Source organism: Primulina tabacum, chromosome 18 (assembly GCF_025594145.1).
Source record: "Primulina tabacum isolate GXHZ01 chromosome 18, ASM2559414v2, whole genome shotgun sequence".
Lineage (NCBI taxonomy): Eukaryota > Viridiplantae > Streptophyta > Magnoliopsida > Lamiales > Gesneriaceae > Primulina > Primulina tabacum.
Genome location: NC_134567.1, coordinates 6,626,212 through 6,770,390, shown reverse-complemented (window position 1 = coordinate 6,770,390; position 144,179 = coordinate 6,626,212). Strand labels below are relative to the sequence as shown.

Genomic DNA, 144,179 nt, shown 5'->3' with positions numbered 1-144,179 from the left:
TAATTGTTTTATTTAATTGATTTTAAATGTTTACTTGATGCATATTATATGATTAAATGATTATATGACATTATTTCATGAAATTGAAGAATTTTACACGAATATTAGATAATAAGGCTAGGAAAAGAGACTAGGGACGACCAAGACAAGAATAAATATTTTTCACTAAATATTTTCAAGGTTTCTTAATATGATTAAAAATGATTAATTTTTTTCTAAAAATGATAGAATTCAAATTATTTTACGAAACGAGCATGATTTTATTCGGAAAGCCGATTTTGGGCAAACAAAGGACTTTTAAAATAACAAATACATTATTTTTGGAAAAACCAATTTTTATAAAATATTATTATTCAATTAAATAAGGGTTATTGGGCCTAAATAAGATAACTGAAGTAGGCCGAATAGCTCTCAAGCTTGAAAGCCCAAAACTCAAGCCCACAACATGTAAATTAAATCTTATAAATTAGAACCTAGGGCTTCATAACACACATATCAGCTGAATCACACACACCAGCACATACTAAAATTCATAAATAAGGAGAGGAAGAAAAGATAGGGTTCTATATCGCCCGTTCGTCCTGCTATGCACCCTCGCCAACGATTGAATATTCGAGCATTTTAAACGCAAATGCACATTTTCTGAACCCCTTTGATACATAATTCAAACCATAATATGCATGTTTTAATTATTTTTACATGAAAAATATTTATGCTCGATGGTTCGATGATATGATGATTATTTTCAAAACGTTTTGATGTTTTTACACTCGTTTCTTAAACGTTATGATTCCTAAGGACACGCTGCCAATGGGAGGTGTTTAAGGGACGAGAAAAGAGTCTTAAGGGGACAAAATATTGGCTGGGGGCGAGATTGGCTGAGGTTTGGTAAGAACCTATGGTTTTCCTACATGTCTAGATGATCAAGGGCTCGGTTTTGTGCATGGTGGCTTGCGGCTCGGCTAGGGCTTGGGTAAGGGCCTGTGTTAGACGTGGGTCAGGGGTAGGAAGAGTCATAGCAAGGCTAGAACTCATAGTTAGCAGCTGGAGAAGAGTCCACAAGGGGCAGGACTCTTCCCCATGTACGCAGGTGGAGGGCGGTGACTTGGGCGGCTCGCATCAGGGTTGGGGATGGCTAGGCTGGTCTAGTTAGGTCTAGGGAATATGGCTAGGGGTCGGGACAAGGCCTTGTGCTGCCAGGGTTCATGGTGGCTCGCGTAGGTCAGGCCTCGACTTTGGTGAAGGGAGGAAGGTGCCCGCAGTTGGTTCAGGGCTAGGGTTGGCTCGAGGATGGTGAAGAGGGGTTCAGGTAGAGTCCAGGAGGGTCTGGTCAAGGTTGGGACCAGGGTGGTTCAGTGGTGGCTCGAGGTTTAGGGATGCGAAAGGTTCTAGGGGTGTATGGCTCGAATTGGGTGATGGCTGGGCTAGGGGCTAGGTGTGCTGGTCTAGGATGGTTCAAGGTCATCTTGGAGGGGCTGGGCAGGTGATGGCACGAGGTGGCTCAGCCATGGTCCAAGAAAAATGCATGATGGGTCGAAGGGAATAGTTTGGGTTCGAAGTATGGCTAGGAAAAAGAAAAATGGGTCGAGTTATGGTCCACGGGGGTTGATTCATGCTTCACGAGGGTATTTTAGGTATAAAAAGTCTATCTTTAAAGTTTGGAAAGAAAATATTAAATTTTGAATTAATTCGTGAATAAAACGCTTCACGAATTAGTAATTAAGGAATTAAATTGAAAGCCTCGAATTTAAGCTGAATAAAAATATCTAAAATCTAATTTAAACTTAAATAATTATTTGGGATGATTTAGAGTCAATAAAAGTAAGAATAAGTCAAAATCGAGAATGTTGGAGTCCAAGTGCAAAACGATCATTTTACACTTGGGTAATACGAAAATAGTTGTAGCATCCCGAAGGGTTATAACGCATGATAAATGATATATTATGATATTTTGATGAAAATATGATATTTTATGATTTATGATAAAACTGTGCAATTTTTACTGTTAAAATACTATTTTTGGAAAGTTATGATTTTTATGCTTAATTTAAAAAGAAAAAGAAAAATATTTGAGGGATGTGAATTGACTGTGACAAAGGATAGAGGATATGTTGGGATCCGTTTTAAGAAAGAACGGTGAACTTACAATTTTGGAGAATGTCATGAGGTAGAAGGCGTTAGAGGGAGCTCGTTTGAGAGAAAAGGCCCAGAGAAAGCCCGACGATCGTATTTTCATGACGGTGCCTAGTGCCCGTCCTCATGCGTATGTGGAGCTAAAGACTGATCAGTCGATCAGAGGATAAAAGGCTAGTCACTTTCAAGGATCAAACTTCACCCAAATGATAAACGATACAAAGCTTTACGATTATATGATTTTATGATTTATTTATGCTTAAAAGTTATTTTAAGTAAAATTATGATTTCTAATGTTTGTGATTATATATGTATTACTTGCTACTCGTGTTTAGAGCGTGCTGAGTCATTAGAATCACTAGGTTTGAGTGTCGCAGGAGTTGATGATATTGAGGGAGGCGATGACGCTTGAGTGGATCGAGTGTGACAGTACACTCCTGAAGGACATTTATTTTACGCATTAGCTTGATAGATAAAAGATTTAATGGATTTTTACGCTTTATGTTGATGTTAGTTGATCTTTTTAAAGGTCGACGTAGGATTTTTGGTTAGTTGGCGAGCTATGGATTTTTATGCACTTGAGATTTAAATGTTAATTTTTTTTATTTATGGAAATGTTAAGTGCTTTTAATTGGTAATTTCGAGTTTTTGCTTTATATATATTTATTAAAAAAAAATTAGTATAGGATGTTTCAAAGGTAATGTGTCTTGACCAATAGATGACTTTGCTCAACTACACCAACAACAATCAAAAGTCTATGGTGAGTAGATACAACAGTTATTGGAGATACAACAGACTACTCATGAGCAGGCACAAGCACAAGTCATAGTACCCAAACATGTGCCTATTTAGGCCGATGTAAATGAGCGATTTAGATGCTTTAATCCTCCGGAATTTACGGGGAGCACTGATCCAGTAGTAGCAGATGAATGTTTTAAATCCTTGGAATCCATCTTCTCCTACTTACACATGGAAGATGCCGATAAGGTAACTTGTGCTATTTTATGTTAACAAAACATGCGAGTATATGGCGGGAAAGTGTAAAAAAGACATTACCTGCGAGACCATTGACATGGGATACATTTAAGTCCACGTTTTACAACAAATATTTTAGCAAAGATGTACGGGAAAAGAAGGCCAGTGATTTCATGAATTTGAAGCAAGGGACAATGTCGTTGATTGAGTATATACAACAGTTTGAAGCAGGAGTTCAATATGTATCATATGTTGCTCAAGAAGACACAGTTAAGGGCGAACATTTCATGCGAGGACTTCGCTCTGAAATCAAAAGAGATGTAAGGATGTCAAAAGCTGCCAATTATGGGGAGTTATGGATGAAGCACGTATGGCGGAGCAGGATGAACAGGAAATCAAACAAAGACAGGCAGCAGCGAAGGCAACAATATTTTCAAAAGAGTAGGACAAGGACAAAAGACAGATAGTAAAGGTATTCGACCAGAGGAGTCACGTGCTAAAGGTCTCACTCCGAGCAAGGATCAGAACAGACCACCTTGTCTTAAGTGTTGTAAACCTCATGCCGGTGATTGCATGCAAGGCACAAATGTTTGTTATCGCTACAGAAGGCCAGGGCATATTGCCAAAGACCGTCCAGGAGGTTCAAATAAATTACAAGGACGCCTTTTCTCAATGACCAAAGAAAAGGTGGATACAGATACATCAATGATCACCTGCATGTTCATGATTTCTGGTATCACTGCTATTGTTTTACTAGATTCAGGAGCCACACATTCTTTTATTTCAGAATCGTTTGTATGGAAATTGGGCATTACACCAAGCATAACAGAGACATAATTCACCATAACATTACTTTTCGGGCAAGAATTACATATAGATCAGATTGTACGAGCGTGTACAATATATGTCCAAGGCCATGAGATGTATGATGATTTGAAAGTTCTGAAAATGAAAGATTTTGATGTAATACTGGGAATGGATTGGCTCTCTAAGTATCAAGCTACTATCGACTGTGGAATGAAAATTTTCAAGTTTTCACCAACAGGAACTGAACCATTCACAGTAGCAAGTGAAGGTGTATCCTTACCCATTTCGATAATCTCTGATATTAAAGCATGTAAATTATTACAGAAAAGGTGTTAAGGATATTTAGCATCTGTTTTAGTTAACAATCCCCCGATTGTTGAGTTAAAAGATACAAATGTTATTTATGAATTCCCAAAAGTATTCCCAGAATTTATAACAGGCCTACCTCACGATAGGGAAATAGAATTTGTTATTGATGTTGTGTAGGAACACATCCAATCTCGAAAGCCCTTTATTGATCCGCTCCTACAGAGATGAAAGAATTGAAAGAACAGTTACAAGAGTTACTCGATAAAGGGTTTATTCGACCGAGCTTCTCACCGTGGGGCGCACCGGTTTTGTTTATAAAAGAAAAAGGATGGCACCCTTCGTTTATGTATTTATTACAAGGAGTTGAACAAAGTGACAATCAAAAATAAATATCCACTTCCCAGAATTAACGATCTGTTTGATCAATTAAAATGGGATGCTATCTTTTCGAAGATTGATTTATGATCGGAATATCACCAATTAAAAGAAAAGCCAGATGATATCTCAAAAACCGTCTTTTGAACTAGGTATGGGCATTATGAATTCCTTGTAATGCCATTTGGACTAACGAATGCACCAGCTGCTTTTATGGATTTGATGTACATAATTTCCAAACCATTTGTAGACAAGTTCGTGATTGTTTTTATAAATGATATCCTCATCTACTCACTAACTGTAGAAGAACATCTGAAATTGGTACTACAAACTTTGAAAGATAAACATTTGTATGTGAAATGGAAGAAATGCAAATTTTGGCTGAAAAACGTAGCATTTTTGGGTCATATGATTTCTAAAGAAGATGTTTCAGCTGATCCAAGTAAGATTGAAGCTGTCAATAACTGGCCACGACCAACTACTGTTGCCGAAGTACGTAATATTCTTGGGTTATCTGGTTATTATTGTCGTTTTATAGCAGGATTCTTGAAAATATCATTGTCCTTAACTGTTTTGACAAGAAAAGATGTGAAATTTGTATGGAGTGAATAATGAGATCGAAGCTTCCAGAAATTGAAAACTAAGTTAACATCAGCACCGATTCTTGCGATTTCAGAAGGACCAGGAGGATTTGTTGTGTATAGTGATGCATCAAAACATGGCTTAGGAGCAGTCTTAATGAAACACGGGAAAGTGATTTCTTATGCATCAAGACAATTAAAAGAATATGAAAAAAACTATCCCACACATTATTTGGACTTGGCAGCAGTTGTACTTGCATTAAAAATATGGCGACATTACTTGTATGGTGAGCGGTGTGAAATTTACACTGATCACACGAGTCTGAAATATTTTTTCACGCAAAAAAAAAATTGAATATGCGACAACGACAATGGCTGGAATTAGTGAAAGATTACGACTTTGTTTTCAATTATCATGCAGGTAAAGCCAATGTTGTTGCAGATGCGTTAATTCGAAAGTACAGTTCTATTGCCACATTGAGAGTACAAGAACAAATCTTACGAGATTTACAAAATCTGCAGATTGAAGTTATTCCAAAGAGAGATGATATTCAGCTATCATCTCTCATGGTTCGATCGACAATTGCAGACAGATTCAGGGTCAAAAAAAGTGTAGATAGTGAGTTACAAAAATTGAGACAACGCGATGTGGAAAAAGAGAATTCGAACTTTGAATTGAATGAGAAAGGAATATGGATTTATCGAGGTAGACTATGTGTGCTAAAATAGGGAACTATTTGAACCGACATTCTTATTGATGCTCATGATACACCCTACTCAGTTCATCCAGGAAGCACAAAAATGTACGAGGACTTAAAACCATATTTTTGGTAGCCAGGTATGAAAAAAGATATTGCTCAATTTGTTGCACAATACCTAGCTTGTCAACGAGTCAAAACAGAACATGAAAGACCAGCAAGACTCTTGAAATCATTACCTATTCATGAATGGAAATGAGACACATTACGATGGATTTCATTCTTGGTGTGCCAAGAACACGAAGAGGATTTAATGCCATATGAGTTATTGTTGATCGACTCACAAAATCAGCTCACTTTCATCTAGTTAAAACCACATACACGATGAGTCAATATGCTGAAGAGTACATTAAGGAGATAGTGAGGCTCATGGTATCCCAGTGTTCATTGTATCTGACAGAGATCCCAAGTTCACATCTAGATTTTGGAAAAGATTACATTATACCATGGGAACTCAATTGTGATTTAGTACCACGTTCCATCCTCAAACTGATGGACAATCAGAACGAGTGAATCAAATATTGGAAGATATGTTGAGGGCCTGTACTGTTGACTTTCCAAGCATTTGGGACAGTAAACTACCGTTGGCTGAGTTTACATATAACAATAATTATCAGTCAACTATTGGAATGGCACCGTATACTGCATTATATAGTAGAAAATGTCGATCTCCAGTACATTGGGATGAAGTAGGAGAAAGAAAGTTATTGGGCCCTAAATTGGTGCAACAGACAGCAGAATTGGTAACCAAGATTAGAGAAAGAAAACACACTGCAAAGAGTCGACAGAAAAGTTATGCTGATGTGTGACGTCGTCAATTGGAATTTTAGGTCGGCGAACATGTATTTTTAAAAATATAACCGTTGAAGGGTATTTTTTGATTCGGTAAGAAGGGAAAATTAAGTCTAAGATATATTGGTCCATTTGAAATCTTGGACAGAATTGGAGAAAGAGCGTACCGAGTTGCATTACCCCCGAATCTTTCAAGCGTCCATAATGTCTTTCACATTTCAATGCTACGAAAGCATTTGACCAACTCGTCTCACATTCTTCATTATGAACCATTGGAACTCGCATCAAATCTCTCTTATGAAGAACAGCCATTCCAAATACTTGATAGGAAATCAAAGATATTGTGACGCAAGTAAATACAATTGGTAAAAATATTATGGCTCAATCATGAAGTTGAAGAAGCAACTTAGGAACGAGAAGATGAAATCCAACAGAAATATCCTGAATTATATGGTACGTCAAATTTCGAGGATGAAATTCATTGAAGGGAGGGAGAATTGTAATGTCCGGTTACTCGTACAAATGATTAATGTATTTATGTCGTTTGTTATACGCTTACTTGATTCATTATAATTTACATGAATGATGCCGCTAGTGCTCTTTGTATTATACATAAAGACCTATTTATATCGATTGATATATTGATATTGAGATTGAATATGATTTCTATGTTGTCCATGGATATTAAGAATGAATATGTTTCTAAATAGTGATAATAAGATATGTAGGTAAAGTAGTGTAATAAAAGTTGGTATGGAAATTCAGGAAATGAGATTAAAATATGGCAGTTTTTACGGGTTTTAGCATAATGATTTGGATATTGATATAAATTGTGTGAGATTAAAACCATTAGAAAGTTAAGATATAAGGCTACAACTTTCATGTTCTGGGTTTTTTCCAAATCATTGTGGAAGACAAGCCAAAAGCACCCCGAATTGTGTCATGTGTATCATTGTTCCTTCACTGACATATTTTGTAGAATGAACATATCTCTTTACTCAAATATTCCAATGACATTAGGCCAATTGGAGATGCGAGCCAAGACATAGAACTACAATTTTTATGTTGACCAAATTTCCAAATTATGAAAAGAAGATGTTCGTTTTTAGCAAATACTGACGAGGCTGCAAGCAGAGAGCGCCCGAGAGGTCTAATTCTACCGCTCTAACGCCCTTGTACCAAAATTTTTGGTGTTTCAACAGAATGGTCCATGCCCGAGCGGTAAAATGTTACCTCTCGAGCGCTGCCCGGACAAAATTGTGAGTTAGCAACATGATTTTGTGATGGAAATGGATAACTATCGAGTCTTCAACCATTTTTCACCTTTCCACCATCAAATCTCAAGCAGAAAACAAGAGAGAAAAGAAGGGCTTGCCAAGTTCTGCCCACAATAAATTTGCATTGAAACATATTCTGCTGCATCTACTTCCATGAGCTCATGAGTTAAACTAGACAAAGATGAAGGAGGAATATCAGTTGAGATGACAATATATATAGGTTTAATAGGTTCTTTATTATACCTCACCGCTAGCCGTCCTGATATTATGTTTGCTGTCTGTTTATGTGCTAGATTTCAAGCTAATCTTAAACAATTGCATTTCCTAACTACTAAACATATATTGAAATATCTAAAAGGCACACAAAATGTGGGCTTATGGTATGCTAATGACTCATCTTTTAATTTAGTTGGCTATTTAGATACAGACTATGCAGGATGTAAGCTTGATCGAAAAAGTACAAGTGGATAATGTCAGTTTCTAGGAGACAGACTAATATAATTGTTCAACAAAAAGCAAACATCCATAGCCACTTCCACAATTGAAGCTGAATATTTACCTGCTGGAAGTTGTTGTACTTAACTACTCTAGATTCAACAACAACTGAAACATTATGAAGTAGTAGCTGAAAAGTCACCGATCTTATTTGACAACACTAGCTCCATTACGATTACATACAATCCAGTATTTCACTTCAAAACCAAGCACATAGATGTCAGACATCACTTCTTCAGAGACCATGCTCTCAAGAAGGACATCAGATTGGAGTATATTTCAACTGAACAACAAGCAGCTGATATCTTCACCAAGCAATTACCAGAGACTAAGTTTTCTTACTTTAGAAATATCTTAGGGTTTATTGATTTATCTTAAATGTTTAAATAGGGGGAATGTTTAATTTCAGTAAGCCAACTGATAAGACATCGATCAGTTGTTCATAAACTGAACTAATTCATTTTCAAACTGATCAGTTCATATTTTAATAAAGTGATTTTATCCCATATGTTGACTAAATTTAATTTTTTTAAGTTCCTTAATTAAAATCGCAACCAAGTACAAATTATTAATTTAAATTTTGAATTTCAAATGTCTTATTTCCATTTTCATCTAACTAATCAAAACAGTTAATGATGAAACTTAAAATTAATAATTTATTATATGTTAAAACCTATATTTTAAAATTTAAGTTTCATTAAATTTATAAAATTATGTTATTTTAGTATTATTTGTTTATATATAATTGTCTTACTAAATATGTTTTATTTTCAGGTTTTCTACATGTTGGTAAAATAATGATAACTCAAGCTACAAAATTCAAATGGGAGTGATTAAAACATGTTTGGAATCCTTGAGAAATTACCTACAACTTTGCAGAAATCATCATTGTCTAAAAAGTTCATTAAGATGATCAAATAGTGCAAATATCAAAAGGAGGACAGATTTACTTTTACTATGACCAGCATATAGTAAAAAAATCATAACTATTTCAATATTTAACCAAATGAGGTGAACCAAAAGGTCAAAATCATCTAAAGAAAATTCCTCGCATGTTTGTTGTTTTGAGCAGAGTCAAATTCGGTTATTACGTGTAGACAACCTACACTTGGGTGAATTATAATTTAAGTAGTAGCAGTTACTAAATTTAAATGACCAGTGGTTGAATATCATAATTATTTGGTCAAAATATTCACGGACTGCCATATGTACAAATTTTGAATGGTCACGAGATATAAATAGAAACTGCCTCTCAGAAGTGTCTCACCATTTCCAAAGTGTCTAAGTTTCGGATTTTTAGAGCAAATCACCCGTACTCTTTTCTCTTTGCAATTAAATTCAATCAAATGGCATCTCAGACACTTGCTTATCTCTCAAATGTTGTTGCAATCGATTTTTCGCGCACCCTGAAGAATCAGTTCCCAGCCTATTCGAAAAGATCGAAGCATCTAGACTTCGTACCTTCCTAGAGTTCGCAACCCAAGAAATCTACACTACTGAGATTCTCTCTATCTATGAATCTAGCTCAGTCACTGATGACGGAAAGATTCAGATGAAGGCGAATGACCACGTTCTGATCGTGGATGAATAATTTTTTAAGTTTGTTTCAACTCTCGCCTCTCAAGTTTCTCAGAAGTTTCTGCAAGAGATTCAGACCACTCACTCTGCAACTGGGGAAAAGATCAAAGTGTCTGACTCAAAGAAAGAGCTGAAGCCAGAGTACCAAGAACTAGCTGATATTGTTGCTTAGGGCTTTCTTGCAAAGACAAGTTCTTTTGCTGCCCTCACACTTGAGAAGTTTCAAGTAATGACTGCCATTGTGAAGGGGATAAAAATGAACTGGTCATATATCCTCTTCAATATCCTGAAGAAACATGGTGCAGACTTCAAACCAGTCCAAAGGCTTTGCATTTCAGCTGAGCAAGCTAGTTGAGGACTCAGGGATACTTTCAGTACCTTCCTCCTCAGTTATCAAGTACAAGATCTTCACAGCCGCCAAAGTACAGCTGAAGAAGGCAAGGTTGACAAGTCAGCAGCTTAGGTCAAGAAAAATTAAAAATCAAATTAGCTGCTGCCCCCAAGTCCAAGAGAAAACAGGTCCTATCTACTAGTGATTCGGAGAAGACCCCTTCTCCTGTACTACTGAAGAAACCTAGGTCGTAGAATACCAATATGGCCACCACTTTTGGAGTTCTCCTTGAGCTCAGATTGTTCCCATCGGGAGCTGAGAAACCTCTTCCAACTGTTCCAAGCCAGTCGTTTCAGCCAGCTGCCCCATCAAAGCAAAAGACTGCAGCTGACTACCCCTCCACAATCATTACTGAATTTGGAGAAAAGATGAAACTATTGGTTGTCCGCCCCACAATCTTCCCTCCACTCTCAACTGATGAACAACCCTCATCATCTGCAGCGTTGATTATCCTACTGGTTTTTGAACCAGCAGCTCAGCCATCTACATATACTGAAGAAGATCTGACATTGGCAAATGTAGATGACATGTTGCAATCAGTTGCTTAAGGTATTCAAAGGGAATACAAAGATGATTCAGCTGTCGATGAAGTTGTTAAACCTACTGAAGATCAAGGAATGATATCAAAAATAGAGGCATAAGTTCAAACTGAAGTTGTTCGGTTACCAGCTGAACAATTTATTCCTCCTTCAGTCCAGGAATCATCGGCTGCAACTGCTTTGACTTCCATCAACCAGCTGCTTCCTGAGACTTTCTTTATGTCAGAAGCCACTTTTTAGTTATTAACTTCTCATACGACTGCTAAAGCATCTAGCTCTGCAACTGATCAACATGATCATCCTCCCAGTTAGTAAGTTCAAGAAGCAAAAGTAGAAGAACTTGCAATTGATATAGACCAATATGTCGCCCCAGATCAGCTTGCTGTTGTGGATTTTTCTCATAAGGGAAAGGGGAAAGAAAAAGTTTCTACTGAAGTATTCTCCCTTAAATTGCCACTAGGAGCTGATATAATGTTGGACACCAGAACTGAACAACCTTGGTTCACATATCAGTCAACTCAACTGTTGCACTCTTTAAGTTTGGACACTTTAAAATATCATACAATGAAGGACTTAAGAATTTGACCAAGTATGGAGTTTCCATTTTCAACTAAGTCGAAAGATTAAAAGAGAATCAGTTACACTTCCTACTCTGCTCACCTCCCAAGAACAACTCAGCAACCGAATTGATTTTGTTCATACGATTCTATCTAAGAAGATTGACATAATTTAGAATCAGCTGGCTGAGGTCTCTGCTCAAGCTAGTTCAGCATTCCTTCTCTTCACAAGAGTGGCGGGTGTTGAAAAAAGGGGAAAAAATAGAAGACAGAGGCCGTGTGGTGACATAGGGACGTAACAAATGGGATCCTATCAACTTATTCCGACCTAGGATAATAAGCTCATGAGCTTGGTTTTACTTCACCGTCAAGAAATGAAAGAACACTTCCATCTCAAAGTTTACCTCAGACCTATCTCCCTTCTTTTTGTTTTGGGTGTGAAGCAGTGTCCTATCATAATGCCTAACAAGCATTAACTCTCCCTGAAAATGAGGTGATCCAGCCGCACCTTCAAGTATTGCTACCTTATTATGACTTCACTCCAGTTACTAGCCCTGCCTTCGGCATTCCCCTCCTTGCGGTTAATGTAACGACTTCGGGCATGGCCAGCTCCCATAGCAGGGCCAAGAAGCAAGAAGAGAACTGAACCAGACAAGCCAACTAATAAAGGACCAGCTGAGAAAAAGTCCAAGAAATAATATAAGTGTCCTAAGTCAGTTGATTAGTCTAAAGAGGGCTCATCTTCTTTTCTGTTTTGAAGTGTTTGTAAGAATCTATACTTACCTCTTTCAAAATCAATAAATTCGTTATTTCTGAATATGTACAAATCTGTATATTATTTTATCTACAATTAGCTCTGTTCTCTATCATTAGTTAATGAAATCTAAGTTTTTTCAAACACTGAAAAGGGAAAAATGGTTGGAATATTATAAGTATCAGAATTTGACAAATTAATCCGTAAAAGAACCAAAGAATCTAACTGATCAAAAAATCAAGTAATCATAAATAAATACTTCGTTTGAGCTGAACTAGAAAACCTTATCAACTGAAGTATTTGTAAATGATAGGAAATCAGTTAGAACTGATAATGTCCAGCATAACTGATCGGCTGATCAGTTGACTTCTAATCATTTTGCGATGTCATCAGTTGAAGTATCAGCAGACAGACTAACAGGTCGTACCGAAGCAGAACATATGAATCATAATAGAACAGTTTGAATACATCGTACTACTGTTAGATAAAGTAACTAGATAACTATTCAACGGATATTTGTCATAAATGCATTCAATAGGATCGTTGAGATCGATAACTATATATAGCTGATTGAATCAGTTGAAGAAGGTTACTGGTAGAAAGTGAACACACACGAAACAATCAAGTCACAATATTCAATCAGTTGTGATACACTTTTCGAAGTATTTTCTCAGTTTATAGATTGCGCACTCAATCGTTGTATTTATTCGTAGAGTTTAGGCTACCAATTAATAGCTTTTCAGTTATCACTGTATAAGTGTTATTGTACTAAGAGTTTCAGTTTGGCAGAGTGTAACACCAGCTGAAGTAGATTATTACAATCTGTTGTAATATATCAAAATATTTTATTAAAATCTAATCCTCGTGATAGAAGGGATGACGTAGGAGCATTTGAATTCTCTGAACATCTATAAAAATATGTGTATTCGTTTCAGTTACCATTTCAGTTTTACACAATATAAACTGTAAGAATTCAATCTAAATTTCAGTCTTGTTCCGAAATATTAGCAATTGACTGATTTATATCGACAAACAAGATTTTAGGATCAGTTTCTTAAAGAACTGATTCACAGATTTGAAAAGAGTAAAATAATATGAAGTGTTAATTCAACCCCATTCCCTTCTAAACACTTAAACTCTCTTAACCGATCATATCAAAACGTATTCTACGGCAAGAGCAAAATCGAAGAAATATGTTTGACGTATTTTAGTAGTTCATGAAATTCTGTTAGCAATCATCAGCAAGAAAATTTGGTGAATATAATCTAGGGTTTCAGAGATTTGAAGAAACAGGTGATCAAATTCTTGAAAGATTCCTTAGGTTCAACCCACCTAAGTTTTATGGCACCCCTGGCGCACAAAAAGCTGGAGAATGACTAATAAAAAATGAAATGATTTTTTTTGTTCTGAACTATTATGAGGAATAGAAATTGAACTTTGGTGCAAATTAGTTCGAGGGAACAGCACATAACTAGTGGATAGTCGTTGATCACCAGTGGAAGATGAACAACAATCCAAAAACATGGACCAACTTTCTGTGGAGTGTGAGACAAAATACGTCACTCAGTTAATACTCAACACACGAGAACGTGAATTCATGGAACTAGTTCAAGATTATTTGACAGTGGCACAACACAAAGCGGAATTCCACTGTTTGATTCATTACGCTTCTCATTACATGGAAGATGAGCCAAGTAAGACAAAGAAATTTGTTCTAGGCCTCAACCTTGTTATTCGTTGGACAACCTTATCTGTTGAAACATCAACTACCATGAGGAATGTGGATATTACAGTTACCCCACTACAAGAAAAGTGGGTTTCCGCAGCGTGCAATATGCGCCGCGGAAAGGTATGCACGCTGCGACGCACGCTGTAAAGTTGAAAGCCGTCTTAAGTTTGACACTATTGGCAGCGTGCGATTTACGCTGCGGTATAGTCTAATAACGGCGTGCAGAGTATGCTATTGATAGTTAAACTATTGGCAGCGTGCATATGTACGCTGTTAATACAACTTTCAGCGGCGTGCACAAGTACGCCGTTAATAGTCATAAAACAAAAAATATTAACGACGGTTTCGACACAACCGTCGCAAACGGGCGACGGGGCTAAACCGTCGCTCATTTAGCGACGGTCTTAAAATTTAGTGACAGTGTTATAATTTCGCGACAGTTCCAAAACCGTCGCTAAATTTTGCGTAAATTTAAAAAAAAAAATTACTTTTATAATTTAATACATTTTTATAAAAATACAATACAACTATAATAATAATACTCATGATCTTAATTAACAATTAAAAAATACTCATGATCTTAATTAACAATTAAAAAATTAACCAAAAATTGAAACAAAAACAGGTATTTAAATCGAAACTAAAATCATGTAAGTAGAGACAAATTTTAAGTGTTGTGAAAAAAAATGGAACGGAGATCGGGAATAAATAGAGAATTTACGATTTTTTAGCGACGGTTTGTTACTAAACGGTCGCCGATGTAAGTCTATTAGCGACGGTTAATTATGAACCGTCGCCGATTTAAATCGGCGACGGTTTATTCTAAATCGTAGCTAAATGTGACCTTAAATCGGCGACAGTTTCTTGTAAACCGTCGCTAAATGTGGCCTTAAAATCGTCGCAACTTTAACTTTAGCGACGGTTTTACTAAAGCCGTTGCTACGTTAAAATTCGAACTCATTTTCCGCAGCATGCTTATAATATGCATGCCGTGAATAATACTATTGATGACGTACGATTAATGTACGTCGTTAATGTCTGAACACGATTTTTTTTTAAAAAAAATGATTTACTTTTTGCAGCACACATAAACTTGCACGCCGTTAATAATACTATTAACGGCGTGCATTTATTGTGCGCTGTCGTTTTTATAATTTATTAACAGCACACATAAATGCAAGCTGCAGATATTACTATCCGCAGCGTGCTTTTAATGCACGCCGTTCATAATAATATCCGCAGCGTGCTTTTAATGCACGCCGTTAATAGTATCAAGTTACTATCCGCAGCGTGCTTTTAATGCACGTCGTCAATAGTAATATCCGCAGCGTGCTTTTAATGCACGCCATTAATAGTATCAAGTGCAACACTATTAACGGCGCACATATGGGTGCACGCCGTGAATAGTAGTATTCGCAGCGTGCGTTTAATGCACGCTGTTGATGACGTGCTGCGGAAAATCATTTTTTCTTGTAGTGCCCGAACAATATTGAGGAAAAATGTTGGAAGAAATATGGGAAATGTGTGGTTTGCTGAAGCGATCATCATCATATTCAAGACTGCATGAACAATAATAACAAAGCCCCACTCGCACCCGGACCAAAATTCCAGCTTGAGCATACGCATTCAATGGGAAGGAAGAAGATGTCAAACTTGTAGCAGAACAGTGATAAGTGAGACACCCAAGACAAACATAACTTCTATCTAGCTTGTACAAACTATAGAAGATACTCTTGCCCGATTAATAAGAACCTCGTTAATTTCGCGTCATAATATTATGAAGAAAGGTGATGAGAGATATAAATCGTAAGTTCTCAAGATTTCTCTATAACAAGAGGTGAATCTGGGACCAGATTCTTTTAAGGGTAAAGATTGTAACATCTCAAAAATTTTGATGTGTTTAATCAAAATTTAAAAAATGGATAATAATAATAATAATAATATAGCCTAACAAAATATTTGATATATATAAATAATTTGTATATACAATAATCTACATGATTTCTAAAATGTTTGTAATGAAATAAATAAAAATACATCCAAATAATAAATGAAAGAAATGAATTTTATTCTCCTGCGAATAAAAATTTAAAAATTGAACACTACAAAATATAAAATATGTTCTAAAACAATATAAATTAAATAAATATGTTCTAAAATAATATAAATTAAATAAAAATGATTAATAAATAAAATAAGTGAGTATAAGAAAATAGAAATAAAAGAATTTCCATAAATATATATAATAAAACATAATAAATAAAATAAGTGATTATAAGAAAATATAAATAAAAGCATTTCCATAATAATAATAAAACATAAATATAATAAACAAATAAAATATATAAGATTTTTATTTATGTGAGAATTTAGCTTGAAAATTGTTAATATGAGACTTGAATAACTGTCAAGACACCCACATATTTAATTATGTTCAAAAATAATATTTAAAATGTGTGTATTGAATGTTTGAATGTTGAATATTTGAATGTTGAAAATAAGAGTTGTAAATATTGAAAATTAGTGTGTGATGATGTAGGTAATGATGGATTTATTTTTGAATTATTTGTAAAGATTTTCTATAAATATATCTCTCATTTGTGAAGAAAACCACAATTGAGTTGAGAGAAAAATATTATAAAGTGTGTAAATTGATAATTTTGAGAGTTTTAGATTTTTACTTTTTACCATAAATTTTTACTTTTTCACAACACGTTATCAGCACGAAGCTCTAAAAGTCCTCCATACTTTTCCAAGCTCCAAACAGAAGAAAAAGATAACAAAAGTAATAATATTTATTTTATTGTTATTTATTTATTGTATATATATTTAATATATAATATAATGTTATTATATAATAAAAAATAGAAATAATAATAATAATTTTTTCAAAAACTTGTTATAAATCCTGGGAGGATGTTAAGACGACATCATACACTCCAGGTAAGGGATGCGACAAGTATAAAAGCCTATAAGGTTTTTTAAATAAAATAATTTATGACACCACATTATAATAATGTGATATGATATACATAATTATTTAAACATGACTAATATTATATACATCATATTATTACCATAAAATTGTACAAATACATGCATTTATTTTTTGTACACAACAGTCATAAACGGTAACAAAACGGCTAGTTTTTGCCCTATAAATATGATCTCATAAACACATTCAATCACTCCAACTTTCTCTTCTTCTCTAAAAATTATTCTTCATCAAATTTTTCGAAGAAAAAAGAAGATGACTTTCTCAAGGTTATTTTTAATTATTTTGGTTGTCATACTCACGAGTCTTGTATTTATTGGAGAATATCATCCTCGTGTGTTTTCTTTATTTTTACGAATGCTTGTACTTGTTGTTTATCCATTACTTTGTATTGCAATATTCATTAACTAATAAAACGAATCGTATTTTTTTTTAGTACCACCATGTCAAATTTGACAAAGCTCGAATTTGTTGCGTTCGACATCACGGGAAAAAATTATATGCCAAGGACTCTCGATGTAGAAATGCATCTTGAGTCATTGGGTCTAAGCGATACCATTAAAGAAAATGGTATATCTTCATCACAAGAAAAAGCAAAAGCTATAATATTTTTGCGTCGATATCTCGATGAAGGTTTAAAATGTGAATATCTCATCGAAAAAGATCCCATGGCTCTGTGGAAAGGATTGAAAGAAAGATTCGAACATATTAGGGAAGTTATACTTCCGACCGCCCGTGATGAATGGAATATGTTAAGATTCCAAGATTTCATGAAAGTTAGTGATTACAATTCGGCGATGTATCGAATAATCTCGCAATTAAAATTTTGTGGACATGAGGTTACGGAATCAGAAATGCTAGAAAAACCATTTTCCACGTTTCACGCATCAAATATAACTTTACAGCAACAATATAGAGTGCGTGGATTTGCGAGATTTTCTGAATTTATCGCCTGTCTTCTTGTGGCGGGAAAGAACAATGAGCTATTAATGAGAAATCATTAGTCCCGACCCACTGGATCAACAGCATTTTCAGAAGTAAATGCTGTGAGTAAAAATGAATTTAAACCTGGAAACCAAAATCAAATCTAGAGACAAGGTTTTGGTCGAGGTCGAGGTCGAGGTCGTGGTCGTGGAGGTGGACGTGGAAGTGTTCGTGGTCGTGGTCGCGGCCGTGGTTTTGAAAACAATCGAGATAGTTATTATTATACTCATCTCAAAAGGGCGTCACGAACCACCCACCAAAAAGGCATCATGAGAACATGAGTGTAAATGAAAATCAATCAAAAAGATTTGAAAGTTCTTGTTTTAGATGCGGCACTCCAGGACATTGGTCTCGTATTTGTCGAGCCCCCGAGCACCTTTGCAAGCTTTATAAAGAATCGATAAAGGGGGAAGAAAAAGAGACCAACTTCACTGAATACAGTGGCCGTTTGAGTGATTCAACTCATTTTGGTGCTGCAGATTTCCTGAATGATTTATCTGGAAATGATCAATATGCTGGTGGAATAGAAATGAAAAATATTGATGCTGGAGATTTTCTCAATGATTTTTCTGAAAATGAACAATATATTGGTAGAATATAATTGTAAAATAATTTATTTTTCATGTACTCATATGATAATGTACAAGTATGATATGTGTTATATTTTTCAATTTATTGCATACGTATTGTCAATAAATTTTTTTCATTATATATTTTTTTGAAGTTCAAATATGGAAAATGCTACGAACAAAGCTGAAACTTGCATACCTGATAGTGGTACAACGCACACTATCCTCCGAGATAAAAGATATTTCTTGGAACTAAAACCAACAAAAACAATGGTGAATACAATATTAGGTCATGTAGACTTGATTAAAGGATGTGGTAAAGCACAATTTTTGTTACCTAATGGTACAACATTTTTGATCAATGATGCTTTGTATTCACCACAATAAAAAGAAATTTGTTGAGTTTTAATGATATATATTCTCATGGGTATGATACTCAAACAATGAATGAAGGGAATGAGAAATATATGTGTCTTATCACATATAAATCAGGAAAGAAATATGTGATTGAAAAACTAGCAATGCTCCATACTGGATTGCATTATACACATATAAGTCACATTGAATCAAACATGGTAGTTGATAATTCTTCAATACTGATCAATTGGTATGATCGATTAGGACATCCTGGTTCAACAATGATGCGAAGAATTATAGAAAATACACATGGTCATCCGTTGAAAGACCAGAAGATCTTTCAGAATAATAAGTTTCAATGTAAAGCATGTTCTCTTGGAAAACTTATTATAAGACCATCACCAGCCAAAATCCAAACAGAATCACCAATCTTTCTTGAACGTATTCAGGGTGATATTTGTGGACCAATCCATCCACCATGTGAACCATTCAGATACTTTATGGTATTGATTGATGCCTCCAGCAGATGGTTACATGTATGTTTATTGTCAACTCGAAATGTTGCATTTGCAAGATTACTTGCTCAAATAATAAAATTGAGGAATCAATTTCCCGATTATACAATCAAGAAAATTAGACTTGATAAAGCTGGTAAATTTACTTCCCAGACGTTCAATGATTATTGTATGTCTATGGGAATCATTGTTGAGCATTATGTTGCTCATGTACATACACAGAATGGATTGGCTGAATCATTGATTAAACGTCTGCAAATGATTGCTAGACCAATGATTATGAAAACAAAGCTCCCTATTTCTATATGGGGACACGCAATTTTACATGCTACTGCATTAATTCGTATCAGACCAAGTGCATATCATAAATACTCCCCATTGCAGCTTGCATTTGGTAAAGAACCAGACATTTCTCATCTGAGAATTTTTGGATGTATGGTGTATGTGCCTATTGCACCATCGCAACGAAAGAAAATGGGACCTCAAATAAAGGTTGGAATTTATATCGGTTATGATAGTCCATCAATCATTCGATATCTTGAACCTCAGACAGGCGACGTGTTCACAGCACGTTTTGCTGATTGTCATTTTAATGAGAAAATCTTCTTAATGTTAGGGGGAGAACAGAAACATACCGAAAAGGAAATTACATGGTATGTATCATCATTGTTACATCTGGATCCAAGAACAAAACAATGTGAAAAAGATGTACAACAAATTGTGCACTTGCAAAGAATAGCAAATCGAATACCAGATGCATTTGCAGACACAAAAGGGGTAACTAAATCTTATATACATGCTGCAAATGCCCCTGCTCGAATTGAAATTCCGAAAAACAAATTGAAGATACTCATGATGTCATTAAACGCCTGAAGCGTGGAAGGTCAGTCGGTTCCAAGGATAAACATCCTCGAAAAAGAAAATTCATAGAGAAACACGATGATCACAAAAGAGAAAATGATGTTCCTGAAGAAACACATGATAATCACAAAATAGAGAATGATGTTCGTGAAGAAACACATGATGATGAAAATGTTCTGTCAGAAACACAAACTGACGAGAATCATGAAATATCTATTAATTACATTAATACTGGAAAAATATGGAACCGAAAAGATATAGAAGAAATTGATGATATATTTTCTTATAATGTGGCAATCGACATCATAAATGATAATGAAGATCATGAACTAAAATCTTTTGGTGAATGTAAAAATTGGCAGGATTGGATAAAATGGAAAGAAGCCATCCAGGTTGAATTGGATTCGCTAAATAAACGTAATGTTTTTGGACCTATAGTCCTTACACCTGAAGGTGGAAAACCTGTTGGATACAAATGGGTTTTTATTCGAAAGCGAAATGAGAAAAATGAAATAGTAAGATATAAAGCTCGACTTGTTGCACAAGTTTTTTCTCAAAGGCCTGGAATTGATTATAAATAAACGTATTCTCCTGTGATGGATGCAATTACGTTTCGGTATTTGATTTTCTTGGCGGTATCTGAAAATTTAGAAATGCATCTTATGGATGTTGTTACAGCTTACTTATATGGATCACTTGATAGTAATATATATATGAAAATTACTGAAGGATTTAAGATGCCTGAAGCACAAAGTTCAAAACCCAGAGAATGTTATTCTATGAAATTACAAAGATCATTATATGGGTTAAAGCAATCCGGCCGAATGTGGTATAATCGGCTAAGTGATCACTTGATGAAAAAGGGATATGTAAATAATTCAATATGCCCTTGTATTTTCATTAAGAAAACAACATCCGGATGCGTAATTATTGCTGTATATGTGGATGATTTAAACATCATTGAAACGAATAAGAAAATTCAAGAAGTTGTGTCATACTTGAAGGAAGAATTTGAAATGAAGGATCTTGGAAAAATCAAGTATTATTTAGGTTTACAAATTGAACAAAAAGAATGTGGAATATTTGTTCACCAGACAAATTATACAGAAAAGATCCTTAAACGTTTTAATATGGATAAATCAAATCCTTTAAGTACTCCAATGGTTGTTAGATCATTAAATATAGAAAATGATTCATTCCGTCCATGTGAAGATGATGAAGATATTCTTGGTCCAGAAGTACCATATCTAAGTGCTTTCGGTGCCCTTATGTATCTTACAAATTGTACAAGGCCCGATATATCTTTAGCAGTAAATTTATTGGCAAGATTTAGCACATATCCAACAAAGAGACACTGAAATGGAATTAAACATATATTCCGTTATCTACGAGGAACGACAGACTTGAGACTTTTGTATTCAAAAGATGCTAATCCAAGTATAATTGGTTATGCCGATGCTGGATACTTATGATCTACACAAGGTACGTTCCCAAACTGGATATGTATTTACTCGTGGAGGCACTGAAATTTCTTGGCGTTCACAGAAACAAACGCTCGTAACAACTTCATCAAATCATGCCGAGATTATTGCACTACATGAAGCAAGTCATGAATGTGTGTGGTTAAAATAAATGACCCAACATATCCAAATCTCATGCGGATTATCATTTGACGAGAAGCCTGTGATACTATATGAAGATAATGCTGCATGTGTTGCTCAAATGAAAGAAAGATACATAAAAAGCGGCAGAACTAAACATATTCCTCCTAAGTTCTTCGCATTCACCAAGGAGCTTGAGAAGAATAAATATATTGATGTTCGTCACATTCTATCAAGTGAAAACTCATCAGATCTCTTCACAAAGGCACTTCCTACGACAATATTCAGAAAGCACATCTATAATATAGGGATGCGCAATCTACGAAATTTGTGAAGAATTGTTCGTGTCAACATGAGGGGGAGTTTACGTGACTGCACTCTTTTTACCTTACTATGGCTTTTATCCCAATGGGTTTTTCCTAGTAAGGTTTTTAACGAGGCACTATAAAAACACGTAATGAAGACAATCATTATGATCATCATCACAAGGGAGAATGTTGAAAAATAATATTTAAATTGTGTGTATTAAATATTTGAATGTTGAATATTTGAATGTTGAAAATAAGAGTTGTAAATATTGAAAATTAATGTGTGATGATGTAGATAATGATAAATTTATTTTTGGATTATTTGTAAAGATTTTCTATAAAGATCTCTCATTTGTGAAAAAAATCACAATTGAGTTGAGAAAAAATATTATAAAGTGTGTAGTTTGATAATTTTGAGAGTTTGAGAATTTTACTTTTTACCATAAATTTTTATTTTTTCACAACAAATTATAATAAATTGACACTTGACTATTTGGCCAAAACCAAGCGTCAAATATATACGGTCTCTAAATACAACATTTTGCCTATAAAAGGACCCATTTCTTTAATTTTTAAGCACAATTTTGAGATCCAAGTTTGCTAGGAAAAATGGTGGAGTGCGGAATAGAGAAAAATAAGTAGAAATAAGGAAGACTTAGAGAAAAATTGGAGATCATCTCCAAAAATTCTGAAATTTTGGTACAACAGTCTTCTTCCACCAGAAATCTAAGTGTATAGGAAAGTTCTAGAAATTTGTGTTTCAGGTAGCCACTTCAATATCGATTTACTCATTCTTATTGAATGAATTTCCCTTTAATTATTAAATAAAATTGTTCGAAATAATTTTTAGATCAAAATGTGTCGCCTGATCACAACGACAGTCGTCAGAAGTACTGCTTTTGATCATCCAAAGTGAGCATGACTGTAATGTACCGTACTTTTACTACTTAAAATTTGCGGAAAAATTAAAAATTTTCTTAAATAATTCGATAAAATGAACTTTACGTCTCAATAGTAGTTGCAACAAAAGATTTGAAGATAAAGTTTGACAAAAGTATTTGAACATTTTCATAAAAGCTTAAAAACTTGGGCGGCCCTCGGGTTCTAGCCTCCTGTTAAGTCCAAGCCAGCTCCTTGGTCCCCATCCCTAGTCTCTGCGAAATCATCCTCACCTGCATCGATCAAGTCTAGTGAGTCTAAAGACTCGACACGTATAAACTGGAAGTAACGAGTAATACGTAATAAAATCACATGCAGCTTTAAAATAGAACATACATACGGGCACTTGAACTTGCATAAATAAACTTGAACATACGTACATAACATAGACGTGCCATAACGTGAATACTTTTCTTAAACATGTTTGCATACTTGAACATACATAACTTCATCATTTTGCGTAGAGGCATGTTTCAAAGCAAGTGATCCATACATAAATACGCCTGATCAGACTAAACCACAGTACTGGGCTGACAGGGATGAATCCACTGCCACATACATGAGATCCCCGTTCATGCTTTGACGGGTGGATTGGTCCCCGTTCATGCTTTAACGCTTGCCAATCCTGATCTAAACCCGTTCATGCTTTAATGGGGTGGAGAGGTCCTCGGCCACGTTCACCGACTTTCGAACCCATTCATAAATTTGGTCACAAGACATTTAGCACACCTCAAAAACTTGAAATATTTTCTTTGTACGTCCAACATACTTACTTGGCGTTGAGGGATTCGTTGGATTTCATTTGGGGCCGCTGCTGCACATACTAACATAAATTTTAAATACTTAACTTGCATAGCTTAGACGTAGGCATACGTGCTTACCATCGAATTCAATAAATAACTTAAGATATTCTAAAACACTCGGGACTTGACCTCATTTAAATTATCGTACTAACCCAAGACATGAAACCCCATAGCAAAGTATAAAATTTCCCAAAACATGAAGTATACGGACCCCCGTGTCTGGGTCCGTGTAGGTTCGTTAAAAGACATACCGAAAAGAAGGGAGGGCACGGACCCCGTGCCCTGGTCCGTGTGGGGGTCCGTGTTGGCTTGCAGAAATGACATCAAGAGGAAGACGAAGGCACGGACCCCGTGTAAGGGTCCGTGTGGGGGTCCGTGTGGGCTCGAAAAATTGAAAACCCGCTGAAATTTAATACATTTGCTGCCTAACCTTCTAAACTTGATTGTACGGGCTATGAACCAACACCTCGAGGCCCATCTTAGGATGCTACAACATCGACTTAATCCTGTGCAATTGCCCCAAAACGATCACGCATCACAAGTACACAATAGACCCGTAAACACGATCCTTGACAACAAAAATGGTTTTCACGACTACTCATTCTCCCAAGTGCCTAACGACATGAAACGAAAAATTATTAACCATCCCAACATCATTAAAAATATACCTATACGCAGAAACAATCACCTGTCGATCCCCAACGAAGCCTGCAACAATAAAACTTCAAGAACGCGTCAATATCATAATTTTCTGAAAACGCAGTTTGAGCAGTCACACGAAAAATGCCATAACTCACTCAATTTTTATCAAAATATTTTGACTTTACTGTCAAATCGAAGGTATCAAAAAGTTCTACAATTTTTATGTGGAAAGTTTTCTCAAAATCACGACCGAAAAATCGCACTTTTAAATATGACAGCAAAAACAAGATTTGTAATCCAAAACCTGTTTCAAAATTTATCTAAACATCATTGCTCAAACTTCTACACATCACACATGTATTTTTACTCATAAATAACAACACAACGCATAATATGACGAGATCGATGCAGAAAAAACAGAATATACGTGCCTTTTCGTAGTTAAAAGTACCGAAACGACGATACCGAAGCGGGAAGGAAGCGAGGCTTGATCCGGGACGATCGTGGCACTATTTTCTTGCAACAAAAAATGACGAAAACTCGCTGGAAATAATCAGAGGAAGGGGCGGCTGCTGTATGAGGAAGAACCCTAGGTTTCCTCTCAAATTTCTTAAAATAAAATGTGTAGGTGTGTGTTGTGAGTTTTGGTGTGTGTAAAAATGTGTAAGTGTGTGTGAGTGCGTGTAACGTGTGTGAGTGAGTAATTAGGGGAAAAATTGCTTAATTAAATAATTAATCAAGTTATTTAAAATGTTAAACCAATTAGCAAGCTAATAAAAACGGTAAACTAATACCCAATTTACTAAAATCCTCTATTTTAAAATAAAACACATTATTGCTAACTTTTAAAAAAAATCTTAAAATCACCTAATAATTAAATTAGGCTTTTTAAAATGCTAGAGCTTAATAAATGCCCCAACCTTGACTTAAAATAAAATACCACATTAAAAATTTTGCCAAAAATCGTCATCGGTCTTTTCCTCGATCCCGCCTCGAATAATCGTCTGAAACATGAAACTCGAGAAAATATTTTTAACGTGAATCACATAAACATAATTAATTTAAAATAATGTATTTAAATAAATCATGCACCACTAAGACTCATTTTAAAATTAAATAAATTCTTTAATAAATTAAGTAAATGCATGGGTTATACGTGTATTGAATTTGGGCTCTACAGTTCCTCCCCCACTTATATAAATTTCAGTCCTCGAAATTAATCTTATCGAACAACTCCGGGTAGCGAATCCTCATGTCCGCCTCTGACTCCCAAGTGGCTTCATCCACTGATTGATTCAACCACCGGACTTTGACCAGCTTGGCCACTTTGTTCCGAAGTCTACGCTCCTGTCTATCGAGGATTTGGACAGGTCTTTCCTCATAGGACAGATCTGGAGCCAACTGCAAAAGCTCGTAACTAAACACATGCGAAGGATTAGCCAGGTACTTCCTTAGCATTGAGACATGGAACACATTGTGTACCCCGGCCAGATTCGGCGGAAGGGCAACACGATAAGCTAGTGTCCCAACTCTGTCAAGAATCTCAAAAGGTCCAATGAACCTCGGACTGAGCTTGCCTCTCTTCCCAAATCTCATAACACCCTTCATGGGTGCTATCTTCACGAAAACGTGATCACCTACGGCAAACTCTGTATTTCTTCTTCTTTTATCAGCATAACTCTTCTGACGACTCTGGGCGGTCTTCATCTGGTCTCGGATCTTGACCACCATATTTGCAGTCTGCTGAACAATCTCTGGACCAAGTTCTGATCTCTCTTCGACTTCATCCCAATGAATCGACGATCTGCACTTTCTCCCATACAATGTCTCGTAGGGAGCCATACCTATAGATGCTTATAAACTGTTGTTGTAGGTAAACTTCACTAGATGTAGCTTTGATTCCCAAGTCCCCTAGAAATCGATCATACATGCTCGCAATAAATCCTCCAAAAATCTGGATCACTCGCTCAGACTGGCCATCTGTCTGCGGGTGAAAAGCTATACTGAATAGGAACTTCGTCCCCATGGCTGCATGCAAACTCTTTCAAAAGGACGATGTGAACTTCGGGTCCCTGTCGGACACAATAGTAAATTGAATCTCGTGCAATCGAACTATCTCCCTGATATAGAGCTCGGCATACTGCGTCATGGAGAAAGTCGTCTTCACTAGCAAGAAGTGCGCAGACTTAGTGAGTCGATCCACTATAGCCCAAATGGCGTTGGATCCTCTGACTGACCTCGCCAAACCAATAACGAAGTCCATGGTGATATTCTCCCATTTCCACTCGGGGATAGGGAGTGGCTTAAGAATTCCTGCTGGCCTCTGATGCTCTGCCTTCACTTGTTGACAAGTGAGGCATTCAAACACAAATCGACGGATGTCTCACTTCATACCTGGCCACCAATATAAAATCTGCAGATCCCTATACATCTTGGTACCTCCTGGGTGGATAGAATACGGAGATGCATGTGCCTCTAACAAAATGTCCACTCTGATTGAATCAACATTAGGCACACACATTCTACTTCTATATCTCACAATACCATCAGACGCTGTGTAGAGTACACTGCCTTTAGCTTCATCTTTCAGCCTCCATTTGTGCAACTACTCATCTGAAGGCTGACCTGCACGGATACAGTCTAGCAAGGAAGACTGGACTGTCAGATTAGACAGCTTAGGAGCTCTGTCCTTGCGTTAAACTCCTAAACCAAACCTCTGAATCTCTGACTGAAGAGGTCTCTGTACTGTCAACTGTGCTACAACTGCCACATTTCTGCTCAAGGCATCTGCGACAACATTAGCTTTTCCTGGATGGTAGCTAATCTCGCAATCATAGTCTTTTGCCAATTCCAACCATCGTCTCTGTCTCATATTCAGCTCTTTCTGCGTGAAGAAATACTTGAGACTCTTGTGATCAGTAAATATCTGGCATTTCTTGTCGTACAAGTAGTGTCTCCAAATCTTCAACGCAAAGACAACAGCAGCTAACTCAAGATCGTGAGTCGGGTATTTCTTCTCATGCACCTTCAACTGCCTGGAAGCATAAGCTATCACCCGACCATGCTGCATCAACACTGCGCCTAACCCGAGCTTGGATGCATCGGTATATAACACAAAATCTCGTTGCCCTGATGGCATGGCTAACACTGGCGCTGAAATAAGGGCTTGCTTCAAAGTATCGAAGCCCTTCTGACATTCATCACTCCAAATTAATTTAGCATTCTTCATGGTCAGTGAAGTGAGTGGCACTGCTATCGATGAAAAACCTTTAATAAACTTATGGTAGTAACCTGCTGAACCCAGAAAACTGCGGATCTCTAAGGCATTCTTCGGCTCAACCCATTCCTTAACGGCTGCCACCTTCGCTGGATCCACCTCAATATCCGCTGCTTGACACTATGTGCCCAAAAAAGGCTACCTTCTCTAACCAGAATTCACACTTACTGAACTTCGCAAATAACTTGGAACTCTGCAAGACCTGCAAAACTGTCCTCAAATGCTGGCTATGCTCCTCGTGGCTCTTCGAGTAGATGAGAATGTCTTCAATAAATACTATGACGAACTGATCAAGGTAAGGCTGAAATATTCGGTTCATGAGGTCCATGAAAATTGCTGGAGCATTCGTCAGTCCAAAGAGCATCACTAAGAACTCGTAATTCCCATACCTGGTTCTAAAGGCTGTCTTGTGAACATCTGCGTCCTTCACCTTCAGCTGGTGATACCCTGATCGAAGATCTATCTTAGAAAACACTGAAGCTCCCTGCAACTGATCGAACAAGTCCTCAATCCTTGGTAATGGGTATTTATTCTTGATCGTTACCTTGTTCAATTCTTGGTAATCGATGCACAGTCTCATGCTTCCATCCTTCTTCTTTACGAAGAGTACTGGTGCGCCCCACGGTGAGAAACTAGGGCGGATAAATTCCTTGTCAAGGAGCTCCTGAATCTACTGTTTGAGTTCTAGCATCTCAGTTGGAGCTAAACAGTACGGTGCCTTAGAGATTGGCACTGTGCCTGGCATAAGATCGATTGCAAACTCCACCTCTCTCTCTGGTGGAAGACCTGTGACATCGTCAGGAAAGACGTCTGGAAGTCTCTGACTACTGGCACATCTGATAATGACGGAGTGGGTATGTCAGGTGCTGAAATGATGCTGGCCAATAAATCCTGACACCCCTTGGAAATATATTTCCGCGCCTGCATGTAAGAGATCATGCGAGGGAAACTCTTCCATCTTGCTGGTTCAAATAGAAACTGCTCCATGCCCAATGGTCTAACCAATACTGATCTCTTCTGAAAATCAATCAGGACTCGGTTCTTCGTCAGCCAGTCTACACCCAAGATAATATCGAATTCCGGCATTGGCAACACTATCAAGTCTGCATACACTAGGTGGCCCTGCAGCTCGAGATCGATGTCTCTGACCACGCTAGTAGCTGATATTTCTTCCCCTGATGGGACTGTTACTGAATAATTCACATCGAGTCCAATGGTCTTGATATCCAAGTGACTAGCGAACGTCTCCGAGATAAATGAATGGGTGGCTCCTGAATCTTTCAAGGCCTGAATAGATATTCTCTTAATGAAAATATTTCCTGAGAGACGTTAGCACAACACAAAACTTATATCTCCAAAAATTCTAATATTAACCTCAAGCATAGCGGAAAATTAATATTCCAAGTCACTCAGAAATATTGCTAGCACAATAGCAATCCCAAATAAAATTTCAACATGCAAGGCAAAATAATACTGAGCTTAGGTAGATAAGTTTACCTGTCAGTAATGTCGTGTCTGGGTTCGCTTCCTGTGCATGCATGGTGAACACTCAGCCCTGAGTCGGCTGCCTCCACTGTGGGCACTCCTTCAACATGTGGTCACTGGCTCCACATTTAAAAAACTTGCCTGACCCATACAAACATTGTCCCGAGTCCTAGCAGTTGCACTTAGGACACACTGGGAAATCACTGGGCTTCTGAGGCGCCCTCTGTTGCTGAATTGGACCCTTGCCCTTTGGCGTTCCTTATATGGCCTCTTCCGTGGATGTCCATGGAAAGGATTCTTGAACGGAGGCCGCTGCTGTTGCTGCTACTGTGGAGCCTTATAGGGCCTCTTGGCCTGCCTGTCAGCCTCAATATCTCTCTGATCCTGTTCTGCCGCCAAGGCTCTAGATACGGCAATTGCATAAGTCGTAGGACCAGCAACTCGAACATCACGGCGCAAGATCGGCCGCAAGCCATCCATGAAATGCCTCAGCTTCCCCTGGGCATCATTAGCTATCAGGGGCACAAAGTGACACCCTCTCTCCAACTTTCTCACAAACTCCGCAATGCTGCTATCCCCCTGACGCAACGTCATGAACTCCCTGGTCAGACGGGAGCGTACTTCTTCAGTGAAGTACTTTGAGTAGAAAACCTCCTTGAAACCATTCCAAGGCAACATCTGCAAGTTGACTGGCACTGACGCACTCTCCCACCATAGTCTGGCGTCCCTTGTTAGAAGGAACGTGGCACACCTGACCCTATCTACATCGGTCAATCCCATAAAGTCAAAGATTACCTCGATGGACTTAATCCATCCTTCAGTTATCATCGGGTCAGTGGTACCCGAAAACTTCTTCGGATTCATCCTCCATAAATCTTTCATACACAGCCTCAGGTCGGGGCCTCGCCCTTGCATCTACTGCGGCTTGGTTCCCCTCAAACTGTGCGAAAAACTGAGTCATCCCAGCAAGCATCTGAGCTTGCATATCTAGTGGTGGAGGAGGGGAAGCATTCCCTCCCTCAACTCGGGCCTCTCTATCCTCATCCCTTACTTCACGGTTAATCAAACGTCTTGGAGGCATACTGTTCCAGAATTTACCCAACACGTAAGCCCCACATGAATGAACATGATATCAATAACATAAGATACACGTACTTGAACTAAAAAAAAATATGCACATGCTGAAATCAGAACTTCATGCTTACTACATAACATAAATTTAAAACCTTAAAACTTATAGACTTGAGGTGTGATTTTGTGAGCTTCTTGCGACTGGCAGTAGGCATAACCCTTTACAAGAACACCGCTCTGATACCAACTGTAACGTACCATATTTTTACTACTTAAAATTTTCTTAAATAATTCGATAAAATAAACTGTATGTCTCAAAAGTTGTTGCAACAAAAGATTTGAAGATAAAGTTTGACAAAAGTATTTGAACATTTTCATAAAAACTTAAAAACTTGGGCAGCCCTCGGGTCTAGCCTCCTATTCAGTCCAAGCCAGCTCCTTGGTCCCCACCCTAGTCTCTGCGAAATCATCCTCACCTGCATCGATCAAGTCTAGTGAGTCTAAAGACTCGACACATATAAACTGGAAGTAACGAGTAATACGTAATAAAATCACATGCAGCTTTAAAATAGAACATACACACGGGAACTTGAACTTGCATAAATAAACTTGAACATACGTACATAACATAGACGTGCTATAACGTGAATACTTTTCTTAAACATGCTTACATACTTGAACATACATAACTTCAACATTTTGCGTAGAGGCATGTTTCAAAGCAAGTGACCCACACATAAATACGCCTGATCAGACTAAACCACAGTACTGGGCTGACAGGGACGAATCCACTGCCACATACATGAGATCCCCGTTCATGCTTTAATGGGTGGATTGGTCCCCGTTCATGCTTTAATGCTTTCCAATCCTGATCTAAACTCGTTAATGCTTTAACGGGCTGGAGAGGTCCTCGGCCACGTTCACCGACTTCCAAACCCATTCATAAATTTGGTCACAAGACATTTAGCATATCTCAAAAACTTGAAATATTTTCTTTGCACGTCGAACATACTTACTTGGCGTTGAAGGATTCGTTGGATTTCATTTGGGGCCGCTGCTGCACATACTAACATAAATTTTAAATACTTAACTTGCATAGCTTAGACGTATGTATACGTGCTTACCACCGAATTGAATAAATAACTTAAGACATTCTAAAACACTCGAGACTTGACCACATTTAAATCATCGTACTTACCCAAGACATGAAACCCCGAAGCAAAGTATAAAATTTCCCAAAACATGAAGTACACGGACCCCGTGCCTGGGTCCGTGTAGGTTAGGTTCGTTAAAAGACATAACGAAAAAAAGGGAGGGAACGGACCCCGTGCCCTGGTCTGTGTGGGGGTCCGTGTGGGCTCGAAAAATTGAAAACCCGCGGAAATTTAATACATGTGCAGCCTAACCTTCTAAACTCGATTGTACGGGCTATGAACCAACACCTCGAGACCCATTTTAGGATGCTACAACATCGACTTAATCCTATGCAATTGCCCCAAAACGACCACGCATCACAAGTACACAATAAACCCGTAAACACGATCCTAGACAACAAAAATGGTTTTCACGACTACTCATTCTCCCGAGTGCCTAACGACATGAAACGAAACATTATTAACCATCCCAACATCGTTAACAATATACCTATATGCAGCAACGATCACCGTCGATCTCCAACGAAGCCTGCAACAATAAAACTTTAAGAACGCATCAATATCATAATTTTCTGAAAACGCAGTTTGAGCAGTCTCACGAAAAATGCAATAACTCACTCAATTTTTATCCAAATATTTCGAATTTACTGTCAAATCGAAGGTATCAAAACGTTCTACAATTTTCATGTTGAAAGTTTTATCAAAATCAGGACCAAAAAATCGCAATTTTAAATATGACAGCAAAAACGAGATTTGTAATCCAAAACCTGTTTCAAAATTGATCCAAACATCATTGCTCAAACTTCTACACATCACACATGTATTTTTACCCATAAATAACAACTACAATGCATAATATGACGAGATAAATGCAGAAATAACAGAATATACGTGCCTTTTGGTAGTTAAAAGTACAGAAACGACGATACCGAAGCGGGAAGGAAGCGAGGCTTGATCCGGGACGATCGTGTAACTATTTTCTTGCAACAAAAAATGACGAAAACTCGCTGGAAATAATCAGAGGAAGGGGCGGCTGCTGTATGAGGAAGAACCCTAGGTTTCCTCTCAAATTTCTTAAAATAAAATGTGTAGGTGTGTGTTGTGTGTTTTGGTGTGTGTAAAAATGTGTACAGTGTGTGTGAGTGCGTGTAACGTGTGTGAGTGAGTAATTAGGGGAAATATTGCTTAATTAAATAATTAATCAAGTTATTTAAAATGTTAAACCAATTAGCAAGCTAATAAAAATGGTAAACTAATACTCAATTTACTAAAATCCTCTATTTTAAAATAAAACTCACTATTGCTAACTTTTAAAAAAAATCTTAAAATCATCTGATAATTAAATTAGGCTTTTTAAAATGCTAGAGCTTAATAAAGGAATTACCTTGACTTAAAATAAAATACCACATTAAAAATTTTGCCAAAAATCGTCGTCGGTCTTTTCCTCGATCCCGCCTCGAATAATCGTCTGAAAGATGAAACTCGAGAAAACTTTTTTATCGTGCATCACATAAACATAATTAATTTAAAATAATGCATTTAAATAAATCATGCACCACTAAGATTCATTTTAAAATTAAATAAATGCTTTAATAATTAAGTAAATGCATGAGTTATACATGTACTGAATTTGGGCTCTACAATGTCAGTAATTCTAGTTTCAAAATATGCTATTGATATGTTCCTAGTTTTAAAGTTAAATATGAAAGTAGTAAATGACAAGACACATCTTTTGTTAAAATTCCGACCGCACGTGGAAATCGGAGCTCGGCCACACACTGGCAAGTTTACTGAAATTTCCGACTTCTGAACTATTCTGCACTATTTTTAGGAAATTTTTGAAAGTTTACTAATTTGTGGACATGTATTTTAATTGTTATGAATTTGTAAAATATTAACCGAAACTACCAAGTACAGGTTTTGTACACAAATTATTTTTAAAAATTCCAACACCAAATACCTATCATAACCAATGTAAAATCACTAAAATTATATTTATAAGAAATTTTCTTGCCTTGAGATTGAAACCGAGACCAAAAGGTAAGCTACCGAGGTGATGATTTTCCTACCTGTTTATTAAATAATAGAGTTTGGAATTTGGCCTGGAATTAACAATAAATTTTATAGACTACAGATTTATTCATATATTGCATCATATTGTTCATGCCACAAATTATTGGTCATATTGTACCGCATCTTTGAATTTTCGGAATGTTTCTTGACTAGTTATCGATCGACTATTACTGATTAAATGACTGGATGGATAAATGACAAAATGAATTGATCCTCGACAACGGTCTATGTACTTGATGGCTATTCCACGGGAAAATGTGGCTCTGGCCCAGAAAGTGAGTCCAATAAACAACATGTTTGAAATCTGGTATATGGTTCATCTGGACAGCGTGACTTCGGTCCAGAAATGTGAGTTCAACTTAGCTCGTAAATAATCCATTGTATAGATCCTACCTGAGTACGAGGGAAAGTGATACACCGAATATTTTTGGAAGCCACCTCTTTACTACGATTTTGACTTCAGAATCATTAACAATAATTGAATTTCACTTGACATGATATTTTCATAATGATACATTACTACTAATACATGTCATCTCATATTGAATTATTGCACTGATTTTTATCGTTTAATTTGTTAACTATATATAAGCCCAATTTATTCTATTACTAAATCCCCAAAGACTTAACTTCTATTTTCTTTCTATTAATTTTATTTTCCAGCTACAGGATTTCAAGACTCCAAATAGGAGGAATTTGAGAAAAATTGAAATGTTGATTTAGAAAGACCGTAAATCTTCTCTGAAATTCATATTTTGTCATCTTTTATAAAATCAAAAATTGTACACGCTTTCGCTACCGTAAGTATAAGTTAATTATGGTATTACGATTCAGAGCCTTCAAGATCTCATTGGAGTTGACGAAGCATAGCATATTTCCATACCAAACTCTTTTAGTAGATCTTTGGTATACTTTTTTTGGTTTATGAATATTCCGATTTCGATTTGTTTAATTTTCAGTCCTAAAAAAATGTTATTTCTCCTATCATACTCTTCTCGAATTTATCTTGCATCAATTTAGCAATTTTTTTCACAAAGTCTGGGGTTAGTTAAATAATATCATCAACATATATTTGTACCAGCTGTGTGTGCTGTTTTTTGACAAATGTAAATAATTTTTTGTCTACTGATCCAGTAGTGAAATAATGATTGATTAGAAATTGAGATTGTATATCATATCATGCTCTAGGTGATTTCTTAAGGTCATATAATGCTTTATGTATCCTATAAACGTGATTGGGAAGACATAGATCTACAAAACTTGGATTTTGTTTCGCATACACTTCTCTTGTAGTAGACCATTAAAAAAATCATTCTTCACATCCATATGAATGACTTTGAAATTGCAAGAAATATTCTGATAGCCTCCTCAAGCCTTGATATTGGAGCAAATGTTTCATCAAAATATATGTCTTCTTCTTGTCTGAACCTTTAAGCCACCAATTTGGCTTTGTTTCTAACTAATCTTCCTTTCACATTTAACTTATTTATGAAAGTCCAACTTTTACCAATAACTGAATAATTATTAGGTCTAGGTATTATAAATTATATTTTATTTCTCTTGAATTGGTTTAAATCTTCTTGCATCGATTTAATACAATAAGGATCAATCATAGCTTTATCAATACTCTTGGGTTACGATTGATAAATAAAAGCAGCAAGCATATATTTAGTAATAATCTGCCTTTTGGTTCTGAGTAGGGTGGAAGGGTTGCCAATAACCAATGAGAGAGGATGAGTTTTACTGCATTTGTAGCTTGGTTCTGAAAAGGTTGCTCCTGAGATAAGTTGATCATTGTGCTATAATTAAGCATCATCTTCTGGAATCCCTTCAATGGTTTTAGTAGTATCTTGAATAGTATGGTTCTCTTGTACTAGTTCTTGATTAGTAACTTCTGTTTCTGGAGTTTGAGAGGACTTTTTACACATCACAGCATCATCTTCACCTTCTAATTCAAGATGAATATTTTCCATTCTGTTGGTCAGATTATAAGGTTAGAAATCTCAAGAACATTATCAGATTCATAAAAAACATGTACTGATTCTTCCACATTCAAAGTTCCGTTATTAAATATTTTTAAAGCCATACTAACTGTTGGATATCCAAGAAAGACTCATTCACCTGATTTTTAATCGAATGCAGAAAAGTGATTTTTAATATTATTGTGAACATAAAATTTACAACCAAAAACATGAAAGTAAGAGATATTAGGTTTACTTATTTTTCATATCTCATATGGTGATTTCCAAAGTTTCTTATTGACCATGGTTCTGTTTTGAGTATAACAGGCATTGTTAACTGCTTCGGCCCAGAAGCGCTGAGAGATATTCGCATTTGCAATAATTATTTTTGCTGGTTCTTTGAGAGTTATATATCTTCTCTCAGATACTCCATTTTTTGGGGGTCTTGGCTACTAAGAACTCATGTTGTATACCAAGTTCATTCAAATAAGACTCGAGAGTTTTTTTATACTGAATTCAATACTTTCACCAATTCTGAGTCTTTTAGAGGAAGCTGATTTTTTGTTTTTCACTCTTTTCAAAAGTTTGATCCGGTGAGTACTGGTGAGGTCTTTTCCAGTGAGAAATATGACTGGGTGAATCTTGAGAAATCATCTAAAACAACTAAAATGTACGTCATTCCCCATAAACACATTACAGAGATAGGTCCAACGAGATCAATATGCAGTATTTCCAAATATTTTGAGGTTGAATTGCTTCTTTTTTTCCTGAAGATGGATTTGATATGTTTGTCTAACCGAAAGGCAAAGAAAACGCGAATCTTGAAAAATTTTATGTCAGGAAAACCATCGATAGAATTTAATTTGCGCATATTGCTGACTGATTTGAAATTTAAATGATTCATAATCTCATGCTACAACCAGTGTTCATCACCAAAGAAGCAACAAAACATGTAGGATTGTCAATTTGATTCACATTCCAATTCACTTTTTTATGTATTCTCATTTCTAATCCCTTGCATCATAGTAATACCCTGTATATGTGTGTTCGTGAAAGGTTACTGATATACACTATCACATAACTGGCTGATACTAATCATGTCGTAACACAAGTTTTATACGAACAACACATCATTAATAATAATATTCTCATAGATAATATAACCCTTACCTATAGTTTTGCGCTTAGAGTTATCACATAAAGTAATTTTAGGACCACTGCATTTGGTTACTTCTGAAAATAGTTGAGCTTATCGTGTCATATTCCTTGAGAATCCACTATCCATGTGCCAAATAGAATTACTGGTGGAAGTATTTCTCTTCACATCCTAGCAAGCACAAATGTAAATGATTGGTACCTAATCTATTAGGATCCAAGACAGATTAGTCTCTTTGGAACCCATATTTATGCTGCACTAATGGGATTTGTACTTCTGGTATACAAAGAGATGTGAACATGAAATATCTTATCATGATTATAGAGAACAAAATGCACTTTGGTCTGTTGTTTAAACTTGTTTTCTTTGTTGTCCAATATGTATCTATTTTGAACAGGTCGATTGTTCCAGTATTGATAAGTTCTAGCCTTCATGGAGGTATTTCTTATTGATATAAATCTATTACTGGATCCAATCACTAAGGGACTTATTCTTTAAGGCTGCGTATAACCAATTTCAAAATTCTCTCTACTGTTCTTGACAGGATTATTGAAATATTTAAAAGCGAGGTTGAATAAATACTTTCTAAAATTTATTTCTTCAAAAATAATTTGTTCTGGTTAGAAACTGACTTTGTATTCTCGATTGTCAATGTCAGTTGGCTAACAAAATATGTGGGGAAAGAAGCCAAACAGACAGATTAGAACAGTTCAAATAATGGCCAGGCTATGTAAAATGAATGGTAAATTTAAGTAAAATATATGCAATTTTGTTTCTGGATGTTTGGAGAACTCAAGCTCCTATGTCACCCTTTCTTCTTTTTAGGAAAGCTTAGACTAGAAGGCTTTGATATTAATAAGCAATTTTGAAGGATCATTTGCTGGGTACTTTGAGGTGCATCAAACAAAATATTATCCAATGAGCTGCAATAACTCGTGTTCTAAGATTGTTAACACCAATGAATTTAATCGAGTTTGGTTTTAAAACCAAGCGGAAGAAACTTGAAATAATCCTTCATAAAGAAAGTTGGTATATTTGAAAGCTTTTTAACTTATGTAAAATAATTAACTGAAAAGCATATGATCAGTTCTCCTGATCAAATCAGTTTGAAAACAACAGTTAATCAGCTAAGTACACAAGATATGTTTATGGATGTTCGGAGACTTCAAATGCTCCTACGTCACCCCTTCTACCACCTCGGATAGGATTCACTAGAATACTTTGATCTAAACAACACATTGTATAAACCCACTCAGCTTAGGACTTACACTAATTCCTAATCTAAACTCCTAGCCTAGACTGAAGGCAGCACCTTTCAGCCAAAACTTATTTAACTTCTGTGTGTCAAAGAATACATGCACAAGTTTAATGTCTTTGTGCAAGACTGTATTTGAGTGGTGGTGTGTGTGCGTGTGTGAGAACTAAAAAAAAAATGCACCACGAATGTGTGGGGACCCAAATGCTAATCATCTTCTTAATCGTCATTGGGATAAATGGATCAATTAATCAATCTGGGTCTAAATCTTTTTTTAAATTGCGGAACATAATGTAATTCAATCTAATATACATATCAGTATAAAAGTACAAGTCTTGTACAACAAACATCAAACTCAAACTAAGGTTCAACAACTAAATGTCAAGTGCTGAATCCTATCTACAACAACGTCAAAGTCCGTAGTCTCCACTCTAATCACAATCTCTCATCATCTCCTCGACCCTGATCCTGTCCCACCTGTTGCCATGCACACATACAAACACGACAACAGCCGGATAACTCCGGTGAGAATAAAATCCTAGTATAAGCAATGTATACATGCGATGCATAAAATCATATACAAAAGCATAACCATTTATTAAGAACATGAATCATAATTTATGACACATTAGTGAATATAGATAACACTCTCTAACTCGTCATCTCTGACTCGACTCATCTCTACTCTAGGGATCCCGGTTCCTGGACATTAACACCTATATCGAATCTCAGCGATAGGAGTCGATCCGCCCCTAAGCAATATCGATATAAGTCAATAATCCAGTGTCTTGGCATATCCACCACAGACTTGGCATATCCGCCAAAGCTATTCTATGACAATGTGCAATGGGCCAATGACCACTCTATCACTGTCTGGCCTTTCTGTCAATGACTCTCGCTCAATAGCTATCAGCTATTCTCTACTTTCTATAAATCAATAGATTAATCATATCAATGTCAAACAATTGCAATAAAATAAAGTATGTGGTTTTAGGGAAACTAGAGTCCAATCTGACTCAAGTTAATCTCCCGGTTAACACCGATTTATACATTTCGTTCGTAGTCTCGGTCTGAAGAATTGGAAATTCTGAATTCAAGACTGTCTCTGTCAATCTGAAATGACATATCGAGAATAGTAATATCAACTCCATTCCCAATTCAATACTCAATCTGATCAATATCAATCTACTGATGTTTCGACGGCATAACAGTACAATCTCGATAACCCCGTCAATTCCAACATCACAGATATAATACCACAACTCATAAACGATATCCATATAACTCATAATCTCAACAATAACAGATCATAATTCAAATCAGCTCAACATCAATTGATATATTCTGGAAAATGATAACAATTGCATAAACGATATGTTCTTCGATCCGGTTTCGATTCTACGATTACCAGTATTTCCAGAACACAGAATATCAATCAAATACTGATTCCTTCAATACATAAATTTCAAACCATACTGAAAAGTAATAAACTTACATCTTGTTGAAGTTCTTGACAAGAGAAGTACAGAACTGTGTTCGGATCGAAATTCTGATAGCCAGATCTTGTACAATCGAAATTCTAAGGGATTTAAGAAAACTTGAGAATTAGCTATGGGAGCTCTCGGGTTTCTCCTAAATTCTGAAATGAGAATGAAGGTAATATACATCCAAGTTGCATGGTGAAGACAAGTGTCCCACTCAAATCCATTAATTGCAATTTAGCCCCTGAAATCTTCACTATTTACAATTCGGTCCTCACAACTCTTTTTAATTCAATTTCAATTCTAAAGAATTGTAGAACCATGGAATATGACTCAACATTCCAAAATTCATAGAGTAAATAATCTCAGATTAAAATGATAAAATCTCGGGCATTACAATTCTCCCCCTTTGAGACATGATTTCGTCCTCGAAATTGCAGGCAAACAAATCACATAAGATAAGAAGATATAACCGAAGCTAAAATAAAAGGCTCACATCAGTGAAATAACTCTGGGAATTCCTGTCTCATATCTGATTCAGTCTACCAGGTAGCTTCCTCAATGCCATGACGACTCCACTCGACTTTCACAAGAGGAATGTCTTCGTTCTGAGCTGTTTTTCCTTTCGATCGAGAATCTGAATCGGCTTTTCAAAACAGCTCAATGTCTCGTCAAGTTCGGCCTCGGCTGGCTGAATAACATGTGAAGCATCAGGCAGGTATTTCCGCAATAATGATACATGAAAGACATCATGTATCCCAGATAAAGAAGGCGGTAAAGCGAGTCGATAGGCACGATATCCTATCTTCTCGAGAATCTCATACGGCCCAATATATCGTGGAGACAGCTTTCTTTTCTTGCCAAATCTGACAACTCCTCTGAAAGGTGAAATCTTCCAAAAATACTCGGTCTCCTGCCTCAAATACTAACGGTCGTCGTCTGATGTTGGCATATTTGGCCTGCCTGTCTAGAGCTGCCTTCATTCTCTTCTGAATCAGCTTCAATTTTTCTGTCATATCTCTGATCATATCAGGTCCAATCTCAGGTACCTCAGAGATATCATCCCAATACAGAGGGGATCTGCACTTCTTTCCATACAACGCCTCAAAAGGAAGCCATTTCAATACTCGCCTGATAGCTGTTGTTGTAGGAAAATTCACAAAGTGGCAATGCATCCTTCCAAATAGTGCTAAAATCAAGCACTACAGCTCTAAGCATATCTTCCAATGTCTGGATAGTCCGATTTGACTGTCCTGTCGGTCTGTGGATGATATGCGGTACTAAGATGTAATTTCGTACCTAGAGCCTGCTGCAAACTCTGCCAGAAGTGCGAAGTAAACCGAGGATCACGGTCTGATACAATCGACTTTGGCACTCCGTGCAATATGACCATCTCTCTGACATAAATATCGGCCATCTGGTCATGTCTGTACGTCATCTTGTACGGAATAAAACATGCCTGATTTGGTCAATCTGTCAATCACAACCCAAATCGCATCACAACCTCTGGAGGAACGTGGTAAGTGCGTCACAAAATCCATGGAAATGTGATCCCATTTCCATTCAGGAATAGATAAACTGTGCAGTAGACCTCCTGGTTTCTTCCTCTCGGCTTTCACCTGTTGGCAATTCAGACATTTGGATACAAATATAGCAATATCAGCTTTCATCTGTTTCCATCAGTATTGTGTCTTCAAATCACTGTACATCTTCCTGCCACCAGGATGAATGCTAAAACGACTGATGTGCGCTTCTGCCAGTATCCACTGTGTCAAATCTGAAGCATTTGGCACAACAATACGGTTATTCATATAAAAAACACTGTCATGTACCTGATATTCCGATTGATGTCCAGCTCTGACCATAGCAATCGAATTCTGTATATTCTGATCAACTTTCTGTGCTTCTATGATTCTCAATATCAGTTCTGGTTCGATCCGAATAGCACATACTCTCAGAGGCGGACAATCTGTTTCAAAGGCTAATCCAGACAAACAGCAATCTTCTATGAAATTCGAAACACCAATCGTCGATAAGGATAAAGAACATACCTTTCAACTCAGTGCATCAGCTGCTGCATTGGACTTTCCAGGATAATATTTGATTTCACAATCGAAATCCTTCAATAAATCAAGCCATCTTCGTTGCCTCATATTCAGCTCGGACTGTGAAAACAGATATTTCAGGCTCTTGTGATCAGAATAAATTTCAAACTTTTCACCATAAATGTAGTGTCGCCATATTTTCAAAGCAAATACAATGGCAGCCAATTCAAGATCATGAATTGGGTAACGAGTCTCATGTGGCTTTAGCTGTCTCGAGGCATAAGCAATAACATGTCCTCGCTGGATCAGAACACAACCCAATTCTCGGTGAGATGCATCACAATAAACCACAAAATCACCAGTACCTGATGGAATAGCCAATATCGGTGCACTGGTCAATCTTTTCTTCAGCTCAAGAAAACTAGACTCACAGTCTTCAGACCATACAAACGGAGCATTCTTCTGAGTCAACTGAGTAATAGGCTTGGCAATACTCAAAAAATCTTTAATAAATCGTCGATAATATCCTACCAAACCCATAAAACTACGAATCTCGGGTACTGATGTCGGTCTCGGCCACGAAATCACGGCTTCAACCTTACTGGGATCAACTGATATACCATCTTCGGATATGATGTGACCCAGAAATACAACATGTCTCAACCAAAACTCGCATTTTGACAGTTTAACATATAATTTCTTAGCCCTCAGAATTTTTAATACAGTTCTCAGTTGCTCAGCATGATCAATCATATTCTTCGAATAAATCAAGATATCATCAATGAATATAATAACGAAATCATCAAGATATCTCTGGAATATGCGGTTCATCAGACCCATAAACACAGCTGGAGCATTAGTAAAATCGAACGGCATGAAAATAAACTCATAATGTCCATACCTGGTTCTGAATGTTGTCTTCGAGATATCAAAATCCCTGACTCTCAGATGATGATATCCAGATCTCAGATCGATCGTGGAATAAACAGATGATCCCTACAACTGATCAAACAAATAATCTATACGAGGCAATTGATATTTATTCTTTACCGTAGCCTTGTTCAGTTGCCGGTAGTCAATGAAAAGTCTCATTGAACCGTCTTTCTTCTTCACAAACAACACTGGAGCACCCCAAGGAGAAACACTCGGTCTGATGTAACCCATGGCCATTAAGACTTCTAACTGCTCTTTCAATTCTTTCAATTCAATTGGTGCCTTTCTGTACGGAGCTCTAGAAATCGGAACTGTACCTGGCATCAATTCAATGCTGAAATCTATTTCTCGAATCGGAGGAAAATCCCGGAATCTCGTCGGGGAAAACATCTGCAAACTCGCATACCACTGGCAAATCAGCCAATGATGGGCTCGATTTCAGTAAATCAACTGAATAGACAAGGAATCCCTCCGCTCTTTTCTGCAATAATCGAGTCATATACATAGCAGATATCAAAGGAATCCTAGATCTAGAACCCTTACCATAATATTTCCACTCCTCAGCCACCTCAGGTCTGAATCTAACAATCTTATAGAAACAATCAACGGTATCTCTGTACTTTGTCAACATATCGATACCGATAATACAATCAAAATCAGACAACCCAAGTACAATGCAATCTAACTCAATCTCATGCTCATCATACCGCAGTAAACAAGATCTAACAGATGTCACTGATATCAAACCTGTCCCTAAAGGAGAAGAGACAGATACTACAGCAGCTAGGGACTCAACAGGCAATGCATGCATCAATGCAAATCTCTCAGATATAAATGTATGTGATGCACCAGTATCAATCAATACATAAGCAGGATAACCGAAAATAAAACAGTTACCTGCAACAACATCATCAGATGTGTCCTGAGCCTGCTCCTCTGTCAAGGCATATACTCTGGCCGGCTGTGTAGGAGGCTGGCTAACAGTCTGGCTTCCTCCTGGCCTCTGCTGTGACTGGGTCGATGGTGCTGGCTGAAAAGAGTGGAGTCAGATCGAAGAACAGACTGATTATTTAATTGTTATGATTTTTAGAGTTGATATGATCAAGATTATACAGATTTGCGATTGTTATCTGTGATTATTGAAGATTATGATTCGTATTAATATCGATTATGAGTTGTGGTATTAAATCTGTGATGTTGAGATTGACGGGGCTATCAAGACTGTATTGTTATGCCGTCGAAACATCAGTAGATTGATTGTGATCAGATTCAGTATTGATTGAGATTGTATCATGATATCGTTGATATGGATCAGATTTGACTTCGAGACTTCGACTTCGTCATACCGAGAAGAGAAAGGTATAAATTGATGTTGATGCGGGATTGCACAACTTGAGTTCGATTTGACTTGAGTTTCCAAAAATCACATACTTCATCTTATTGCACTGATATTTGCAATTAATATCAATTATGAGTTGTGGTGTTATATCTGTGATGTTGAGATTGACGGGGCTATCAAGACTGTATTGTTATGCCGTCGAAACATCAGTAGATTGATTGTGATCAGATTCAGTATTGATTGAGATTGTATCATGATATCGTTGATATGGACGGATTTGACTTCGACTTCGTCAGACCAAGAAGAGAAAGGTATAAATTGATGCTGATGCGGGATTGCACAACTCGAGTTCGATTTGACTTGAGTTTCCCAAAATCACATACTTCATCTTATTGCACTGATATTTGCAATTAATATCGATTATGAGTTGTGGTGTTATATCTGTGATGTTGAGATTGACGGGGCTATCAAGACTGTATTGTTATGCTGTCGAAACATCAGTAGATTGATTGTGATCAAATTCAGTATTGATTGAGATTGTATCATGATATCGTTGATATGGACGGATTTGACTTCGACTTCGTCAGACCGAGAAGAGAAAGGTATAAATTGATGTTGATGCGGTATTGCACAACTCGAGTTCGATTTGACTTGAGTTTCCCAAAATCACATACTTCATCTTATTGCACTGATATTTGCAATTGATGTGATTGATATCTTTGATCTGATTGATATCTTGATTTATTGAGTTATGTATTGAGTTATAGCAGGATACGCCTAGTCGTAGACTATTGATCTCGTGACAGAGGTACCAAATAGTGATAGAATCGTCATTGGGCCATTGCACATTGTCACAGAGATTTGGCAGGATATGCCAGGACTGATACTCCTAGATGATTGGTCGATAGGCCAGGGCAGATGTGCCTAGTCTGTGACGGATAGGTCAAGACACCGGACGTTTGGTTATATCGAAGTGGATAGAATTGGAGTTTCTTCTATTACTGATGTTCGATATGGAAAGAGCCAAAGTCCGTGAATAAGAACGTGTCCACCACCCCGATCGGGAGTGTAGGTGGGTGTATGTTCTTATTCAGATCGTGATCCCAAGAATAGGATGAGTACGAGTCAGAGTCTATAAGTCATGGAATGTGATTCAGAGTTTATATTGATTCATGTTTCTGATTTTGATACATGTTATGAATATCTGTTTCATGCTATTATATTTGTTTATATGAAATGCATGTATACATGATTTATACTAGGAATGTAATTCTCACCGGAGTTATCCGGCTGTTGTCTTGTTTGTATGTGTGCTTGACAACAGGTGGGACAGGATCAGGATCAGGAAGAGGATGAGAGATTATAGTTAGCATGGAGATCCGGGCCCAGAAGCAGAATAGGATTCAACATTCGATGTATAGATATTGAACCTTGTCGAGATAGAAACTTGTAGTACATGATTTGTACTTTTATACTGACATGTATATCAGATAGATTACTGTTACATTTCCGCATTTATAATTTAAAAAGAAAAAATATTAATCCCACTTTTCTTAATTGTTATATTTGACATTAATAATGATTAATACATGAATTAGCGTCCGGGTCCCCATAGGAGGTGGTATTAGAGCCATAGATCCTTTAGACTGAGATAGGAGCTAGTGAGCGGGGTAGAATGACTTTTCTTTCTTTGCTTTTGATTGCTAGCATGATTTACTGCTTTCATACATGTTTACCTGTTTATCTGATTTGATTGGGAATGTGTATTATTTGAAAATGAATCAGAACCAATTCTTGATCAGCAGTAAGATGATCAGAGGAGGACTGAAACAGGTTTGTTGTATTTGGTTACTAATTCTTTTGGTAATCAGATATACCTCCTCGAAGAATCCCAGAACCGGGTAGTATTTCGACTAGTCAGATGGATGTGTCAGAAACTCCGATGGAAATACAGTTGAAGATGTTTCAGTCATTGACACCGCCGATTCTGAGGGGTACTGAGACGACTGTTGGTTGTGAGAGCTGGATAGATGATATAGAGATATTCTTTGATTCACTTGAGTACTCGGATGAATGTAGAGTTAAACTAATTGGGCATCAGTTATAGGAGATCACAAAGGGCTGGTGGATTACAACCAAATGAGTCTTAGAATAGTGTTGAAACGTCTACTCATTTTAAAAGTGCGGAAATATTTTTTTTTTTTGCTTGCAATTATAAAATTGCATTTAAAATAATCGTATTTATTTACCAACAAGAATGACGCAGTTTAAAAAAAATACTAACGTCATCCAAAATCAACATAAACGTAAACGTATAAAAATTCTTAAAATCATCAACGTATAAAAATGTTCATATCATCTCATATCTCATAAATCATAAAGCGGAAAACATGTGGTCCTCGGTCGTGTCACTGCACCAGGTTTGCCTACTCAGAGTTCAGCACCTCCTGTCTCCTACCCAAAATGCTCACCTGCATCACACACGCCTAGTGAGTCTAATGACTCAACACACATGTACCAGTAATAACAAGTACATATACGTAGCACACAGCAGTGAAAAATAGCATAATCAAAATACGTTTCATGAGCTTAAAAACATGACCATAAGCGTGTCGTGTAAAATCGTAACGTGTCAAAACATGTCTCATCATGTTATCATATCATATGCGTAACTGTGACCTGTCAAAACATGGTAATAGCATGTATCATCGTATCAGCATATACGTGTTAAAATCTTAATTTGAATTCCGTTCATTAGCTGTGACTTTCGTATCATCATGTCATCATATCAGTCGATGGATCCATCTACGTGTAACCGCGGTACCCGGCGGCGGGGGAAATCAGCGACACTCTCACCCGTCAACTGAGCCCGAGCCTATCATGTCATCATATCATGTCAATGGAAATACGATCGTCGGGCTCCCTCTGGGCTTTCTCCCGTAAACGGGCTCCCTCTGTGGCCTTTTCCCTCACGATATCTCCAATCATATCATCGTGTCATCGTGTTAGTCACAACTAAATCACTTCCTTCAAAACGTGTCATCATATTCATCACTTAATAAAAGTATGCATATACATAATTTTTCTTTTAAACCAAGCATGCACCGTATTTATCATAATTTCGTAAAAATCATAAACGTGATGCATGAACATTTAAAAAATATCATAATTTGTGCTCAGGGCGCTGCCAGGACCAAAACCTCACCCCGGATGCAAAATGACCATTTTGCCCCTGTCAACCCAAAAATTATCGTTTCACCCCTGGACCTCTAAAATTGACCCGAAACTTACCAAACTCCTTAAAACATCCCAAAACATAATTACATAAATTTATTAGACGTAAACTCGAGCCAAAAATCAAACTTAACCGATTCGTTTTAAAACTTGGACCGGGGTCCCGGTTTTAACCCGAATCGACTCGAAACTTAACCGAATTTCTCCCAACATTTTACCATATCTTAAAAACACTATAATGCTCCTAAACATATTCACCAGACCCAAAATCTCATATAAGATAATTCCAGAAACTTATCAAATTCTCGGCCTTCCCTTGTTTGGCACCCTCGTGCACTCCCTTTCCCAAAAGCTCACGCCACTAGCCTTACCCGACGCACCAGCCATATACCAGCCTACCATGGACCTTGACCAGACCCTAAGGAGCCTACTGAACCATCGCAACCAGCCCCATGCACGCTCATAACAGCTAGGAGCCGAGACTCATCAACACCTCCTACCGCGGCTCACCCCTCTTCACTTGACTCAAGCGATCTTTCCATCAACTCCGACATGGTTCGAGCCATTCCAGACCCTGACTCAGACCCACCAGGGTTTGGTCCAGGGCTGGAGGAGGCCTTCGCGTGGCCAGAATCGCGGAAGGCATTATCGAACACTCCATCTCGCACAACCACCAAAAATTCGATCGGCCCTCACAAACCCACCGATCTCGACCAAGCTTCCAACTCCAGCACCTAAACTCCATTGATTACAACCTGTAAAACCCCCTTACATCACGATACAGCAGCCCCTTGCACAAACACATAAAAACCGTGAGCAACACAATACATGATGCGATAAAATGGTGCAAACCCGAAAGATTAATCGTGCTTTTGAATAGATCGAAAGATTTCGTGAAGAAATGCACACACAACATTAATATGACGTGCATGATGCAAAGAAAGAAGTAACAAGCGTGCCTTGGTGGGAAAATCTTGGACAAATGATCGCGTGACACGGCCGAAGGGAGGCGTTCTTTGTTTGAGGGAGAAACGGTGACACCGAAGACTTAGTTGCAGCAATTCACGAGGAGGTTTCTGGTTGGAGGGGGGTGTCGGCTGTGGAATTGGTCTAGGTTTAGGTTAAGATGATAATTAGCCAATATATAAATAGCTAACAATCCACTAATGGGCCTAATTTTGATAATTAAAAGTTAAAAAAGGATTTTAAGCCCAACGAGCTTAGAAGTAGGCCCATTATGTCCAAACGCACTCCCGAAAAATATTTCATGTTGAAAAGGTTTTGAAAATATTAGCCGAACCATTAAAAAGTTCTCCCATTCGCTAAAATTGGCGTACCGTTAAAAATAAAGTTCTGCGGGTAAAAATACCCAATAAAATCCCATTTTCGAAAAATACACTTAAAAACACCCTGTAATAATTTATTAAAAATAAATCGTGTAATTAAAATAATTTTCCTGAAATTTCTCCGGTCTCCGTTCCTCGCTCGAGCGTGAAATTCATCTAGAAATCCTAATGCATGAACTTATAAAATTTCATGAATTGAATCCTATTATGCATGAATTATGCATAAAATGCACAAAAATAAATAAACACAAACTAATAAAATAAACATGCATTTTATGTTTTAAAATAATTTAATAAAATACCAAAGAAATTTAATAATTTGCATGCATGTGGTTCACGTGGACCCTCAATTTTCGGGACGTTACAATCTTCCCACCTTAAATCGAATTTCGCCCCGAAATTCGCTTATCCTCGATAATCAAAGAGTTTAGATTCTTAATTCCAATATGCCAATAATCTACGCTTCCGCTGCACTAGTCTGATAAAATAAGTGTTGATTTATCTTTACGTCTCCGAATCCTAATTAAATTTGATTACCAAAATTCTCGTTTGCGGATCACAACTTATGGTGACTTAGTTCTTTTTTTCTATGTCCTTGAATTTATGACTTTCTCACAATTCTTCGTACTAGAAATTGATGTCCAAACTTGTCGCACCTTACTTTTCTTATAATAAATAATAAAATCCTTCAAGTATCACATACATGCTTAAACTATTATCTTTCCCATTACAATAAAGTTGAGGCCTAAGACCCTTGGACTCTCCTCATACGGATATCGCATTCTTAATGCTTCATTGATTCTAGCGTATAAAACTTAATAAGTTATCACATGGTAGCTTTAGATTAACTCTAATAAATCAAATTCGCTTATAGCCTCTAGAGTTCCAGAATCCCCATATCACGATTTTAGATTTCTTACTCGGTAAAAATCTTAATTTTTGTTCATTGGTAATCTATGCTGAACACCACTAATTCCTTTTTGTTGTTATTTCACCCAAAATTTCCATATGAACACATATCCCATAAATTTGAAATTCAAACTTACGCAACCCTAATAGTTTTGGATAACACAATTCCAATACACAAATCTACTTAATTCCAAGTTTTTAATGGCTTACCAAAAATTCCTCAAGACAAGATGTCTATCTCGATTCTTACATGCGTTTATCGAGTAGCCTAACCATCAATCGTATTCAACTTTCTAGAAAAATCAAATTCCAACAAAGGTAAAAATTTTAACTGTTAATATCATGACTAAAGCTTACGACACATCAAACTTGAGTTCCCAAAAATAAATTAACTTATTGTCTAATCTTATAACTTAACTAATTGATCAGCTTTATCTTAAATTGTCATCACTCTAACTTCTTAACTTGTCACAGCATTAATTTACTAGCGCTTAACCTTTCAAACACAATGTTGATTTTTCCTACAATGTCCTTGCTTATCATTCCTTATAACATTATAACTCAAATGTCTAAAGGTTCTAAATATCCTTCAAGCCTAAATCACTGGCAATTCCTATCTTTTAAACCATTCATTTCTCTCTTATTGCTAAATTAGTCTCCAAATTCCTTAGAATTGCAACATTAATTTTTAATTTCCTCAAAAATTATCCAATTTATTCTTAATTCCAAAAATTCCACAATCGGCCACAAGTTCTTGGCATTCCTAATTCAATTTCATAGGTTTCACGTATCATAAGGTTCAATAGCCTTAAGTTTATTAAACCCAAAATTAATTCTAATAATACATTTCCATGAATATTTAAAATCCCAAGTGTTTCTTAGATGTTCGAATTTAATCCTCAAAAATTTCGAGATTTGCAATTTGGCCCTTATTGTTCTCGAAAATTACATTTTTGGCCCTACAATTCTTCGAAATTTGCATTTTTGTCCCCATAACATTATCGGTTTTTTTCCTCTTTAAACTTTAAAATTCTCAAAACTCATAATTTAATCCCAAAATCCTGGTAAATTCTAAATTAGTCCCTTTGAATTTCATTTTTGCACTTAGGTCCTCAAATAATTGGTTATTACAATTTGGTCCTTAACATTCTCAATTCATACAATTCAATCCTTAAATCTAGCTAGGTAGAGCATGCATCATAAATAAATTTTACGTTTTAAGCTTCCAAAGATCGTCGTAGTCTCGAATCATTAACCCTTACATGGAATCCTAAAAATTAACTCAACTAGCAACCACGAACCATCAATAATTTCTTAGAAAATCTACAAGTCCCAAAAGCATTCATAATTGTCAAGTTTAACTTATGACCCACAAGTAGAACATCAGTACTACTAACCAAAAATTAATATAGACAAATCATTTCCAACCTTTCCTAATGCCCAAAAGAAAAATTCTTATTCATGTCCAATTCCACCACACTAGCATGCAAGAAAATTAAATAACTTCTCATTTCATGTCGTAGCATGCATAAAATTTTTTAAAGCATCTAATCTCAAACATAACGACAGATAAACCTTTACTGTAAAGCATATATCATGTAAACATGTAGGTGATAGCATTAAAAACATTAAAAATATTTAAATCATAAAAGCTTACAGACTTGAGGCTTGAAGACTGAGTGGCAGAAGCTGGCTGGTGGCACAACCCTATACAGGACCCTTGCTCTGATATCAACTGAAACGTCTACTCGTTTTAAAAGTGCGGAAATATTATTTTTTTTTTTGCTTGCAATTATAAAATTGCATTTAAAATAATCGTATTTATTTACCAACAAGAATGACGCAGTTTAAAAAAAATACTAACGTCATCCAAAATCAACATAAACGTAAACGTATAAAAATTCTTAAAATCATCAACGTATAAAAATGTTCATATAATCTCATATCTCATAAATCATAAAGCGGAAAACATGTGGTCCTCGGGTCGTGTCACTGCACCAGGTTTGCCTACTCAGAGTTCAGCACCTCCTGTCTCCTACCCAAAATGCTCACCTGCATCACACACGCCTAGTGAGTCTAATGACTCAACACACATGTACCAGTAATAACAAGTACATATACGTAGCACACAGCAGTGAAAAATAGCATAATCAAAATACGTTTCATGAGCTTAAAAACATGACCATAAGCGTGTCGTGTAAAATCGTAACGTGTCAAAACATGTCTCATCATGTTATCATATCATATGCGTAACTGTGACCTGTCAAAACATGGTAATAGCATGTATCATCGTATCAGCATATACGTGTTAAAATCTTAATTTGAATTCCGTTCATTAGCTGTGACTTTCGTATCATCATGTCATCATGTCAGTCGATGGATCCATCTACGTGTAACCGCGGTACCCGGCGGCGGGGGATATCAGCGACACTCTCACTCGTCAACTGAGCCCGAGCCTATCATGTCATCATATCATGTCAATGGAAATACGATCGCCGGGCTCCCTCTGGGGCTTTCTCCCGTAAACGGGCTCCCTCTGGGGCCTTTTCCCTCACGATATCTCTAATCATATCATCGTGTCATCGTGTTAGTCACAACTAAATCACTTCCTTCAAAACGTGTCATCATATTCATCACTTAATAAAAGTATGCATATACATAATTTTTCTTTTAAACCAAGCATGCACCGTATTTATCATAATTTCGTAAAAATCATAAACGTGATGCATGAACATTTAAAAAATATCATAATTTGTGCTCAGGGCGCTGCCAGGACCAAAACCTCACCCCGGATGCAAAATGACCATTTTGCCCCTATCAACCCAAAAATTATCGTTTCACCCCTGGACCTCTAAAATTGACCCGAAACTTACCAAACTCCTTAAAACATCCCAAAACATAATTACATAAATTTCTTAGACGTAAACTCGAGCCAAAAACCGAACTTAACCGATTCGTTTTAAAACTTGGACCGGGGTCCCGGTTTTAACCCGAATCGACTCGAAACTTAACCGAATTTCTCCCAACTTTTTACCATATCTTAAAAACACTATAATGCTCCTAAACATATTCACCAGACCCAAAATCTCATATATGATAATTCCAGAAACTTATCAAATTCTCGGCCTTCCCTTGTTTGGCACCCTCGTGCACTCCCTTTCCCAAAAGCTCACGCCACTAGCCTTACCCGACGCACCAGCCATATACCAGCCTACCATGGACCTTGACCAGGCCCTAAGGAGCCTACTGAACCATCGCAACCAGCCCCATGCACGCTCATAACAGCTAGGAGACGAGACTCATCAACACCTCCTACCGCGGCTCACCCCTCTTCACTTGACTCAAGCGATCTTTCCATCAACTCCGACACGGTTCGAGCCATTCCAGACCCTGACTCAGACCCACCAGGGTTTGGTCCAGGGCTGGAGGAGGCCTTCGCGTGGCCAGAATCGCGGAAGGCACTATCGAACACTCCATCTCGCACAACCACCAAAAATTCGATCGGCCCTCACAAACCCACCGATCTCGACCAAGCTTCCAACTCCAGCACCTAAACTCCATTGATTACAACCTGTAAAACCCCCTTACATCACGATACAGCAGCCCCTTGCACAAACACATAAAAACCGTGAGCAACACAATACATGATGCGATAAAATGGTGCAAACCCGAAAGATTAATCGTGCTCTTGAATAGATCGAAAGATTTCGTGAAGAAATGCACACACAACATTAATATGACGTGCATGATGCAAAGAAAGAAGTAACAAGCGTGCCTTGGTGGGAAAATCTTGGACAAATGATCGCGTGACACGGCCGAAGGGAGGCGTTCTTTGTTTGAGGGAGAAACGGTGACACCGAAGACTTAGTTGCAGCAATTCACGAGGAGGTTTCTGGTTGGAGGGGGGTGTCGGCTGTGGAATTGGTCTAGGTTTAGGTTAAGATGATAATTAGCCAATATATAAATAGCTAACAATCCACTAATGGGCCTAATTTTGATAATTAAAAGTTAAAAAAGGATTTTAAGCCCAACGAGCTTAGAAGTAGGCTCATTACGTCCAAACTCACTCCCGAAAAATATTTCAAGTTGAAAAGGTTTTGAAAATATTAGCCAAACCATTAAAAAGTTCTCCGATTCGCTAAAATTGGCGTACCGTTAAAAATAAAGTTCCGCGGGTAAAAATACCCAATAAAATCCCATTTTCGAAAAATACACTTAAAAACACCCTGTAATAATTTATTAAAAATAAATCGTGTAATTAAAATAATTTTCCTGCAATTTCTCCGGTCTCTGTTCCTCGCTCGAGCGTGAAATTCATCTAGAAATCCTAATGCATGAACTTATAAAATTTCATGAATTGAATCCTATTATGCATGAATTATGCATAAAATGCACAAAAATAAATAAACACAAACTAATAAAATAAACATGCATTTTATGTTTTAAAATAATTTAATAAAATACTAAAGAAATTTAATAATTTGCATGCATGTGGTTCACGTGGACCCTCAATTTTCGGGACGTTACAAGCGTGGTATAGGGTTTACTTGGGAAATCTTCAAATTGGAATTTTATCGAAGGTTTTTCCCAGTTTTGTACCTAGAAGATAAGAGGGCAGAATTTAAAAATTTGAAACAAGGTCAGCTAAACATTGAAGAATATGTTGCGCAATTTTCTACCTTGCTACGTTTCGCTCCTCACGTGGCTGAGAATGATGAAGTTGTGACTGATCAGTTTGTTAAAGGATTGAATCCTGAGATACTGACATTGGTAAACACAGGCAGACCCTATAATTTTGTTGATGCTCTGAGTAGAGCCAAGAGAGCCGAAGCCAGTCTGATGAGACAGAAAGGAGCTTCGTTTGTGCCTTCAGCATCGAGACCACAGCAACCACCTCTCAGACTTGAGACTGGTAGTAGCAGTGGTGGAAAGAAAAATTTCTTGAAAGCCCGAAAGAAACAGTTTAAGAAATTAGGGAGTGGTTCGTCGAGCTCCAGTGGTTCTAGCCAGAGTTATACGGGAGTTTATTGCAGCACTTGTGGAGGAAGACATTCCACAGAGCAATGCCGAGGTGTGTTCGGTAGTTGCCGGATCTGCAGACAATCAGGACACTTTGCTAGAGTATGTCCACAGAAAGGTTTCCGCAGATCTCAGGGAGCAGAACCATCTGGATCAGTGGCACCGCCTGATAGACCATCACCGGTTGTTCACTCCTTCCAACCACCAACGACTCCTCAGTCACAGTTAGGGCCAGGAGGAAGCCAGACAGGTAGCCAACCTCCTAGACAGTAGGCCAGAGTGTTGCTTTGACCAAGGAATAGGCCCAAAGCGCATCTGAGAAGATGATGACAGGTAATTGTTTCCTGTATGGTTATTTTGCATATGTATTGATAAATACTAATGCATTTCATCCGATTATTCTTAAATGAATTACAATGATATATGCGTTGTCTATTGAGTTAGTATATGCTGTAGTATTGATCTCTTTTCCGTTGGGGAGAAATTTTGTATCAGTGACATCCGTTAGACTTTGTATGCTACAGTATGACAGATATGAGATTGAGTTAGATTATATTGTACTTGGGTTGTCCGATTTCGATTTTATTATCGGTAATGATATGTTGATCAAGTACAAAGTTACTGTTGATTATTTCCAGCAAATTGTGAGATTCAGACCAGATATGGCTGATGAACGGAAATTTTACGCTAGGGATTCTAGATCTAGAATTCCTTTGATATCGGTGATGTTAATGACTTGATTATTACATAAAGGAACGGAGGAATTCCTTATGTTTTCAGTTGATTACGGAAATCGAGTTTATCATTGGCTGATTTGCCAGTAGTATATGAAATTTCTGATGTTTCCCAATTGGAATTTCAGAGTTGCTTCCAGTCAGAAAGATAGATTCTAACATTGAATGAATGCAAGGTACTATTCTTATTTCTAGAACACAGTACAGAATGATACCGATTAAATTGAAAGACTTGAAAGACCAGTTAGAAGATTTCTAGCCGAGAGTTACATTTGATTGAGTATTTCTATTTGGGATGCTTCAGCTATGTTTGTGGGTTGATGAACCGTGTGTTCAGAAGTATTTTGATGATTTTATGCTCGTTTTATCTATGATATCCTGAGATATTTGAAGCATATGACTGATCAGATCGAACATTTGAAAATTTCATTGAATATTCTGAGAATTGACATGTGATATACAGAAACTGTTGAAATGTGCATCTTGATTGAGACAGATTGTATTCAGGGTTTGTGATATCTGAAGATAGTATATCGGTTGATCTTAGCACAGTTGAAGTTGTGATCAATTGGCTGAGACCGATAATATTGTCAGAAATTAATGTTCTATGAGTTTAGCCGATCAGTATCGATGAGTGATGTTTGAATCTGATTGAATATTGCTGTTGTTCTGAATTCGTGTTTGAAACAGATATGAATCCGTGTTTGAAAGAGATAGTAAACAGTGGAGAATCTATATTGTACACTCCGAACCAGAGCTGATTTGAGAATTAAAGCAGTTCAGAAAGTTGATCAGAATGTTCAGAACTCGATATTGACATCAAAATAGAGTATCGATCAGAATATCAGGTTTGTGACAGTGTGTTACATGCGAGTAATCGTCTTACTGTACTGAATATTTCAGATTTGAAATGACAGATATTGTCAGAAATGTACAGTAATCGATTACGTAATTGTCCTGATGGCAGAAAAATGTAAAGTAATTTGAAAAGATAGTTTTTGAGAAAAACAGATGAAATCAAATATTACAGAATTTGTATCGAAATGTCTGAAATGCCAGCAGGTAAAGACAGAAAGATAGAAAACCGGGGAATTATTATAGAGCTTATTTATTCCTGAATGGAAAGGGGATCACATTTCCATGGATTTTGTGACGAAGCCACCGAAATCCTCCCGAGGTTGAGACGTGATTGGGTCGTGATGGACAGATTGACCGAATTTTTATGTTTCATTTGTACAAGATGACGTACAGACATGACCAGATGACATAAATTTATGTCAGAGAAGTAGTCATATAGTATAGAGTGCCGAAGTCGAGTGTTTCAGACTGTGATCTTCGACTGCTTCGCACTTTGGAGCAGAGTTGCAGCAGGCTCTAGGTATGAGGTTATACCTGAATACCGCATATCATCCACAGACTGATGGACAGTCAGAGCGGACTATCCAGACACTGGAGGATATGCTTAGGGCGATAGTACTTGATTTTAGCACTAGTTGGCAGGATTCATTGCCATGTTGTGAATTCTCGTACAACAACAGCTATCAGACGAGCATCGAGATGGCACCGTTTGAAGCATTATATGGCAAGAACTACAGATCTCCTCTGTATTGGGATGATATATCTGAAGTACCAGAACTTGGATCTGATATGATCCGAGAAATGACTGAGAAAGTTAAACTGATCCAGAAAAGAATGAAGATAGCGCAGGATAGGCAAGCCAAGTACACGAATGTACGTCGTCGACCGTTAGTGTTTGAACAGAGAGACAGAATAATTTTGAAGATCTCTCCATTCCGAGGTATTGTCAGATTTGGAAAACGTGGGAAATTGTCTCCTAGATACATTGGTCCATACGAGATTCTTGAGAAGATTGGTGATCGTGCATATCGACTTGCTCTTCTTCCTTCTCGATCTGGGATACATGATTTCTTTCATGTATCAATGTTGCGTATATATATGCCTGATGTTTCTCATGTCATTCAGCTTGATGAAGCCGAGCTTGACGACACTTTGAGTTTTATTGAACATCCAATTCAGATTCTTGATTGGAAAGAAAAACAGCTCAGAACGAAGACTATTCCGCTAGTAAAGGTCCAGTGGAGTCGTCATGGCACTGAAGAAGCGACTTGGGAAACAAAATTAGAGATGAAACAGAGATATCTAGAATTATTTCCATGACGTGAGTATTTATTCAGCTTTTGATTATATTGCTTCCTTTACATGCTTTGATTGATTGCATGCGAGTTCGAGGACGAACTCATATCTAAGAAGTGGAGAAATGTAACGCCCAAGATTTTAGTGTAATACGTTTGAGTTACTATGTATTATGAATAAGGGAATTGAGGAACAGACATGGAGAAGCGACGTTGCAATTTGAGTTTAGTGGCAAGGAGACACCGCACCCGCGCCAGAACTGCTACCGCACCCGCGGTGTTGGGACAGTGAGGGTAGCGCACCCGCGGTACAAAATGCAGCGCACCCGTGGTTGTGTCTTCTGAATTGTTGGATGTGATACAGTACGCTTAGCGCACCCGCGGTGAGACGTGCCGAACATGCAACAAGCCACGTTTTCTTGCCATGCATTGGGAGGTATATATATATGGTATTACTCAGCATTGTTACGGGGGAGAATCGAAGAAATCCTCAGAAATATCTTAAAACTTCACCTTGGTTTCAATTAATGATTTACAAGAAATCCGTCCGTCAGATTTGTAATCTGATTTCAGTACTGAGTTTTTAGCGACGACAACTACAACAGGACGTAAGTTTTATTGAATTCGGATATCGTTTGAGATTATAATATTGGGGGAATTGTGATTTGACCGATATTATGTGTTCTAGTTATACTGATTAGTATATAATTGAAGTCAGATCGAAGAACAGACTGATTATTTAATTGTTATGATTTTTAGAGTTGATATGATCAAGATTATACAGATTTGCGATTGTTATCTATGATTATTGAAGATTATGATTCGTATTAATATCGATTATGAGTTGTGGTATTATATCTGTGATGTTGAGATTGACGGGGCTATCAAGACTGTATTGTTATGCCGTCGAAACATCAGTAGATTGATTGTGATCAGATTCAGTATTGATTGAGATTGTATCATGATATCGTTGATATGGATCAGATTTTGTTTGATTTGAGTATTGATCAGAACAGGTTTTGAATTGAGTTGCATATTGATATTGTGCATATGCGATATTGTCATTTCAGATTGATATGGACAGATTTGACTTCGAGACTTCGACTTCGTCAGACCGAGAAGAGAAAGGTATAAATTGATGTTGATGCGGGATTGCACAACTCGAGTTCGATTTGACTTGAGTTTCCCAAAATCACATACTTCATCTTATTGCACTGATATTTGCAATTGATGTGATTGAAATCTTTGATCTATTGATATCTTGATTTATTGAGTTATGTCTTGAGTTATAGGAGGATACGCCTAGTCGTAGACTATTGATCTCGTGACAGAGGTACCAAATAGTGATGGAATCGTCACTGGGTCATTGCACATTATCACAGAGGTTTGGCAGGATATGCCAGGACTGATACTCCTAGATGATTGGTCGATAGGCCAGGGCGGATGTGCCTAGTTTGTGACGGATAGGTCAAGACACCGGACGTTTGGTTATATCGAAGTGGATAGAATTGGAGTTTCTTCTATTACTGATGTTCGATATGGAAAGAGCCAAAGTCCGTGAATAAGAACGTGCCACCACCCCGATCGGGATTGTAGGTGGGTGTATGTTCTTATTCAGATCGGGATCCCTAGAATAGGATGAGTCGAGTCAGAGTCTAAAAGTCACGGAATGTGATTCAGAGTTTATATTGATTCATGTTTCTGATTTTGATAATGTTATGAATATCTGTTTCATGCTGTTATATTTTTTTATATGAAATGCATGTATACATGATTTATACTGGAAATGTAATTCTCACCGGAGTTATCCGGCTGTTGTCTTGTTTGTATGTGTGCTTGACAACAGGTGAGACAAGACCAGGATCAGGAAGAGGATGAGAGATTAAAGTTAGCGTGGAGATCCGGGCCCAGAAGCAGAATAGGATTCAGCATTCGATGTATAGATGTTGAACCTAGTCGAGATAGAAACTTGTAGTACATGATTTGTACTTTTATACTGACATGTATATCAGATAGATTACTGTTACATTTCCGCATTTATAATTTAAAAAGAAAAAAAATTAGTCACACTTTTCTTAATTGTTATATTTGACATTAATAATGATTAAGACATGAATTAGCGTCCAGGGTCCCCACACAATCTCTCATCATCTCCTCGACCCTGATCATGTCCCACCTGTTGCCATGCACACATACAAACACGACAACAGCCGGATAACTCCGGTGAGAAAAAAATCCCAGTATGAAGCAATGTATACATGCGATGCATAAAATCATATACAAAAGCATAACCATGTATTAAGAACATGAATCATAATTTATGACACATTAGTGAATATAGATAACACTCTCTAACTCGTCATCTCCGACTCGACTCATCTCTACTCTAGGGATCCCGGTTCCTGGACATTAACACCTATATCGAATCTCAGCGATAGGAGTCGATCCGTCCCCTAAGCAATATCGATATAAGTCAATAATCCAGTGTCTTTGCATATCCGCCACAGACTTGGCATATCCGCCAAAGCTATTCTATGACAATGTGCAATGGGCCAATGACCAATCTATCACTGTCTGGCCCTTCTGTCAATGACTTTCTCTCAATAGCTATCAGCTATTGTCTACTTTCTATAAATCAATAGATTAATCATATCAATGTCAAACAATTGCAATAAAATAAATTATGTGGTTTTAGGGAAACTAGAGTCCAATCTGACTCAAGTTAATCTCCTGATTAACACCGACTTATACCTTTCGTTCGTAGTCTCGGTCTGAAGAATTGGAAATTCTGAATTCAAGACTGTCTCTGTCAATTTGAAACTGACATATCGAGAATAGTAATATCAACATTCCATTCCCAATTCAATACTCAATCTGATCAATATCAATCTACTGATGTTTCGACGACATAACAGTACAATCTCGATAACCCCATCAATTCCAACATCACAGATATATAGTACCACAACTCATAAACGATATCCATATAACTCATAATCTCAACAATAACATATCATAATTCAAATCTGCTCAACAACAATTGATATATTCTGGAAAATGATAACAATTGCATAAATGATCTGTTCTTCGATCCGGTTTCGATTCTACGATTACCAGTATTTTCAGAACACAGAATATCAATCAAATACTGATTCCTTCAATACATAAATTTCAAACCATACTGAAAAGTAATAAAACTTACATCTTGTTGAAGTTCTCGACGAGAGAAGTACAGAACTGTGTTCGGATCGAAATTCTGATAGCCAGATCTTGTACAATCGAAATTCTAAGGGATTTAAGAAAACTTGAGAATTAGCTATGGGAGCTCTCGGGTTTCTCCACAATTCTGAAATGAGAATGAAGGTAATATACATCCAAGTTGCATGGTGAAGACAAGTGTCCCACTCAAATCCATTAATTGCAATTTAGCCCCTGAAATATTCACTATTTATAACTTGGTCCTCACAACTCTTTTTAATTCAATTTCAATCCTATGAATTGTAGAACCATGGAATATGACTCAACATTCCAAAATTCATAAAGTAAATAATCTCATATTAAAATGATAAAATCTTGGGCCTTACAGAAGGTGTTCTAACACACTAAGAAAAGTAAGCTTCTAAACTAAGCTGATATGACTTGAGTATTCACTCTGGGCTGCTTGCTTCCGAAAGCTGATAAGCAAATAAGCGTGCCCTTTTATTTTCCACACTCTTGTGTTGTATATGTGCTGATGGTCTTGAGCTTGTATTTATAGAGGCTTTGATACCGTACTTCAAGACTCATAACATGTGATCGTTGCAGTTTGAATGTTTTCCTTGATATATGTGTCTCGACTTTTCTGACATGCCTCAAGGAATCTCTCGGCTTTAATCTTTGCTGCAATGTCCATTATTCTTCCTTTGATCATAAAGATGCTTTTATATCTTTGTGCGTAGCTGGAATCCATTTAGATAAGCTTGTCTTGATCTGCAACTGATTGATTCTTAACTGATGCTCTTAACTGTTCATCTGAACTAATCTTCAGTTGGGCTGGTGAAATCAGTTAACTCGTCAGTTGAATTGATTTCACTCTTTCAATTGAACTGGTCAGCTGGGCTCTTCATCAGGTTGAGTACTTCATCAGCTGGCCGGGCTTCTGAAGTTCTACTACTGTTGAACCACCTATCAGCTGGGCAATTAGATGAATTGTTCTTTGATAAATCAGTTGAGCTGATTCAGTTTGGTTGATCAGTTTGTGTTTTCAGTTTACATCTTGATAGCTTCAGTTTTGGCTCGTTTAACTGATCAGTTCGAAGCTATATTAGTTCCAGCTTCCTACGCACATAGGTAAATCATTAAAAACAAAATAACAAATTTTGTTAACATCAAAATTAAAATTACGAACATGAAATGTTCCAACAAATTTGAAAAACCCAAGTTCAGTTTGGACTTAACACCGCCTAAACCGAAACTCCTAGCATACTCAACTGAAAGAAGGAACAATATAGAAACTATTCTCGAATACAATGGATTTCAATGAATTCTCCTAGCACTTGATGATCTTTAATGACCATATACAACTATGTAAAGTGTGCTCAAGTGTATGATAAATCTTGTTTGTAAGCTTGAATCTGATGTTTGTCTATGTAATATTTTGTTCTATAGGTTTTTCCCTGACTTTGCTCAACTGATCTGCATATTTATTTATAGACTTCAAGCTACAACGATCAGAAACTTCAATAAGATCCATTTCAAATAATGATAGTCATTGCTGCATTTTGTCCAGGTTATCATTCTCTCACATCCGTACAAAATTCTAATGTGGTTGGATTGAGCTATGTCAGCAAAGTACGGAAAAACTTATCCAATAATCAGTTTAACCCTTTGGCATAACCAATGTCCTTGAGAATGAATAAAGATCTTTAAACTATAACTTGTTCAAAATGTGCTTTGATATAATTCAGTTTAGATCCAAGCTAGTTTTTTTTAACTAGTCCAGATCAGGTAAACCAGCTTAGCATGTGGACATAGTCAGTTCCGTGTGGTTTTGATTACTCAAATAGTCTACTTAAGTTTAGCTTATATTAGTTTTGCTTTATATCATTTGTTAACACTAAATCATAAATGTTCCAACAATTTCTCCATTTTTGGTGTTTGAAAAAATTAAGCAATAAGTACATTTGTCTTTAGGCAAACACTGTATCAAATATTTGCTTATTAGAATTATTCGTACAGTGTTTGCCTAAAGACATACTTATTGCTAATCAATAAATACATTTGTCTTTAGGCAAACACTGTACAAATAATTTTGATAAGCAAATATCTGATAAATTCAAAGCCTCTGAAACTGATACAGTGATTAACTGAAAATTGTGAAATCTTATGGATAAACAAATAAGACTATCTTATATATTTCTTCTCTTTGTCCTTTTGTCTTCGACTCCTTCGAAGCAGATTCATCCTTATACTTAATATCCTTGTCTTTTTTTTGCCTTCCCAATTTTTATCAACATTAAGAGCAGCCACATATCTTTTTAGAATGTATACAGCTTAAGTCATCTGAGCTGACATAATGTCAAATTCAGCAGAGAGTTAAGTGTGAACTGAATAAATCTTTGAGTTTAAGTTGTCATGTACTAGATCCATCTTCTGTTTAAGATCATATTGAGAATTTGAAGGTTAGAAGTTGAAGCACAATTATTTATCATGGAATCTAGTTTAAAAAACAATGTGTTGACATTTTTAAATAGATCTGAGAGGTCCTTGAATATTTTATCTTTGAGATTCTCAACACCTGTTACAGTCATTTTTGGACTGGGGACCTGTGAAAGAAGAGCATTGACTCCAGTCATATTTGAAAAAAAATCATCCACTGGAAGATCATCTCCAAGCTCCATTTCTGGTTATTCGACAATAATATGAGCTTTTGCATTAGGAAAAAGGATCAACTGACTGCGTGTTCATCAACATCAACTCTCTCAACTAAATAAGTTTGTACAACTGAAGTGTTTGTGACTTTATCAACTGACTCAAAAACATTAGTTTTAGTTTCTTGGATTTTAGTTTGGTTTACTACTACAACTGACTCTTCAACTACCGACGATTTCGGATCCAACTGATTCCTCACAGTTTCAGACAAGAAAAATCAAGAAATACAACTTCAATAAATTGAACTTCCACAGGTAGAACTAGCGAAATAACTGGTTGAACAGGGCTAACAACTCATCTCACAAATTGCACTTCTTTGGCCTCTACTGCCAACTGTTCGTCAGTTCCCAACAAGTCAATAACTCCCACATATTGATTATAAGCAATTTCAACAATGAATCTTTCAATGTGAGCAAGAATCTCCTTATCCAAAGTCTCTTTTTGAATTTGAACTGATTCTTCCATTGTTGGTTCCTCAAATTCCATCACAATTGCATTAGTTCCTTCAACTTCTTTCTCATGACCTTCTACAATGCTTTTAGTTACTATCTTCAAATGTCATCAACATTAATCTGTGATGCTTCCTCAACTGGTGAAGTTGACAACTGAACTTCTGGGGTTAAACTAATTGAAGATTTCGTTGAGCCAACAACCTGCTCAGCCGAACTGGATGATGGTACATCTTGGCTCTACTCTAATTGATCTTGATCAATCATTTCCTTTGAAACTGGAACCGATGAATCCTTTTCTTGTTGTTCATCTTGATTCAATTCATTTTTGGTAGAATCTAATTGAATAATGTACTTCGTAGATTTCTTAGAATCTAGTTGAATAGAGTCCTTCGTAGATTTCCTACTTGTGTTGTCAACTGGAATGAACAACTGTTGATCCATCTCCCAGAACATGACTTTCATTTTCAGTGAGATTAAATCTACATCCAACTGAGTGAACATAGCTCGATCATTGTTGGCAGTTGGGCAGGTAAATTCATAATTTATCTTCAATTCTTTACAAATCAATGTCAGTTTCTTAATTATCATTAAATTAAAGAAATATTCCTTTATCTCCAATGCATGAACCACTGATATTGCTTTCACATCCTTCGTCATCATTTTATCAAGAGAAATGAACTTTTTTAAAGTGTCATTCATCTTCAATTTTCGAGCAAGAGTGACTATTTTAAGCTGATATCATTCATCAAAGTATTCAGTTTTGGTGTCTACATACTCATTGACCTCGTCTATTAACATATCTAATTTTGGACTGCAAATAGTGGTTTAGAATCCTCAGTTTCAACCATCTTTTCTTTTCATTTCCCTTCTGTCCCTTTAGAAGAGAATCTAGAGTCTAGTCAAGATCTGATGTACTCAATAGAATCCATGATAATCATGCATTTAGGCGTTGGTGTCAGTATAATGGTAGGTGGAGAAACTATTTCCAGAGGAGCAGCTATCTAAACCAAGGCCAAATTCTCTGCAAACTTATCAGATACTTCCTTGTCTGTTTCCTTAGCAGTATCTGCCTTGACAATAGTTTTGTCAATTTCGGATCATTTTGCTCAGTCTCAACCTTTTTTTATTTCTTCTTCTTCTCACTTGCCTTTTCCATGGGAAAAGGAACTAGTTTTCATGGAGTAGAAACTGGTTTAATATTTTTTGTCATAGCCTTTTTAAGTGGTAGATAAAATAACTTATCAAAATCACTTTCATAGGTGATTAACTTCCTCTTGGCTTTTGGCTTGGGAACTAAACCAACTTTTCTCTTCACAAGCTTAGATTTATTAGCTCGAGTCATTTTTTCTCCAATCTCTTTCTTCACCTTTAATACTGCTAAGTGAAGTAGTTAGCTCTTGGTCCTTTTGCCACAAAGCCAAAATTCCATGTGCATTGAGCATCCTAAGCTTGTGGAGAGTAGTTAAGTATTTAGAAGAATTCTAGAATCCCAGAAAAGTTTGATCAACTAAACAATAAAACCGAAATATTTCTTGGTGCGGTGCACCATATTATTCATAGTATTGAATAGAATAAAGGACTAGTTTATCTACATTCCCTTTACTATGGCTGTCATCACTTGAAACTTTGCAACGGTTAGGGCAGCAAAAGAACCTACCTTGGCAATTAAGCCCTTGGCCACAACATCCACCAACAACTGATACTCCAGTTTAATTTTTTTCCTAACGTTCTAAAGTTTGACGGCCTTCCCAGACTCAGAGAAATTTAGTTGCATCTCCTCCATGTCAGTAGTATACATACTAGAGACATTAGTGATGCCTTATGAAGGTAACTGAAACAGGGCTGCAGAGAAACCCTCGTCAATCAGCAAAGATTGCTCATTGAAATTCATAACAATCATCCCCTCTTTACTGACTGAACTTTTCTCATAGACGCTTGTCACAAAGATATCCAAGGAAGAAGCTGAAAGAAATTCTTTGAGTCCAGATGACTCTAACAGTAGGAGAACTCCTGAAATTGCTTCATTTCCCACGACATAAATTGAATCAAAATCTACAGCAAGAGAATTTAATATGTTAGCTAGTGAAGATGATGTCATTTTGAAATAACATCTTACAGATTTAGAAAAATTTATAGTTGGGAAGCAAAAATCACAAACAAATGCAGAAAATTCTTTGAATGATAAAGTAAGAATATAAGGAGCTTAACCGAGGTACTAATGTACGGTGACTTTAATTTCCTTTGTCAAGACACGTCATTGGAACAATTTTTTTTGGAATATTGATAAACTGATTTTAGGAAAACTGATTATTAAAACGTCAGTTAACTTTGATATGGAGTTAAACTGAGTTAAGAATCATTATGCTAAATCATAAGATTAGTTTATGCAAAAGCAAAAAAGATCAGTTTTGGGAACTAAACTGACAGCCAGTTGAGCTCAAGGTAACTAATTTATGTCTTATCGTTTTAATCTTCTTAAAACTCATTATTACCCCTAACTTAAACATTAAAATAAATCAGTAAGCCTTAAAATATTTTTAAAATAAGAAAACTTAGTCTTTGATAATGGCTTGGGGAAAATATCCCCTGCTTGTTGATAAGTTGAGACATATTTTAACCTTTTGTCTTTCTTCAATGTATGATATCTGATGAAGTGATGTCTGCCATGAATTTTTTTGGTCCTGGAGTATATAATTGGATTGTAGGTTATTGCTATACTGTTTGTATTGTCACAAAATACTAGTGATTCTTGTACAATGATCGTATAATCTCTCGACTGTCGTTGAATCCAGAGTAGTTGGGCACAATAGCTTCTAGAAGTTAAGTACTCTGCTTCAATTGTGGATGTTGCAATGGAAGTCTGCTTCTTGTTAAACCAAGAGATTTGTCTATCTCCTAGACACAAACATGATTCACTGGTACTTTTTCTATCAAGCTTAAACCCCACATAATCTGGATGTGAATAATCAAATAAATTGAGATAAGAGTCTTTATAATACCATAGACTCAAATGTGTGACTTTAAGATATTCAAGAACTATTTTGATAGCTAAATAAAGAAATTGTTTAGGGTAAGATTAAAACCAAGCACACATACAGATGACAAATACAATATCAGTTTGACTGACAATTAGGTACCATAAAGACCTATTAAGTCTCGATACGAGGTTACCTCAATTGATATTCCCCATTCAGATTTTTCTAGATTAACTTATAAGCTCATTGGGGTTGCTTTTGTGGACATATTTCCATTCCAAATTTCTTGAGTATTTCCCTTGTGTACTTATTTTGACTGATGTAAATACCATTGTCCAATTGTTTCACTTTCATTTAAGAAAGAATGTCAGTTCACTCATCATACTCATTTAAGAAAGAATGTCAATTCACTCATCATACTCATTTCAAATTTGTTTAAGTTCTTGGAGCCACTTGTGCCATATTCATTGAGTTTGTTCATGTATACTCATCTTGTACTTATAATTGATTGATGAGAAGGTCTTGGAACTAAGTTCCAAACAGAATTTCTAGAAAACTAAGTTAGTTCTTCTTGCATAGCATCAATCCAACTATTGTCAGTTAAAGCTTCATTAACTAATGTGGACTTAAATCAATTTACTTGTGCTCAGTTTGGTTGGAAGCAGTTGAATTGACTTTCGTTTGGTTGTCACATGTTTCATTTTCAACTGTTCTTTTAGCATTAGCAAACTGGTCAATTGGAACACCATTTTGCTCAACTAATTGTTCAAATAGCTTAGGCTTTGGAGATTGATTGTCCTTTTGTTAATATGGAGATCATCTTCACTCTCATCTTCCAGATTGATCTCTTTAAATCAATTGGTCAGTTCAGCTAGATCAGTTGACTAGTTAGTTTACATTGTTTCATAGAAAAAACAATGTGCACATATTCTTCAACATTTAAAATACTTTTCTTAAATACTTCATAAGCTTTGCTAATTGAAGAATAACCAATAAATATAGTCTCATCTGACTTAGCCATCAAAAGTACTTAGATTATTTTTATCATTATTGTGGATAAAATATTTGCAATCAAAGATTTTGAAATATGATACCACATGTTACTTGCCATTCAGATCTCATATGGTGTCTTGTCATGTTTCTTGTTAATCATTAATCTGTTCTGAATATAGCATGTCGTGTTCACTACCTTGGCCCAAATCTTTTAAGAAATACCAATCAATAATCATTGTTCTAACAGCCTCTTTAAGAGTTATATTCCTCCTCTCAACAACTCCATCTTGTTTAGGTGTTCTAGTCGCGAAGACTCATGCATGATTCCATGGCTTTCTAAAAAACGTAGATAAAATTTGGCTGACAAATTCAGCTCCTTTATCAGATCTGATTTTTTAAATTCCTTTTGATTTTTCATTTAAAATCTTGATTAGTTGTGCAGCAGTTTGGTATTTTGATTTTAAAAAGATTACCAGGTAAACCTTGAGAATTCATCAACAATAATTAGACTGTATTTCATTACTCCTCAACCCATGACTGAGATAAGACCAAAAACGTCCATATGCAACAGTTTTAAGCTTTGGGTTGATGAGTTACACAATTTTTTTTAAAGTTTGCATAACTTGCTTCCCACACTGACAAGTTAACAAACTCTATCTTTGGAAAATTCTATTTTGGACAAACCAATGAACAAATCATTATTGCTCTAATTTGCAATGGCTTTGAAATTTCAACGATTTAGCCTTTGTGCCACAACCGGTTCTTTGGTAAGTTAGAAGCAATGAAGCATAATGGTTCACTAGGTTGAGTAGTCTAACTGATTTTGTATGTATTTTCACATCTTTCACATGTCATTATAATACATCCATAAATATTTTTGACAGTACAAATATGTTTATGGAACTCAACTGAATATTCATGATCACACGGTTGGCTTATGCTAATCAAATTTTATTTAATATTTTCAACAAATAGTATATCTTCAATAATAATGTAACTAAGGATAAGTTACCTTTACTCATGATTATACCTTGAGAAGCATTTCCAAAAGTAATCTTTGTACCATACCTATTTTGGTCCACATGGGATTAGTCTTTTTGGAACCCAAACTTGAATCAGTCTAACTGATCGACCACTTGTTTTGTTCCAAAGAGGTTGTGCATATGCATGCGTTTGGTGTGTTTTATGTACCTTAGATACAAAATGTTGTATGTCCCTTCCAACTTCATTGATCTACCTGTATTTTTTCTGAACAGGCTTATTGTTAAGGTATCATTTACACTTGCCTTTTACCGAGTTATGCCTTGCTAGACTGGGTTGGTTAGGTTTCCAGTTTGGCTTAGCAATGGAACTCTCAGACACATAACAATCACCAAACTATCTGCCTTTACTAAAAACTTTAACAGGCTTTTCAACTTGAGGAATGATTTCATTATATTCAGATACCGAACTAGATCTTACAAAGTGATTATACTTTTATTTGCACATGTCTAGCTTTGGTTGAATACTAGACACATTAATGCTTTCATTGTTGTTAAAACCAATGCCATATTTGTCTTCAAATGATTGTAGCGATTCTTGAATTTTCAGTATAAGAGACTGAAGACTGTTACAAGATGAAACTAGTTCAGTTAACTTCATATTCTTAGATTTAAACTTCTGATTTTCATCAGGTGCCCTGTCATTTTCATTTTTAAGCTTGTCAACTCTGCTTTTAGACTCAACTTCTCACTAGATTGTTCTCAGTTAGGTTAAGTTTTGTTGTCTAGCAGATCAGTTTGCTTAGCTTTAACTTCCCTGAATGAGAGAGAAATTATTTCATATTCATTTACCATCTCATGAAGTGCAGTGAGAAGATCACCTCTTTTGAAATAGGTTGAGCTAAAATTGAATACTTGTTCATTGCTAGATTCCAGCTCAACATCAATAGCCATCAAGCACTTCACTTCCTCATCATCACTCGAACTATTTGAGCTTTCTGACTAAGATGATTCACTGTCAGAGTCAGCCCAATTTGACTTGTTTTCCTCTGCCACCAACATATTATGCTTCTTTTTGAAGGAAATTTTTCATCTTTGGATCTACTTCTGTCAAAAGACTTTTTTCCCTTCTCAACTGATCTCTTGTCATCTTTCTTTGGTTTGATACAATCAGCTATAAAATATCTTTTTTTGCCACAGTTGAAACAAGCGTTGGAATCATCAGTTGATTCCCTCTTTTAAAAAGATCTTCGGTGCGAGACTTGAAATTTGCCTTGATTTTTACTTAGAAAATTGTCAAACTTCTTCACACATAGTGACATGACATCACTGCTCGGCTGACTTCTCACTCGAAACTGATGGTTCCAGTTTCACTATAGTTAAGGACCTTAGTCAACTAAGGTATAGAATGATCATCCTCTCTAGTTTGCAACTCAAATTCATAAGCTCTTCGATCTGCGAACAGATCATGTAGTTCCAGCTTGTTTAAATCTTTTGATTCCATCATTGACATTGTATTCACATCCTAATCCTTGGTCAATCCACACATTACTTTCAAAATAACTTCTCGATTACTGTACAATTTTCCAAGTGCACTCAGTTCAATGATAATTTTGCTTACTCGTTCATCAAATTCAGACATTGATTCTCCTTACTTCATCTTGATGCTATCAAACTTCTGTGTAGCAACATAAAGTTTTTTTTTGTTCATTACCCTCGCACAACTAAATCACTTTTCCCAAATTTCCTTTGTTATCTTCCACATTTTGACCTTGCTGAAAGTATTATTGTCAAGAGTTTTTGTATAGCGTATCATTAGCCATGTTATCGAGGTTGGTTTTCTTCTTATCATCGTTTATTCATTAATATCTTGGATTTTCAATTTTCTAAGGTACCCCATCAATTATAGAAATTACAGTGTTTGCTTTCATAGTTGTCATTGATTCATCAGTAATGATGTACCACATATAATTTTCTTGTATATCTAAATAAGCATGCATCCTTATTTTCCAATCATATTTTTCTAGAGAACATTGGGATCTTGTAGAATGAAATCGTGTTAGGATCGGTTAAGGGTGAAAGAGTGTTTAGAAGGGGTGGTTGAATAAACTACTCACAATTTTCAAAACATTTTCGACTGATGAGTCAGTTTAGTGATAAACTGATACTCGGGAATCTTGTAAGTCAATAGCAATCAGTTAACAAATAGTTGTGCGGAAATAAACTGACTGATAGATAGAATAAAAATTGAAATAATAAGACACATGATTTTATGGATGTTCGGAGATTTCAAACACTCCTACATCACCCCTTCTATCTCAAGGATAAGATATACACTAAAAGACTTTGATCGATACAAACACTTGTACAGACCCACTTCAATTTTGAACTTAACAATGCCAAACTGAAACTCTTAGTTACAAACTAGTTTTCAGAACTCAATACAACTGAATAAATCTAACACAACCGATCTCTTTTAGATCGAGTAATACAGTTTGTGTTGAAAGATCGAATTATAGCCTAGCAGCTATGAATGTGTACAATAAGCGTGAAATTTCTGTTTAAAAAAATTTCAGCAGAGTAACTGAATAGATTTCGAGTGCTCAAGAATTCAGATGTTTAATGATTCAGAAGTTCGATAGTTGTCTTCAGTTCCTCTTCTCTGCTATTTATAGGCTTCCCTCCAAAGGTAATATTAAATACCATTTGAACCTTTATATCCGTTGCATGCCACGTCAACATTCTTCTGATAGTCGTAAACTGCAGCTTTTCTGTAATGCGGCGACCCCACAACTTTTTTCAGTCAGCTTTTGTCGGTTGAATGTCTTAATTGATGACGTGTATAGTTGAGGGATCAGCTGATAGAATGTAGTTGAGAAGCTCACAACTGTTTGTAGTAACTGATCAGTTCCAACTGATCAGTCAGTTGTCTGCGTATTTCAGTTGCTGGTTCAGTTTCCTTCGCAAGTCTGTGTGTTTTTCTTCAGTTAATTGCAACATGTTTTATATCATTTATCATTCTTTTTAGATCAGTAGACGCTCAGTTTGTCAAACATCCGAAATTCAGTTTCCAACAATTTCTCCCTTTTGGGCGTTTGACAAAACTTGGAAATTAAGAACTGATACTGATCAACTAAACTCATTGTAGATAAAATAACTATTTCAATGTACAGATTCGTACAAAGAATAAAAGAATGAAGGAGTGAAATAATCTTAAAATAATCTGAATAAAATAATCTTGTATTTCTTCCTGATAGTCTTCGAAGATTTCTCTTGTTGATCCTTTCCTTGTTCTTGTTCTTCCACTTTTTTGTCAAACTCATCAAGCTTTTTCGATAAGATTCACACATCTGAAGAGAGATTAGACAACGCATTCATTAGTATATCTTGCAGTAAATCCATTCTTTTGGACATAGTGCTTTCTAGAAAGTCAAGGCGTCTTGTACTCAAATCTTGAGTCTGGAAATGAGCTTCAGCTGACACTCTGTCTTTCCAAAGTTCGTCCATTTGAAGGAATAATGAAGTGACGTCCTTTTGAATTTGCTTGCAATTTTCGCATGGTATTGTACTTTATGGAATAAAACCTCAGAGTGTGCAAAATTTGGGTTGATTTGATATCTGAAATAGAAGTCACTATACCGACGAGGTTGGTCTGAATCGCCTGAATTTCTTCAAACAAAGATTCAGTTGCTATTGAGATTCCAGAGGACATGGCTCCAGAGGTTTCTGGTTCCTGCTCTTTGTTCTCTTGATTGAAGATTTCCCGGGCCCCGTCAGTTGTTTCAGTTGAAGTATTGACCATTTCAAAAATATCTTATGGTAAAGTTGCATGTTGAGGCTGTGGAGAAGAAGTTGGATCAGCAGCAGAGTCCGAAGGTGCTTCAGGTCGAAGATCAGTTGAAATAGCTGTTGTTTCTTGAACTGGTTGCTCAGTTGATGCTTTCGTTTTCTGAACAACTGAAATAATGGAAGGCTGTTCAGCTGGCACTTCTTCAAATATAATCTGTTCTGTCATAGAGGATGACTGAACTGCTTCTTCAGTTCTCAAAATTGCATGTTCAGTTGTGGCAGTCAACTGAATTGGCTCTTCAGTTGGTTGAGATTGGGCTTGAAAAACTGGTTCTTCAGTTGATAACAATTCTTCAACTGCTTTGATAGAAATTAGTTGAATATTATAGGCAACTGATTTGATGACTTCATCAATATTTGCCAATGACAATTCAGCGTCCGTGTAGAGTTCAGATCCAGCAGTTGAGGATTGAGGAACATCAGTTGACTGGAGTGCATCCTTTGAAGAAAGATCAGTTACCTGTTCAGCAGAGTCAGTAACTGGGTCCTTGGATGGCTTTTCTGATTGAGCTGATTGATCAGCTACCTCATTGGATGAAAGTTCTTGGGAATCTTCTGGAATGATTAGTTCCTGATCCAGCTCCCAATTCTTGATCTCCATCTACAGAGATAACAGATCCATGTCCAGTTGGTCATGAACTGCTTTGTCATTAAGAGCAGTTGGGCTGGTGGGATCATAATTCTGGCGTAGCTGACCAATCATCTGATTTAGCTTCTTTGCCCGTACCTGATCAAAGAAATATTTCTTTCTTTCCAGTGCTTGAACCACTATAGCGGCTTTGACCAGTTTTAGACTATTGTTTCTAAGGCAATGAACTTCTTTAAAACTGATTTCTTCTGCAACTGCCTGGCAAACACAACAATTCTAAATTTCACCCATTCATCATAAGTTTTGAGTTTACCCTCAGAGAATTCATTTACCTCCTTCCAGATAAGGTCAATGTGAGTTTCAATGGTGTTGGTTGGTCTGGGCTCTTCAGACACCTTTTCTTTGCCCTTTGAATAAGTCAAAACATGATAGATGTTCAGTCCTGACCTAGTTGAATCAACTTGTTCTTGAATCACTACCCCCTTAGGTCTTGCAGCTGGCAGAGAGGTTGGGCCGGAGATAGTGATGAGTGGAGCCTTAACTCCATTACATTTCTTCTTATCACCAGATTCAGTGATAGTCTTCCTGATAACAGCAGCTAGGTAACTGATCATCAGTTGACGTTCCAACTGGTATCACTCTTAGTGGAGTAGCATTGATCGGATGTTCAGCTCCAGATTGAATAAGCCTCTCATATGGGATGGTGCCCACTGCCATCACTGGTTTTGTCTTCTGAGTCCTGGGCTTTTTGGATATCTTGGGAGACGGGGGTCTTCTCAGAGTCAGTCTCACTGACGATCAGTTTTCGTTTAAGAGCCTTTCTTTGAATTTTCATTCTGGCTTTCTTAACTAATTTGGGAGCCCCCTGCACCCCAATCTCCTTTTTCACTTTGACTAATTTTTCATGAGTGATTTCCAGCTTGAGCTTCGGTAGCTGAATACTCTTAGCATTGAAAATCTTGAATTTGGATGATCTCTCAGATGAGTTACCCACTAAGCCCTTTAATTTCAGCAGATAGCTGAGTTGTATGGCAAATCCTTTGGACTACTTAGAGGACTGAAACATATTCTTCAGTAGGGTGAAGATGATCCCTTTCCAGTTCATCCTTTTTCCAGTCATGATTACAGTCATGACTTGAAATTTCTCCTAAGTAAGTGCAGTAAAGGATCATGCCTTTACTAGAAGAACTTTGGCCACAATCTCAGCCAGCAGTTGGAATTCCGGCTTCAGTTCCTTCTTTGGATTGGAAACTTTGATTTTCCGACCGTCAGCGATAGTAGAGTTTGCATCTCCTCAACATCAGAAGATTTGACCTCAGAAAAGTTTGCTAGCTCATCAGTTGGCAGCTGAAAGAGGTTTCTGAAGGAATATTCATCTATCATCAGGCAGCTGATTGATGACAGTAGTAGTGATATTTCCATCCGCAGAAATGAATCCGTTGGCATAAAGATCTTGAATCTCCTTAGGGTAGATTTCTTGGGTAGAAAGTCCCAGAAATGGCTTCAATCCAGCAGCTTCAATCTTGATAAACACATTTTTTATTGCCTCGTCTCTGAACAGACAGGACTGAATCGAAGTCAATATCCATAGCGTTCAGCAGGTGTGCGGGAACTTGGTTTGCCATTGAAAAGTTGATTTTCTGCGTGAAAGAAAGCTTGGAACGTTGATTTGCTTTGTAGGTTGAAATTGCTCGTAAAGGAAGAAGAACTGAAATGGGCCGGGGAAAAGTACGTTTGTATGTGACTGTTCAAATTTTTGGACACGAGTCAGTCAATGAAAAATTAAGTGACATCGTGTGTACATGTGATTAAAGCATGTGTAGAATTCCAGTGGACTACGTGGGGCCACGATTTAAAACACTATTCATTGAAAGACGTACATTAAATGCGTAATTGACAGTCACATCACTTATTATGGAATATTTATCGATCTATCAGTTAACTTATTGGAGAAGATCAGTTAGGTCAGCAACTGAGTGACCAGTTATGAGCTGAATCATTTCAGTTAAGGATCAACTGACTATTGTCTTCTCAGTTAACCATTTATATTCGATATTTCCCCTCAATAAATGCATATAAATAAAAGAAGAATAAGAGAAACTTAGCCTGGATCAGTTAAGTTAGTTTTGGTAACTGATGACTCTTCGTCTTCCTCCTGTCTCTTTAAGGGCTGTCTATAAATAAGACCATTGTTATTTGATAATAACATCTAAACAGTGATGGATTGTTTAAGCAGTTCCAATGTCCCTAATCCTGCATTAACACCTCATCGTTTGGATAAACTGAAGAAGGCTCTTGAAAAGTTCGTCTTTTCAAAAGTTATGTCCACTTGGTCCAAGGTTCATGACCTCCAATCAATTAATAGTGATGAGTTTTCTGCTACTGCTAAGCAGAGATCAGCTGCAAGGAAGTATAAGAGACGTGCTGAATTCGATCATATTTCTAAGCTTGTTAAGGATGATGTGCTGATTCATCTTATCCTCATGAAGAAATGGAATGTGCTTGAAAGTATTTCTTCTTCAGAAGCCTTTAGGAGAATCAACAGTCATGATTTGACTAACTGGTTGACTCTTTGGCAAGATGCCGCTGGAACGGAGATGAATCGCGTAACTTGGTTTAGATTTTATCAATAAAATTTTTTTTTCGATTCATTGCTCTTTCCTTATCTGCAAATGAACTATTATCAATTGACAGTAATTAACTGACAATAACTAACTGAACAATTATTATTTAAATAAAAATGACAACTGATAATGCCTAACTGAACAGTTATATAAAAGAAAATGACAACTGACATATCATCAACAAAGATTAAGATAAATCAATTAAACCAAGAATATTGCGAAAATGAGAAAACTTAGTCTCTGCTAAATGTTTGGTGAAGATGTCAGCTGCTTGTTGTTCAGTTGAAATGTATTCCAGCCTTATTGCTTTCTTCAGAGCATGATCTCTGATGAAGTGATGCCTGACATCAATGTGCTTAGTCCTGGAGTGAAGAACTGGGTTTTATGTAATTGCAATCGTGCTTGTATTATCACAAAATATTGGTGATTCTTTTGCAATGACTCCATAGTCTTTCAGTTGTTGCTGAATCCAGATCAGTTGTGCACAGCAGCTTCCAGCAGCAAGATATTCTGCTTCAGATGTGGAAGTTGCTATGGATGTTTGCTTCTTGCTGAACCATGAGATCTGTCTGTCTCCTAGAAACTGACATGATCCACTAGTGCTTTTACGATCTAGCTTTCATCATGCATAATCTGCATCTTAATTTCCAACTAAATTGGAAGAAAAATCCTTAGAATACCATAAACCCACATTTTGTGTGCCTTTAAGATATTTTAAAATGCGTTTGGCAGCTGAAAAATGCGATTGCTTAGGATCTGCCTGAAATCTAGCACACATGCAAACGTCAAATACAATATCAGGACGACTAGCAGTTAGATACAATAATGAACCTATTAAACCTCTGTATAATGTCGTCTCAACTGATATTCCCTCTTGATCATTGTCTAGTTTGATTGATGATCTCATGGGAGTACTTGCAGCTGAACATGTTTTCATGCCAAATTTCTTAAGCAATTCCTTCGTATATTTGGTCTGACTGATAAAGATACTAGTCTCAAGTTGCTTCACTTATAGACCGAGGAAAAATTTCAGTTCACCCATAATACTCATCTCGAATTTTTTCTGCATTAGCTTGGCAAATTTCTCACATAATTTGGGGTTAGTTGACCCAAAAATAATATCATCAACATATATTTGCACAAGTAAAATGTGATCATTTTTAGTGAATTTGAACAGAGTCTTATCAACTGATCCAACAGTAAAATCATGATCTGTTAGGAATTTTGAAAGAGTTTCATACCAAGCCCTTGAATGTTTTTAAAGACCATATAAGGCTTTGTTCAAATAATAGACATGATAAAGAAGAGAGTGATTAACAAAACCTGGTGGTTGTTCAACATATACTTCTTCCTGCAACTGACCATTCAGAAATGCACTCTTCTTGTCCATCTAGTAGACTTTAAAGTTCTTGAAAGATGCATAGGCAAGGAATATTCTGATTGCCTCCAATCTTGCAACTGGTGCATAAGTTTCATCGTAATCTATTCCTTCATCTTGCCTATACCCTTGTGCTACAAGTCTTGCTTTGTTGCGTACAACTGAACCATCTTTGTTCAGTTTGTTTCTTATTACCCACTTTGTACCTATAATGGTTTTAGAAACTGCTCTTGGAACTAAGTTCCGGACATTGTTATGGGTAAAATGATTTTGTTCTTCTTGCATTGCATTTATCCAGTTAGGATCAGCAAGAGCTTCATCAATTTTCTTAGGTTCCAGTTGGGAAACAAAAGCAGAATGAACAAATAAATTAAATATTTGATTTCGAGTTCTTGCTGGATCAGATGGATTACCTATCACCAGTTCTGGTGAATGTGATTTCTTCCATCTGTATTCAGTATTTGTTGCATCCATCTCAGCAAATGCTTCAGTTGGCAACTGAATGTTTTCTTTAGCTTCAGTTGCTGTTGTATCGGTTGGTAATTGATTGTTATCATTTTGCTCCACCAACTGATTATCAGTAATAATTTCTTATTCAACTGATTGATCCAGCACTTTTAGTTCTGGTGTTTGAAGGATGTTTCGATTAATATGATTCTCCTTTCATTATCATCCTCCAAACTGATTATCTGTAAATCGATCAACTAGCTCAACTAGATCAGTTGGCTTATCAGTTAGCATAGATTCACCAAATACAACATGAATAGACTCTTGTACATTCAAAGTGCATTTGTTAAAAACTCTGTAAGCTTTAATAACTGAAGAATGTCCTAGAAATATTCCCTCTGCAGATTTAGCATCAAAGGCTTTTAAATGATTTTTGCCATTGTCAAGAATAAAACATCTGCAGACGAATATCTTGAAATAAGAAACCACACTTTTGCGTCCATGTCAGATCTCATACGGTGTTTTCACATGATTCTTGTTAATCATTGATCTGTTCTGAGTGTAACATGCAGTGTTTCATGCTTCTGCCCAAAATCTATGAGAAATACCAGAATCAGCAAGCATTGTTCTAGCAACTTCTTTAAGGGTCCGATTTTTTCTCTCAGCTACACTATTTTGCTGAGGAGTTCTTGCTGCTGAGAGCTCATGCTTGATTCTAGCATTTTCTAAAAATTGTGAAAGATTTTGATTGATGAATTCAGTTCCTCGATCAGACCTTATTCAATCAATCCCAACTGAATTTTCATTTAAAAGTCGTTTAAAGAGCTTAATAAGTTGTACAGCAGTTTGGTCTTTGGATTTGAGAAAAATAACCCAAGTAAATCTTGAAAATTCATCCACGACTACTAGAGTGTATTTCATTCCCCCTAGACTCATGATTGGTATAGGACCGAAAAGATACATATGTAGCAGTTCTAAGCATCGGGAAGATGATTTACATCCCTTGTTTCTAAATGAAGATCTTACTTGCTTACCCAACTGACATGCTGAACAAATTTTATCTTTTGAAAAATCTATTTTGGGCAAACCAGTTACAAGATCATGATTACTCAGATAGGCAATAAATTTTTAGTTTAGGTGGTTCAATCTTTTATGCCACAACCATTTTTTAGAAGATTTGGAAGCTTTAATGCAAACTAGTGCATAAGGTTTTTTCATTCCAACTGACTTTGTAGGTATTCCCACAACGATTGCCAGTTAGGATGACTTCATCAGTTGAGTCTCTAACTGAACAAGTGTATCTGTCAAACTAAACTGAGAACTTATTGTCGAATAACTAACTGATACTAATCAAGTTATACTTCAAATTCTCAACTAGTAAAACATCATTGTTAGTAAAATTTTCATGGATAAGCTTACCATTACCCACAGTTTTACCTTTGGAGTTGTCTCCAAAACTAATATTTGGACCAGTGTATTTGATCAGTTGGGATAGTAAACTTGCCTCCCCTGTCATATGACGCGAGCATCCACTGTCCAGATACCAAATTGATTCTTTTTTTGTACCTGTCATGTGCAATCACACACACTATATAATCTTGGTACCCACAACTATTTGGGTCCTAAAATAATTAGTCCTTTAGGAACTCAGACGTTGACAAGTCTAACTGACTTTCCAGTTGCTGTGTTCCAGATAGTTTTTCTCGGCTTGTCTGTGCTTGATGTGTAGTGTGCATATGAAGCAATATGAGTTTTATCCTTTTTCAACTGGTTATTCCGCCGATATCTTTTTTGAACTAGCTTGCTATTATAGTAATTGGAGTAGCCATTTGAATAGTTCAAGTATTTATTACTGAACCTTTTTTATGACTAACTTTGTGGGGACCCGGGTGCTAATTCATCTTCTTTAATCATTTGGGACTAAATGGATTAATTGTGTATGCTTCTTTGATAAAAAAAAAAATTTTATAATATCTAAGCATTGCTAATTAAAAGTGTATACAAGCATACAACAAGTTAAGTTTATTGATTGTACAAGATCAAATGTAAAGTCTACAACACATGATCACTTGCAAATTTATTCCATTTACAAACCATCTAACTAGTGTTTGTTTTCCATCAATACACGTCTAGGAATAAACAACCAGTTTCGTATCTAATCCCGGATCACCACGCTAATCATCACTCGTTCAAGCTCTTCTCGGTACTGATCCTGTCCCACCTGTTGCCATGCACACATACAAACACGACAACAGCCGGAAACTCCAGTGAAAATAAATCCCAGTATAAAACATGTATACATGCAATGCATACGATCATATTCAAAACATAAACCATGTATCAAGAACATGAATCATGATTTTATGACACATTAGTGAATACAGATAAAACTCTTGACTCGACTCACATCTAAGTCTAGGGATCCCGGTATGAATAAGACTTAACAAACCTCCCACCTACTCTCCCAATCGGGGTGACGGTACGTCTTATTCCTAGACTTTGGTCCTTTCTGTATGGAACATCTACAATAGGAATCGATCTTTTCCTATGCAATTCGATACCACCGAACATCTAGTAACTTGGCCGCTCTGCCAATGACTCATCTACCTCAAGTGCATTTCTATAATTCAATAGAAAAAATATAAACATCTCAAAGCATAAAAAATCTAGTATGTGGTTAGGGAAACTCCAGTCCAATCTGACTCGAGTCGTATCTCCCGGTTCAACATTGATTTATACATTTCTTTGTTCGGTGTTTGGTTGGATGAAATCAATCTCAATCTTCAAAACCTTCAATACAAATCTGAAATACATGTATAAGATGCACTATATCAACCTACAACTCAACGTAGGAATACCGATATAAAATCTCGATGCTTTTCTACGACATAACGGTGTAGTCTTGATATACCTGCAAATTAAACATCATAAGATCAATATCACCAATTCATAACAACAATCATATATATATCATAAACCCAAAATTTTGTACAACTCATACCATATAAGCTGGAAAATGAGAACAATCACATACGGTATCTTTTCTTCAATCTGTTTTCGATTATACGTTTACCGTAAACTGAAGAACACATATCATCAATCAAACTATGATTCCCCCAACATCTGAATTTCCAAATCAAGCAATAACATGATAAAACTTACATCCTCTTGAATCTAGTAGCGAAAAGATCAAGAATCTAAGCTCGGATCACAATTCGGATGGTTAGATGTTGCACAACCAAGTTTCTCATATACTTTGGAGTTGAGGATGTTTCCTTCAGAGATTTTCGTTCTTCAGCTGAGAAATGATAGAGAAATGAAGAGGTGTACCCATATCAATGCATGGCAAGGACACATGGCTTATTTTTCATTCAGCACGTCTCGCGCATATGCGCGACTATCCTCGGCGCGAGACACTATGTGTCAGCGCGTCATCCTCACGGCATCTCGCGCATATGCGCGAGGTTCTTCACAACTCTCAACCACCCTCGCGCACATGCGCGAGTTTATGTCGCGCATCTGCGCGAGGTTCTCTGTCTACCTCGCGCATATACGCCCAGCTGGGTCACGCTTATGCGCGAGGCTCATCCTCGCACATAATTTAATTCTTTTTTCCGGCTTTCCCGATCTGATCTGTTCCGTCTATAATCACCTCAATTATCAACAATTCATTTCAGATTACAATAATCAAAATCTCAGGCATTACATTTCTCCCCCCCTAAGATACGATTTCGTCCCTGAAATCATAGGCAATCAAAATATAACAACAAGAAGGTATAACAGAAATTGAATAGAAACTCACATCAGTGAAATAACTCTAGGAATCTCTGTCTCATATCTGACTCAGTCTCCCAGGTAGCTTCCTCAACGCCATGACGACTCCATTGAATCTTCACCAGCGGAATAGTCTTCATTTTGAGCTGTTTTTCCTTACGATCAAGAATCTGAATCGGTTTTTTAATATAACTCAAAGTGTCGTCAAGTTCTGCCTCATCTAGATGAATAATATGTGAAGCATCGAGAAGATATTTTCTCAATAAAGATACTGAAAGATATCATGTATCGCAGATAAAGAAGGCGGTAATGCGAGTCGATAAGCACGATCTCCTATCTTCTCGAGAATCTCATACGGACCGATATAACGAGAAGACAACTTTCCTCGCTTGCCAAATCTGACAATACCTCTAAACGGAGAAATCTTCAAGAATACTCTATCCCCCTGCTCAAACGTTAACGGTCTACGTCGAATATTCGCATATTTGGCTTGTCGATCTTGAGCCGTCTTCATTTTCTGCTGAATCAGCTTCACTTTCTCTGTCATATCTCTGATCATGTCAGGTCCAATCTCAGAAACCTCAGAGATGTCATCCCAATACAGAGGAGATCTGCACTTCTTGCCATACAACGCTTCAAATGGTGCCATTTCTATGATTTTCTGATAGCTATTGTTGTACGAGAATTCACAAAGAGGTGATGAATCTTGCCAACTAGTGCCAAAATCTAGCACTACAGCTCTAAACATATCCTCCAGTGTCTGGATAGTCCGCTCTGACTGTCCGTCGGTCTGTGGATGTTATGCGGTACTCAGATGTAACTTCGTACCTAGAGCCTGCTGTAAACTTTGCCAAAAGTGTGAAGTAAATCGCGGATCACGATCTGATACGATAGACTTCAGCACACCATGCAATCGAACTATCTCTCGGACATAGATTTATGCCATCTGATCATATCTGTACGTCATTTTGTGCATGATGATTTGGTTAATCTGTCAATCACAATCCAAATTGCATCACAGCCTCGGGAAGAACGTGGTAGTTTCGTAACGAAATCCATGGAAATGTGATCCCATTTCCATTCTAGAATGGATAAACTATGTAGTAAACCCCGGGTTTCTTCTTTTCTGCTTTCACCTGTTGGCAATTCAAACATCTAGACACGAATTCTGCAATGTCTAATTTCATTTGTTTCCACCAAAAGTTTTTCTTCAGATCATTGTACATCTTCATGCCACCAGGATGAATACTAAACCGACTACAATGTACTTCTGTCAAAATCTGTTCCTTCAAGTCTGAAACATCTGGCACCACAAAATGGTTATTCACATATAACACAAGATCACGAACCTGATATTCAGATTGATGCCCTGATCTGACCATCTCAATCGACTTCTGAATATTTTGATCACTTTTCTGTGCTTCTTTAATTCTCAATATCAACTCGGGTTCGACTTGAACAGCATATAATTGCACTGGTCTACGATCTGTCTCAAATACCATCCCAGAAAAACAACAATCTTCTATCAAATTCGAAACGCCAATAGTCGATAAGGATAAAGAACATACCTTACAACTTAATGCATCAGCTGCTGTATTGGACTTTCCTGGGTAGTATTTGATTTCACAATCGAAATCCTTCAATAAATCAAGCCATCTTCGCTGTCTCGTATTCAACTCAAACTGTGAAAACAGATATTTCAGGCTTTTATGATTAGAGTAAATCTCAAACTTCTCACCGTAAAGGTAATGTCGCCATATCTTCAAAGCAAAAACAATGGCCGCCAATTAAAGATCATGAATTGGGTAGCGAGTCTCGTGTGTCTTCAGTTGTCGTGAAGCATATGCGATAACATGACCTCGTTACATCAACACGCAACCCAATCCTCTGTGAGAAGCATCACAGTAAATAACGAAATCACCAGTATCTGAGGGGATAGTCAGTATTGGTGCACTGGTCAGTCTCTTCTTCAATTCAAGGAAACTGGACTCACAATCTTCAGACCAAACAAACGGAGCATTCTTTTGAGTCAGCTGTGTAATCGGCTTCGCAATACTGGAGAAATCCTTGATGAATCGTCAATAGTATCCTGCCAAACCCATAAAACTGCGAATCTCCGGCACGGATGTCGGTCTCGGCCAAGAAATCACGGCTTCAACCTTGCTAGGATCTACTGATATACCATCTCCAGATATGATATGACCCAAAATTACAACATGTCTCAACCAGAATTCACATTTCGACAGTTTTGCATACAATTTCTCAGCCCTTAAAATTCGCAACACATTTCTCAAATGCTCAGCATGCTCAATCATATTCTTTGAGTATATCAAAATATCATCGATAAAAATAATTACAAAATCATCGAGATACCTCTGAAACACACGGTTCATCAGACCCATAAATACAGCTGGAGCATTCGTCAAACCGAATGGCATGACAATAAACTCATAATGTCCATACCTGGTTCTGAACACTGTCTTCGATATGTCAGAATCTCTGACTCTCAGCTGATGATATCCAGATCTCAGATCGATCTTGGAATAAACAGAGGAACCCTGTAACTGATCAAATAAATCATCTATACGAGGTAAAGGGTATTTATTCTTTACCAGTAGCCTTGTTCAGTTGTCGGTAATCTATACAGAGCCTCATGGAACCGTCTTTCTTTCTAATAAATAATACTGGAGCGCCCCAAGGAGAAACACTCGGTCTGATGTACCCCTTGGCCAGAAGATCTTCTAACTGAGTCTTTAAATCTTTTAGTTCTATTGGCGCCATTCTGTACGGAGCTCTGGATATAGGAACAGTACCTGGTATGAGATCAATACTGAAATCTATCTCTCGGGCTGGAGGTAATCCCGGAATCTCATCTGGAAAAACGTCAGCGAACTCACACATCACTGGCAAATCTGCCAATGAGGGGCTCGTTTTCAGTACATCTACTGAATATACTAGGAATCCCTCTGCTCCTTTCTGTAGTAATCGAGTCATAGCTAACCCTGATATCAAAGGAATCCTAGATCAGGAACCTTTACCGTAGAATTTCCACTCATCAGCCATCTCCGGTCTGAACCTGACAATCTTGTGAAAACAATCTACGGTAGCTCTGTACTTGGTCAGCATATCAATATCGATAATACAGTCAAAATCAGACAACCCAAGTACAATGCAATCTAACTCAATCTCATTACCCTCAAACTGTAGCATACAATTTTTAACAGAAGTCACTGATATCAAACCACTCCCCAAAGGAGAAGAAACAGATACTATAGTAGATAATGACTCTACAGACAATGCATGTATCAATGCAAATTGTTCAGCTATAAATGTATGGGATGCACCAGTATCTATTAATACATAAGCAGGGTAACCACAAAGGAAACAGTTACCTGCAATAACCTCATCAGGTGCGTCCTGAGCCTGTTCTTCAGTCAATTCACACACACGGGCCTGCTGTCTCGGAGGTTGACTCGCCGTCTGGCTTCCTCCTGACCTTGACTGGGACTATGCAGGTGACGGCTGAAAAGAGTGTACAGAAGATGCTTGTCTCTCCGTCTGAGCTACTGAACCGGATGATCCCACAATTTGAGATCCCTGTGTACTTCTCTGTGGGCAGACTTTAGCGAAATGTCCCGGTTGTTTGCAGACGTTGCATCCTACCAGCCACTCCTTGGCACTGCTCTGTGGGATGCCTTCCACCGCAAGTAGTGCAATACACACCTGTGTAACTCTGGCTAGGACCACTCTGTCTCGGGCCACTGGAACTGGATGAACTACTGCCTGATGTCTTGAACTGTTTTCCTCTGGCTTTCAACCAATCTTTCTTACCACTGTTGCTACCACCACTCTCGAATCTAGGAGGAGGTTGTGAAAACTGTGCGGTAGGCTGTGGAGGTCTCGAGGTCTGAGCAATATACGATGCCCCTCACTGCTTAATCAAGCTAGCTTCAGCACCTTTCGCCATGTTCAAAGCATCAACAAAGTTGTTTGGTCGTCCCGTATTCACCAATGTAAAAATGTCAGGATTTAAGCCGTTAATAAACTGATCAGCTACAGCTTCATCATTCTCTGCCATGTGTGGAGCAAAACGTAGCAATGTAGAGAATTTTGCAACATATTCTTCAATGTTCAACTGCCCTTGCCTCAAGTTTGCAAATTCTGCCCCCTTGTCCTTCCGGTATGACACTGGAAAGAAACGCTGATAAAACTCAGTTTTAATAACTTTCCAAGTAACTTCTGTACCTTTCTGTTCCAATGCTCTCTTGGTATTAATCCACCAATTCTTTGTAACTTCTTGTAATTGATGCCCAATCAGTTTCACTCTTCGTTCATCTGTATAGTCGAGGGAATCAAACAACATCTCGATATCATCTAACCAGCTTTCACAATCAACAGAATTCTCGGTGCCTTTCAGTGTAGGTGGTTGGAATGACTGGAACCGTTTCAGAAATGTTTCCATTGGTGTAGCTGTCACATCCATAGGATCATTGGATGTACTGCCCTGTTCTGGCGCCCTGACTGCTGCTCTTCGAGGAGGCATATCTGATTATCAAAAGGATTAATTTTCCAATACATACAACCAGTCTCAGTCCTCCTCTGATCATCTTACTTCTGATCCAGAATCGGTTCTGATTCTTTCTTTACAAGTACACATGCAATTACTAAATAAACCAAGCAAACATTTACTTTCAAAGCAATAAAACATGCTTTCATGCTAGCATAGAACATAAATATAAGAACAATACAATATTCTCATGCTAGTATCAATAAGTAAACAAGGAAAAGACTCAATCTACCCCGCTCACTCTCTTCTATCTCAGTCTACAGACCTATGGCTCTGATACCACCTGTTGTGGGGACCCGGGTGCTAATTCATCTTCTTTAATCATTTGGGACTAAATGGATTAATTGTGTATGCTTCTTTGATAAAAATTTTTTTTATAATATCTTAGAATTGCTAATTAAAAGTGTATACAAGCATACAACAAGTTAAGTTTATTCATTGTACAAGATCAAATGTAAAGTCTACAACACATGATAAACTTGCAAATTTATTCCATTTACAAACCATCTAAATAGTGTTTGTTTTCCATCAATACACGTCTAGGAATAAACCACCAGTTTTGTATCTAATCCCGGATCACCACACTAATCATCACTTGTTCAAACTCTTCTCGGTACTGATCCTGTCCCACCTGTTGCCATGCACACATACAAACACGACAACAGCCGGAAACTCGAGTGAAAATAAATCCCAGTATAAAACATGTCTACATGCAATGCATACGATCATACTCAAAACATAAACCATGTATCAAGAACATGAATCATGATTTTATGACACATTAGTGAATACAGATAAAACTCTTGACTCGACTCACATCTAAGTCTAGGGATCCCGGTATGAATAAGACGTAACAAACCTCCCACCTACTCTCCCAATCGGGGTGGCGGTACGTCTTATTCCTAGACTTCGGTCCTTTCTGTATGGAACATCTACAATAGGAATCGATCTTTTCCTATGCAATTCGATACCACCGAACATCTAGTAACTTGGCCGCTCTGCCAATGACTCATCTATCTCAAGTGCATTTCTATAATTCAATAGACAAAAATATAAACATCTCAAAGCATAAACAATCTAGTATGTGGTTTAGGGAAACTCCAGTCCAATCTGACTCGAGTCGTATCTCTCGATTCAACATTGATTTATACCTTTCTTTGTTCAGTGTTTGGTTGTATGAAATCAATCTCAATCTTCAAAACCTTCAATACAAATCAGAAATACATGTATAAGATGCACTATATCAACCTCCAACTCAACGTAGGAATAACGATATAAAATCTCGATGCATTTCTACGGCATAACGGTGTATTCTTGATATACCGGCAACTTAAACATCATAAGATCAATATCACCAATTCATAACAACAATCATATGTATATCATAACCCCAAAATTCTGTACAACTCATACTATATAAGCTGGAAAATGAGAACAATCACATACGGTATCTTTTCTTCAATCTGTTTTCGATTATACGTTTACCGTAAACTCAAGAACACATATCATCAATCAAACTATGATTCCCCCAACATCTGAATTTCCAAATCAAGCAATAACATGATAAAAATTACATCCTCTTGAATCTAGTAGCGAAAAGATCAAGAATCTAAGCTCGGATCACAATTCGGATGGTTAGATGTTGCACAACCAAGTTTCTCATATACTTTGGAGTTGAGGATGTTTCCTTCAGAGATTTTCGTTCTTCAGCTGAGAAATGATAGAGAAATGAAGAGGTGTACCCATATCAATGCATGGCAAGGACACATGGCTTATTTTTCATTCAGCACGTCTCGCGCATATGCGCGACTATCCTCGGCGCATATGCGCGAGACACTATGTCTCAGCGCGTCATCCTCACGGCATCTCGCGCATATGCACGCCCTCGCACTGCGCATATGCGCGAGGTTCTTCACATCTCTCTACCACCCTCGCGCACATGCACGAGTTCATGTCGCGCATCTGCGCGAGGTTCTCTGCTTACCTCGCGTATATGTGCCCAGCTGGGTCGCGCTTATGCGCGAGGCTCATCCTCTCACATATTTTAATTCTTCTTTCCGGCTGTCCCGGTCTGATCCGTTCCGTCTATAATCATCTCAATTATCAACAATTCGTTTCAGATTACAATAATCAAAATCTCGAGCATTACAAACTGTGTGGGTCAGTTGAAATTTTTGGGTATAACCAATACCATATCTTTTAGCCTTGTTCTTATTTTCAATAGGCTGTATAACTGGTTTACTTGGCTCTAGTTGTTCTTGTACCACAACTAATTTTACAAAGTGGATATATTTCCCTTTGTTCGTATTCAGTTTTGGTTGAGTATCACTAGTGGAAGTTTCATCTTGGTCGCTGAACCCTAAACATGTTTTATCAGTAACTGATTTTTTCTTATTTTGAATTTCAGCAAATGCAACAGATGATTTGTTCCATGCTTTAATAAGCTCAGTTTGCTTCGAATTTTCAAGCAACAACTGCTAAATCATTTATTGATTCTTGCTTCTTTCAACATTGAGCTCAGCAATCTCCCATTTAAGACTCAACAGATCAACTGATTCATCAGTTTCAGTTTTATTGTCTTTGGGATCAGTTTCCTTTGCTTTGGCCTCTTCAAAAGATAAGGCAAGCTTGTGATATTCATTTACCATGTCATGAAGTGTAGAAATGAGTTCATCTCGTGTGAAAAAGTTAAGCTAAAGTCAAATACCTGTTAACTTGACTCTAGTTTTGTGTCATCAGCCATTAGACACTTGACTTCTTCATCATCGTCACTGGAGCAGCTCAAGCTCTCAGAATCTGAATCATCACTGTCAGATTCTGTCCATTTTGACTTGCTTTCCTTAGTTAGAAGCACCTCATGCTTTTTTCTGTAAGATTTCTTGTCATCTTTCGATCTTCTTCTGTGCTCATAGGATTTATTTCCTTTCTCAGTTAAGCCACGACTGTCCTTCTTAGGCTTGGGACAGTCAACAATGAAATGACCAGTTTTGCCAAAGTTGTAGCAAGCATTAGGTTCTTCTTTGAATTGATTCTTCTGATTCTGTCTTTCGAAATTTCCTTGGTTTCTTCTCATGAATCTTCCAAATTTTTTGATAAATAATGACATAGCATCATTACTTAATTGATCAGCAGATTTTTCAACTGAACCAGTTGGCTCCAGTTTGACAGCAGTTAAGGTAGTTGTAGCAGCTAGTGTAGAAGGTTCTCTTTCTCTGGTTTGCTACTCAAACTCGTAGGCTTTTAAGTCAGCAAATAAGTCATGAAGTTCGACCTTGTTCAGGTCCTTTGACTCTCTCATTGCCATGGTCTTAACATCCCATTCCTTGCGAAGACCTCTTACTACCTTTAGTGCTACCTCTTTGTTTGAATACACCTTTCCTAGTGCATTCAATTCGTTTATAATGCTGCTGATTCTTTCATCATACTCATGAATGGATTCACCATTCTTCATCTTGATGTTGTCAAACTTTTGAATAACAACAGATAGCTTTTTCTCTTGGTTTGCTCATTGCCCTCACAAATTGTATCAGTTTCTCCCATATTTCGTCAACAGTTTTGCACATTTTTATCTTGCTGAAAGTGACTTTATCCAGTGTTTTGTATAGGATGTCTTTAGCCACGTTGTTCAGATTGACTTTTCTCTTATCTTCAGCTGTACATTCATCTCGGGGTTTCTCAATACGATGTGGTACCCCATCAGTTATGGCAACAGCTGTGTTTGCCTTCAATATCTTCATGGGTCCGTCTGTGATAACGTACCACATGTCATCATCTTATGCAGCTAGATGAGCCTGCATTCTGATTTTCCAATCATCAAAGTCTTCTCCGGAGAACATTGTAATTTTGTTGAATGAAGACATATTGATCAGTTTGTATATGGAATTATTCTGGAACAAGATTCAACTACTCTGATACCACTTGATAGGATCAGTTAAGGGTGAAAAAGTTTTAGAAGTGGGGGTTGAATAAACACTCACAATTTTCAAAACCTTTTCGACTGATACTCGGGAATCTTGTAAGTCAATATCAATCAGTTAACAAACATTTGTGCGGAAATAAACTGACTGAGAGATTGAATAAAAACTGAAATAATATGAGACAGGATTTTATGGATGTTCGGAGATTTCAAACACTCCTAAATCTCCCTTGCTATCTCAAGGATTGTATATAAACTAAAAGACTTTGATCAATACAAACACTTGTACAGACCCACTTCAGTTTTGGACTTAACAATGACAACCTGAAACTGTTAGTTACAAACTAGTTTTCAGAACTCAATAGAACTGAATAAATCTAACACAACTGATCTCTTCTAGATCGAGTAATATAGTTTGTGTTGAAAGCACGAATTATAGACTAGCATCTATGAATGTATACAATAAGCGTGAGCTTTTCTGTTTACAAAAATTTCAACAGAGTAACTGAATAGATTTCGAGTGCTCAAGAATTCAGATGTTCAATGATTCAGAAGTTTGAGAGTTGTCTTCAGTTGCTCTTCTCTGCTATTTATAGGCTTCCCTCCAACAGTAATATTAAATACAGTTTGAACCTTTCTATCCGTTGCATGCCATGTCAACATTCTTCTGACAGTCTTACACTGCAGATTTTCTGTAATGCGGCGATCTCACTACTTGTTGCAGTCAGCTTTTGTCGGTTGAACGTCATAACTGATTATGTGTATAGTTGAGGGATCAGCTGATAGAATGTAGTTGAGAAGCTTACAACTGTTTGTAGTAACTGATCAGTTTCAACTGATCAGTCAGTTGGCTGCGTAGTTCAGTTGCTGGTTCAGTTGCCTTCGCAAGTCTGCGTGTTTTTCTTCAGTTAATGGCAACATGTTTTAGATCATTTATCATTCTTTTTAGATCAGTTAGACGCTCAGTTTGTCAAACAACCAAAATTTAGTTTCCAACAAATCGTTTTATAAAATGCTCAGAGACGAGAATAATCCCGCTCTGATACCACTTGATAGGATCAGTTGAAGTTTTTAGAATGGGGGGTTGAATAAACACTTCCTAAAATTTATTTCATCAAAAACAATTTAGTTTGTTAGAAACTGAACTTGGTGTTCTCGATTGTATATGTTAGTTTGCTCACAAAATATGTGCGGAAAAGAAGTAAAAAAGAAGCTAAACTGATAGATTAAAACATTTCAAATTGTGGCATAACTATGTAAACTGAAAGTAAATGTATGCAAGTTTGTTTCTGGATGTTAGAAGAACATAAGCTCCTACGTCGCCCTTTCTTCCTTTTGGGAAGGCTCACATTGGAAAACTTTGATCTTTACAAGAAATTTGCAAAAACTTAGTTCAGTTTGGACTTAACACTGCCAAAACGTGTTAAATCCAAACTGAAACTCCTAGTTTACACAATGAAGAAACAATATACAAAATGTTCTCAAATACAATAAATTACAAATAATTCTCCTAGCAATTAATGATCCTTAATGATCAAATATGGCTGTGTAAAGTGTGCTTCATTGTATGATTAGTTTTGCTTGTAAGCTTGAAAGCTTGAATCAGATGTCTGTCTATGTAAACTTTTATTCTGTAGGTTTTTCCCTCACTTTGCCCAATTGATCTGCGTCTCTATTTATAGACTTCAAGCTGCAATAGTCACAAATTTTAAAAATGATCAGTTCCAAATAATGATATCCTTGTTGTATTTTGTCCAGGTCATCATTCTCTGACATCTGTACAAAATTGTAGTGTAGTTAGATTAAACGGTGTCATTAAAGTACGGAAAAACTTATCCAATAACCATTTTAGCTCTCTAGTGTAAGCTGATATCCTTGAGAATGAATAAAGATTTTTAAACTAATAACTGAATCATATCAAATATTTGATATGATTCGGTTAAGGTCCAAGTCGGTTTGCTTTGACTAGTTCGAATTAGAAACTAGTTTAGCTTGTGGACATAATCAGTTTCGTTTGGTTGGGATAACTCAGATAGTCTAGCTCAGTTTATGAAACATCTGCTACTTAAAATATTAATAGAATTTTTATTTTATTTTGTAAGCTCATTTTCAAAATTAGATCTTTATGCATGCAGGCAATAGTATCTGCAAATTTCTCATTTTTAAAATAAAAGTAATCAACTAACAAATAAGATTATTTCAGTTTAAAAATAGGAAATTCGACAATTCTCGACATACATTTTAAAAAAATAAAAAAATATGAAACGTGAAAATATCCTGATAACCATCAACATAATAAGATGAATGAGTATGAAAATATCCATCCTACCTCTAACTCAGAACATAATGTGCGGAAAATACGCTCCTCGGGTTCGAATGCGCACATCCAATTCCGTCTATTCAGTCTTCGACACCTCCAATCCCCTGATCAATATGCTCACCTGCACCATTCACACCAAGTGAGTCTAGAAACTCAACACATCTGTAACGTTATAGCAAGTACATATACATAACAAGCAACAACGAAAAGTACCGTAATAAAAATACATTTCATGATCTTAAAAAGTCTTATGCATAATCATGACCTGTCGAAGCATATACATGTTCATAGCATATCTCATCATCTCAACATATACACGTTCGTTTTCTTAATTTGAATTCCGTTCATTAGTTGTTTTTTTCGTATCATCGTATTAGGTGATTGATCCATATACGTATAACCGCGGTACCCGACGACGGGGAATCAGTGACAGTATTACGCATCCACTGAGCCTTGGCCTTACATGTCATCGTATTATCGTGTCATTGTATTAGTCACAACTAACTTTCATCCTTCAAAACATGTCATCATATACATCACTTATAAAAATAATGCATATACGTAAATTTTCCTTAAAATCAAGAATGCAACGTATTTTTCATATTTACATAAAAAGTCATATTCTTAAAAATATTAACACTTAAACATGTCAAATCATTTTTAGGGCGCTGCCAGGACTATTAACTTGACCCGGGTGCAAAATGACCATTTTGCCCCTAGAAACCCTAATTGACCATTTTACCCCTGGACCTCAAAATTTCGACCTGAAGCCAACCAAACTCCTTAAAACACCTAAAAACATAATTATAAGAATTTTCCAAGGGTAAACTCAAGCCCGTTCCGTAACTTATACGATTCGTTTTAAAACTTGGACCAAGGTCCCAGTTTTAACCCGAATTAACCCGAAACTTAACCAAACTTTCTCAAATTTTAACTACAACTTATTCACACCCTACCAGCTCTAATCAACCTAAATCAAACCAATTAGGATCCTAATAATCCGCTGAAACCTTGCTTCAATTTTTTGAACGTTACAACCTACAATCCCTAATGCACTAAACCCTCAGAATTTTGACTCTTGGCCCTATCAACTCGAACCAACCTTGAACCAACCCTTCCTACACACCTTTGGACCCCCATGGATGGACCTTATCCAAACCCTCAACCCCAAGCACGCCGTAAGGCGCAAACACCACGAACCACCCGAGATGTGACCAACCGAGACCAACCTTCAAACAATTCGCTCGCTCGGCTTCGTGACCAAGTCCAGTGGTGTTCGAGCCTCCTAGACCCTGACTCAGACCCACCAAGCTCTGGTCCAAGGCTAGGAACGGCTCTTGCACAGCCGACTCACCCCAAACTCCCGATCTAGTCACATCTGAGCCCTACAACAAAGAAGTACCGATCGGCTCTCACTAATTCTCGAACCTAAACCGACTCCAGCCCCTTGACACCTTATTCCTCCATGTGTACAGCCCCTAGGATCATGACTCGGCAGCCCCTTACACAAAAAGAACAAGAAACGTGAGTTATGAAACAAACCATGCATATTTCATGCCAAAACTTTGCGAAAAGAATACTACATGTTAAATCAAATAATTTCTCATGAAAACACACACACAACAGCATATACATAGCGTGAATGATGAGACAAAGAGATACATGGTGTGCCTTCGCGGTTAAACACTCGAAAACTTTGATATATTCTCCTAAGACGAGCACCAGAGGGATGGGGAATGATTTCTCTAGAAAAAATTGAAGAACTGGAAGGTTGGCTGCTGGAAAACTTCGAAAAGGATGCTGCTGAAGTGAGGGAGTGGCGATCGAAGCTTGCCTCTAGTTTTAGGTTTGATTAGTAGATAGGTTTAGGTTTATGAAAATGTGTTAATGGGCCGTAATTTAAGAAAATAAAGTTATTAAAATGGTTTTAGGTCAATAGAGCAATAAAATAAACCTGAAAAGCCCAAAAACCGCTCCCGAAAAATATTTCTTTTAGTCATGTTTTTGTAAATATTGTCTGCACCCTCAAAAAGTCCTCTGAATCATTAAATTTGCGTACTGGTTAAAATATGACTCGGTGATAAGTGCAATTTGTGCACTTAAATTATCCTTATAATTCGTATAGAGTTTTAGTTTTCTTGAGCGGAATTATGTGTCTTTTGTTGTTTTTGGTGTGATTTCACGAATCTAGGTAAGGCGTATTACATGGACGTTAAGAGGAATGAAAATGGCGCTTGGAGGAAAATAGTGAGCTTGGCAGGCAGAGAGACCCAAGCATATGTGCGAGTCAGAGGCGCGCACACGCGCGAGACACAGTGAAACACAAAGCGAGACAGAGAGCCTCGCGCACATGCACGATATATGATGCGCATATACGCGAGAAGTGCCCATCGAAGACAACAAAACAGAAGGTATCGCGCTCATTCGCACACGAGAAAATTTGCCCAACACATAGACAGTGACTTCCTCGCATATGCGCGAGGCTTGGGCGCGTATATGCGCGCGGCGCAAATCTCAGATTTATTAGGTTTCATCGTGGGCTTTATAAAAAAAGGAGAGGGGATACTTTTTCAAAAAAAAAAATCATCAGGATCAAGGAGCAGAAAGTAAGAGCCAACGGAGGACAGAACACGAAGAACGGAGATAGAAGATGCTTAGTCCGGACATGGAGACGGACTTTCATCTCTGTTCAACACGTTTTTAATTCGGTTCTTTACTTTACGTTTTTAATGATTACAAACAGGTTTTGTTGTGATTTAGATTCGAGTATGAACTAATTTTATTTCCTAGAGATTGATGTAGTTCTGGTCGAACCTATGTTATTAGAGTTTTGAATTTTCATTGGAATAATTCATCGTGTTTATTTGTGATTTCTTGTCTTTAATGTTTTGGATTACTAGCCATGATTTGATTGATTAAATAATTAAGATCTAGAACTTTAGAGAGGGGATGAAAATTAGGATTGGGGAAATCACATCGTCAGATATTTATAACGTGAAAAATATGTATAACTCTGGTGAATCCATAAAAAGAACCTTGTTTGTATATATTAATTGTTACGTGATTTTGAATAGATATATTAAAATCATTAATAGATAATACATTTCTATTTATCACTTGAAAAAGGGAATAGAAAAATTGCGAGTTCTTGGTTAATAAACATGATGTGATTTAATGATATGTTAGTCAATGGTAATTTAGCATAGGAGAGACCAAGCGAAATCATATCTCTAGATTGATTTATTCACTGAATTTCAACTGCGTGCTAAGAATTACATGATTCGTTATTCTCTTTAAATTGATTATAAACTATCTCATTGTTTTTTCTAAATAAAGTCGAACTATGTCAATTATAGTACTTAATATACAGTTTTAAATAATTACTCCTCGTGGAAACGATATCTGTACTTATACAAGTACTAAAATTTGACACCGTACACTTGCGGTAGTGAACATTTCGCAACAAGTTTTTGGTGCCGTTTCCAGAGAGTAAATTATTTAATTGCATATTAATATCGTTATTAAGTAGTCTTGACTTTAATTAAGACTTTATTTTATTTATTTATTTTGTTAATTTATAATCTTTTTTGTTTTGTAGTGCATGCGAAGATATGAAAATCCCGACTTGCTGATTTTGATCCGGAAATCGAAAGAACTACCAAAAGATTAAGGAAAGCAAGAAGAGAGGAAATTAAAGAAATGACTGAAAACAGAGATAATTAGAATGAACCCCCAAGAGAGGTGCCAATCCGAGAACATTTACGCCCAGTCGTCAACACTCACTACTCTGGAATAGCTCGTGGAACCATTGCTGCTAATAACTTCGAGCTAAAGCCCGCACTCATCAACATTGTTCAACAGAACCAATTTGGAGGTGTTTCTGACAAAATTATTCGATTGCACCTGTTTCCGTTTTCTCTCAGGGATAAAGAAAAGAGTTGGCTCCAATCTCTACCTCTGGGGAGTATTACTACATGGGCAGATTTGGTTACGAAGTTTCTGTCAAAGTATTTTCCTCCTACCAAATCTGCTCAGCTGAAAATAGATATCACCAACTTCAGGCAAAAGGAATTCGATGTGTTATATGAGGCTTGGTAGAGATACAAATAATTACTCAGGAAGTGTCCGAATCATGGATATGCAGAATGTGTGCATATTGAGTTATTTTACAATGGTTTGGATGGGCCAACCAGAGGGAATGTTGATGCAGCTGCAGGAGATAATATCTCCAAAACACCTGATGAGGCTTATGAATTGCTTGAACAAATGACCATTAACTGTTACCAGTGGCCTAGTGAGAGATCTGGATCAAAGAAACCTGCTGGAATTTATGTCGTAGACCCGATCACATCACTTACTGCACAAGTTTTGGCGTTGACCACACAGATTGCAGCGATGAACAAGGCAGACCAATCTACGTCTCATATAGCACTGGTGACCGCCGAAGAAGAGCCCATTGTGGAAGAACATCAGTACGTCAACAACAATCGTGGCTATGGAGGATAACAAGGTAATCCTCCCTCTAATACTTATCATCCAAGTTCGAGGAATCACGAGAATTTCTCTTATGCAAACAATAAGAACGTGTTGAATCCTCCACCGGGGTTCAGTACACAGAAGGGTGAAGGAAAGCCGTCTTTTTGGGGATCTAGTTGGGACGTTTGTGGCTGAGTCTGGGAAAAGAATGGCTAGAACTGAGTCTCGTCTTGATAGTATGGAGACAAACATGGAGAATATGGGTGCCACGATGAAATCTTTGGAAACACAGATTGGGCAACTAGCCAATGCTTTGAAAGATCAGAATAGAGGATAGTTCCCAAGCAATACAAGGTGAATCCTAGGGAGAAATGCAAAGCTGTCACACTGAGGAGTGGCAAGGAAATTGGAATTATGGGATTGAAAAGTGGTAAATCATGATCAGGGACCAATCCACCCCAGTAAAGCATGACTGGGTTTAGATCAGGATTCGAAAGCGGTAAAGCATTATTAGGGACAAATCCACCCGTTAAAACATGAACGGGGATCTCATGTATGTGGCAGTGGGTCTTCCCTGTCAGCCCAGTACTGTGGTTTAGTCTGATCAGGCGTTTTATGTATGGGTCACTTGCTTTGAAACATATCTCTACGCAAAATGATGAAATTCATGTATGTTCAAGTATGTATGTTGCAAGCATGTTTCAGAAAAGTTTCACGTTATGGACGCGTCTATGTATGTATGAAAGTTCAAGCTTTTATATGCATGTTCAAGTTTCAAGTACGTACGCTCTATTTTAAAGATTGCATGTGGTTTTACTATGTAGTACTTGCTATATTCAGTTTATACATGCTGAGCCTTTAGACTCACTAGACTTGATCGATGCAGGTGAGGATGACTTTGAGGAGACGAGGGGTGCGGACCAGTGAGCTGGCTTGGACTGAGTGGGAGGCTAAACCCAAGGACCGCCCATGTTTTAAGATTTCAGGCACGACAAATTTTATTACTCTGATTTCATGTTTTGGGTTACGACGTTTAAACAAGTGTTTTTAGCAAACTTTATTCACGACCTCTTTATTGCGATTATTTTAGATGAACAATTTATTTTAAATCGAAATTTGACAGTTTATTTCTTATGTAAGAAAATTTTTATTTTTCCGCAAAATTTCAAGTATTTTAAAAGTACGGTACGTTACATCTCCACTGTTGAATTATAATTCAAACTAATTCTCCTTCAAATCTGTGAACAAATCATGTAATTCTAGTTCGCTCAAATCCTTTGATTCTTGCATGGCAATTGTTTTGACATCCCACTCTATGGATAGTACTCTCATAACCTTAAGATTCACTTCTCTATTTTTATTCCTTGTCGTGCGAGTTCAATTATTATGCTACTGAATCTCTCGTCCAATCACTTAGAGATTATCCTGCCCTCATCTTGTTGTTTTCAAACTTCTGTATTGTCATAGTAAGTTTGTTCTCTTTTTTTTGATAATTTCTTTCACAAATCTGAATCAATTTCTCTCGTATCTCTTTGTATTAGAGTGGGTTTTGATCTTGCTGAAAGTGTTTTTATCAAGAGTTTTGTAGAGAATGTATTTAGGCACTTTATCAAAATTAGTTTTTTCTTGTCTTCATTGGTACATTCAATTCTATGTTTCTCGATCATTTGAGGTGTAACCTCTGGCATATAAACTGTTGTATTTTCTTTCTAAATTTTGATGGGACTATCAGTGATGACATACTTATTACATGTCATTATCTCATTATGCAAGATGAGCATTCATTATTTTTTTCCATTAAATTCTTATTTCGAGAACATCAAAAACCTACTGAAGGAAGCCATAATTTGCAGTAAACGTTTCACAGAACGAGATAAACTCACTCTAATACCATATATTAGGAAAGCTAGGGTGTTTAGAAGCGGAATTTGAATAATCACACCACCAAAATTTTCTTTCTTTTGGAAATGGTAAATGCTCTTCACTGCATTTGGCAGTCAAAAGCTATTTTCATTCTTTCTTAGAGTAGTAGACCATTGTAGAAGTGCGAAAACAGTCCACAACGATCAGTGAAACTGAAGCAACATAAATTATAGAATAAAGAAACACAAGGCTTGTTTATGGAAGTTCGAATGACAAATTTCTTATACGTCTCATGTTCTTCTGTTTTCAGAAAGTATCGCTAGGAAACTTTGATTAGTACAACACTTGTAAAAATCCTGTTGATCAATAAGACTTACTCTGACCTATTGAAACTCCTAGTATCATAACTTTAATACAATGAGAAGTATTCTCGAAAGACTTTTTCACATATTACAATCACTTACGTTGTAACTTATAATCAAAGGTGAACGATGATTTGTGAGTAATGCAGTAGCACCAATGATCCCCTTGATCGTATAAACTTTAAATGTGTGCTTGTATATATTTTGCAATAACCTTGTAAAAGTAATGCTTGATGTTAAGTGATTATTTCCAGAGATTTGTGAGAGATTTTCTGCAAGATCAGAGTTTCTCTTGAAATAACTCGAAACGTGTTTGTTTATATCTTTAGCTAAACTTCTCTTGGTTCATTTAAAATTTTCGTAGGCTATTTAAAATTGTTGCAACTGAGAGTGTTGTCGAAAATGCCTTCATCGACAACGGTTTTAATCTGTTGTCGTTTATTACCAACGACAACGGTTTTAAACCATTGTACTTTAACACCAACCACAACTGTTTCGCAACTGTTTTAAACCGATGTTATTTAATAACAACGACAACAGTTTCAAGACGTTTAAAGACCATTGTCTTTTAGCACAATTGACAATAGTTTTGCAACGGTTTTAACCCGTTGTCATAATATATCAACGACCACAGTTTTGCCACTTTTGGGAACGTTGTTTTTTATAACAACGACAACAGTTTTGCAACGCCTAAAAACCGTAGTGTTTTGTTGAATCTACAACAATTTAAAACCGTTGTCTTTAAATTTTCTTCACTAGAATTAAAAACTGTTGTTTTATTAATTTTTTTCATTAGGTAAAAACTATTGTATTAATTTTTTTTATTTACAATATATATAATAATAATTAAACCAAAAATAACAATCGAAAATAAAATATTTACCACGTTAAATCCGTGGCTATATTATGTTCAAAATCCATCATCCAAAATATGCCAACGATAAACAAAAATTTTATAAATTTGAATTTAGTACTGTAATTGACCTTGATACATGTTCGTCATCAACGTGGCAATGTGGCAGTAGAGTCCCACAATATCAAAATTTTCCAAATAGAAAATACGGATATATTGCAATCTTTTGTCATCCTCGGCCTCGATCCCTCAAACCTCATCAACATTTATGCATCAAAATCTTCCCATGCCATTTCATCCCGGCATATAATCCACACATCGAAAGCCCATTAAAACCCCATGTAAGAGATGAGATTGCAAGCAAAGACATGCACTGGAAACGCAGCTAACACAAATGGTTCATAGAGACGATAATACATTGTTTTCCCATAATAAATATATCCCACACAATGGAATTAGAAAGCTAAGTGAATTTTGACATTGTTTACAACATATCGAATCACTTAATGATATCAATTTTGCAGCCTAGCTTTGATAGTATCCAAACAATATTGACATTATAAAGAGTACACAAACAACATTTATATACGCAAGATAAAGTCATAACTAGTATATACTGAAGAAAATAAAAATTTCGGCATGACCTCCCCATAAATAGGACATCTCAAAAATTTTCAAACAACATTTATATACTCGAAATACTTTGCATACCAAATATACAGTTCAAGACTTTGCATACCTATTCGTAACATAAAGCACTTCATCAATACTTTGCATACATATTCGTAAATATAATCTTGTATGCATTACGCCCACTTGGATCGCACTTCATCAATTTCTTCCTTAGAGTACTCTGTTTTCATGAACTGTGAACAAACACAATGATAATATTAGTAAAAAACAATAAATAAAGACATTGAAAAATGAGAAATACACAATTATTTGTGAATATTGAGAATATGTCGAATATTACAATTGAAGATATTGAGTTCTTCTCACTGGTAGCATTTTTTTCAATCATTTCTCTCATAAATCTCATAACATAAAAATCACATTATTTCGAATCTGGTTGTCGTGGACCCTATGTCAAAAAAAATTGTTAGTGATTGATACACAAATTGAAATAATCGTTAATTAATGACACGTACACATGCATACCTTTACTACTTCCCATATAGCTTGTTTTTTCCCTTTCCTTTCCTTGTTTGAATTACAAAAATCTTTCACTCCTGCATACATCAATAAAAGTCAACATATGAGTGTTTTATTCACTAAATTAAATTTGACATCATTTGGAACTATTTTCCAAGTCTGATAACTTATCTTTACCTTTTCTCGAACAATAACTCCAATATAACTTTGCATCTCACCTGCAAATTCTCCTACTGGCTCTCCCAATTTATTGAACCTTACATCCTTTCTGATTCCATGAACCCTTTTTCTAACAAGCCTATCCAAATGTGTACAACCTCTAGATGATCTTTTTGTTTCCATCTCTGTAGATTCCAAAACTGTTTTGCCCCCACAACTATTTTCATCGGCAGAATATGCAGTATTCTGTTTAGGCTTTCATTCTTTGACATCCTGCAAGCATTTACAATTTGTTAGTACTCAGTTCTTTATTTTTCTTTATACATGAAAATGTAATATGCAGAACAGTAAAGGAATGTAACCTATTATGCTGGTTCAAGTCATTTAGGATTGAACTTAATTATTGTCAACCCAATACCCATCACAATCTTCACGAATGCTTGGCGGTTCATTTTCATCTATTCCATCAACATCCATTGATATAAACCCTCGTGTAAAACATTGATAGTGGGTTACTCATTTTCCAATTCATCACCATTCATGTAGTGAATATACTCTCTGGTGGGACTTGCAAGTACAACATGCCATGCAGGATCTTGAGGATCTTCAATGTAAAACACCTATTTTGCTAGACTGCCCAAGATAAAAGAGTCAGACTTGAATCCAATTATCTTCAGGTTTACCAACGTGAAACCAAGATCATCAACTTTAATACCGTTAATATTCTCAATCCAATTATATTTAAACATTGGAATTTGAAACATTTGGTAATCAAGTTCCCATATTTCTTGAATTACTCCATAAAAAATCATGTCTGACACAAATGGATTTTTCTCCTTTGCATTAGCAACTTGCATTGTCGTCGCGACTAAGCTTACTCCGGAATTTTGCACGAAATTGTATATCATCTCGCTCTTTTGTAAGATAAGTGACACCATCAATCAAATAACTAGAGTACTTTAACACTTGTTTGCTAGGTCCGCGCGCTACCCACTTCAATCTTTCTGAAATTTAACGAGTGGAATTGCCAACTACACTTGCAACCTACATTTCACAAAGTGCTAAAATTTATCCCTAAGTTTTAAAAACTCCATAATACTAATAATTAAACAGCTTACACTATCACGTAACCAGTTAATAAAGGTTCTTTTATGCTCATCTTGTAACCACATTTTGGACTTAGTCTTATGGAGAAATTTTGCAGCCAAAAATGTCATGTGTTCCCTGATGAAATGATGAGGATAAGTTAACAAATGGAATATTAAAAAAAACAGCAATAAAATTTTTCTAAGTCAAAGAAATTACTCAATATAAGGTTCAACGTCAACATCATTTTCCAATAGATAACGATGTGCTTAATTCAACTCATCATCACTAGTGTAGTGCATTACTGAACCAGAAAGAGGCTTAGTGAGTTGTACTTTCCGATGCATTGATGGGATACCAATTGTATCTACATTAGACATGTAGTCCGAGCAAAATTCCACAGCCTCTTCAGCAATATAACGTTTGGCTATATACCCTTCAGGCCGATTGCGATTTTTCACATAGCCTTTTATTATCTTCATGAATCTTTCAAATGGATACATATGCCTAAACCAAACCAGTCCACACAATTTTATCTCGCGTACAAGATGAATAGTCAAATGATCATTATATCAAAAAAAGATTGGGGGAAATATTTCTCTAGTAAACACAATATCATCACAATCTCCCTCTGCATCTCATCCAACTTTGAGACAACCGAGTGATAGTATCTCTAACATGTTTAGGCAGGACACCACGTATGGCCACTGGAAGCAATTGTTGCATCAAAGTGTGATATTCGTGTGACTTAAGGCCAACAAGTTTCAAGTCCTTCATCGACACGAGGTTTTTAATATTAGATGAGTAACCCGTAGGGACCTTTATTCCAAATAGAGAATTGCAAAATTTCATTTTCTCGGACTTGCTTAGTGTATAACAGGCTGCTGGCAAATACGTTCTTTTCTCCCCCATCTTTAGTATCAAATCAGTCCTCAAATTCATCCCATGAGGTCTAGTCTTGCTGCAACTCCATCATTTGTTTTTCCTGGAATGTCAAGTAATGTACCGATGAGACTTTCACAAACATTTTTTTTCAATATGCATCACATCAAGAACATATCGAACATGTAGATGTTTCCAATACTCAAGTTCAAAGAATATAGATTTATTTTTCCAACATGATTTTTCATCACCTACCTTCAACTGAAGCTTCCCACTCATTTTTCCCAAACGATAATTAATTCTTTCAACTCTTTCTAAAACTTCATGCCCAGTTAATGGTTTTGGTGTGAGTTTAAACTCTTGGTTTCCGTTAAATGCTTTCTTTTTCCTTCGATACGGACGAATTGTAGGAAGAAACCTTCTATGGCCTGTATACGCACTTTTTCTACTATGCTTCAACCTTGTCAAATATGTTTCTTCACCACATATTGGACATGCATGATATCCTTTCACAATACAACATGACACGTTCTCATATGCAAAAATCATTGATCGTCCATAGTAACACAGCTCTAAGCGAGAAAATTTTTTTCGATATGAATCATATGTATCAACACCTATATCCCATAAAAATTTTAAGTCGTCAATTAGAGGTGCTAAGTAGACATCAATATCATTTTCCGGTTGTTTGGGACCAGAAATCAACAAAGTGAGCATCATAAATTTTCTCTTCATACACAAATTTGGAGAAAGGTTGTAAGTGATCATCACAATTGGCCAACAACTATATGCAGAACTCATCAAACTATGTGGATTGATGTCGTCTACTGATATGGCCAATCTTAGATTTCTTGGCTCGAAAGCAAAATTTGGCCAATTGTCATCCACTACTTTCCAAGAGAGTGCATCAGCTTGATGACACAAGTATCCATCACGAATTCTTTTATCAGCAAGCCAAGTTAATTCCTTAGATATCACCTTCTGGTGAAACCATCTTTGAAATCTGGGAATAGGTGGGAAGTACCAAAGGACCTTTGCAGGAACTCCTCCATTTATCGTAGAATTTTTACCCAACTTCCACCTTGGCATCCCGCAAATAGGGCAACTTGATAAAATCCTCATACTCCTTCCAGTATAAGATACAACCATTAGGACAAGAATGAATTTGCACATAATCCATCAAATCACATAAGCTTTTCTTTGTATCGTACAAAGATAAAAGCAATTCATTGTCATCTGGAAGCATTTGCCCAAACAAACCAAGTAAATCAGTGAAACTTTTATCACTCCAACTATAGTTTGCCTTCAAGTTATATAATTTGACAAGTGCAGATAACTTTGTAAATTTAACACATACAGGATATAAAGTTTTCTCGGCATCTTCAAGTAGCTTATGGAATTGGTTTGGATTCTCACCATAACTATCATATGCACCATGTACCATACTTATAGGTTCCTCAGTAAAATATTTGCGTTCATCTTGCCCTACTCGATCACTATCATTCATTGAGTTCCCGAACTTAGATCTTTCTCCATGCCAAATCCATGTATGATATGTTAAATCTATACCATTACAACACAAATGAGCCCTTATAGTGTCAATATCTTTCGCCTTTAGATTACCACATTTTGCACATGGGCAAGGAATTTCATTCGGATTGTTAGCGTTTTGCGATGCAAACTGCAAGAAATACTCCACCCCAAGCTCATATTCATGTGACAACCTGTTCTTTGACATCCAATCTTTGTCCATTATACATACAACTAACCAACCAACAATGAGTCAAATCCTTCAAAATAGTTGTAAAAATACTGTTAAGTTGGTGTTCAAAATATTGTTAAGTTGGTGTTCAAAATCGGTCATGCAAAATTATACAAGAGTGAGAACTCTATATACCAAAATTTCAAGCTTTTTTTATGGACAAACAAATAGCAAGAATACGATGCAACAAACAAGACACACTTAAATGAGAAGGAAATAAAAGTGTCCAGAGTTTAGAAAAAGGTCGCCCTAAATGACAAACAGTTACACCAACAGAGGATGATTTGACGAAACATGAGTCAGATATTCATATGAAACTGAAGCTAGTAAATGAATTTAACTAACGAGGACGAAATTAGAATCCACAAGTTCTTCAATAAAGGTGTGAAATCTCATTTCTGGTCATATGCCATGCTGAAGAAAATATTCAATTTCGAAAAAAAAAATTATTATGGAAGGAGGCGACTACAGTGTTCGCTCCATCTATATCTCAAGATTCGGTATCATTTCCGTTTGGGGACCATAAGCCAGATCAATTCCATTAAATTTGGGGGGAAAGGAAATGAAAAGATAAAAGAAAAGCATACCTTGGCTTGAAGAGCTTCGGATTCTTTGAGAAAGAAATAGAACAAAGAACCCGATGATTCGGGAACACACTTGTCCTCGTATAGGGCCAAATTTCTGGCAAACCAAGGTCGCGAAGTTGATGGCTAGATCGCACTGTGGTCGGCCGGTCTTCCATGGTGTTGAGAAGCGTCGGCGTCGGCTTGAGATTTTGGGGGGAAGAGGGCGACGTAGCGCGGGATCGGGTTTGGGTTTTCTTTCTTTTTCTTCTCTCTTTTATTACAAGTATGTGTATTATAACACTACAAATTATTTAAAAAAAATTTCTACTACAATGGTTTTGTACAACCGTTGTCGTTAACCATATAAATTACTAAGAAAAGACCAGCAGAAAGACAACAGTTTGAACAAACCATTGTCTTTGACCCTTGACAAAACCGCATAAAGACAACGGTTTTTAAAAATCGTTATTGTAGCCCAAAAAAACACGCTCTACGACAACGGTTTTTAGTTTTTAAAAGCCGTTGTCTATGAGCGTGTTTTTTTGGGATACGACAACGGTTTTTAAGAAACTGTTGTCTATGAGTGGGTTTTTTGAAGCTACGACAACTGTTTTTCTTGAAACCGTTGTTAAAAGACAAAGCACGACGGTTTTTATAAAAAACCGTTGTCGTATGTGCGTTGTTGAATGACGATTTTCTTATAATGGTTTTTCTTAGTAACAAAGACAACACATCACCGAAGCTTAAAGTAAGTAACAAATCAGTTTAATTTCTTTGTAAAATTTAACATCGACTCATAATAATATTATTTATTTAATATTCTACAATTTTTTAATTATAAAGTAACTAGACGTTTATATTACAAAACATTTAATATCGAAGGAAAGAACAACAATAAAAGTTGGGTGCATCAACAAATTTAATTAAAAGAACAAGCTAAATTTACACATTAAAAACAAATTAAATAGAAAACTATATTATTTTAATAATATATAAAATTGAGTTGAAAATATATTTTATGACAGGATTTTACATTTTCGAAGACAAAAAAACATGTCCAAACTCGTCACCACTAGTTCGTGGGGGGTCATATATTTGAATTAATAATTGTTAGTTACGTATGCTTTTTGAAGTTTTGCTTTGTGAATTGGTGTCAAGGTTTTATTAGTACTACGTGTTATTCCATCAAATTTCGAACTTTTTTAAAAATATCTTCACCTTTATTGTCCAAATCTACTATTAAAAATTATATATATTGTGTCCATACAAGATACGTAGATATTAAATATTACATAATCTATAATTAAAATATTATTATAACCGAGAAGTAGTCCAAACTACCCCGTGTCATAAAATTTTCATTAAATGTTTATCTCATCATTAGCCTAAAAAATGAAAAAGAATATTATAAAGCAGAATAAATTTAAAATAATAATCTTGTTGAAATAATATGTATTATCAAACGTTGTTTATTTTACTAAAAGTTATAATTAATAATACTTAAACAACTCAAATATTTTAAATCATGCAACAATCCAATCACTATGTGTCGATCGCTCTCATAACATGAACAATTATCATACCTAACAATCCTCCTTCCAATAATTACACTCATTGCAAATATCTATCATTTTACCAAAAGTTTTAACTCGTGGTAACAGTGCAACTCAAATCTTTTAAATCCTACAACAGTACAAAAAGCGAGTGTTTATCATTTCTAACAGGAATAATTATTGCATCCGTTTTTATTTAAAACGAACAAAAATATATATTTGACATGATCTCTTATTTCTTTTTTAGATAAACCAATTGATTAAAACCAATATATAATTTTATAGAAAAACTAATATATGCACATGTAATCTATGTACATAACTTCTGGCTAATTAATAGTTTGAGATGCAATCTTGATCTTTTTATGGATATATTGGAGAATCAAAATCTTTGAGCCATGTTCTCCTTCAGATTCATGGGGAAAAAAATTCAATAATCTTCCAACTTAGAAATCATTTCATTAACCATTTAATTATGATCAACTAGAGAGGAGATTTCTTATTTTGAATATTTATACTACTTGTACAAATGGGAATTAAGCCCGAGACCACATGAATCTTGGGGCCTACCATTTACCATTCAATCATGAAATCCTTGATCTGTTAAAGATATTTTAATCTCGAATAGAAGAGATTTATATGTTTGATCTTAATTAATTTTGTAGTCAGATTCGAATCATGATTGCGACGAATAAAGTTTTCCTTTTACCATTTTTTTACAAAAATAAAAAACAAAATTGTTCTTTGCGATTTTGATTAAATATATTTGTGCACTATGTTTCCAATGAGATAATCATTCTATATTTTTGGTGATTTTTATTTTAAATACAGAGTGCAAAATTGAAATGAGGCCTGAATTGCTTTTATTTATACTGATCATAGTCTTCAACAACAAGTCCAATATATAATTGGACCCAAGTTTAATAGACCCATTGTGCACACATATGTTCACTTCGGCCATCCTGCCCATAAAAAGAACACCAATACCAATTATATCTCATATGCACTTTTATCATGGTTGCCATAATTATCGATCTAGCTAGCATTCTTCGGCCCTAACGACATCAAAAGATACGTGTGCCTAAAAAGAGTTTTTGGGATATCTTTAGGTTGTACTAATATTCAATGGTAACCTTAATTAACGTAAATGAAATTTAGAAAAATAAATAGTGATATCGTTTAAGGTCGTATAATCATGTTTGCACAATATTTGGGTCATGGGTGTGTCATGCACGATGTATGTCAAAAAAGGGTCATCGTGTTAGAGTATTATTTTCTCGCATCCAATGTACAGCTGATGCAAGAACTTTAAGTTATGGTTAGCGTATAGATATATTTTATGCACGTTAAAATGTTTTCTTGAGTTTTATGTTTTTCAAGCGAATATTCGATACGGGATCGGAGAAAAGAGACCCGTGACGATTTAGACGATTAATGAATAATGTGGTATTTTATTTCAAATCAAAAAAATTGGTATTTTAAATGGTTTATGAAATTTTAAGCATTTTAAAGCCTAATTTAATATATTAAGTGATTTTAAGATTTTAAACTTTTCAAAAATACTAATTTGAATTTGAGAATTTTAATGAAAATTTGGTACTTATTTATTTTATTAAATCTTCTAGTGGGATTAAATAATTAGATTAATATTGTTTTATCACTAATCATTTAACTAAGAAATTTTTTAGCCCCTAATTAAACCCCCTATCAACACACACCCATCGGCACACACACACACACTTTGTGTTTTCTTTTTTTTTTTTGAGAAGAGAACTAGGGTTCTTGAGCCCTTCTTTCAGCAGCCACCATCTCAACCTCTTCCTTGCAAATTTCGATAGATTCACGTTCTTTTTCTAGCAAGAATTGCCACAAATCGCCCCAAATCGATTCTCGCATCTCCTCGCTTCGATATTCGTTGTTTCGTGAGTATAAATCATCAAGGCATGTATAATCTTTCATTTTTCCGCATCGATCTTGTCATAGTAAATATTTTGATGCATATTGTATGTAAAAAACCGTATATGTTATGGAAAGTTTGAGCGTTGATGCTTGGAACGATTTTGGAACAACTTTTAGATCACAAAAACCAAATCTGCTGTCATTTTAAATTTTGCGAATTTTTGGTCATTTTCTGGAAAAACTTTCAAAATATAAAACATAGTACTTTTTTATATCTTCGATTTGATAATAAATTCGTAATTTTCGAACAAGGGACGAGTGAATTATGATTATTCTCGTGTGACTGCGCAAACTGTGATGCTATCAAAAATAGCGAGCAGGGTGGCGTTCGGGCGGTAACATCGGCGGTAAGATGTTACCGCCCGAGCGCCACCCAGATTGCTGAAAACATTTTTGATAGCATCACAGTTTGCGCAGTCACACGAAGATGTTACTGCCCAAGCACCAGACCTTCTGGACGGGACGCGCTCGAGTGGTAAGATGTTACCGCCCGAGCGCCAGGAATTTTGGACTTTTCGTGGACAGGCATGTATAATGTGTTAGTATGTTCGACGTGCAAAAAAAAATATTTTATGTTTTTGAGGTATGTGAATTGTGTTCTGACCAATTATGTTACGAGTTTGGAAGCCGGAGAACGTGTTCGGGGACCTCTCCACCCCGGTAAAGCATGACCGGGCTTTGATCAAGATTGGAAAACGGTAAGGCATGACCAGGGACCAATCCACTCGTTAAAGCATGACTGGGGATCTTATGTATGTGGGAGTGGACGTTCGGTCGAAAGGCTGTGATGATCCATGCCAACCCAGTAATGTGGTTTAGTCTGATCATGCACATTATGTTATGGGTCACTTGCTTTGAAAGATATCTCTACGAAAAATGACGATTTTTATGCAAGTTAAGTATGTATGACGCAGGACATTTATGAAAAAGTTTACGAAATGAAGGCAAGTCTATGTTTATGTAAGTATATTTAGAGTTTAAGTATGTATGTGATACTTTTAAATGCATGTGGTTTATTATGTATTACTTGCTATTCTCAGTTTATATATGTTGAGTCTTTAGACTCACTAGACTTGATCGATGCAGGTGATGACGAGTACGAGAAGACGAGAAGTGGGGACCAGTGAGTTGGCTCGGACTATGCGGAGGCCTAACCCGAGGACCGCTTAAGTTTTCAAGGATTTTATGCATGTTAATTTCACTTACTCTGATTTTTATGAAATTTCTTCATGTTGTTTAAACAAGTACGTTTTGCAAGCTCGTTTTGATTGTGACATTGATGACACATAAATAGTTTGTACTCGTTTATATTTCAAATATTTAGTCAAGCATTTTATTTATATTGCATTTTGAAAGATTATTACGTATTTATTTAAGAAAAAAATTTATTTTCCGCAAATTTTAAGTAATTTTAAAGTATGGTACATCACAAGTATGGTCCCTTCAACTCACATATCTCGATCGAATATACAACCATATGTATATGGAAAGTTGCGAATGAATTTGTAATGCCCGAAAAATCAGTTCACGTAAACCGCATGCATGCAAATTATTTGAATTGCTTATTTATATTATTTAATTGATTTAAAATGCTTAAATATTATATTTTACATGTTTAAAGGTTTAAATGGCATTATTTCAAGGAATTTATCCGAACATTCAATACCAGGCTGGGAAAAAGAGACATAGGATGATCAAGATAAAAAAAAATTTTAAATGTTTTTTAGTTTTGATAAAACGATTAAATATGATTAAAATTTTCTAAAAATGTTGTAGTCCAAATTATTTTACGAGATGAGCTCGATTTTATCCGAGAAGTCGGTTTTGGACAAACGAATGACTTTTAAAGGCCCAAAAAGTATTATTTTTTAAATCAAATCTTTGTAAACTTTTATTTTATAATTAAATAGATCTTAATGAGCCTAATTTATCTAATATTAGTGGGCCTAAATATTCCTAAACAAAAAGCCCAATAACCTTAAACCATTATACATCAATTTTTCGAAAAATTTAAATATAAACCTAGGGTTTTAAGCCACAATAATAGCCGAAATTTCACGCACTTCACACACAAAATTCAAAATTTTCAAGAGGAAAAATCAAGGAGTTTTCGTCGCCCATTCGTCTCCCTTCGCAACCCAAGCCAACGACTGCGTATTTGAGAGTTTTATAACGCAAAGACACGCTTCTAAACTCCTTCGACGCATCATTCAAATCATATTGTACTTGTTTTAATTATTTTTCCATGAAAAATATTGAAGCATGAACCGTTTAACGATAGAACAAATATTTTCAAAGTTTTGATGATTTTACGCTTGTTTGAAAAACGTTATGATTCATAAGACACGCTGTCAATAGGAGGTGTTTAAGGGATGGAAAAAGAGTCATTAAGGGACAACACGAGTGCTGGAGTCGAGCTTGGCTAGGAAGAAACGAGCCTGGGGTTTTCTATGGGGGGTCCACGCGATCATGAGATCGGCTTGGTGCATGGCGGCGTGCAGCTCGATCAAAGCTTGGGTAAGGGCCTGTGCTAGACATGGTTCAAGGTCAGGAAGAGTCCTAGCAAGGCTAGGATTCGTGGATAGCAGCTAGGGAAGAGTCCACAGGGGGTAGGACTCTTCCCCAAGCACGCGGATGGAAGGATGGGGCTAGGGTGGCTCGCGGCTGGGTTGGGGCTGGTTAGGCTGGTCTAGTAGATTCTAGGGAAGATGACTAGGGGTCGCAGCAGGGCCTGGTGCAGCCGTGGTTTATGGTGGTTTGAGGGGATGAGGGTCGCGACTTGGAGAGGGTAATAGGGATGCGCGTGCTTTGATAGGGGCTTGGGCTGGTTCGTGCTCATCTAGGCTAGGTCGGTTAGTGTCCAGGAGGGTCTGTGAATGGTCTGGTCCATGATGGCTCGGTGGTGGCTCGAGGGATTTGAGTCGTGGCTCAATATGGGTAGGCTAGGGTTCGAATATTGGCTTGGCGAAGGGAAGGGAAGGGCTTGAACCATGGTCCACGAGGTTTGATTTATCGTTCACGAGGGTATTTTGGGTATGAAAAGGCTATGATTAAAGTTTGGGATTAAAATATTTAAGTTTGAATTAATTCAGAAATTAAACGCTTCACGGTTTAGTAATTCAAGAATTAAATCAAAAATCCCGAGTTTACGTTAAATAAAAATATTAGAAGTCAAATTTAAGCTTAAATAATTATTTGGGATACTCTCGAGTCAACACAAGTGAGAAAAAGTCAAAATCAAGGATTTTTGGGTCCAGGAGCAAAATGATCATTTTACACATGGGTAGTACAAAAAGTCTTGGTAGTGTCCTGAAAAATCATAACGAATGCTAAATGATATTTAAAACGTTTACGATGAAAATATGGGGTTTTATTATTTATGATAGAGTTGTGCAATTTTTATTGTTAAAATGCTATTTTTCGAACGTGGAAAGGACATGATATTTTATGGTTAAAAAGAAAAGTAAAAATATTTTGAAAGATGTGAATTGACTGTGACAAAACAGATATGATATATGATTTTTGAGAATACCGTGAGGGAGAAAGCCTTGAGGGAGTCCGTTTATAGGAGAAGGCCCCAGAGGGTACGATCGTATTTTCATTTTATGTGATGCCTAATGCCCGTCCACATGCCCAATGGTGAGCTAAGACTAATAAGTCGACCAGATGATACTGCTAGTCAATTTTAAAGATCAAACTTCACCCAAAACGATAAATGATAGAAAGCTTTATGACTTGACGATTTATGGTTAAATTGTGCTTACAAATTTATGCTAGCTTATTTTGAATAAAAGTATGATTTTTAATACATGTTCTTGTATATGTATTATTTGTTACTCATGTTTAGAACGTGCAGAATTATTAGACTTACTAGGTTTGAATGTTGCAGGTGAGGATGAGATTGAGGGAGGCGCTAACGCTTGAGTGGATCGAGTCCGGCAGTACACTCCCGAGGGACATTATTTTCCGCATTAGTTTGGTAGTTAAATTTTAAATATTTTGTTAATGATTTAATTAGAGATTTTCATGCTTTATTTTTAAGTTAGTTTGTTCTTGTTAAAGGTCGATGTAGGGTTTTTGGTTAATTAACGAGTTAGGAATTGTTATGCACTTAAGAATTTTAAATACTAAATAAATTTTTGGATGTTGAAAATGTTGAGTTATTTTTATGAGGAATGTTTCAAATTTTAATAGATGAAGAAAAAAATTAGTAGGATTTTAAAATTAAAAAATAATGGATGTTTCAGTTGATATCAAAGCCAAGGATCCCAAAGGGTTGTGTTATTGCCATTCCGAGAAGCTCGAGAAGTCACACTTCAAGTTTGTGAGTATTTACTGTTTTGAATTTTATATGCTGAATTTTTTTAATGCTTTTACGATATAGAAATTTTGAAGTAGCATTTTTTAAAATTAAATGCATGTTGGTTACGTGGTTTAGACGATATGTACAGTTATGCCCCTGAGACGTGAGGAGAATTTGGTTTTGCGTATCTCGAGTTTTGCACTACCTAAGACTAAGTTGAGGCGAATTGAACTTGGTGATTTAGGACTGCATTCGAAATTTATAATTTGTAGGAAGGGGATTTCGAACTTTATAATTATGGGTTGAATTTTCACGAATCCTGAATTTAGGGACTGAATCAGAATAATTTGATGGAATCAATTGCAAGTTTTCGGAAATGATGAAGGTGATTTTGCTATAATTCAAAAATCTAGAGGGTATAAGTGTATGAATCCGAAAATTTGGAGGGCAAAAAATCGAGAATTTTTGGGCTAAATTGCAAATTTTAGGAGAATTATGGAGTCATTTTAGCAATTTTCGAAATCTATTGGAGCCGTTTTGCATTAAATTTGATAGTTTGAGGAGCTAGGAATGCAATAAGTTAGGCTTAATCGAATAATGCGATAACTTTGGGATTTTTTTTGCAATTTATTGAAAAATAAAAGGATCTATTTGAATGTAATCAGCAAGTAAATTACAAATTAAGGGTTACATAAAGAATTGCGATTGAGGAAATTAGACAGATATGTAAGTATGAGGATGTCCTAGAAGGAACGAGAAATATGGCTATTAGAAATTTTGATGATAAAGTAAGATTCGTCGGGTTAATAATTTTTGGGTATCATAGTAGATTATATAGAACTACAATTGTATTATAGGTGTTATAAGTTTATGACTTGAAGAACAAAGGATATAAATATTGGAAATAAGATTTAATCGACAATATTATTATTTTTTGTTTTATTGTAAGATAAAAATACCATTGGATTCAACGATTGCTATGGTATCGGAAAGTTTGAGAATTTTGTATTGTAAATTCCAGAATTTAAGTAAGATAATTGAGGGGACAAATGACGGAGGGAGAAAATCATCAAAAGGAATTCGTGTATATTGGGATATTAGGCAAAACTATTGAAATAATGTTATGAAGGAGTCGAGGAATACAAACTAAGAATATCAGAGTTCGTATAATTCTCGTAAGCTTCAGTTTACAAGAATTGAGAAAAATATTATTTGGAGACTATATGAGGTAATTGCGAAATTTGGGGAAGTAAGTTAAGGAATGACATTTCCGGGATAAGGAAATTACTCTACTTTTTAGGATAACAATTAGATAACTACCTTATGTGAAATAAGTCACAGTATATAGAGAAGCATCGAGGAAAGAGTAGCACAATAAGTTTTGTATTTACACGATACTAAGGGTAAAAAAAATTATATTGGAAGGTCGATAAAGGTTTTCTTCCATAGGACATTAAGATTTTGTAATTGTAAGTTCATAGGACATTATCTGGAATTTTGAGGTTTTATATAAGTGTTCAATTGGATAGTGGGATTTAGAATCAAATCATGATGTGGAATGGTGACTCGATAGACTTGAATCGTTTAAGTACTTGAAATGCTTGGGATTTAAGAAAACAAATATATACTAATGATGGTGGTAAGGACAATATTTCTGGTATAAACAAAGATGAGGTTTTAATAAATACCAGTCATTAAGGTGTTTTATAATCATGGATACTATAAGATGACTATGGATCGAAACTGGGCTTGGCAATAGGAAAATATTTTGGAGAAATTAAATTATACGGTCAGGACGACTCGAGGTAAAGTCAACCAATTAATTACTCTTCGGGAAGATAAAATAACTAAAGGTAACTTAATATTTATATTTGATAGAAGATGTAGAGTTAGTGAAATCTTTGAGTTTCTTGAGATCAAGAAATTTGGTATAAAAATATAAAATGGAAGATGACATATCAGAGTACGCAACGAAAGCGGGATATAGTGCAAAATTTAAGCCAAGTGGATTAAGTATGAAGTGAATGAGGGAGTCTAAGCTTTTCAATAATCAAGACTAGCCAAATTTCGAGGACGAAATTTTATTTAAGGGGGGAATATTTGTAACGTCCGAAAAATCAGTCCACGTAAATCGCATCCATGCAAATTATTTGAATTGCTTATTTATTTTATTTAATTGATTTTAAATAATTAAATGATATATTTTACGTTCTTAAATGTTTACGTTGCATTATTTCATGAAATTGAAGGATTTTATCCGAACATTCGATACTAAGCTGGGGGAAAGAGACCGGGGACGATCGAGAAAAAACTATTTTTCGTTAAATGTTTTTGAGGCTTGATAATACGATTTAATATGATTAAAATTTTATAAAAATGCTGGAATCCAAATTATTTTACAAGATGAGCTCGATTTTTAAAGGCCCAAAAAGTAATATATTTTAAATCAAATCTTTGTAAACTTTTATTTTACAATTAAATAGGTCTTAATGGACCTAATTTACCTAATATTAGTGGGCTTAAATATCTCTAAAAAAAATCCCAAAAACCTTGGACCATTATACATATTTTCGAAAAATTTAAATATAAACCTAGGGTTCTAAGCCTCCATAGCAGCCAAAATTTCACACACTTCACACACACAAAAGTCAAAAATTTCAAGAGGAAAAATCAAGGAGTTTTCGTCGCCCGTTCGTCTCCCTTCGCAACTCACGCCAAAACTCCTTTGAAGCATCATTCAAATCATATTATGCTTTTTTTTAATTATTTTTGCATGAAAAATATTGAAGCATGAACCGTTTAATGATAGAACAAATATTTTCAAAGTTCTTATGATTTTACGCTAGTTTGAAAAATGTTATGATTACTAAGGATACGCTGCCAATAGGAGGTGTTTAAGGGACGAGAAAAGAGTCATTAAGGGACAACACGAGGGCTGGAGTCGAGCTTGGCTAGGAAGAAACGAGCCTATGGTTTTCTATGGGGGGCACGCGATCATGGGATCAGCTTGGTGCATGTCAGCGTGTGGTCGGTCAGGGCTCGGGTAGGGCCCTGTGATGGACTTGGCTCAGGGTTAAGAAGAGTCCTAGCAAGGCTAGGATTCGTGGATAGCAGCTACGGAAGAGTCCACAAGGGGTAGGACTCTTCCCCACGCACGCGGATGGAAGGCTTGCGGCTAGGGTGGCTTGCTGCTGGGTTGGGGCTGGCTAGACTGGTCCAGTAGGGTCTAAGGAAGATGGCTAGTGGACGTAGCAGGGCCTGGTGCAGCCGTGGTTCGTTTTGGCTCTAGGGGATGAGGGCCGCGACTTGGAGAGGGAAATAAGGCTGAACGGGCTTTCACAGGGGCTTGGGTTGGTTCGTGCTGGTCTAAGCTAGGTCGATTAGGGTCTAGGGGGTCTGCGAATAGTCTGGTCTATGATGGCTCGGTGGTGGCTCGAGGGATTTGAGTCGTGGCTCAATATGGGTAGGTTAGGTTTTGAATTTTGGCTTGGCGAAGGGAAGGGCTTGAACCATGGTCCATGGGGGTTGATTCATTGTTCATGAGGGTAGTTTAGATATAAAAAGGCTATGATTGAAATTTGGGATTAAAATATTTGAGTTTGAATTAATTCAGAAATTAAACGCTTCAGGTTTAGTAATTAAGGAATTAAATCAAAATCCCGAAATTATGTTAAATGAAAATATTAGAAATAAAATTTAAGCTTAAATAATTATTTGAGATAATTAATTAATCAAAGCAAAAAACAAAGAAAAAATTTAGACTATGGCGTGACTGAATTACTACGAGTCACAAGAATATAATTAAAAAACAAAAAATAAAATCTTTGAGTCACTCAAGTACTTCTTGCCACTGGAATTAATATAGTCACTGAAGTACTTCGAGCCATTTAAAATAGTCAAGCAAAAAAAAAAAAAACAAAATTTTAGACTACATGGAGATTTGGAACGTTGCATGAATCAATTCATGTTTTAACTTTCCAATTTCCTAAAACCAGCTTCAAATCTACAACAAAAAATCTCCAAAATTAGCATGATCGATTTCAAATGGACTATGACAGTATAATACAAAGAAAAACTTAAACTTCAACATGTAGTAAATTGAAAGAAGGCATCAATGAGAATTATAAATGCAAACAAAATAATTTACACTTAAAACAATGACACACACTAAAAATCAGTGGAAAATCGACAATAAATTGCAAAACGACACACTAAAACGAGTGGCAAATCGATAATTAATTACAATAAAAACCACCGAAAAATCGAGATCGTGTTCAAAGCCAAGAAACATCAGAAATTTGCAGAAAAGTGTAAATATTGCAAAGAAAAATTCTTTATAAAGAAAAGTAAATAATGACAAAAAAAATATTTGTATCTAAACATGAGACGAATGGATTAAGAGACAAGCAAATAGGGCAGTAAGTAATTTGAAACATAAAATTCCCAAAAACTTAGAATTTTTATGAAAGTTTCAAGTCTCCTAATATATATTGATTAATTGATTAAATTATATTGGATCTTTCATCGTGTATTATTTTCTACAAGTTTGCATATACCACGATAACAGCATAGTGACTCTTGTTTCTTCACTTTTCATGCTTACTAATCATTCTAATTTGTGGGATGTTGAATATACCTCTTAAAACTGGGTGCTTATCCAAATTCTGTTTTGTTCTCATCTTTTGATCTTTCCTATAATATGCTTCTTAAAGGTAATGCTTATTCTTCTGGACTTCTATACTTTTTCATTTATTTCACATGACAGAACTTAAAAAAAAGCTATTAAAATTAACACACAATTCCCCCTACATGATTATGTGGAATATAAACCTAGAATATTTATAAAAAAAATTCACAGAAACGAAAAAAGAAAAAAAAAAAAGATGAAATCATTGAATCAAGAGCATAATCCTGAAGCGTGCCATTTAAAGACTACACTATCAGTGCTTCCATCGCAAATGACAAACAAACTAAGAGCTAGTTGATTACTTTTGTAGCGTCCGATTCAAGTATCAACCGCGGCCACTGGAACCTATTAGCTAACAGAATTCCTTCCTTCACAGTCAAGTACAAACTTGAAAAATCGATTAAACTTAATTTTTTTGGCCATCGATGTCATTGGCCGGTGGGCTTTGGTTGCTGGTAAAGATTTCGGCGGTGTTTTCCCCTGGATGGCCGATCGATTTCAGTCTCTTTCTCTTCTTCAGTGGGGAAACTGGGATGGATAGGGTTTAGGATGATTGGACGTGTGGGATGGGTGGAGAGAGAGAAAATAACATTTTTTTTAATGTAAATACTCGTAAATATATTGATTAAAAATCATCTATTACAAGTCGAACCAACCAAGAAAAAAATTCAGTACCATTCACCCAAACAAAAGGTGAAGGAGAAGAAAAAGAAAAACGAGTAAGATTATGAGCAACTTTATTCGCCGAGCTACGAACATGTATGATCTCTGATATCACAGGGGGCCTCAATCGCTCTCTAATATCTGCTGCACAAATTCCATTATATCCAAGATCATCATGATTAGTAGTGACTGCCAGCACTGCCAATTGGGAATCGGTAGCTACTTGAACATCCGAGAAGCCTCTGTCGTATAGAAGAATAATGCCTTCCCGGATCACCAGAAGCTCACCATGTACTACTGATATGGGCTGATTAATCTGTTTACCAAACGCTAGCATCAAACGACCTTGGTTGTCTCGAACTGCTCCACCAATGCCAAATTGATGTCTATCCTCGTTCACAGCCGCATCCACATAAAGCTTTAAAGTACATGATACCGGCGGTTTCCATACCTTTTCTGATTTATTCCTCGGTGAAGCTTCCTCTATCTTCTCCTTGGCCCGAGCTTTTTGGAATTTAGGAAGTATCACTCAACTCCAGGAGACATTCTCTGCTAACGGTTTCTTCTTATCGCTATGAAGGAAATTTTGCTTTTCTCTCCAAACTGCCCATGTGTGTATTGCAAATCCCTCAAATTCGGCCGTAGATAGTTGTGTTTTCAACCATAAACAAAACTCCAATGTGCATGATTGTGAGGCTCCTCATAGAACGAAAGCAAACGATGTATTCTTCCGTAAATGTTTTATTGTCGCACAAAGGAATAATGCATGGCAAGTTGAATCCATGGGGAAGTTGCACAGGCTGCAAGATTCAGTAACCGGAACATGATGCCGAAATAGGTTCTGGTTAGTCGGGATACAATCATGGGTAATATGCCACCAAAATAGGCGGATCTTTGGGGGAACAAAAAGACTCCAAATAAAGGACCACCATTCTTCATTAGGATGTTCCGATTGGTGTTCCGGTGTTGAGAAAAGCCCTCGTTGAAGTTGACATCCATCTTTCACAGTATACTTGCCTTTTGTATCATATCTCCAGAATACAGAATCACACACATTATCTGCAGGAATTGGGATCTTAATGATTTCACCAGCAACATATGGGTTAAATCTGGCGTATATTAGTTCAGTATCCCATTTTCCTTCCCTGATTAAAGTACTTACTGTGTCCGCTCGATCCCAAGGGACTAATGGTGGACCCAGAATAGAATCCATGCTAGGTATCCATTTTTTCCTCAAAGATTTTTATTGATTTACCATCTCCAACTCTCCATAATAGTTCTTTTGGAGAAGATCTTTACTCCATATCAACGATCTCCAAATGTAGGAAGGATTACTTCCCAAGCCCGCTTTTAGAACCGATCCATGTCTGAAATATCTACCTTTCAGTACTCGACCAGCAAGAGATTCAGGATTGCGGATGAGACGCCATAGCTGTTTTGCAAGAAGAGCTTTATTAAATTCAACCAATTTTCTGAAACCAAGGCCTCCCCTGCCTTTCGAATGGCAAAGAGCGCCCCAGGTTTGCCAGTGCATTTTCCTGCGTCCATTCTCTACTCCCCACCAAAAATTTGCACACTCACTTTCAATATTTTTGCAAACCAATAATGGTAGTTTAAAACAAGACATGGCAAAAGTAGGAACTGCTTGAAGTATTGATTTGATAAGAACTTCCTTGCCCCCTCTGGAGAACCACTTATTACCCCACCCTTGGATACGTTGAACCACTTTGTCTACCAGATATTTAAATTGAAGTCTCTTACTTCTCAAAGATACTGTAGGTAAACCCAGGTATAAATCATGTTGTTGCACGATAGGAATAGTAAAAAAATTCTTTCTCGTATCCATAAGTAGCATATGAGTATTAGGGCTGAAGGAAAGAGCTGACTTGTGATAGTTGATGATTTGCCCCGAAGCCTTCTCATATAAAGACAGACAGTCTTTCACCCTTGCTCCTTCTTCCATGGTCGCTCTAAAGAATACCAGACTGTCATCTGCAAAGAACAAGTGAGACACTGAAGGGCTAGTAGGTGCAATCTTAACACCTCTGAATAAACCTCTGGATTCAAACGTATTAAATAGAGAAGAGAGACCATGGGCACACAGTACAAAGAGATAGGGTGAGAGGGGTTCGCCTTGTCGCAAACCTCGGCTCGGTATAATAGGGCCTGCCATGTCTTGGTTAATTCTGAAGTAATACGAGACAGATTTAACGCAATTCATCACCTTCGCAATCCAATTTTGTTCAAAGCCCATTCGTATCATCATCATATACAGAAAATCCCACTCCACTCTATCATATGCCTTGCTCATATCCAATTTAAGGGCAACATATCCACTTCTACCAGATTTTCTGTTTCTCAACCAATGCAATACCTCAAAACCCACAATAATGTTATCTGTAATTAGGCGTCCTGGAATAAAAGCACTCTGGGAATCCTCGATAAGTTTCGAGAAAACTTTCCTGAAACGATTGGTGAGGGACCGAGATACAATTTTGTAGCATACATTACATAGAACTTTCCAAGTCTCGAGAGAGGCTCGATCATTAAGCACCCTGAGTACTGCCTCTGTTACATCATTGCCAACTATATCCCAAAACTTCTGATAGAATAGAGTAGATAACCCATCCGGACCAGGGGCTTTGTCGGGATGCATATCAAATAGAGCACGTGTGATATCTAATGCTGTGAAAGGAGCACAAAGAATTTGGTTCATCTGATCATCAACTTTTGGTTCAATTGTTTCCAGAACATGCCCAATCTCGGCTTCAGTTGGTTTAGATGATGTGAATAGTGTCTCAAAATATTCTAGCACAATTTTTGAAATACCTCGATTCTCTCAACACCAATCACCATGACTAGAAACCAGGCCAGTAATAGAATTATGATTGCGACGAACAGAGGCTTTTGAATGAAAGTACCTGGTATTACGATCCCCATCTTTAACCCAAGAAATCATGCTCTTTGCCTCCGGTACATCTCCTCCTGGGTTGCTAGATCCTCTATCTCACTTTCAAGTTTTTTGATCTGGGACATGTTATCAATCCACTGAGCACTTGTCTTGATCGTATTTAGTTGAGACCATTTAGATTTAAGTCTCTTTGGAATACGTCGAAAACTATTTGCATCCCAATTAATCAATGCCCCTCTGCATGATGCGATGCGCTCAAGGATTGGCAGATGCTGATCTCTGGTGCCCCATCCCTGTTTAATCACCTCTCTACACTCATCCGCCAATAGCCGGCCCTTCTCGAACCGAAACCTCATATCCCGAGTCTCACTTCTAATATGTTCTTGCAATCTATCCCGAAAACCCCGAACCCAAACTTGAATTTTTTTTTCGAATCGAACCATGTCATGTTGGCGGGTCAGGTCCGAGTTTGACACCCCTAGGTTGTGTGTTCTATCTATTATTTCAGAAGTGGGTGGTTCCCGAATTTCTTCGAGTGTTATTGTTCCGTCTTTTCGATCCAGTAGAAACTCCTTACCTAAAAATTGACATTCCTTGAAACAAACACTTTTGTTTCATTTGGATCATAGAAATAATATTCAATAGATTTTTTTGGATATCCCACAAAGTAGCACAAATTGACTCTACTGTACAATTTGTCTCTCACTGCCTGATTCACATAAGTTAGTCATTTCCATACTCTTAAGAAAGAATATTTTGGAGGTTTTCTCATCCATATCTTGTATGGAGTTTTACCATTGCCTTTGTATGGGTTTTGTTCAACAACATTGCCGCAATTTTAAATGCAAATCCCCAAAGAGATGGCGTCAATTTAATGAATCTCATTATAAATCGAACCATGTCCATCAATGTTCGTTTGTGCCGTTCTGACACACTATTCAACTGGCAGGTGGGGTCTACTATGAGAGAATCTAATTCTCTTTAAGGTAATATTAAAATTCACTATTTAAATATTCTGTCTCGATCAGATCGGAGTGTTTTAATACTCTTTTTTAATTGTTTCTCTACTTCAAATCTGAATTCTTAGAACTTTTCAAAAACTTCATACTTGTATTTCGTAAAATACACATACTCATATCTCGAGACGTCATCAGAAAATATTCTTATTATTTTCCGTTTCTATTTGCAACAAACAAATGTAACATATTAATGATGGTTTACAAAAAAAAAAAGCCGCAAAATTCAAAGAAAAAAACGACTTTCATAGAGAAGGTCGACAAAATGAAGTAATATCAATTTTGTGATAGTTTTCCGACGGTTTAGACAGTTCTTAATAACTGTTTTTTGAGTGAATTTTTTTTAAATATTAATATTTTTTTATCAATATTATTAGATTTTTGTATTTTGTTAAATATGAGTTTGAAGCATCTGCCACTAAATTTTAAAAATTTTGTACTAAGTCTTGATAAATATATATTTTTTATTTTTAAATAAAAACCAAACGTATTGACTACTCAGTTTAAGTGTATATATACAAGTGTAATTATTAAAATCAATAAACAGTTATATATAGAATTATATATATATATATATATTTGTGTAATTATTAAAATCAATAAACAGTTATATATAGAATTATACACACACACACACACACACATACTTGGTTTAAAATGCAGGATGGTTTTAAATTTGTACACAAATGCTATACTACTACTAACAGAAATTGATTTCTAAAATTTTCTACCATTATTATTTTTATCATTAAAATTTTTTTTAAAAAAAATAAATAAATATTTTAAAGGGGATATGATCCTGACTCGAGTTTTCAAACTCGAACGCTTCGATAAACCGAGGGTATGATATCATTTTTTTAAAAAAATCTTAAAAAAATTTGATTTGTTAATCCAATTGTTATCAAAAGGATACTTGGAGATCATATCACATTCCTTCAAATACCACGAGTCTTGTTCGATTACGATTAGGAGAATCCTAGTAGGAGACAACTTTGTTTGACTAATATTATATATTTCCATTTGAACTCATCCTCTCAATTCCAAGAAAAAAAGAAAAATTCTTCGCGTACAAGTTCAGGAGATCCCCAGCCACAAACCAATACCCCACTTATTCTATAATATCATATGCTTCACAGTGATCAAACACATATATCCGCGCTAACCGTCTCCGCCTTCCGATCCTTGGCCGTTTTCTCCGGTCGTATATTATATATATACATAAACTCCGGTTGCAGGGAAAGGCGCGTACAGTCACAGATGCCGCACGTGCACTTCCTCCACCACCACGGCCGCGGGAGGCGGGAGGTGATCGGGAGCGGGGTTCGGAAGGGGTGTCTGGCGATCATGGTGGGGCAAGGGGCGGAGCAGCGGAGGTTCGTTATTCCGGTGGAGTACTTGAACCACCCGCGGTTCACGCAGCTGCTGAAGGAGGCGGAGGAGGAGTACGGGTTCAATCAGGAGGGCGCGATCAGTATCCCATGCCATGTGGAGGAGTTCTCGGAGGTGACTGACTTGATCGACAAGGAAACGGCGTCGCATCAACAGCACAACCATCACCATCACCATTTCTTGTGCTTCAAGGCTTCTTGATGAATGATGATGGCTTTCACACGTTGTCGATTTGTTAGGTATTTAGGTTTTATTAGTAAAACTATTTTATTTTTGCCAAAGAATGCGATTCCCTTTAGATTTTGATTTTTTTCTTTACCAATTTATTCGATAATAAAAAAAAAAATCAAAACATAAAGATAAAGAGGATGACAAAACCAAAAAACAGGAAATATTTGCATCAATTTTGAGAAAATAATCTAAGGTCTATTATATCCAAATCTTGTAAAATATAGAGTAGGCATCTCGTGAGATGGTCTTACGAATCTTTATCTGTCAGACGAGTCAACCTTACCGATATTCACAATAAAAAGTAATATTTTTCATGGATGACCCAAATAAGATATCTGTCTCACAAAATACGACTCGTAAGACCGTCTCACACAAGTTTTTACCAAAATTATATTGACCAACCGCATTAATTTTTTCCTTATCGACGTATATGAGAAGAGTAGACATGCAATTCCATAGTAATAGCTTGAATATGAAACAAAGAGGAGCATAAATACTATTTATTCAAAAATATGCAACATTTTCTAACTAATTTTCAATTAATTTGCATGAAACTTAAATTATAATCACAAATATATCATCATCTATACAATATCAGTAGTGTTAAATTGATAGTATATTTGTAATTTATCTATAATTATTATATTTTATATTAATTTTTTTACAAAAAAGTAAATTATAAATATTTTTAAATTATAGTCTAAGTTTTTTAATAATTAATTCATCATTTTAATCTTGAAAATAACATGAAATTAATCAGTATAAAAAATTTGTGTATTAAAAAAATTATGAGTGCGAGGGCATCATTATCAATGATCTTCGTAAACACGATATAAAAAAGTTTTTGAATCTATCTAATAAATAATCCATCAATTTATTTTATTTTATTTTTTATTAATTTATGCTATCTTTATTAATACTTTTAGCTTGAATTTATTTTAATTTCTAAAATATTAAATCATCACACGCAAAGGAAAAATTTTGAATAACACCGAACATGATCAAAGGCTCGCAAAGTTGTAAACAACTAGCATCATGTTACTCTTCTCTTATTTTCTTCCCCAAAACGTGGGAGACTTTTTCGTGAAGGGTGGTCGTTATTAATTTTTATAAAGTCATCAATTCTTTTTTACCCCCGCAATTATTAATAAAGTAAAGAATCGGCTACCATCTACAAATATTCAACATATTTAATAAGTCAATTATTACCCACCTGATAAGTTCTCGTACGTCAATCTGTTGACGTTGTTTCGTTTGATCTAGTTGGCTATATGGACTGTAAAAGAGTGATGTCGGATCTTAACGGATAATATTATCTCTGCTGGGGACAAGGCCGACGGTAGAGATAGGGTAACACTGATCTCTAAGGGATATGAGACATACACCACCCCGGACTCATATGGCTAATAGTCCAACCTATTAGCACTCAAGTAGGTGCACTCTGTGCTGCCACAAATGTAAGAAAATAAAATTGCTTCTTGACTAATAAATGTAGTTTTTGCCTAGTGGTAAGCGCTTGATTTTAACAATTGGTGTCAGAGCGAGATCATGAGTTCAAGTATCTCAAGAAGCATATTTTTATAGTCCTTGGGGGGAGGAATGTTTGTGTTTGCACAATATTTTGATTTGCGAGTGTGCCAGGAGCAAAAATGCACCAATTTATGTAAAAACAATGAAAATCTAACTTCTAAGAATCATGACGATTATGGACATTAAATTTGATTGTTCGCTATAGTCCCATAAATAAATACAACGCCAAAACGAAAGAAAAGACAATAGAACTTGATGAAATAAACTCCTAACATGATTGTGTATCAATAAATCAGTAGAAAATTACAAAAAACATGAAAAATATAACAAAATAATGTTAGAATATGTGCGTGAATGCTGAAATATGACTAGAAAAACATGAAAAGCTTGAATAAATCTATGAGAATTCTGCAGGGAGCTTCTTGGAGTTTTTGCGATGTGTGTTGTGTCTTCTCTGTGTTGACCGATTCCTTCCTTTTCTTCATTGTACGGTACGGTTTCTTCCACTCCTTCCGTGACTCACGATCTTCTCCTCTTTTCTCCCACGATCTTCTCCTCTTTTCTCCCACGATCTTCTTGACTTATTTTAATAAATTTAAATCAATGGAAATCTATCTGTCATATTTGGTGGACTTTCATAATTTAACTGGGCCTCCTTAATTAAATTGGGCTTTCATAATTAAATATTTTAGCCCAAAAAATTGCCCCCGCAAGAATTGGACCATTGGGCCAAAATGCTTGCATATTAGCTCAGTTCCAACCCATTCATTTGTAGCGGCCCATAAATGTTTCTCTGTGAATTGGGCTTGAAGTGGTGGGCCGAGCAACCCAAGTCCATTCTCCCTTGGACTTTGAATTTCTTATATTGTCTTATCGTCTTTTGGGATTCCCTCCCCCACACTTCAGATCCAAAACTCTCATGTTCCTGCTCTTCTTCCTTCTCGCTACCCTTATCCGGTTACTCTATGTTGCCACTATGTAAGCTCGCCGCTCCGCCAGCCCTACACCTCAACCGTGACGGCTCTCAAGTCACGAGTCATCAGTATTTTCTTAGAAAGATATACGAGTCCCAAAAGCATTCATAATATTCATGATTAACTTATGGCCCAAAAAGTAGAATGTCAATACTAAAACCCAAAAACCAACATAGTTCAATTCCACCACAAAGCCAACATGCATTAAAATCAATTAATTTCTTATTTCATGTCGTATGTATAGAAATTCTAAAGCATATAAATCATATATTATCATAAAGCTATTAAACATGTGACGTAAGCATATTACTCAAGTAATCATGCAGGTAACATCATAATAAATCATATAAAGCATATAAACTTACAATTTGAGGCTTGACGACTGAGCTTCCTAGCACTGATGGTGGCACAACCCTTTACAGAACCATTGCTGTGATACCAACTGAAACATCTGCTATTCGTTTTGCTTAAAATGTACTATAATTTTTTAAAAAAAAACCCCTACTACCATCGGCCGAACACTTGCATAAAATAATTAAAGTATTTTTGACGCCATTTTAAAATAACCCAACTAAGTGACATTTAAAAATCCAAAAAAAATAGTTTAAAGCATAAAATCATTAAAGGTTTTACCAACCTAAAAACATTATTTGAAAAATATAGCACATACTATAACCTCTCAAAAGCCACTCATAAACATAAATAAAAGTCATAAAATATCTTTAACATACTTAAAACCATAAATCATAAACTAGTGCGGAAACTAGCGTCCGTCCCCGGATTATATGCACCTTCAATCCAGCAAAGTCAACCATCAAGACCTCCCTTAACATTATTATCATAATCACCTGCATCAATCACACATAGTGAGTCTAAATACTCAACACATCATAATCTTGATAACAAGTAATACATATACATATCACAGACAATAGTGAAAAATAATTGTACTTAAATTATCATTTTCATGAAGATACATAAATTTTAAGCATAACATTTTCGTAAATATTTTCAAGATGCATAAACTTCAAAACTTGAACATTTTCATAAACATTATTCATATCATCATCAACATATTCATATTCATATTATCATCAACGTATATGTATTCCTTTTTCTTTCTCGTTAAATTCAGATCGTTAATTGTGACTTTCGTGTTCGTCTACGTCTACGTGTTGGGCGATGGATCCATCTACATGTAACCCACAGTACTGGGCGGCGGGGACACCAGCAACACTTTCACCAGTCAACTGGGCTTTGGCCTTACGTATTAACATATCATCGTATACATATACATATTCATATCCGTATCCAAGGAAACACGATCGTCGGGCTCTCAATAGGACCATAACCCTCACGAAATTTCCAACATATCATCGTATTAGTCACAATTACTTCACTTCCTTCAATGTTTCATATTATCATCACTTTATAAAATTTAAACATGCATGTAACGTTTTTCTTTTAAACCAAGCATGCAACATGTCTTTTAAATGTCCATAATTAAACCATAAAATCCATAAACGTTTTAAAAATAACATTTTAACGTATACATATCCATGAACATTTAAAATAACATTTTAACATATAAAAATTCATAAACATTCAAAATAATCATATTAGCATATAAAACAGCATTCAGGACACTGCCATGACGTTCACTAATTTCTAGGTGTAAAATGACCATTTTACCCCTAGACGTAAAATTTCACGTTTTTGACATTTTCTTAATTTCATTGACTCTAATATGTCTCAAATAATTATTTAAGCTTAGATGAATTTTCTCATATTTTTATTTAGCTTAAATCGATGACTTTTCAATTATTCTTTAAACAATACGTATTATTGCGTTTTAATCCCGAATTAAACCAAACCTTAATATAAAATTCTCAAATTAAAAAATTAGACTTTTAATGATTATTTGAGCTTAAATATAATTTTTCATAATTTTATTAAGCTTAAATCTAGGCGTTTCCCGATTCGTTTTTAAACTTAGACGTACTTCCCGGTTTTGACTCGTATGGACTCGAAACTTAACCAAACTTTACCAAAATTGAACCAAAGCTTAATAACACCTAAATAACCCATATTCAACCCAAATCAAGCCAATTAGAACCCATGAACAGCCTAGGATACCTACTGAAATTTTGTTCTTATTCCTTTGAAAACCCGAGCCACCCTAGCCTTGTAATTTTCGATCCTAGCACTCAAGCGACTCGGCCAGCCCCTATGAGCCCTTCCTAGGACCATGACTGAACCCCTAACACGCTGCTGGACAGTACCTAAAAGACCTAGAACCTCAGCCCCACAACCCATCAACTAAGCATGCACCCATTTCCCCCAAACCCGTCCAAGCGCATGCATATCTACCTTGCCCTTCGAGCCACCCTCTTGCCCCAATCTTAGGAACATCATGCAGCCAACTTAAGTCTACTGGACCCTCCCTAACCGCAGCTAGCAGCCGTGACCCTCAAAGACTCCTAGTCGAAGAGTCCTTTCCCTTAAGGAGTCTATTTTCGTTTTTATTCCTTTCCTATTTTTTCCAGCCCTTAAACATACAATTAGGGACCCTTAAACATGTGGAAAAACATCGCTTCAAGTACCCCTAGGCAGCCCCTTTGTGCATCATTATGAAGAGTTTTAAAAAATGAAAATACTAGTTTTGTGCATGTATAGCCATGAAAACGAAAATATAAAAGTTGTATCGTGTTTTTCATGCAATCATGTATCAAACACATAATATGGTGTAAAAGATGAGAAAAAGGATATTAAGACGTGCCTTTGCGTTTAAAACGCACGATTTTACGTTGACAAATCAAAGAACGACGACGATGAGACGACGTCTTGAATTTCCTAGCAATTATCAATGCTTTTTCCTTCAACTTTTGATCTGTGTGCCTTGACTTGTGTGAAGGGGAGATTTTTGATTGTCTTGGGGATGTGGGTGTGGGGCTGTGGTAGGGTATGAGTAGGTTTTAGTTTTAAATATAGCTAATTAATCACTTAAACAAACTTAGGCCCATTAAAGAGGTTAATTAGGTCCATTAGTGATTAATTAAAATATAAAAAAATTATTTTGTTTAATAAAGTTTGTGAATTTATTAGCCCGGTCGCCAAAACACTCGCATTTTTGTTGAAAAACCAACACCGATAAAAATTACGTCCCGGCGTATAAAATTACCTCAAAACTACTTATTTTCAAAAATAAGAAAAAGCATCACTCTTAATTTAAATAATTAAAAACAATTAACCAATGAAAATATTTTCTATTTTTCAGTCATCGGTCTCCGTTCTTCGATCGCAACTCGAATACCTTCAAAAATACATTTTAATGCAACCATGTAGAAAAATATATTTTAAACATGTAAATATGCACAAAATAATTAATTCATGCAATTAAAACATTTAATTAAAATACAATGAATTTAATAATTGCATGCATGTAGTTTACGTAGACCTTTAAATTTTCGAGGCGTTACAGTTACAGACAATAAGCAATTGAGAAAGAGCAAGAAAATTCTCAGTTACAAAAAGCTAATGCCTTATCAGAGTTATTCATAGCTTTCAGGCTATATTTCGAGCATTAGCACAAGCATTTATTGTTATTGTATTCGATGTTTTAAGATCAGTTGTGCTCAGTAAACATATCAGTTGTGTACTGATAAAATTGTAATCATACTAAGAGTTTCAGTTTGGCAGTGTTTAGGACCAAACTGAAGTTATAGTTTCTATAATCAATCAAAACCTTTTAGTGAAAATCATATCCTTGAGATAGAAGGGGTGACGTATGAGCATTTGAAGTCTCCGAACATCCATAAATCTTTGTGTTCTTCATCTTTCAAGTATTCAATATGTCCTTCAGTTTGTTTCCACACTTTAAATTAACTGATTGACATTGACAACAAGATTATCGAAATCAGTTTGTCACTAAACTGATTCACCCCATCGAAAAGTTTCGAAAAATCGTAAAGTGTTATTCAAACCCCCCTTCTAAACACTTTCACTCAACCACCGATCCTAACAAGAACAATATCAGGCTCAATCTCGGTTTGAGCTTTTGTCATGAGTATCAAGCTCGAGTCGTTTAATATATATATAAATTCTCGAACTCAGCTCGAGTTTGGTTCATTAATAGCTCGTTTATCATATTTAACGAGTCTGACTCAAGTTCAGCTTATTAAGCAAGCTCATTTTCAAGCTCGTTAAGCAAGCTGAAAAACTCGTTAAGTGGGCTCATTCAGATAACTCGTTTTCAAGTTCGTCAAGCATACAACTAAGCTCGAGTTTGAGTTTTAGTTGAGCTCGTTGAAGATTAAACTGAGCTCAAACATACAATATAATGCATCTCTATAAATTAATTCAAAAATCAAACAAGAAAAAATAAAATTTTCATAAATAACTAAAAATACAAATTTAATAACTTAAAAAATAAACTTAACACATCATTGAACATCCCAAAATAATACATCGAACTCCCAAATACCAAATAAAAATAACATTACAATAAAATCCATTACAAAATTTCTCACACACAACTACGAGCGAGCTGGTGAGCCAACTAAATGAGCTGAGCTCAAGCTCAAACTCGCGAGCTTATTGACAAATATGTCGTCGAACTCACGAGCTAGTGAGCCACCTAAACGAGCCGAGCTCGAGCTCAAACTCGCGAGCAGGGGCGGATTCACTGTAGGACCGGGGCCCCCCCGAAATTTTTTAAAAAAATTATTACCATATAAGATATATTTTATTATTTAGTATATATATTATTTGACCCATAAAAATTATAAACTATATATAATCAGTCTAATAGTTAAAGGCTTTCATGATTAACGCAAGTGGTCTGCGTTCCATCCTTCTTTTTTTACATTGCTCTGCGACTTTTTTAAACTTAAATAATGGGCCTTTACAAGGGTCAAGGGCCCAACTTAAAATCTTTTAATTAACAAAAACACAATGAAGAAACCCATTTCAAATAATAACCTAACATTGTTCAAAAAATATCCTATATTGCCGACTGAGGAGGATTCTTGCAATTTTTTTTCTGGCGTTCAGGAATTGAGCAGCGGGAGGTAAAATTATTGCTAATTTTTTGCTTCATTTTTTTATATGGTAAAAGATTTAAATGAAAAAAGGTAGAGATATTAGGATTAACAACAATATTCGGCAATATTAATACAGCCGAGACACGCAATGCGTTGCTTCTGGTATGTGTTCCTCTTTAGTTTATTCAATTGCCTTTCTTCTCAATTACCCGTTCCACATTCTTGTTTTTAAGGTTTTTAAATTTTAAATGAATACATTATATTTTATGGATAAGCTTTTTTTCTCCTCTTTTTTTTTTCTCGAATTAAATGTGACTACATGGTTGAAGTACTTTATGGGTAAGCTTTTCTTATGATTTTTTTATACTATTATCTGTAATTCTTAATGATTTGGTTATATTATAGCATTTAGGTTAGAGAAATGACTTTTGACAGATGTTAGAATTATATGAGCAAATGCACAAGACTTCTTCTTAAGCAAAACACTGGAAAGGGAACATATACCGATGTTAGAATTATATGAGCACCTTGCAAGTTTGAATTTTATGAGCTTGGAAAGATTTTAATAGCTAAAATTCGACTTTTTTATTTTCACAGGCTTCATATACTTCAAATGGGAAAATCAGTTACAATTGATAAGTTTTTTCAAAGGAAGAGAGTAAATGAATTAGATACAGCTGATATTTTGACCTCATCAACAAGATCAAATAACAATGATCTTCCATCTGAAATTTCTCCTAAAAGATTCAAAATATAGAAATTGAGGAGATTGATCTCAATTCTTTGGAGCGTGATCCAGGATTGCGTCGACAAATTTGGGAATATCATCATAACCAACGTGAAGAGATTCGTCGAACTTATTTGAATCTAAAGGCATATCAACCTATTCTTGGAGAATATCCACTAGATAAAAATATTAAGCACCCTCGAAGATTTAAGTCTGCTTGGTATGATAAATTTCCTTGGTTGGAGTATTCACCGGCTAAAGATAAGGTATATTGCTTTCCATGTTTTATCTTCAACAAGCCATCAGGATGCTCAAATCAAAATGCATTTACTGTTGATGGGTTTGATAATTGGAAGAAAGTTAATAATGGAAAAGCTTGTGCTTTCTTAGGTCATATAGGGAAAGATAATGTATCTTCACCCCATCGTAATGCTGAAAAGGCATGTGATGATTTGATGAACCAGCCGCAACATATCTCAAGGAGATTCGACAATTTTAATGTTGAACAAGTTGCAACTAATCGTCTTCGGTTAAAAGCTCACATACATGTGGTCAGATTGCTTGCACTTCAAGGAATTCCATTTAGAGGTCATGATGAGAAATCTAGTTCGTCTAATCGTGGTAATTTTCTTGAATTCTTGGATGTGCTAACCATGTACAATGATGATCTTTCAAAGGCAATTGCAAGAGCTCCAAAGAATGCCAAGTATAGAAGTCATGATATTCAGAAACAAATACTTCATGTGCTTTCAATGAGAGTGAAAAATGCAATTCGTGAACAAATTGGAGTTGTAAAGTATTGCATAATTGTTGATGAAGCCCGAGATGAGTCAAAAAGAGAGCAAATGTCTATAGTATTGAGGTTTGTGGATACTAATGGATTCATTCAAGAACGTTTTTTTGGGCTTGTTCGTGTATCTGATACTGCTGCTTTGACTTTAAAGAATGCTATATATTCTGTTTGGGTCACTACAATTTGGATGTTCAAAATATTAGAGGTCAAGGTTATGATGGTGCTAGTAATATGAGGGGTGAGTTTAATGGATTACAAGCTTTGATTGTAAAAGATTGTAAAAGTGTTTATTATGTTCATTGCTTTGCTCATCGGTTACAATTGGCTTTAGTTGCAGCATCAAAAAATGTGACATCTATTCATCAATTTTTTGATAAATTAACTTTTATAGTTAATATTGTTGGTTCTTCATGTAAACGCAATGATGAATTGAAGAATGCTCATGCGGATGATATTGCACATTTGATTGCTATTAATGAACTCGAGATAGGGTGTGGACTTAATCAGATAGGTACTTTACAGCGAGCTGCTGATACGCGTTGGAGTTCTCATTTGAGATCATTAGCAGGCCTAATTAAGATGTTTAGTGCATCGTGTACGGTATTGCTTAATGTTATGGAGGATGGACTTCCTTCTCAACGAGCAGATGCTACATCTGTATATGATGAAATGACTTCTTTTGATTTTGTATTTATCTTGCATCTTATGAAAGAGATTATGGGGATCACAGATATCCTTTGCCAGGCTTTACAAAATAAGTCTCAGGATATAATAAATGCAATGGAACTTGTGATATCTACCAAGAATTTACTTCAACATATGAGGGATAACAAGTGGGATGATTTGCTTGTAAAAGTGAAGTCTTTTTGTGAAGTTCGAAATATTGATATTCCTGATTTCAGTGCTCCATATATTGATAGACGAGGTCGAGTCCGTCTTCCTCAAGACAATTTCACCACTGAGCATCATTATCGTGTAGACATCTTTTATTGTGCGATAGATTCACAGTTGCAAGAAATTAATAGGCGCTTTAGCGATGATGCTATGGAGTTGCTCATTCTGAGTAATGCCTTAAATCCTAAAAAAGCAGTGGAGTCTTTCAGAATTGCAGATATATGTAAATTAGTTGAAAAATTTTATGCACAAGATTTTACAAGAGATGAAAAAGAGCAATTGGAGATTCAGTTGAAGCATTATGAGTATAATATCGTCAAAGGGTCTGATTATAAAAGTCTTTCAACCATTTCAGAGTTATGTCAATGGTTGATCAAGACTAACAAGTCTGTGACATACAACCTCATTTTTAGAGTGATCGTACTTGTGCTTACTCTTCCGGTTTCTACTGCTACTACAGAACGATCATTTTCTGCGATGAATATTGTGAAAACAAGACTTCGGAGCAAAATGGAAGATGATTTTCTCTCGGACGCATTAATGATATATATTGAGAAAGAAATTGCTAGAAATGTGAGCATAGAAGATATCATTGAAGATTTTGAAAATTTAAAAGAACGTCAAATTCCTTTTAGTTAAAAAATTGTACTTGATACTTAATTGAGTATATTTTTTAAGGAATTTTTGGCTTCCATCTTTTTGTAATATACTAATATTACTTTTAAATATTCTATTTATTTTTTTAATTATTGTATTCTTATTATTGAAATTTATATGCAAACATATTAATTATTTTCCTATTTTTGTATGTGTGGGATGGGCCGGCCCCCCAAACATATAATTCTGGATCCGCCCCTGCTCGCGAGCTTATTGACAAATATGTCGTCGAACTCACGAGCCAAATATCTTTAAGCTCAAGCTCGGCTCGATAAAATTTCCAAGCTCGGGCTCAACTCAATAAGTTTAACAAACAAACTCGAACGAGCTTTAACTGAGCTGATTTCTGTATAGCTCACAAAAAGTTCGGTTTGTTTACATCCTAAACTCTCAAAATGAATAAAAAAAACATTGAAAGTTTTCTTTCCCATTCCACCATAGATGACGGGTGAACAAACTGTCCTTGCAGCTTTTGTAGAAACTGAAGTTGAAATTTTGACTCGGAGCAAGTGTATGGTTTTCGAGATCGTCATCTTTAGACAAGCGATGTATGGACAACGGCGGCGATTTGGGAGGGAGACTATTGATGACATACACAATACACTCAGATCGTAAAAATACATGTGCGCTTGTTCTCAAATGATAGCGCCGGATGAAGTAAAATGGTTGAGACGAGAAGAATTGGTAAGATGAACACGGATTCGAAATTCTTGACTGGTTTACAGTTTTTTATAGTTCAAAATATAGACTAGATTAAAATATATTTTTGTCAGTTAATCGTTATTAGATAAATGAAATCTACGTAGCATCCGCTTTATTAAATACATTACCACCAAAAGATATCAATTAAACACTATTTATATAATAAAAAATAATAATTTTAATACAAAAATAATATTTTTTCAAAAATCGAATTTATGGAAAAATCTATATAATTAGTCAATTTTGTGAATTCATTGAAGTCTTTCTAAAACTAACGGATTGATCTCTTTATCTTGCCAAATATCCCATAAAAATTAAAAATTCAACACGCAATTCAGAGACTTCGTGTATTAAATCAAGAAATCAATTTCAGCATCTCCATCTACCCTATACATTCTGAATTTGTTCCCACCTAGTCAAATCTATCACAAAGACAAGAACACATGAAAGAACCCAAAAAACTGGGAAATAAATCGCGGTAAATGTCCGTCCTAATGGTAACTTTCGAAAATTTCTTCACCCATCATCACACAATATAAAAGAAGAATCTGAAAATATGAAAACTCAGAGAACTACAATAGCCTTTTCGCCTGGAGGAAAAATGTATTCGAAATACGGGCATTCGTGGCTATTGTCTTTGTCTTGTATTCAAACTTCGAACAGTTACACCGTGCAAGAACTTGGTGTAGCCGAGAAAACTCAATTTTCCATCTGATGGTCTGATCCAATCTTTGAGTAGGGAATAAGCAGTAGGGCCCAAGTTGAATTCCTGAAACAGAGATTGTGTGTCGGTGAGGAGCGTGCAGTGAAATGAACTCGAGAAGTCACAAACAAGGGTGAGGTGCAAACCTGCGCCAGTTCCTCGACAGAAGTGACACGATTTCCTTCTTGTTCAAAATACTGAAATGCTTCACTTGCGATATCCTCCCATCTCTCAAGAGCCTCAAGTTGATATGGACTAATAGATGCTGCACAAAACTCTTCAAAATCCATCTTTTTGTAGGATAGAGGTTCCATCTTCAATTCATGCATCAAAAACTCTTTTAAGTTTGAGGTAGCAATGAACATTGAGAATAAAACAATACCTTTTCAAGAAGGGTTAAATAAAACAATACCTTTTCAAGAAGGGTTACATGAAAGCAACGAGCAATTCGAGAAAACCCATAAAGTTCAACATTTGATTATGATACAAGGGAGGGAAAAAGGACACAATTATTACTTAAGTAAAAAATAAATAAGACGACACAAACCCAAGAAAGAGCTTTACAAGAAATAATATTTTTTACGGAACTTCATATCCAACGTGGAGCAGGAACAACTTTTTCCACAAAAAGGTATCAACTGGGGGACACTCAACTTTTTATGTTTAAGAATAAACCATAGGGTGTCTCACCTGATTCAAAATGTCAGCAACTCTTGATTCTCTCATGGCATCAGTTGCAACTCTCAAGAGAGCCTAACAATGAAAAAGTGGAGAAAATTTTCAAAATTTGAACATAAAACACATCGGTCACTTAAGTATCACTAACTGTTCTAAAATTATCGAGGAGACAAGGGGCGAGGAGACAAAGAATCACTAACTGTTCTAAAATTATCAAGAGAAACACAACCATCCTGTGGTTCCAGAAGCTTAAATTGAGCCCTTAAGTAAAATAGTTCTTCATCCGTCAAAGCTTTCGAAAGTGCCTGCATTATTCAGAAATCTGAATTTACCATTTTCAAAGACGCTATTAGAAATTTTGATTCACCCATAACCATATAATTAATACATACTCTCAGGGCAGCACGTCTTAAAGGAGTGGCTCGAATATATGACTTAATTAATTTGTACACTAGCATATCCAACGGTACAGCACAGTTTAGTCCCCTTACCCATGGATGGGCTGCAGATTAAAAAAAGGTCACTTCAAGAATAACACATGGCAATAATATCTGAAATCGAAAACCTTCCTTATACATTAAGCACACAACAAAAATATGATGAAAAACAATTTCCAACTTACCAAGTGCTTGGGCAGCAGTCATCCTCTTCCTATGGTCCCTATTTAGAAGCTTTTTCACAAAATCTTTGGCTTCTGCAGATACAGCTGGCCATGGTGCATCATAGAAATTAGGATCCGCTCGCAGAACGGATCGAAAAATTCCTGATTCCGTGCGAGCCCAAAAAGGTCTGCTTCCGCATAATAAGATGTAAGTTATTACACCAATACTCCAAATATCAGCTTCACTGCAGTATGATCTGTGAAGTACTTCAGGTGCCACATAGTATGCACTGCCCACAATATCATTGAGGCGTTGATCTGCAAATAACATTTGTGACTCCTTTGAAATTTGAAATTGATGATTGATGAAAAAGAACAAAATTCAATGCATATGCAGAGAGTATGACTTCACAAAAAATGTAACACAAGTCCCAAAAATATAATAAGAAATGAATCTGCATGTACATAATAGCAAGCTCCTCAGAATCAGAACGAGGAAAGATCATGGTTGAGCAAAGCTTGTACACATACATAGTCATACATGCTTCTGACTTAGCATGGAATAAAAGCTAGTTTGGACATATATTTCACAGTGCTAGAACCTTTACAGTCAAATAGTATTGTTTAAGTTCCTTCGCGCTGCATTTAATATGATTAGGAAGTTCAAACCTATATCTATACTTTATAACATACTCCTTGAGCCTATTGGAGGTGACACCAATTTTTTTTCCAGATTTTCCTTGTATGATAATAATATGTAAATTTGATTTCATATTAGTAATTTTACACATTTCTCATCAATTATTTTCAATATCTTTCTCAACTAACTATTATAGATAAGATAAATAACTTTCCAATTTATTTATATATCATTTTAGATGTAAAAAATCATAATTATCAAATATTTGAGAAAATCCTAATTTTATAAAATCATAACTAAAATTAATTATTTAAAAAATATAAATATATTATTTATATATAACATATAATACTAAATACCCGCATCAAATGTGCGGTGATATAGCCCATTCTACAGGTTCAATATAAGCAATTTCATTGTTAGTCTATTTCACCAAATTTTATGAACTCTGGATTGCATATGGTACTTTTCAATTAATGCACCGATCATCTCAAATATCATTAGAACATAAAAACAATTAGACAAGCGTTCAAATCTTATGAATTTAGTGAGGGAAAAATTAACCGGATAAGATATTCTTGCTTCGATCGCCATACAGTAGAGGACTATATGCATAACAGGTTAGAAGAGCATACAACAAAAATGAGAACAGAACCATACATCATGATTAAAAAAAATTCAAATCGGACTGAATGTTTCAAAGCATAAGCACGGGGATAGAATAAAGCATGAACATAGACAGCCGGTGAAATAATGAAGATTGGGAGCTAAGTAAAGATGATAGGGTCATTGGGTCAACCTAGTAAAGGTGACCCTAAAGGTCTAAAAAACTGACGATGAATCTATATATCAATCATCGAATAGAGGGCAAGTGAGAGAATTTCTACCTGGCCTAATGAAATCAGATAGACCAAAATCTATGACCTTCATGGGAGCATCTTCATCTTTCGTGGCAAATAAAAAATTCTGCTGGGAAAATGTAAAGATAATTCATATTCCAGGGTACGAGAATGTAGTGAACCACGACACACAATTTCTTTTGTACAATTCAAAGTCATATTACATGTCACATAAATTTACACAGCAATATGAGATCGTCGTACCTCTGGCTTTAGGTCCCGGTGTACAACGCCTTGGAGATGACAAAAGGAAACAACACTCAACATCTGCACAACTATATTCTTGGCATCATCTTCTGTATACCTACCACCTCTGCAACATAAAAGAAGTGAGATATACTTTCAAGCTGATTATAAAAAGTTCAGTGCAGTAAGATGAATACTCAACCCAAATTACCGTGCTAAAATTCTATCCAGCAGCTCACCGCCTTCACACAATCTGTCAAAAGCCAATGTTAAGCACTTTGTAATAGACACATTTCTCCAGCTACATTTGTATTAGCAGAAGCTTATTTGAAATAAGGGGCATAAACATAGAACATAAGACAGAGTTTTCATTGGTTGCATCGTAATATCAAATAACAATAATCTGGAACAGGACAGAGGAAAAGTAAACCAGGATAATCTCATGGCAAGAAGAAAACTTGAAAAGATACACCTACTCCATAACAACATAAACGTTATGTATATCCTCGAAAGCTTCGTAAAACTGGATCAGGTTTTTATGTCCAGACAAAGCTTTCAATATCTTCACCTCTCTCCGTACGTCTTCAATCGCTATAGCTGTTGTCATCTGCAAAACGAAAATCTATATTTTGAGCAATGATATTCAATTTTCAACATATCTATTAAAATTCCCATCAATGTGGAAAAGGAGAAGTAAATCAACGTCAATAATAATAATAATAAATAAAAATATGACATAGCAAGAACACACTCCAGCTAGCATCTAAGCTCGGTTACTGGACCTTTTTCCAGGAATTTAGCGAACAGAAAGATTCCAATTATTCTACAAGTTTCAAATTGTGAATATCGTGTCTCTAGCGAATCCAAATGTAAACAAAAAACCCGGTTATTTTAAGATTAGGAATCACTCAAAAAAGCTCAAAGAAATGGCGACCACCAAAGATTTTTCAGAAAAAGAAGCAAATATTACATCTAAATTGTAAGCACATACCACACACCTTAGCTTTGGAAATGATCTTTACAGCCACCTGTTGATTCTTCAGATCTCCTTTTTTCCCCTTCGCCCAGCAGGTATGGCCGAAATGGCCTCGCCCCACCTCCTTACCCAACTCATACTTGGCCGAAAAATTCCTAGAATATCCAAAGCTCTTATCGAGGGCCCGCTCGGCCCCCTCTTCGCTACCTCCGGCTTCCTCCGGTATAGGCTTCGTTGGCGTCGCCACGGGTTGCCGCTTAAAAAATGCCGACATAATCGGCTTTGCCGGCGATGGAGGAGGCAAGGGCCACCTAAACTTCCGACCCGGAGTCCTCGCCGGTGAAGGCGACGGTGCAACCCCGGCAGGGTACGGACTCTGCCACGGACTCGCCGAGGAGTAGTGCGCCGGGGTACGCGCTGCCCCATTCGCAGTAGCAGACGGAGTGTGCGGTGCCGATTCTGGAGTTTGACGGCGGCCGTTGTCGGCGACGGAGGAAGTTGGAGCGACTTCGTCTTTATCGACAGAAACTAAAACATTCTTGCTGCAACAATGCCCCATTCAAGAATCTATACCCAAAAGTCAACCCAAATCTTCGGCAAACCGACCAGAGCTCAGCTTTGTTAGCTGCGACAATGGCCGGATCTTATAGAATCTGGTCCTCCGATCAACAAAAAAGTCAAAGTCCACAAATCCGACGGTCAAAAGAAAATCAGGCGCCTGAATCCCGGCTAAAATACGTTACAGTATGCTAAATTTTCTTGGAAATATTCAAAAATTTTGAGAAAAAATAGACATTACTTTACAAAGGGATTCATTCATATTACTCCACAAGACTTTAGTGAGGAAGTAAGAAAACTCAAACGGCAAAGACTTGGTAAAACAAGAGAAATTAAGGGAAAAAGGAGTCGATCCTGACTTATTTAAAAAAAATATTAACAAATAAATTTAGATAAATATTATTCTGTTTAAGTGTAAATGTATCATTAATTTAAACCAATTTAAACTCTTAAGATTAAATCCATCTATCACATTCAATCGACTCCAAATTAGATTTCTCTTCCGTCGACCCCTTTCCAGCGACGATTCTCAACGCAAATCATCTTTCTCTTCCCGGCAATTCTCGACACAGATCCTTTCCGATCTAAGCAAACTCAATCGGACAAATGACTGACAAAAATATGATAAGATTAACGTTTATTTCGATTTATTGCTTCTATTTCTTCGACTCGCTTGAAGAAGAAAAGGTCGACTCACGCTGGCCGACCCAAGCAAAATGTTGGATAGACCAAATTTTGGTCTACCCAACATTTTTCTTGGGCAAGTGCTTGGTCGACCAGGCTTGGGTCGATCCAGGGCTTGTTTTTGCTAAAGTTCATGGACTCTGGTTTTTGCTAAAACTCGTGGTAGGGGTCAATAAGTGCATTATATTTGACTTGCAGCGAAGACACGACCCTAACTACAAAGCTCTGAATGAGGACATAAAGTCTATATTTATCAACGATGCTCGTCTGCTATCCCTTGTTGCGAACAATCCACACCCTGAGAGGTCGGTCATGTAATATAAATTTATATGATGAATTCAGAGCCAAGATTAAACAGTACGTTTTCGTATCTCTAATATGTAATATGTTTAGCATTGACAGATAACTAATATTTTAATTACTTTTTTTAATGACTAAAAAATCGCAAACTTTATTTAATAAACAAGTTTTATTTTTGTTTCCAAAAATAAAAATTTATTTTAATTGATTGGATAATGAATACACAAATAATCAGTGAGAAAGTTTCATGAATGAATTTTTTATGAAATAAATATTTAATTCAATCTGATTCATAAAAAAATTATTTTTTTGTAAGTTCAAAAATTATTTTTCAATTTAAGTATGAATAGAGTTGAAGGTCTCATAGAAAAAATCTACGAGATCTCACAAAAGACATATTCAAAAAAAATATACCTATCATTTTAAAAATAGTTCAATCACTAAAAGTTACAAAATATTTTATTTTATTTTTCAAATGGAAGTTGATATTTGCATTCAAATTCTTATTATTATATTTTATTTGTTAATAAATTTGACATATATTTTATAAATGAAGTGAAACGTAGATAACACAAAATTGAGTGTAAATATGAAATCTCTTTTCAAAATATAAATAATAATCTTTTGAGACAATCATCAGTAATTTAATGAATATTTGGTTAGATTTATTCAAATTATTTTATAATGTTCTATATATTATCAAAGTTACACAATGATAGGATTTTTTAGACATGATAATAATTGTCAATTTAATGAATATTTGGTTAAATTTATTTTAAATAGTTTATAGTTTTCTACATTCTTTAAATTGCTTGAAGATCTTAAAAACTATTAACTCTTATTTTAAAAATAAACTGTTAATATATTTAGATTTTAAAAAAGATAATAGGGCATACATATATTGAAATATTTGCATTTAAAAGTTTAGCGGGTGGTTTTTTTGAATAAATAAAAAATATTTAATAAATAAAATTATACTTATTTTCGAGTAAATATTTTCACAAATAATTTTTGTCGTGAGCATTACAAGATATGGTTTCATGTCATGGCAAGTTATATTTGATAGATATACAACCAAATTTATATAGATTTTTTATATTTTAAAAACTAAAAATTTGATTTTAAAATTAAGTTACGGTAATCCAGTTTTTTTAAAGTATATGGGTCATGAAGTAATTTTTTTGTTTTTTTTAAAATACAATACATTTTATAAAAATAAAAATATTTTATTATATTATATTTTACTAATAAATCATTTTTTTATCTTATCTGTTATCTTCTATCATTTCAATTTTTTTTTTAAAAAATGAATCTATCATTTTAACTTAAAAATTAATAAATTTCAATTTAAAATTAAAAAAAAATCTTTTTTTTTCAAGGATCACACGCGATCGACCCTCTAATAAAGATAATATCATTTGGAATTTTTTACTTTACATTTTTAGAACTCATGAACTTTCAAATGGTAATAAACTATTTCAAGAAGCTCAGTCAAATACCCTTGCGTACATATATGGATTACCATATATTTATAATTTTAGAACGAAATTGTGGACGTTATTAATATAATGTGCAATAATTTTTAAAATTTAAAAATAATACAGTTGTGAAACATATAGTGGAGAAAGAGAAAGCACGGAATGGAGGTATGTGAGAATTTATTGATTTGGCACGTTTATCGGATTTTGGGATTGTCTTTCGGAAGAGTTGATGTTATCTCGATAAGAGCTCGGGTCATCTTTGAATTCGGGCATGTAAATAGAAACTGAGGCACGACCAACCCAAAACTGGTAACTGGAGTATGGGGTTGAGCCGTTGAAAGTTGGCCCAACCATGTCAACATTCAGCTTAGATCACAATCGCTATCTCGGTACATAACCACCCGAAAAATCACTCTGGGTAAGGAAAGAGTACTTTGTCCCTATCACCTAGGGCTTGCACATGCACGAGTAGCTTATTACACCGTTACAGGTTCACACAAGCTCGGTTCCGTATCCGAGCCCAGGCAACGCAAGGTGACTAAATCCAAATGATCGTGAATCTTGTCCACCGAAAATCTAGGGATCTTTTCCCATCACACGTTCACTAATCGTTAGGAAGTCAGAACATGAGTCACATTTCCACGTCGTGACCACTTCCCGAGCATCTCTTGATGATCCACGATCTCAGCAACCTATAAATACCCCTGACAGAGGTAAAATCTGGAGGTGGAGACTAATATTATCACTGGCACTCATTATATTTTCACTTATATTGCACTATCTTTCTTTTGCGTATTCACTTGACTAACTTGAGTATTGGAGTGGTTAAGTCGAAAAACCTTCTTGTGTACCACTAATGCGTCTTGTTCTCAGGTATCTAGGCTATATAGACAGGGTTCTTTTCACTCGATCATCAATGTTTATAAGGAAGGAGAACTCCTTAACACGGTAAATTGCTCACACATTCTCACTCAATTAACTCAGTCATCATCAATCGATAATGATTTAAGATGATCATTGACAGCCTATCTGACACAAAAGTCCTAAATTAGGGATGAAACTCGAATTTGATACTAATTATAACAAATTCATCTCTAAACTCAAATAATGATTTAAAATATCGTATTATATCAACATATAAGGCAAAGACTTGTGTGAGACGGTCTCACGGGTCGTATTTTGTGAGCCGGATCTCTTATTTGGGTCATCTATAAAAAAAATATTACTTTTTATGCTAATAATATTACTTTTTATCGT

General features: G+C 36.1%; 2 protein-coding genes and 1 long non-coding RNA gene across 6 annotated transcripts; 1 reads left to right on the top strand and 2 right to left on the bottom strand.

Annotated features, from left to right (window-relative positions):
* Positions 1–100,318: 100,318 nt before the first annotated feature.
* LOC142532171 (uncharacterized) lies at positions 100,319–105,220 on the bottom strand. 2 transcript variants are annotated; one of them, XR_012816531.1, is made up of 3 exons: positions 105,207–105,220; positions 100,552–100,659; positions 100,319–100,444 (listed from the first exon to the last, which is right to left on the bottom strand). It is a non-coding gene; the product is annotated as an uncharacterized LOC142532171 (long non-coding RNA). The 2 variants fall into 2 exon arrangements; XR_012816532.1 differs by lacking the exon at positions 105,207–105,220 and adding an exon at positions 100,737–100,775.
* An 18,314-nt stretch (positions 105,221–123,534) lies between these two features.
* Positions 123,535–123,867, top strand: LOC142532270 (auxin-responsive protein SAUR32-like). Its single transcript, XM_075638588.1, has one exon. The coding sequence runs from the start codon at positions 123,535–123,537 to the stop codon at positions 123,865–123,867; it is 333 nt and encodes a 110-aa protein (XP_075494703.1).
* Positions 123,868–135,537: 11,670 nt separating this feature from the next.
* LOC142532819 (CDPK-related kinase 3-like) lies at positions 135,538–140,793 on the bottom strand. 3 transcript variants are annotated; one of them, XM_075639312.1, is made up of 11 exons: positions 139,922–140,793; positions 139,400–139,530; positions 139,135–139,176; positions 138,942–139,050; positions 138,726–138,807; positions 137,220–137,516; positions 136,990–137,099; positions 136,798–136,902; positions 136,610–136,672; positions 136,066–136,233; positions 135,538–135,985 (listed from the first exon to the last, which is right to left on the bottom strand). In XM_075639312.1, the coding sequence occupies exons 1-11, from the start codon at positions 140,456–140,458 to the stop codon at positions 135,845–135,847; spliced, it is 1,785 nt and encodes a 594-aa protein (XP_075495427.1). In that variant the 5' UTR covers positions 140,459–140,793; the 3' UTR covers positions 135,538–135,844. The 3 variants fall into 3 exon arrangements, with proteins under 3 accessions (XP_075495427.1, XP_075495429.1, XP_075495430.1); XM_075639314.1 differs by having other exon boundaries at positions 138,726–138,804; XM_075639315.1 differs by having other exon boundaries at positions 139,915–140,093.
* Between the last annotated feature and the right edge of the window lie 3,386 nt (positions 140,794–144,179).

Excerpts from the sequence above, each read along its gene's own strand:
- LOC142532270 (XM_075638588.1), top strand. The coding sequence starts at position 123,535 with ATGCCGCACGTGCACTTCCTCCACCACCACGGCCGCGGGAGGCGGGAG.
- LOC142532819 (XM_075639312.1), bottom strand. The coding sequence starts at position 140,458 with ATGGGGCATTGTTGCAGCAAGAATGTTTTAGTTTCTGTCGATAAAGAC. Across the intron at positions 136,234-136,609 it reads TTGCTGACATTTTGAATCAG|ATGGAACCTCTATCCTACAA; the intron begins GTGAGACACCCT and ends CATGAATTGAAG. Across the intron at positions 135,986-136,065 it reads CTGTCGAGGAACTGGCGCAG|GAATTCAACTTGGGCCCTAC; the intron begins GTTTGCACCTCA and ends TCTCTGTTTCAG.